Source organism: Perca flavescens, chromosome 7 (genome assembly GCF_004354835.1).
Source record: "Perca flavescens isolate YP-PL-M2 chromosome 7, PFLA_1.0, whole genome shotgun sequence".
Classification (NCBI taxonomy): Eukaryota; Metazoa; Chordata; class Actinopteri; order Perciformes; family Percidae; genus Perca; species Perca flavescens.
In genome coordinates, this window is record NC_041337.1 from 5,553,597 (window position 1) to 5,654,581 (window position 100,985).

The 100,985-nt window shown below is 40.4% G+C and overlaps 4 protein-coding genes across 4 annotated transcripts; 1 reads left to right on the forward strand and 3 right to left on the reverse strand.

Annotated features, from left to right (window-relative positions):
• Nucleotides 1-9,997: 9,997 nt before the first annotated feature.
• Nucleotides 9,998-14,154, reverse strand: LOC114558085 (uncharacterized). Its single transcript, XM_028581824.1, has 6 exons — nucleotides 14,023-14,154; nucleotides 12,377-12,724; nucleotides 11,930-12,115; nucleotides 11,375-11,412; nucleotides 11,127-11,285; nucleotides 9,998-10,505 (listed from the first exon to the last, which is right to left on the reverse strand). The coding sequence occupies exons 1-6, from the start codon at nucleotides 14,060-14,062 to the stop codon at nucleotides 10,305-10,307; spliced, it is 972 nt and encodes a 323-aa protein (XP_028437625.1). The 5' UTR covers nucleotides 14,063-14,154; the 3' UTR covers nucleotides 9,998-10,304.
• A 19,562-nt stretch (nucleotides 14,155-33,716) lies between these two features.
• LOC114558086 (uncharacterized) lies at nucleotides 33,717-47,579 on the reverse strand. Its single transcript, XM_028581825.1, has 6 exons — nucleotides 46,669-47,579; nucleotides 40,030-40,374; nucleotides 38,834-39,040; nucleotides 35,528-35,632; nucleotides 35,405-35,445; nucleotides 33,717-34,009 (listed from the first exon to the last, which is right to left on the reverse strand). Exons 1-6 carry the CDS (start codon nucleotides 46,691-46,693, stop codon nucleotides 33,899-33,901), a joined length of 834 nt encoding a protein of 277 aa, XP_028437626.1. The 5' UTR covers nucleotides 46,694-47,579; the 3' UTR covers nucleotides 33,717-33,898.
• Nucleotides 47,580-63,257: 15,678 nt separating this feature from the next.
• LOC114558088 (CMRF35-like molecule 8) lies at nucleotides 63,258-71,598 on the reverse strand. The gene is made up of 6 exons (XM_028581828.1): nucleotides 71,522-71,598; nucleotides 69,791-70,141; nucleotides 65,973-66,059; nucleotides 64,738-64,836; nucleotides 64,615-64,655; nucleotides 63,258-63,507 (listed from the first exon to the last, which is right to left on the reverse strand). The coding sequence occupies exons 1-6, from the start codon at nucleotides 71,559-71,561 to the stop codon at nucleotides 63,397-63,399; spliced, it is 729 nt and encodes a 242-aa protein (XP_028437629.1). The 5' UTR covers nucleotides 71,562-71,598; the 3' UTR covers nucleotides 63,258-63,396.
• Nucleotides 71,599-89,150: 17,552 nt separating this feature from the next.
• On the forward strand, nucleotides 89,151-91,003 carry LOC114558208 (uncharacterized). The gene is made up of 5 exons (XM_028582019.1): nucleotides 89,151-89,219; nucleotides 89,538-89,636; nucleotides 89,721-89,831; nucleotides 89,941-90,054; nucleotides 90,141-91,003. Exons 1-5 carry the CDS (start codon nucleotides 89,151-89,153, stop codon nucleotides 90,993-90,995), a joined length of 1,248 nt encoding a protein of 415 aa, XP_028437820.1. The 3' UTR covers nucleotides 90,996-91,003.
• The last annotated feature ends 9,982 nt before the right edge of the window (nucleotides 91,004-100,985 follow it).

Genomic DNA, 100,985 nt, shown 5'->3' on the forward strand with positions numbered 1-100,985 from the left:
TGAACAGAATAAGGCAGACTGATGCAGTAGAATAAAGGGAAATGTCACATATCAGCACAGGCTGATGTTTTACGTCTTTTTCTTATTTTTCACTCAAGAAAAATATAATTCATGTAACATATTCATACTGTAAAGCATAACAAGAGGATGAACTATTAAAAGTTCTTCCAGTCTGTAGAAATGGTTCAGTCATTTCTTCCCACATTTCATCTGAACACACTAACCAATAAAATAGAACTCAATAAGAAGCACTGAAGATTCTAATAAAGTTGTGAGATGATAGCAGTAGATTTTGGAAGTATTCAGTCTGTTTTATAGAGTCATCTTAACAACAATACATTGTCTGCACTGTTATCTCTTATTATTTATGACTGTCTGAATTCTTCATCTTATTTAGATTCCTTAGATTCTGCTTTATTATTATTGTTTACATCCTGGTGTCTGATTATTGTCATTTTACCCTCTTTATGTTGTTATATGGTACCCTATACGTTTTATTGCACTTCATTTGACCTTTAGATGAACTGAAATTTGTATTTTCTGATCAATCAACTATTTTGATATTCCACTGATGCTTTCGGTCATTTTTTAAGTAAAAATGTCAAATGTTTTCTGGTTCCAGCTTCTCTTATGGGAGGATTTTATGGATGTGTTTGTTATAACTGAGATTAAACTGAATATTTGGAGATGTTGGACTGTTGGTTAGACAAAACAAGACATCTGAAGGCATCATGTTGAGCTGTGGGAAATTATAACAGACAACTTTCATTACTTTCTGACATTTTATAGACAAAACAATTAAGCAATTCATTAAGAAAATAAATATCAAATTCAAAATCAATAATACAAATAATCATTAAGTTGCAGCCTTAAAGCAGTAGTGCGTAACTTTTTGATATTACTGTGATGAACGTCGCCAAATGAGTTGCTACAAAGCTAATTAAGACTATCAGCTCCACACAACTCTCTCTGGATTTCTCAGTATGACTATGTTCAGAAGATTGTGTTGTCCAGTGACTTTCCTGCAGAAACTTGAGTGAAGATAATGACCTCTTCTGAAGAGTCCATCATGTTTTTGTAATCCTTCGTGTCTCCTTGGTTACTAGCAACTGTGTGGAGGAAGGGTGGGAGAGTGTGCGATCACTGAAGGCTTATATCATGTGCATGCACCGACAGTGTTGTTGTCATTACTTAAAGCTGTTTCGTGCTTCTTGCGTTCAGCGCGATCGGCGAGGTCCGGACGGCGATATGATGCAAACGCGGCCTGGGCGACCGTGAGGGTCTGTGGAGGGTCTGATCACCAAGCCACGCACCTCCAACATTTTGTAACAATGCGGATGTGGTCGCATGATTGGCTACAGGAGAGAAGAAGTCCGTTCTTTGAGATGCTCTCACCGCAATCAGTATGAAAGACTGACCATGCACGCATCGCCCCGACCGTGCTGAATGCAAGAAGCATGAATCAGCTTTTAGAATTCCTCATGTGGGAGACAGAAATTACGCAATATAGCTTTAAATTAAACTTTTTTTCTTTTTCTTTTTGACAACAGTTTTGACCAAATAAGTTCAAAAGTCAAAACACCAAAGATATGAATACTGATTTCCAGGGGAAATGAATTTCAGTCTGACTTGAGGTTTATGATCTAACAGGATGTAATTGAGTGCTGATGTCTGTGAGTACTGCTGCATCACCACCATTGACCAAAAACACACAGGTGGTTGGACTAGAAGAACATCTCTCATCTCTCTCTTCTGCAACTTTTGATTTTGACCATCCTTTGTTCAGGTCATTTTTCTATTTCTGTTAGTCACATGTCTGTGAAAGTTTAGTTCTTAGTAGTTGAATTTTATTTCGTTCATACAAAGTTTTACGCATGTTAAGTTGACTAAAAATAAAAGCAGTTGAAAGTGAGAAGAGTATATTTTTGGCCTATTTTTCAGCACCACGGACAGAGGTACGTCCACAAACACATGCACACACAGCAAGGCACACTAGAACAAGGAAACACACCCACACACACTCACACACACACACACACACAAACACACACACACACACACACACACAATATGACTATATAGCTGTCTAAATAACAGCAGTCCCTGTGCAGGTTTACATTCTATTTGCGCATGCATCACGGTGTACAGTATGTCAATGAGCAGGGCCTCGCTGTTAGGTTGGCACAGGACCTCACACCCCCCCTGAGATGGCTCTGAATTCAAGTCTACATCAGATAGTGAAGACAAGATGGCCGTATGGAGAAAATCAGATATATATTTTTGACCTAATACCTTGATGTCGAGGGTTCATAGGGTTGACATTTGGTGGATACAATGAAAGTGGTTAAATAATAATAATAATAATAATAATAATATTCTGGTAATTTCAGAAAGTGACTCATCACTTTACTGTAACTGCAGCCTTTAAAACCAGGAAAATATAACACTTACCATATAACAACATCCACAATCTAAGACGATATCTAGTCTCATATCACGATAATGATATAATATGGATATACTGCCCAGCCCTAGTTGGCCACACACTAAGCTCCAATAATTTCATTACTAACATTTTCTACCACTCTTGGTCTTTCTCCAGGCTCAGGTTCTTACTTGTTACTTGCCTTGAGAAAAACCAAGTGTGGTCAAAACATGACGTATTTGTTGCTATCACCTAGCAGCTGTCTGTAAGTGAGGAAAGTTGTGAAAGGTGTCATTTTCAGAGGAATCATAGCCAAATCAGTCTAATACATTGATGCCATCCACACAAAGTCTAGGAGCGCAATACTAATTATTTTGTTTGAAGTTCCTGTGACGTAACATTTCCAATCTATGGTTCAGACTCAAACACTTACAGTTCTGAAGTAGACCTGTGCGTCGTCTCCACTCTCGCTGTAAAAATAGAGATGAGCTTCAGGTTCATAATGGACGCGCTCTGATGTGGACATGCTGCGGCAGATGTTTTGCATTTGTGCTCTGTGTATTTCTGCTGTAGTTTCGGTTTTCCACCTCCGATGTAGAGCACCGTACAACCACTTCCCTAAACTTTGTCTCATTCAGAGACCAGAGACCCAAACAGGGCTCTGAGTCTGTCAGAAGGTCACGTAATGCACACGTAATGCACAGCAGACTATGGTGCAGGTGGATTATTTTCTGAAATATAGTGACTGTATTTTTGTAATAATATTATCACTTTATTTTTCTCAAAATATCATGACTCCTCCAAATGTCAGAGAACACAGATGGGATGAGTAATATTTTGAATGTGCACAAAGTTTTAAACATGAGCAGAAATCTTGCTGATCAAGATCAATATCAATGATACGTTCATTAAAATTAATGAACGTATCATTGAGGTGAATAATTGTCATTTGCACATTTAAGGAAGTTACTTCCTCAACAAAAGTTGCAAAAGAGGAGGAAAGAGTAACCTAACCTAGGTTACATGTGTGCTGAGTCAGATACAGTAAGGCAAAAAAACAGTATTTAGTCAGCCACCAATTGTGCAAGTTCTCCCACTTAAAAAGATGAGAGAGGCCTGTAATTTTCATCATAGGTACACTTAAACTATGAGAGACAAAATGAGAAAAGAAATCCAGAAAATCACATTGTAGGATTTTTAATGAATTTATTTGCAAATTATGGTGGAAATTAGTATTTGGTCAATAACAAAATTTCATCTCAATACTTTGTTATATACCCTTTGTTGGCAATGACAGAGGTCAAACGATTTCTGTAAGTCTTCACAAGGTTTTTACACACTGTTGCTGGTATTTTGGCCCATTCCTCCATGCAGATCTCCTCTAGAGCATTGATGTTTTGGGGCAGTCGCTGGGCAACACAGACTTTCAACTCCCTCCAAACATTTCTATGGGGTTGAGATCTGGAGACTGGCTAGGCCACTCCAGGACCTTGAAATGCTTCTTACGAAACCACTTCTTCGTTGCCCGGGCGGTGTGTTTGGGATCAATGTCATGCTGAAAGACCCAGCCACGTTTCATCTTCAATGCCCTTGCTGATGGAAGGAGGTTTTCACTCAAAATCTCACGATACATGGCCCCATTCATTCTTTCCTTTACACGGATCAGTCGTCCTGGTCCCTTTGCAGAAAAACAGCCCCAAAGCATCATGTTTCCACCCCCATGCTTCGCAATAGGTATGGTGTTCTTTGTATGCAACTCAGCATTCTTTTTCCTCCAAACACGATGAGTTGAGTTTTTACCAAAAAGTTCTTTTTTGGTTTCATCTGACATTCTCCCAATCCTCTTCTGGATCGTCCAAATGCTCTCTAGCAAACTTCAGACGGGCCTGGACATGTACTGGCTTAAGCAGGGGACCACGTCTGGCACTGCAGGATTTGAGTCCCTGGCGGCGTAGTGTGTTACTGATGGTATCCTTTGTTACTTTGGTCCCAGCTCTCTGCAGGTCATTCACTAGGTCCCCCCGTGTGGTTCTGGGATTTTTGATCATTTTGACCCCACGGGGTGAGATCTTGCGTGGAGGGAGATTATCAGTGGTCTTGTATGTCTTCCATTTTCTAATTATTGCTCCCACAGTTGATTTCTTCACACCAAGCTGCTTACCTATTGCAGATTCAGTCTTCCCAGCCTGGTGCTGGTCTACAATTTTGTTTCTGGTGTCCTTTGACAGCTCTTTGGTCTCGGGCCATAGTGGAGTTTGGAGTATGACTGTTTGAAGTTGTGGACAGGTGTCTTTTATACTGATAACAAGTTCAAACAGGTGCCATTAATACAGATAACGAGTGGAGGACAGAGGAGCCTCTTAAAGAAGAAGTTACAGGTCTGTGAGAGCCAGAAATCTTGCTTGTTTGTAGGTGACCAAATACTTATTTTACCGAGGAATTTACCAATTAATTCATTAAAAATCCTACTATGTGATTTTCTGGATTTTTTTTCTCATTTTGTACCTATGATGAAAATACAGGCCTCTCTCATCTTTTTAAGTGGGAGAACTTGCACAATTGGTGGCTGACTAAATACTTTTTTGCCCCACTGTATAAAAAGTCGATCCAAAGGAGAATAAATTGTTGAAAGCATTACAGAATGCCTTAGAGCCTTACTGCAAAATATTCCATTATGGATTTATATTTTGAATTGTCCCCTATGTTTCCCTTTACATAAAGATATTTCCAGCATGAATTGATTCAGAAAAAGGTAGAAATAAAACACCTGAAAAGCTCAGTTGTTACTCTCTGCTCCTCACCACGGGGCTTCAGGTGCTGCGAGCAAATCACTCCGCCCAAGTAGCAGAACTAGCAGTGCTTCGCCTTCTGAGAATATAGTTCCCAGTTTATATATGGTTAGAAGATGGCTGTGTCTCATGTGACCTTGTTATTTGTACACGCTGTGACTATACAAATCGCAACATGTAAATAGGAACACGTTGGCGTTATTTTGTCACTTATTGGGAGCAGTAGGCTAGATGGAGCCGGTTACCTCCAGGATCTGAGCTAAGCTAGGCTAGCGGTGGGTGCGCCAGACAGAGTTAGGACACGCACGGAGATGAGAAGGGTATGTATGGACTTATCTAACTCTGGCAGATACTGTGAATAAGTTAAAGCCCAAATAAGTTGGTGTGTTCCTTTAAATGGGTCTGGGCTAAGCCCCTCCTCAAGTCCTAGAAACGCTTCTGGTTGGTGCAACACAGTCTCACTCCCTACTCGTCAAATGTATGACGCATGGCCAAGGACCCCTGGTATTAAATTTCAACGAAATAGGGGTACCCTGTCACGCTCTGGACGGGGCAGGACACAAAGGCAAAACACAGGGCGAGTTCAATAATACTACAGTTTATTAGAAAATGAATGATGTAGATGGTGTTCCGTCGTGGAGGTTATGGGAGTGAGTATGGGTAGGTTGTGGCTCAGCAGAAGTACAAAACGGCAGGCGAGAATAGTCGGAAACAGGCTGGGGGTCCAGAAACATGGAGGGCAAGGCAGAGGTCGGCACGAGGAGTCCAAACAGAAGATCCAGTTGAGGAGGGAACAAAAGCAGTGACCGGTGGTGGAGGGTGAACGGCGTCTAGGAGGCGGAACAGAAAACACAATGAGGAAAAGAAAAGGCAAAAACTACGGGAAAACTCAGGATAATGACTAGAACTGTAGATTGCTAAATAATGCACAGGAACACAAGAGGTAGTTACATGGCTGAGACAATTATCTGGCGGGGACTGAAAGCAGACCTCTCCCTGATATAGGGAGAGTGGCAATCAGCCCCAGGTGCGTGGATGGGAGCAGGTGTGGTAGATTTGTGGTGATTACAGCAGCCTTGGTGCCGGGGTGCCTTCAATGGTCGTGGGGATTCTGGAAACTGGGGAACAAAAAGAGACGGACAGATACAAACAACACAGACAAAAAAAGGGGCAGAGGCAAGGGAGACATACAAAAGGGAAGGGGAGACAGCTCAGGGAGGTGGGGCCCTGACATACCCGTTGCGTTATTTTTCGACGGGGGGTCCGTCAGATAGACATTCATGTTAATCCATCATCGTCAGATATCAACGAAAGAAAAAACACGCCCCCTTAACTCGAAATCTGTGACAGTTTTATTATTGGTATTTTTAGCCCAATAACCACTGTTTTAATCAACATTATTCACGAGATATTATCATGGTTTATATGTATTTCTTTTAATGTTATTATTTCAGTCTATTTCAGCCAGGGAAGCTGGGTTGCTTTCTTGTTTATTTATATTTTTTTAACTATAATGCTACATCTATAAACATTTATTTAGATGTTATCATGGTATTCATTTCTTTATTTTAATACTATTATCTCGGTCATATTACCAGTGAAATATTATACTATGCTGTAATTACATTACGATATGATCCAAGCTAGACGCATTCAAAGCCGATATCCACCAATGCAATGCGGGCATTCATTCACAGAATCGGGCAGCGATCGGCGGGTCTTTAACGCCAGTATCGTTTCAATATACATATATACAGTCAGTGGTTTTGTCACCAGCGACAACACGTTGCTCAGCTTTGTTCCAGTAAGTTATGAACCATAATAATGTTTAAATGAATCCGCGGAATACTCCGGAAGTGACGTAGTATGTCCCGCTCAGTGGATAAGAAGATAAAAATACATAATATTCGTAATATTGATGTTTTTGGCTAACGTTGAGGATTTAAACAATATAGATAATAAAAATAATAATAATAATAATAATAAAATACAGTTTCATGTATTTGTCTCCTGTACTGTTTGTTCGGCCGGGCGGCGGCAATCTGAAATGGAATGAAGCCCATTCACGTCAGACAGCCGAAACACAGGAGTCGAACAAGTCCCCCCACCCACCCTGGAAGAACTACAAATACACCAGCTTTGTAACAGCTTCTTTGGCGTCTCTTATGGGAGTTGTAGTTTTAAAGTATATTGGTATCTTTCTCATAATTAGAAGTTGGCAGTGTATAATTTTGGATACACCCTGGGGTTTCTTTGGGATGGGGAACACAATGGTGTCATAAGATTTTAAAAATCCAATTGTTAAATAGGTGAAAATAGCTTATTACCATATTTGACAGTGCTTACAGTGGGTAAACTTTGAAAACCATATCTACATGATAGCTAAGGTCCAGAACTTTCTAGAACAGCTGGTCTTATGTGTGTAGCACCTTCTGTTGCTAAATGACAAGCCTTCAAATATGTACTGGGTTTAAGGTTCAGAGGTCAATATTTCAAAGCAGGAGTAATGTATCCTCTTCAGACTAACATATGTTACTCTCCAGATTGAGACCTTTCCAACGATGTGTTTGCTATAGTCCTACGACAACGATTTAATTTTTACACATCATGGAGACCACTTTGCAAGCGATACTTTGTTCCCAGAGGGATATTTGCCTTGAGTTCAAATGCTTCACAGATAACACTTGACATATTGTTTTATCATACAGATGACATATACTTACAATAAAAAAACAACATAAACAAAGTGATATGTAGTCAGACTGAAGCACATCACACAGCAACAATCTATTGCTCATCTTTCACAAACAGTGACAAGAACAACACACAACCCTATATTCATCATATCATGAAGCTATTGCACAACACCCGCAACCTCAACCAACATTATTTAAAGTTTTAATTGAGGTAGGTCCAAATTAGGTCTATAGTTTAGAAATGTTAAGTTCACCCATATCTTCTGCCAGAGGATAAGAGCTCATGCTTGGCATGGAGGATAAAGATAGAGCAGACCATATTCTGTGTGCTTGCCTGGAGAGACTGGTTTCTATTCCTCTCCACAACCTTCATGACGCTTCATAATGCAGCCTTGTATAACATAAACCATCTGATTCACTAAATGATAACACACACGTTGAACACGGGCCTTCCAGCCAAAGGTATTGTCCACCAAGTATATGAACACCAAGGTGCCTATAGGAGCAGAGCCAATGGATTGGTTCATCATTTATGATCTCTGATACCCTCTGACCCATATCACCCATTGCTATTAATATTCATCAACTGCAAAATTAGAAAATTGCATTTTTAAATAACTATGCATGGAAAATAAAATAAAAAATGCTTCTCTTTGTGTATAGTGTATTGTCTTTCACAACAGTACAAGTCAAAACAAATGCAAATTACTCAAACAAGCCATTAGGCTGTATTTGTAAACACTCCACTGTAGGTTTTTTATATAGTATATATAAGGCAAATCAAAATGCTAAGCATAAAACACTATTTTTTCATCATTAGTATTTTGTGTAAATTCTCATGTACAACATCCAACATTCTTTCACAGACGAGGAGGGGTAATAACTACGTTACTTCCGCGGATTCGTTTAAACGTTATTATGGTTCATAACTTACTGGAACAAAACTGAGCAAGGTGTTGTTGCTGGTGACACAACCACTGACTGTATATATGTATATTGAAGCGATCCTGGCGTTAAAGACCAGCTGATCGCTGCCCGATTCTTTGAAATGAATGGCCGCATTGCATTGGGGGATAGGCCTATCGGCTTTGAATGCGTCCAGCTCGGATCATATCGTAATGTTCTGTATTACAGCATATACTGTAATATTTCACCGGTAATAAGACGGAAATAATATTATTAAAATAAAGAAATGAATATCATGATAACATCTAAATAAAATGTTGATAGATGTAGCGTTATAGTTTTAAAAATATAAATAAACATAAAAGCAACCCAGCTTCCCTGGCCAAAATAGACCGAAATAATAACATTAAAAGAAATACATATAAACCAAACCAAAAATACAAATAATAAAACTGTCACAGATTTTGAGATAAGGGGGCGTGTTTTTTCTTTCGTCGATATCCGACGGTGAGGGATTAACCTGAATGTCTATCTGACGGACCCCATCGTCGAAAAAAAACGTCAAGGGTACACCTCTATCATTGAAACTTGACGCCAGGTTTCCTTGACCATGCGTCATACATTTGACGAGTAGGGAGTAAGACTGTGTTCCACTCTCTGAAATGACCTATGATTGGCCAAAGTCTTCCATCACAGGCTAGATTTTTAGAGGAGGTGCAGAAGTCTAGTTTTCTGTCAGAGCACTTGAATTACAATATGCTGAAAGGTGATTGGAATATTGGAAAGGATATATGGAATGTTTGCCCCATAACGCCTAAAATATACTGCCTATCACAGTTTCAAAGTTGTGCATAATTAGGGTGTGGCTGCGTTGAGTGACAGGTGGGTGACCTTACAGGTGGCTAGCTGCTTCTTGTCTGCTAGAGCCAAGAGATTAGATTATCTTAATTATTGTACAATGAGATTTAGTTCAACCTTTTGAATTGCAAAGATTATTTTAATGAGTCGTGCTGATGCAACAATAATGGTTACTGCCAGAAAACTACCAATGTTCAATTCATACAAAGTTCATAAATATGTATGTTACATATTCATGAACAAAAAAGTTCCTGATCTTATGATACCAAATAGTCTATTTGGTATCAGAAGATCAGGAACTTAAAATTGTACAGGCCATTGTTCTCATGAATACTGGATTCAGCACCTAAACACATCCACTATAGTTTGAAAAGTACAGAATACTGTATATAATAATATAATATATAACTGCTATAAGAACATATACTTGTGCAAAAGAAATAAACACATAGAGCTAATGAAAAACATTTCATCCAAAAAAAAACAAATAACATAATGTGAGCTGTAACTGACATAGTGTCCCCAATAACAATAAAAAGAGATTTCTTTGAGTGAATGTGACTCATTCAAAGCCCTTTGTGTCCCCTGTTGGCCCCTGAGAGAGTAAATGTGGCGCTGACAGCGTTGAAGCTACAGCTGATGTAAAGTAACAGTAGAGTACAGAGGAGGTGAAGAGTCTTGGGCGTGGCTGCCGGCCGAGCTGGCTTCTACCCGAGGAACAGAGTAGACCACGTTATCTGGGTCACCACAGGGGGCGCTGTGCAGCGAGGCAGCTGTACCGTTGGGAAGATCCAGCTCAGAGTAGGTGAGGTCACTCCGGTCGTCTTCAGTCTGCAAGAAAACACAAAGCTCAAACTTCATCACCTGACTTTACTCGCCTGTTTCTTCACAAGAGCATCATTTCAGCGTGAGCTGCTTCATGTAAACTGTTCACAGGGTTTTATCTCTGAATCTATTGTTAACATAAATATCTGTATCAGCCACACCTTTTCCTCCCTCTCTCTTCACACTTCCTCTTTCTCAATGGCTTTAGATACAGTAGAGTATGATCACAAACTGGCCTGGTTCCTGTTCCTCAATAGGTTGCTTTTCTCTCTTGATGAACAAAATAGACAGATGGAAGTCCTTCTCCAACTATATTTATTTATCTTAACATATGAACACATTAACTCATTTAAAACCCTAAAACCACACAATCTTCTCTCTATTCTGACACTGCAACAAAAAAAGTCCTTTGCTGTACAATAACATTTTCATTTGTCTCAGGCCACATCTCAAAGCCTGCATCCAAACATAAAAAGGCAAATGAACATTATTACATGACTCATGATCACCAAAGATAGGTAGGTGCTAGAGATAGAGAAACAGCTGTGTAAATAAAAACTAGTACCTATCAGCTGCAGCCTGAAGGGGTTTACTAAAACCTAAAACCCTACCAGACTTTTGACTTACTTTCTTCTGAGAAGTGGGTGCAGTGACTAAGCTGTACTCCTCTGTGGTTTCCACTCCATCTGGTTTGGTGTATTTGGCGTAAGTGTAAACTGTAGACACTTCTACAGGAGGAGATGTGCTCTGTCTGTCCTCTCTGATCTCCTCATACACTCGGTTGGCCTGCAGGAAGAGAACAGGGCTTTGTATTAATATCAGCTGGTTTCTCAAACACTAATGATGCTGAGATGTCCAGATGAACCCAAACTCACCTTTGTGACATTAGAGTACTCCGTTTCCAGAGGAGGTTCTGAAAAGCATGCAGTTCGGAGGATTAGAATAAAGAGATTACTTTAAAAAACCTTTTGTGACTTCATTTAAAAAAAGAGCTTTCTAAACTTTCTGGGCAGATCTTAAAGGTTGTATATATGAGATTTAACACATTAATATAGCAGCAAACAACTAGCCTGTATACCTCCTGAGCAGAAAATGAAGTCACAGTGTGAGTTAGCCAATCATTGCAATGCAGTCTAGGAGACCCCGTCCACGTTGTTACAAAAGACCCTCCGTCCACAGTCGCCCAGGTCACAGTTGCGCAATGTGAACATCCACAATGCCTGGAGAGCCCTAGAGCTGCTTTTTTCAAATTTGTTTGTCTCTTTAGTGTGTTAATGGTTGTAATATGACTTCTTCACTGATATACTGTGTGTGTGTGTGTGTGTGTGTGTGTGTGTGTGTGTGTGTGTGTGTGTGTGTGTGTGTGTGTGTGTGTGTGTGTGTGTGTGTGTGTGTGTGTGTGTGTGTATGTGTGTTTCCTGTAGTCTCACCTTTGGGTTTCCTGGCTCTCATCCTGCAGAAAATCAGCAAAGCTACTGATAACATGATGAAGAAGAGGACCAGAGTCAGACCCACATACAGCAGAGCACTTGTGTGTTTCTGTCGAGGCTGCTCTCTGGCTTCAGGTGAGGCCGATGGGACTGATGGTGAAGAAGGTCTGAGAGGAGAGGTTGGAGCTGTGAAACATTAAAAACACAATCAAACAGTCAGATAGTGATTGTAGAGATCCAAAGAAGTGGTGATGATCAGATGCTCCCTGCAGAGAACTCTGTGCTAACATCCATGTGTTTTAATCCCACAGCTAAATGCAGAAGGTCATCAATGGATTTGGTGTAACAAGATTCCAATCAGCTGCAGTGTGGGACCGTCTGAGTTTATCACATATGACAGCAGCTGTCAGTGAACAGTTAATAACATGACTCTCAGTAGAAACTCACCATCTGTAACTCGGATCTCAATCTTCTGGTATGATGGTGAGGATGAGAAATAACCGACCAAACCACATCTGTACTGTCCTGAGTCAGACTGAGTCAGGTTTCTGATGCCCACGTACAGAATTATCTTAAACAATGAAATCTTTTCATATATAATGCTGTATCTGCCTCTCTGAGCTGTGTACGCTTCTGTGTCAATGAGAATGTCTCCATCTTTACATTCGTCCTTACAGAAGATCCTCCTCTTTCCAGAGAAATAGAACAAGCATCTAACTGTGATGTTTCCTCCTTCAGTTCCTGTACTCTTGATGATTTTTGCATTGATGAGACCAATGTTTCCATCTTGCAGTGCTGTTAAAAAGATGAACAATCAATAGTTACTATCTGTACTTCCTGTAAGATGTTGCAGTCTGATTTGTTTCACATTTCCATAAATCATACATAGATCCCCACAGTCATACTGGGAGCTGCCCAGTTCAACCAGTCTGTGACTGAGGGGTAACAGTTTAAAACAACAGAGATCTGGATTCTTTCAGATTTCAAGCATTAAAATAATCTCACAGTCTGACTCTGATTTAATGTTCCCCAGAGAATAAAAACAACTCAAAAAGCAATGAAGTGATTCAGTCAACAATAATGAAACACATGGAACCATTATAATAGGATAAAATGTCCACATGCAATGTCAAAATAAAAAAAAAAAAAAAAAAAAACAAGATGTATTCACAAACTGGAGTTTAAAAAATGCTGTTAGACTGTTGAGCTGTGCCTTCCAGGTTTCTCTGTGTTTCTCCTCTGTAAGATGGCATTCATTCATTTAAAATGAAGTAGTTTATCAAGTAGTTTCCTTTTTTGTTATCAATTTCTTTTGATATCAAAGTGTTGGGATGGTGACAAGTTTGTTGAGGCTCACAGAAAACCAATGAGTGGCATCTCATCTCATTATTAAAAGAAAAGATAAAGTCAGAGCCTGTACTGGTGAGTTGATCACCTTCCTTCCTCTTCCCTCCCTTCCTTTCTCTCTGTGAACCTCTATAGGTTTAGATCTGGAGTTTCCTGTGATGTGAAGCTACAACAAACTGTAGTCAGGGGGAAGCAGCAGAACTATTTCCTCGGTTACAGTTAGAATACAACATTAATAACTGCTTAGAAAACAAGTACAGCAGAACAACAGGCACAGGTCCAAAGTGAATTAGATTAATAATAAATAAAAAGTTAAATAATACCCAGCAGTATGTAAAGTATGTCAAATGAGCTCCACCTTTACCCGCTGTGATATTAAAGTGATAAACACATGAATGCATCAATAATCATAATATTATAATCTGCATTATTCTGAAATAGGCCATTCTACATAGTGAGAAGTTTGACTTTTGGTACCTTAAGTACATTTTGATGATAACACTCAGTTTTTTCATGCTGTATTTCTACTGTTTTTCAGAGTAAAAGATCTCATCACATCCTGTTTAACCACAGAAACCAACATGATGTTGGACTAATACAAGATGTGTTGTAACAGAGTCTACTCATGACAAACTGTTTCCCTTCTGCTGCAAAGTTGAACTGACCGACTGTAAATTAATAAAATAAAGAACAATTTCAGAGTAAAAAGAGACAGAATGATAGAACTAGAAGCTGAGTTTACTCACTGAGGAAGACGAAGCAGATCAGAGACTGACAGACGTTCATGTTGGAGGATCTGATGGTTTAACGCTGCCTCTCTTTCTTCTTCACTGGTAAACCAGGAACTGTTCACTTCTCTAAATGATGGAGTCCCTCCTCCAAACACATCACCCCCCCTCTACTCTCCTCCCTTCTTTGAGTGTTTCTGGTTCCTGGTTGGAACTTAAAGAGGCATTAATGTCACATTTCTGTCTACACTGCTAAAACCCACAGAGATTCCTCAGTTTATAGTTAGATATTTCTGTCTACACTAAAAAAAAGCTAAATTTTTTAAAATATTTTTTTCTATTTGTCTTTTTTTCATTTAAAGAAACACACTGCAGTCCTGCCTACCTGGAGCAGATGACCAATTATAGAAGGCCAGCTTAGAGTTGCATAACACTTAAACGGCAATTACTGGTTTTTTCAACCTGGGCCCCATTTCCTAATGCATTTGTGTCTAATGGACTGATGTGACCAAAAATCTTTGAATTAGGTCCAGTATTGAGAGAGATCGCAATGACAGACCAGCGCAAACCGAGCTACAATGTAACCTAATGGAGCAATCGTGGAGCCTTGATTTTTGTCCAATAAAAGTAATTTATTTTGGTACTGACAGGCTCAGATTGTTACAAAAAGTGTCTGACAACATTATCGATCTCAGGACGGGACTTCAGGCAGACTGATGCAGTAGAATAAACGGAAACTTATTTTTTTAATGCAGTCTTTTTCTTTAAAACTTATTTTGTTCTCAAGAAAAATATTATTCATGTACCATATTCATACTGTAAAGCATAACAAGACGAATAACTATTAACAGTTCTTCCAGTCTGTAGAAATGGTTCAGTCATTTCTTCCCACATTTCATCTGAAAACACTAACCAATAAAATAGAACTCAATAAGAAGTACTGACGATTCTAATAAAGTTGAGATGATGAGATGATAGCAGTAGATTTTGGAACTGTATTTAGTATTCAGTCTGTTTTATAGAGTCATCTTAACAACAATACATTGTCTGCACTGTTATCTCTTATTATTTATGACTATTTGAATTATTCATCTTATTTAGATTCCTTAGCTTCTGCTTTATGTATTTTTGTTTACATCCTGTTGTCTGATTATTGTCAGTTTACTCTCTTTATGTTGTTATATGATACCCTATAAGTTTTATTGTACATAATTTGACCTTTAGATGAACTGAAATTTGTATTTTCATCTCAATCAACTATGTTGATATTCCACTGATGCTTTCAGACAAGTAAAAATGTCAAATGTTTGCTGGTTCCAGCTTCTCTAATGGGAGGAGTTTATAGATGTGTTTATCTTAACTGATATTAAACTAAATATTTGGAGATTATGGATTGTTGGTTAGACAAAACAAGACATCTGAAGGCATCATGTTGGGCTGTGGGAAATTATAACAGACAACTTTCATTATTTTATGACATTTTATAGACAAAACAATTCAGCAATTCATTAAGAAAATAAATATCAAATTCAAAATCAATAATAAAAATAATCATTAAGTTGCAGCCTTAAAGCAGTAGTGCGTAACTTTTTTATATTAATGCACGTCCGTTACATTCAAGCCATTGCCAAATGAGTTGCTACAAAGCTAATTAAGACTCTCAGCTCCACACAACTGTTGTCCGGTGACTTTCCTGCACAGAAACTTGAGTGAAGATAATGACCTCTTCTGGAGAGTCCATCATGTTTTTGTAATCCTCCGTGTCTCCTTGGTTACTAGCAACTGTGTGGAGGAAGGGTGGGTGGGTGCGCGATCACGGAAGGCTTGTATCGTGTGAATGCACCAACAGTGTTGTTGTCATTACTTAAAGGAGTTTCATGCTTCTTGCGTTCAGCGCGGTCAGCGAGGACCGGACGGCGATCTTTTTGACAACAGTTTTGACCAAATAAGTTCAAATATCAAAAAACCAAAGATATGAATACTGATTTCCAGGAGATATTTATTTATTTTATTAGTTTATTTGTCAGGGACAATTAATCTTACAAAAAGATGTTTTGTACCAGAGTTAGCTAATGCTAGTTTCCATCTGCAGTCCCCCGGTATGAGTTTCAGTCTTGAGGTTTATGATCTATCAGGATGTAACTGAGTGCTGATGTCTGTGAGTACTGCTGCATCACCACCTGGGGGAGCCATTGACCAAAAACACACAGGTGGTTGGACTAGAAGAACAGCTCTCAACTCTCTCATTCACATATTATATTATTTCATCTCATTAATTCACTTATTTTCACTAGTGGACTACAGTATAAAGGCTTTTCAAAGTAAAGTGGAGAATTAAGTGAGCACCTCTGGGGGCCTCGTGCCTGCCTAGTTTGCAGTCATGCTTTTTTTCTTTCTTTTGTCACAGATTTCACAAACACTGGACTGCAAAGACCAGTGTTTGGCAAGGAAAGTGCCTTTCACTTCATCCACCATGGTAAGTCAGAGTCTTTATAAAGCTATAGACAGAATATAACGTGACATGCAGTTGAGCTGCCATGCAACGTTTCACAGACATGTGACTAACACAAATAGGATGAAACAGATGTGCTGGGATTGAGATCCGGGCTCTTCGCTGGCCATGGCAGAACATTAACATTCCTGTCTTGCAGGAAATTGGGCACAGAACGAGCGGTATGGCTGGTGGTGTTATCATGCTGGGGGGTCATGTCAGGATGAGCCTGCAGGAAGGGGACCACATGAGGGAGGAGGAGGTCTTCCCTGTAACATTCTGCAATTTTTGATTTTGACCATCCTTTGTTCAGGGACACATTTTTCCATTTCTGTTAGTCACATGTCTGTGAAACGTTGTTCAGTTTAGTTCTTAGTAGTTGAATTTTATTATGTTCATACAAAGTTTTACGCAGGTTAAGTTGACTAAAAATAAAAGCAGTTGAAAGTGAGAAGAGTATATTTTTGGTATATTTTTCAGCACCATGGACAGAGGTACATCCACAAACACATGCACACACAGCAAGGCACACTAGAACACGGAAACACACACACACACACACACACACACACACACACACACACACACACACACACACATATATACACACACACACACACAATATGACTATATAGCTGTCTAAATAACAGCAGTCCCTGTGTGGGTTTACATTCTAATAGCGCATGCGTCACGGTGTACAGTATGTCAATGAGCAGGGCCTCGCTGTTAGGTTGGTACAGGGCCTCACACCCCCCCTGAGACGGCTCTGAATCCAGATATACATCATATAGTGAAGACAAGGTGGCTGTATGGAGAAAATCAGATATATATTTTTGACCGAATACCTTGATGTCGAGGGTTCCTAGGGTTGACATTTGGTGGATACAATGAAGATGGTTTAATAATAATAATAATAATAATAATAATAATAATAAAACAGTCTGGTAATTTCAGAAAGTGACTCATGACTTTACTGTAACTGCAGCCTTTAAAAGCAGGAAAATACAACACTTACCATCAGGGCTGGACTGGCCATCTGGCAAACTGGGCATTTTTCACATTTGGGCCGAATCACCAATATGAATAGGCCTTTTTTTTGTGTTTTGGCCGCGCCGGCCCATAAAGAACTCACAGCGGCCCATTGGTTGATTTTCTTAATTGGCACTGGCCTGACCCAATCAAATCCTGAAACCCTCTTCCCCACTCCGGGCCGCAAATGTACGAATCCCACTATGGCCACGCCTCCCTGTCCTGAGACATGAGCTGTAATAGTTATGTTGGAAGTTTAGCATCCACCGCTAAAATGGACAAACGACCACCAAAGCAAGAAGTGCAGAGAAATTACAGGAGAAAAATATTAAGAATCTACAGGCGGATTCCTCAAAATGTGACAACATTTCTGACATGTTTGGGCTGTAGTAGCTGCTTCAACACCAGCATTACCTGAATTAAGTGTGTGTGTGTGTGTGTGGTTGTTGTAAAATAAGCAGTTTGGCGGTAAAATTAAAGTTATTGTCTGTCAGGTAACCTAACTGTTTAAGCTTACATTGAAAATGCTAGCGGTTGGCCTGTTGAGTAGTTGAAGTCTGTGTGATCTATAAAATCAGTTTTTAAAGTTGCTAAGTCAATATTAAGCAAAATAGTAGGCTAATAATGGCAATACAAGATCTCTTGCCCTCTCTCTCTCTTTTTTTTTTTTTTTTTTTTTTTTTACAAAAATAAGTATAAGCCCCAGAATAGCTAATACAAATTAAGAAAACAAGTATTTTCCAAGGCACTCACAGTTCTTATTCTTTTTCTTTTTGTAGAACTCATTATGGAACTGTAACTTTGTCCAGTTTATTTTTCCGAGGCAAAGAAAACCATCAGCTACGTGCGGGGTCTGACCAGCATGACGTATTTGTTGCTATCACCTAGCAACCGTCTGTAAGTGAAGGAAGCTGTGAAAGGTGTAATTTTCGGAGGAATCATAGCCAAATTAGTTTAATATATTGGTGCCATCAACAAAATGTTTAGGAGTGCAATACTAATGATTTAGTTTGAAGTTTCCATGATGTTTCCAGTCTATGGTTCAGACTCAAACACACGGAGCTCTGAAGCAGACCTGTTCGTCGCTTTAGTGTCCACTCTCTCTGTAAAAATAGAGATGAGCAGCGGGCCTTCCGTGGTCTGTGCAGCTTCAGGTTTATAATGGATGCGTTCTGATGTGGACATGCTGCGGCAGATGTGTCACGTTTGTGCTCCGTGTATTTCTGCCGTAGTTTCGGTTTTTCACCTCCGATGTAGAGCAGTGTACAACCACTTCCCTAAACTTTGTCTCATTCAGAGACCAGAGACCCAAACGGGGCTCTAAGTCTGTCAGAAGGTCACGTAATGCACACGTAATGCACAGCAGACTATGGTGCAGGTGAATTATTTTCTGAAATATAGTGACTGTATTCTTGTAAGAGCCTATTATCACTTTATTTTTCTCAAAATATCACGACTCCTCCAAATCTCAGAGAACACAGATGTTATATTTTGAATGTGCACAAAGTTTTGAACATGAGCAGAAATCTTGCTCAAACACATCTGAAATATTACAGTCCATGGGTGTATTAATTCATTAAAATGAATGAATGCATAATTGAGATGAATAATTGTCATATAAACATTTAAGGAGGTTACTTCCCCAACAAAAGATGCAAAAGAGGAGGGAAGAGCAAACGATGCCTAGGCTACATGTGTGCTGAATCAGATATAATTAGAAAAGACAATCCAAAGGAGAATAAATAGTTGAAAGCAATACAGAACGCCTTAGAGGAACAAGACGTCCTTTTTTTCTGAAGTGTCCCGAGAATTTCTCCGCTGTATGGGCGGAGTTAGCAACGGCTTTCAGCTGCACAGCCTACAGGAAGGCTGCTCTTGTGTATCCTCGCTCATAGCTCTCAGAGATCCTTCCTCCATCCTCAATAATAGCTCCTCAGAGATCCTCCCTCCATCCTTAGGGCAGGAATAAGAGCTTTGAGACAGCCCTTACGAAAGAGGGCCAGAACCACTTCTGGTTCAGCTGAGGAGCGAGGAGACATCAAATCAGGGAAGTGAGATTCAGCTATTGTCTCTAATGCAGCTCCTTCTGTCTTCATATCACTGTGGCATCCTGGGAAATAAGTTTCCCCATCCTGTTTGCTTCTTTGAGGTCACATAAACACTGTGTCCAATTGCAAAAGTGGCAGCCTAATTTTGCCCAAGGTTAAAGACTTCTGAGGGTCTTTAATGTCCCAAAGAGCCGGGAATCATTTTGATACGATGTTAAATCTTGAACGCAACTCTGCTGATGTAACGCCGCAGGAGAGGCACTGTGATTTGTTTCACATTCAGGGTGAAACTTTAGGGAAGTTCCTCGTAGGAGAACTGAAACATTTAGTTGATGAGTCGATTGATGGGAAATGAATCGGCACGTATCCTGATAATTTGCTTAAATTCACTGATTCCAGCTGCTGAAATGTGAACATTTGATGCTTTTCTTTGTACTGCTGGTCGGACAAAACAAGCAGTTTGAATATTCTAACTTGGGCTGTGAGAAATTGTGATTTCACTTTTTTTTACAGGCCAAAAAATCTATTAATTGAGAAAAGAAATGACGGATTTATGATTAATTTAATTCAGGATTTAAAAAAAATAAAATTGCAGCTGTAAAAACAGACAGAAAAGCCCTGACATGGACACACCAGCTCCCACACGGTACAACAGGCGTAACCACGGAGATTATTCTGGGATGTTTGGGACTTCAGACGTCCTCAATCTGTCTGCACTGTGGAGCAACATCAACTACCAAAAAGACTCGTAAAAAACTACTTTTCACTCAAATATTATTTATTCTGTTTTTACTGTATCATAAAGGGACACATATTTAACCAAACGGAGGCCTCAGACAGGATGTTGGTGCCTGTTTTTCCTCCATGTTGCAGCAGAAAAACTGTTGTCAGGACACCGTGGAACATTTGATCTACTTTACCCAAAAAACAAAGTGGATATTTTCTTTTAAAAGTGGTTACCATTGGTTACATGAGACAACGGCACAATTATGTAGGGTCTCAGTTGTTTTTGCACTTTGCCTTTTTGCTTCACAGTCTTTATTTTATCACTAAGTAACTATAGAATATTTTTCTACGGTAAATGTGTGAAGTATGTTATTGTATATAAAAGAAATGGCCATGTCACTGAAATGTATTTATTGTCAATAATCCTCCAGATGAAGAATCGTGTTTTGAACTGTCAGAACTTGTGATGCATCTTCACACCACATCATTGAGTTGAAAACAATGTTTTGGATTTCAAACATTATTCTTCATCTTGAGGTTTCACATCAACGTTCTTCCACTGATGTTATTTTCTCTGGCGTGTTAAAGGGACTCTGTTGTATTTTTGAGCCTGGGTTCATCTGAACTGTAGTGTTGGAGCAGGAGAGCTGATGGTGTTCTGTAGAGTATGGTTATTTCAAACTAAATGTATTCTGAGCCTCTGACTGGGCCAATCATCTGCATCCAAGTAGATCCACAGTGCTCAGTGGGAAAAATGGAAAGACCGTTAAATTAGCCTGCTGAACTACCTAACTGATCTGTTGATCATTTAAAGAGCCCCTATCATACTCAGCATCATATTTGTACTCTTGGGGTCTATTAGAATAGGTTTACATGACTTGATGTTCAAAAAACATTATGTTTCTCATACTGCCCATTGCTGCAGCTGCTCTGCCTGAAACACTGTCTGACCTCTTGGCCCCGCCTTCCTGAAAAGCCCAGTCTGCTCTGATTGGTAAGCTGGCCCACTCTGTTGTGATTGGTCAACCAAGTTCAAACAAGTCATTGGGTGGGCTGTGCTTGCTCAGGCAGCACCTATGAGCAGCACATATGAAAAACTGGGCTGGCTTTCTCAATCAGTGACATCACTAACTGAGGAATTTTAAACAGGAATGTGGGCGAGGCATTTTTAGGCAGAGAAGAAGTGCTGTCTGGGGGAGAGGAAGCTCCATTTGGAGTGAAATGTGTTTCTTTTATTATTTATACATCTATTACATACACTAAACTCACTAAAATATTTTTTAAAAGAGCATAAGAGGGGTTCTTTAAAGCAAATATGTTGAATGTTTGCTAGTTTTAATCTTCTCAAATGTAAGGATTTGAATATCTTTAGACAGATGATTAAATACAACAAGCAATTTGAATACAGGGGAATTAAAACGGGCATGTTTACTGATAAAATGATGAATTGACTGCAGATTGCCAGATAACAGAAATGCTACATAGCTGCAGCCCACATGTAGACACTGTACACTGGGGTGTATTACAGGCAAGTTTCAAAAGTCTGCTAGTTGGTTTTTATAAATCTGTACCAGTAGACAAACCAGCGGCTGCCTGAAAGATGGAAAAGACACGCAAAAAAAATGTGGCACTTGTGTTTCTTTTAGCGATGGGGGTTTGGGTCTCAGTTTTCAGCTTTTATTCTGTCATCCTCCTCCTCGGTGTGTTTACCTGAAATGTGCCACAGCATTGATTTCCACCTCCGTTATTTAAAACTCACGTGTTGTGTTTAGTTTGTTTTCTATTGAGTAATTATCATTTTATTCTTCTTTTAGCTCTATAAGGTTGTCAAAGGGAATTATTATCCAAGTGTGTGTCTTCCATTTGTAATGATTGTTTTTATATTTTAAGTTATAGTTTATTCTACGTTATGTTAATTTGATTTTTATATGTTTTTATTTCTTTTGGACAGTATGGGCAAGTGGCGCAGCAGGCTTCACACGAAGTTGAAGTGTGTAAATATGATTTCTGTAGTTTTGGGTTCAGCTGCTGTTGCCACACGCAGCGATAAAGATGATTACAGTGGCGGGTAGGGACGTAAACTAAAAGTAGTACTAGTTGTGAGTAGTATATATATTTTGTAATGTGAAATCCATCGGCCTGTTTGCAGTGACTTGTACTGACTACACTGTAGGGCTGGGTAATACGGAGAAAATCAAATTTCACAATATTTTTGACCAAATACAAACGGCCCGTGGGCCAGAACCCGCCCGCCAAAGGCTCCAATCAGGCCCACTGGATGACTTGGCAATGTGTGAAAATTGCAGAGAAGTAATTTATATCAATTTCCAAATTCACCACTTAAATCTCAGAGAATAAGTCATTTTTCTGTAAATTTACCATTTAAATCTTTTAAAGAATATTACCCCTCTCTACTGAGTCCGTATCATTATTTTTTTTCTTCCTACAAAGGCCTTAGAACGTGTTGAGGCAGAAGCAACTTGCGTTTGCCAACATCAAGCTGACAAGAAACTCTGTGGCAGATAAAGTTTCTGATCTTTCTGGAGTGGTTTACTGGTCTGGCCCACTTGAGATCAGATTAGGGGAATGTGGCCCATGAGCTACATATGAGTTTGACACCCCTGAAATACATGGATATCTATATTGTAGGGTTGACTATTGGTGCTTTCACAAAATATTAAAACAATGAGATTTTAGATAAATAATCATTGTCATGTCATTGTCAACTAGAACACTCATACAGTAATACATCACTTTACTGTAATGCAGCCTGTAAAAGCATGATTAGACAATACTTTGTGTCATATCACGATATTACGATATCCAAAATCTAAGAAGATATCTATAGCCTCATATATGGATGTGGATAAAATATCCATATATTGCCCCGCCCGACTCCACTGCCAACAGCTGCTGTTTAGTGTCGCCAGTCAGGACAGTTTGGTATCAACACACAACTGTAGGAGATGCGAGGATGGGAAAATTTAAATTATATATTTTGTAAAAGATAAAGACCATATACTGTTTAAACTGCCAATGTTGTAAACTGTAAACTGTATACTACTATCCCTGTATGGATGTGATATGATTTCTATCTTTGTTGTCTGTCTGGATCAGGTTAATCTCTTTATGAAACATGAACAAACACAAACAATGAATGCCACAGAACGTTCTTTTATTCTCCAGTTATAACGGAAAAATAACATAAATAAACTACTTTAACATAGATTTTCTTTAGGGCTTTATTACGTGGTATTGGATCGATGCATAAAGTCCAGTACTTCCCGATACCAGCGTTTTAGGCAGTATCGGAACATCTCTAGTGCATAACAGTGCAATGGTCCAAATACATAATAAAAAATACAATAAACATAGTGCAAACATCATGAGACATAATAGAAAATAGAAACATTTACAAAAGAAAATATGAAAATACAAAAGGGAATACTTCAAAACATGTTACATTTTTACATACTATACTATGACACGTTTAATGACATACTATGTAAGGGATACTGTAGAGTGAGCGCGTCATTAATATTGCAAATTGATTTAATTTGGTTTTAATTCACAAAAATGACCCACTCGCTCTACATTATCTCAGTTTCTTAAAGAAATCAATAATGTGATACAAAATATTTATTTATTGACTAGAAAATTCCGGAAGAAATTTTGACAGTGTGCCTACTACTTGGTGCACATCCGAATAACACTAGCTAAGTAGATAACTTGGCCACACTGTCACTGAGAGAGAGAGAGAGAGAGAGAGAGAGAGAGAGAGAGAGAGAGAGAGAGAGAGAGAGAGAGAGAGAGAATACGAATATGAATATCAATACGAATAGGAGTCAAATGCATTTAGGATGCTTAAAGTACTGATTATTTACATGGAGTCTGGTGGGTTTAGGATGCTTAAATTACTGATTATTTACATGGATTCTGGTGGGTTCAGGATGCTTAAAGTACTGATTATTTATATGGAGTCTGGTGGGTTTAGGATGCTTATAGTACTGACTAATTACATGTAGTCTGGTGGGTTCAGGATGCTTAAAGTACTGATTATTTACATGGAGTCTGGTGGTTTCAGGACGCTTAAAGTACTGATTATTTACATGGGATCTGGTGGGTTACGATGCTAAAATGATTGTTTATTTACATGGAGTCTGGTGGGTTATAGCGACGCAAGCCTTACCAATACAATATATATAAATTATAATACCCCAGTTTTGCTTCAATTTTAAATACATACAGTGTTGTTTAACGGGGAAGAACAGTACTTTTAGCGAGAGACAACATATTTTCACATGTAAATTGGTAACCTATGTGTTTATTTCAACCAACACTAGAGTTGTGATGGTTGGAAAAGTGTAGAGAAGACCAAAAATGGCTTTTGATAGTTTAATTTTGTTTCTGTCGACTTTTAATGTAGTGTGTTTTACGATGCTTAAATGACTGTTTATTAACATGGAGTCTGGTGGAAAACAGCTTTTGGTGATTAGGTCTGAAGTCAGTTAGGAGTCAGTCAGTTGGTCAGTTAGTCCATCATTACATCATGTTAGCTGACAAATAACGCGTTTCCTTCCTTCCTCTCATACTCCTCTCTTCTTTTTTCTCTCCTTTCTTCTTCTCCTCTTTTCCTCTTCTCCACCTGTCTTTTCTGTGCGTGTGTTAGAGGAGGGAGGGGGAGACAGTTTGACAGGTGAAAATGTCCATTTAATAATGATTATACCTCTGAAGTTCGTTTCTTAATTCAAAAAACAAGAATTTGTGGTAGTCTCTCCCTCTCTCTTCATCGTTCCCTCCCTCACTCTCCTTCTCGCTCTCCCTCTCTCTCTCCCTCTTCCTTCCTTGCTTACTTCCTTCCTTCCTTCCAGAAGTCTCCATGATCGGAGGTGTGTGGGTCAGAACTTGTTGCTATGGTGAATTTGACAGTGTGGGAGTATCGAGGGGGAGACAGTTTCTTCCATGGGTCACACATATCCATGTAATGATAATTAATCATCTTAAGTATATTCTGTAATTCAAAAACCGTGGGTCCAAACGGCAAAATATCATGATCACCAGAGAGATAAAAGTCTGGCGAACGCATTGATGTGGTTTTTATGTTTGTGGTATGAAATATATGGGAAACAGAGCAGGTAACAAACAGGGAACCATCTGCATCCTTCAGATACTTTTTTTCAGTTTCTATCGGCAGTTGGTGTGTACAGAGCCAAAAGTTTAAATCCGGTGGATTCCATAGTTACATGTCTGCGACCGTCACAAAATTTTCTACATTTTGACCAACAATGATGTATGAAGAGTGAAAACTGTAAGGGAGAGAGCAAGTTGTTTGGAAAACTTTCAAAGAATCATAATGCAGCTTCACCCTCTAGCTCTCAACATTCTCTCCCCATACCCACACATTGGAAAATCTCAACCGGTCTGAATAAGGGTAGCACTGCATATTACGACTCGGTAATAAGATGGTAATAGTGGGTTAACAGTGAGATAATAAAGAGGTAATATATAGGCAATAACATGTAATTACCAAAGTAATAACGTGGTAATACATCACAGTAATAAGATGTAATACTGGGTAATAAGGTAACAGATGTAATAACATGCAATTACCAATGTAATTAGTAAGAAAGGGTTTGACAATAACCATATGTATATCTAGGTAATGGTAATATACTTATATTTATATTCTAATAACGTGGTAATAATGGGGTAATATATGTTGATGTTTTCACAGTATTATAGGCTACTATCAGCGTAATACCTTCCAAATTAGATAAAACTTCCTGGAATTTAAAATTGGTAATTACCATATTATAATGCTGAAATGTATCCACCCTTTATGTTCCAAACATTTCCCTTTTGTTTCAAGGTAATACTTTATGTTAATTTATGTTAATGATGTTTAATCTTGTGGCTTCTTACCTGGAAACGCTTCTGGTAGTTTCTGTGTAACAACCATGAATCAGTACCGTAAAATGCAAAACCGCCTGTTTTTATTGTATTACATGGTAATATTAGAATAACAGAGGTGTAGCTATTACCTGGAAACGCTTCTGGTAGTTTCTGTGTAACAACCATGAATCAGTACCGTAAAATGCAAAATTGCCTTTTTCTATTGTATTACATGGTAATATTATAATAACAGAGGTGTAGAGATTACCTGGATATGCTTCTGGTAGTTTCTGTGTAACAACCATGAATCAGTACCGCAAAATGCAACATTGCCTTCTTCTATTGTATTACATGGTAATATTAGAATAACAGAGGTGCAGAGATTACCTTGAAATGTTTCTGGTAGTTTCCAGGTACTCTCTGCACCTCTGTTATTCTAATATTACCATGAAATGTTTCTTTTCCTGCATGCATGTAACCCTGTGCAATCTGACCAGCAGCTAAACACCATCCACCATCAACCACTGGAGAGTGTGATTGTCGTAACTCAGTTTATTTAGAAAGGGTGAAACTGGGAAATGAAACACAATGACCAGTTGCTTACGTATTGATGAGAATGCTACCAAAGGCATGGAACGTCGAAGATTGAAGCGGATTGTATGGAGAGATAACACATGAGGCTGTCCTGCTCACGTTCAACTTCCTGACTGAAGTCCCATGGTGCAAATGTCCTACAGTTCTTAAAGGAACACACACACATGTGGAACAAACTACTGCCAGCAATGGGAGAAGAAAAACATTAAAGTGAACTAATGTCCTGCTGGGGACAGAACAAAATGAAATAGAAACAGGTAGTTATTTTGCAGCACTGATTCATGGTTGTTACACAAAAACTATCAGACATGTTTCCAGGTAAGAAGTCACAAGATTAAATATATAATTTGTAAAGTATTACCTTGAAAAAAAAGGGAAATATTTGGAACATAAAGGGTGGATGAATTTCAGCATAATAATATTATATAACTATTTTAAATTCATATATATATATAAATTCAAATATTTTAAATTAATAATGTGAAAACAACATATATTACCCCATTATTATCATATTACAATATTAATATAACTATATTACCATTATCCTGATATATATAGTTTGTTCCACAAGTGTGTGCGTTCCTTTAAGAACTGTAGGACATTTGCACCATGGAACTTTTGCTGACACCTGTGTTAAATTTCACAGTAGGCTTTCAGCCAACAAATTGATTCTTGAGCAAATTCACTCAATTCACACAACAAATATACATTATAGAATGATGTTCTTGCCCGCCAGCCAGTAGTTGTGACGTCACGTGCAAAGTGTGAATTGCAGCACATCGGCACACTGAATAATTGTATTCATTTAAAAATGGTTATCAGAACTTCATCCATGGCAACGGTCTGTTATTCAGAACGCCACAATTGACCAGAATCAAGTATTCAACAAAGCTGTGTAATTAACTATCATATATCTATGACCAGTGTTGCCACAGTTACTTTGAAAAAGTAACTTAGCTACTTTACAGATTACTTGATTTTAAAAGTAGTTTAGTTACTTTACAGATTACTTGATTTTAAAAGTAATGAAGTTAGATTACAAGTTACTTTATTAGTTACATACAGCAGCTGCCGACAACACCCCCACAACCTCAACATAAAAATGACAACCGGTTTATTGTGAGGCAGCTCAGCGTTGCCAGTAGCAGGATCTGGTTTATTATGGCACAAAAGAGAGCGAGTCAACCGTGTTTACGGACAGCATTTCCGCTACATCATAGGCCTACTGCCTGACCAACTTCTTCAACTCTCCCCCACTTACTGGTTTTGCACCGAAGTCCAGCTTTTGTTGTTTGGGTGGTGGGGGGCCTCCTCTCTGCTTCGCTCCACCTGCTGGGACTTGCTCTGTAGTTTGACTGCAGTGCTGCGACTCCAAATGGTTCTTCAAATTTGACGTAGTGTTTTTGTAGCTAGATAGCACTTTCTCGCCACCAGCACAGAGTGTACGGACCTTAAAATTGCCGTCTTTAGCTGACACAAACTCTAAATAGTGACTGTATTTCTAGCTAGAAAACGCGCATCTCTCTCCTCCCTCCATTGTTGTTTATGTTTGTGTCGCTGCGTGGTACACGCAACCTGTCCACATGCTGAAAACGTGACTTTAGGCATATGTGACTACACTCCCCGAGACGCAAGAAGAAAGCAATAATATATATTTTTACTAAGGAAAATGACAAATAGTAACGCACAGTGACTTGGATAAGTAACTTTAATCTGATTACTGGTTTGGAAATAGTAACGCGTTAGATTACTCGTTACTGAAAAAGTGCTCAGATTAGAGTAACGCGTTACGTGGCATCCCTGTCTATGACATACTATGATTGTTTATGACATACTTTGGCATTTTCTATCATACAAAACTATTATATTTGATCACATACTATATTATGAAATCTTTCTGACATTTTTGATGACATACTATACATTTTAAGTTCAGTTTCCAGTCCAATCAGCCTGCTGCCAATTCACATCTGGATCTGAGGATGTCATGGAACGTGTTTCTTTGTCATGGCTGTTGATATGTCTTCATCTTTTGTGCTATATGTGTAATTGTTTTACTTTGTGTGTGCCTTTCTTTTTTTTCCAGAGCAGCTGCTCAGGAACACAAAATGAATTTCATAATAAAGTTGTATTATTTATAAATATTTATAAAAAGTATTTTGTTAAAGATGAAGACCCTATACTATTTAAACAGCCAATGTTCATGCCGAGTTAATTTTCTTAAAAAAAAAAAAAAAAATATATATATATATATATATATATATATATATATATATATACTGTACACTACCGGTCAAAAGTTTTAGAACACCCCAATTTTTCCAGTTTTTTATTGAAATTCATGCAGTTCAATGTCTTATTGTACTCTGAAATGAAAGATCAGAACAAATGAACAATTTAAGTTAAAAAAGAAATCATGGAATCAATTTATAAACCAAAATGTATTAATTAAACTAAATTTTTTACTCATCAAAGTAGCCCCCTTTGGCAGATATAACAGCTGAAAACACTCGTGGCATTCTTTCTACAATGGAAATCAAATATCCTTCAGAAAGTTCTTCCCAACTCTGTTGCAGAAGTTCCCATAAATGTGTGGCACTTGTAGGTTGCTTTGCTTTCACTTTTCTGTCCAGTTCATCCCAAACCAGCTCAATGGGGTTTAAGTCTGGTGACTGTGCTGGCCACTCCATGTTTTTAAGCTTACCATCTTGTTGTTTTTCTGGCATAGCTTGGACTTATGTTTTGGGTCATTATCTTGCTGTAGAATGAACCCCTGATCAACTAGGCGCATACCAGAGGGTACTGCATGGTGCTGCAAAATGCTGTGGTAGCCGTTTTGGTTCAAGGTGCCTTTCACTCTGTACAAATCACCGACCCTGGGTCCAGCAAAACAGCCCCAGACCATCATGCTTCCTCCTCCATGTTTGACAGTTGATGTCACACATTGAGGAACCATCCTTCCGCCTACTTGTCAGCGTACAAAAATCCTGCGTGATGAACCAAAGATTTCAAATTTTGATTCATCAGTCCATAACATCTTCTTCCAGTCTTCAGTAGTCCATTGACAATGTTTATTGGCCCAGGCAAGCCTCTTTTTCGTATTCTGACGTCTTAGCAATGGCTTTCTTGCTGCAACTCGACCTATTATACCTGCAGCTCGAAGTCTTCTCTTTACAGTTGAAACTGAGACTTGCTTATTACGACCACTATTAAGCTGTGCTTGAAGCTGTTGTCCTGTGAGCTGCCTATCACTCAAGCTGTTGACTCTCAGAAACTTGTCTTTTGATTCTGTTGTGGCTTTGGGTCTTCCTGTCAGAGTTGCCCCCAGTTTCTAAGTGCCTTTTGATGGTGAAGATTACTGTGGTGGTACCACAGTGGTACCACCAATAATGGTACCACAACATGTGTGTTCCAACAATAATTTTATACAAACAGAGGGGTTTGTACCATTTCAAGCTATTCATTGGACTTGAACTGCTAAAATTCCAATAAAAAACAAAAAGAAATTGGGGTGTTCTATAACTTTTGACGAGTAGTAATGTATATATATGTATGTCTCTGTTCACACTTTCAGTGTGAGGACTTCCTAAAAACAACAGAACGCCCTAGATACAGTTGAGATAATAGCAATCGCAACAGTATTCAGGGTTGGTTTGTTGTTGCATAAATAGGTCGGCATTTTTATTTTTGAACTTATTTTTAATAACCATGTCACAGTAGTTGGGGTATTTTTCACTTGACTACTATTTACTCATTTACTTCTGTGTCTAAGGAGGCGGCCGAGGAGATACAAGCGGCCGTGCACAGGATTGAGTCTGCGTCGCCTGACGCGTTTGTTGTAATAACGGGGGATTTGAACCATTGCATCGTAAAGTCAAGTGGGTCACACTACTATCAACATGTTAAGTGTAACACAAGGGGGGAAACGGTCCTCGACCATTGTTACACTAAGGCCAAGTTTGGGCAAGGTGGACCATAATCTGATTCTGCTCTGTCCCAAATATATCCCACTCGTAAAGAGGCCCAAAAAGGAAACAATCACGGTGAAAAAGATGACAAAAGACGCGATGGAGAGACTAAAAGATTCTTTTGAAAATACGGACTGCGCGGTTTTTGAAAATAGTGCCAAGGATATAAATGAATTTACTGAATCCGTCTGTGGGTATATACATTTTTGCAATGACATGGTTGTACAGGAAAAGAGGGTTAAGGTATATTCAAATTTTAAACCCTGGATTAATGCTGACATTAAAAGGCTAATTAATGATACAAGGAAATCCTTTGCTAGGGGAGACAAGAATACACTGAAAAATATCCATAAAGAACTTAAAAGGGAAATGAATAAAGAGAAATATTGGTATAAATGTGAAATAGAAAATTACTTTAAAGGTCCAATATGTAATATTTGTACTGTAATAAATCCAAACATGACACCAATGCCTCATCAGATATTAAGGAAACATGTTAAACTGAAATACTATCTTTTCTGACAACAATGCTAATGTCAGTATTTTTTCTTTTTTAAATTTACATTCCGTGACGGAATTTATGTTTATGTTTTGATCTGTGTGTTGTTATCAATGGCCCAGTTTGACAGGCAGGCCGGGTTGCCAGATATACCTGTAAACACGTAAACCCAGCGCGCTACAGCTGTAACGGTAGTACAGCCATGAAAGCAGCACACAAACGAACAGGATCAACGGAGATAGAACAGGTGCGTGACCAGAGACATAACAAACCCCTGGTAAATATTGGAGATGTATTTGAAAGATGGAGACATTTTAGATCCCAAAAGAACGCAGAGTTGGCTTATTTCCTCCTGAACAGGTAAGCATTAGCTTCAGGCTAATTTATCACAGCTACTAGGGATGGGCATTTTATGTCATTTAAACATTTGTGTACTCACATTGAATTATATAGCTAGAGTACCCGAGTTGGTTACTCGCAAAAACAATTGAGACATAGCCAGTAAAGTGATCCCGACTGGTCCCGGCTAACGCCGCCATGCTAACCCTGCTAACTGCTAACCTTACCGGGAGGACCAGGCAAGCAGCCCATGGCTGTTTACAACATGCAGTTCAGCGGCTGGAGCCGACAACGGTGATTTATTTTAAGCCACGAGAGGGGGGCTGTAAATCGGAAAGAGAGGACTATGAGTTTGCAGTGTGTTTAGCGATTGTTGCTGTAATTCTAAGCCAATGAAGTGTGTTCCGTCTGCAAGGTGGTGGTATTTTTATGGTTTCGTATTGTAATTATAAGCCGAGGAAGTGTGCCTGACTGGCGTGTGGAGAGGACAGTGAGGTTGTTGTGTTTTTAGCGGTTCATACTGTAATTTTTAAGCCGAAAAAGTGTGTCTGTCAGTTGGTTACAGAGCTCCGCGTGAGCACGGGCTTTTATGACTGTCAATATAGCCAGCATCTAACGCTGTGCTGTGGAGTAATGTCTGGCTATGTGAGAAAAGCATCTAGCAACATTGTTGTGAATGCTGCGGTCTCAGCCTGGCAACCCCTGTGAACTTCGAGTCTGGGCAGGAAGGGGCGGGGGAAACGACTCTCTAGTATTTTGAATTGGTAGTGCAGTAACTATTTTAACCGCTAGCTGCCAGTATTACATACAATATTACATATTGCACCTTTAAGCTCTGCAGTGCTTCCACGTCAGTAGATGTCGCTATGGCGCTACAGTGGATCCATTAGGGAGACCGTAGCTCTTAGCTCTGCTCATGCACAGCTCAGAAATAAACAAGCTTTGGCGTGAGCAACACGCTAACATTGTGCTCTCTATCTATTGATTCACAGGTACTGAAAAACTCACTTTTTCATATTGTATTGTATATTGTATTCTCATACTGCTAATATCAGCAGATTATCTAAATGTTTTAGAAATGGTGTGATGTTTTGAGCTGATTTTGAGGTTTTTGTGTTAATAGTAAAAAGTGTAACTTTGAAGCTAGTTGTTCCGACCAGTGTCGGCATGCTGAGTAGTTCTTATGAACTTCGGTTTTACAATGTGGTTTTTCATAGTAGTTTGTAAGTGTAAGTTACTGATATTAGCATCCTGTAACATAAGAAAACATGTTCTATATTTTGTTCAGAGTATTAGCTAGCCATCAGTGAGGAAATGGTGACAAGAAATACTGTTTTAAGCTAGTTTTACATTCTCGGTCATTAAGTAACATGGCGACGCCATCTTTTCAAGCGCTAATATTAATTATTATGTATGAGAGAACATGTGTAAGAATTTATTTTATTTTTTAATGGTTTATTATCATTTTGACATGCACTTTTATCAGAGAGCTAATACAGTAGAGACGTTGTGAATGTATGGGAACTGTATGCGCAGCTCAAAAATAAATGAGCTTTGCCATGAGCAACACGCTAACATTTGCTCTCTATCTATTGATTCACAGTTCCCAGTTTTATTAAGCTACGCAGTGCTTCCTAGCCTGTGTAGCCATTGCTGCCGGTCCAGATTTCCCCAAGGCCTGGTGCCGGTATAACTAGTAGCACTGCTACTTGGGCAGAGTGATTAGCACAACACCTGAAAAGCACCCTTGTTACTCTCTGCTCCTCACCACGGGGCTTCTCAGGTGCTGCAAGAAAATCACTCTGCCCAGGTAGCAGAAGTATCTGTGCTTCGCCTTCTGAGAATATAGTTCCCAGTTTATATACGGTTAGAAGATGGCTGTGTCTCATGCGACCTTTTTATTTGTACACGCTGTGACTATACAAATCACAACATGTAAATACGAAAATGTTGGAGTTATTTTATCACTTATTGGGAGCAGTAGGCTAGATTGAGCCGGTTACCTCCAGGATCTGTGCAAAGCTAGGCTAGCGGTGGGTGCGTCAGACAGAGTTACGACACGCACGGAGATGAGAAGGGTATGTATGGACTTCTACTCTATGTAACTCTGGGGGATACGGTGAATAAGTTAAAGTCCCAATAAGTCGGCGTGTTCCTTTAAATGGGTCCGGGCTGAGTCCTGAACCTCCTCATGTCCTAGAAACGCTTCTGGTTGGTAATAAAATCCTTCATTGCCATGAACAGCAGCCAGGCTTCGCTGTGCATTCAGCAGAAACTCTTGCTGACATCATCATAGGTGTTGTATCTAAGAGAGAGTAGAGTAGATGTGGTCTGGATACCTGGAGGCTGGATCCAGACTCTGGTAGGTGGAGTCTGCACGGGTGGAGAGTGGAGGGCAGTTCTCATAGATGTTAATCTGAACACAAAAATACAGTCAAAATACAGTAACAGCAACTTAACCACACATCTCCAATACTGTGGCACCATGTCTGGATATGTGTGATGTGAAAGCAGAAGTTGTCAACATTTAACACTCGTACATGAGAGGGAAACAGAAGCTGTGTATTTATCTGCATTTTGGAGGAACAATGAGTGTTTGGGTCAGGGTTAGGTATTAGGCATTAGGTAGTGAATGTTTGGAACATACTGAGTAAAGAGAGAAGTGGACTATGCTGCTGTGGTTTCTGTTGACACTTTGATACTTCTTTCCCCTGTGAAAATTGTCAAACAGCTGACCACAGCTGTCCTCAGTGAAGAGCAACTGCTATCTAATATTGGATGTTTTTAGCACAGTGGAATAAGCTGCAAATTTAATATTCACTCTGATTTTGGCTCTGTTTTCATCTTAAACAACTCCTACAACACATCTGGTTCTTAATCTGGTTCTCTATGTTCACCAGATGTTCTGTCTGCTGTTTGTTTCATTCAGGTGGACAGAAACATGTCTCCAAAGAAATGATATTGTTGCTCCATAACTGCTGGATGTGTAAGAAAAAAGCAACTGTTTGCTGGTAATAATGTCAGTGTGGTGTTAGTTTCTCATTGCCAGACCTTCCTCCACAACGCTGCGAAGGAGGGTCTGGCTAGTCCACACAGCATTCTGGGATGGGAGAAAAACGTGTCTGGTTTATTGGCATTTCTTTGACAGTCTTTGGTCGTGCTAAGTACTGGACGGAGCCACAGTGCCTCTGCAAAACAGCCTCAGGAAGGAACTTTGTTTAAAAGTTGTTTTAGTTTAACAGAAAACTCAGATTGGACAGATAGTCTAGCTAGCTGTCTGGATTTACCCTGCAGAGATCTGAGGAGCAGTTAACCATAGTCCTCAGAAATCCACCGGAGTTTAAAATTACAACACAAAGGAATGTAACGGACATCCGAAAACCACTTCCAGAATTTCCGGCAGAACGAGAGCAATCCTGGATGTGCAACATCGTGGATATTGTGGTGTTCACAAATAGTTTCCTCTGCCCCCAAGTGGCTAAAAACATGTAGATATTTCAGATGTTAGTGGAGTATCACTTCATTGATAGCATGACGAGACTCAGTTTCTCCACAAATAAAATAATAAAAAGTTACATCTTGAGCCTTGGATACTTATTAAAGATGCTAAATATTCACATCTTTCGATTCTGAACCTCGAGGAAACAATATTACTGTTGGTGCAACATGCACATACTTTAATTTAACATCTTGGATTGTAGTTTTAAAGAACATGTTTTCTGTGTTTCCTTTCCTTCTCACAGTGCATCAGCAGCCATATTAAAAGCTAACAGTGAGAGTTAACAAAGATAGATGAGTTAGAGAAAGTCACCTCAGTCCTGGTGATGTCTGGGTTTCCTCTCTGGTTTGAACCTGAGGAACAGACAAAGTATTTCTCTCTATCTTGAATGAGTAATTATTGAAACAGTGCAGATAATGTTGAAAGATAACTCACCATCAGAGTGCTTAGTCCTCTTTTTGTAGAAGAACAGCAGAACAGCAGCCAGCACCACCACCACCACCACCACAGGTACACACACACCCAAAACCAGGGGGAGATCTGGAGGAGAGATGACAGGAGAGAGAGAGAGAGAGAGAGAGAGAGAGAGAGAGAGAAAAGAGAGAGAGAGAGAAAGACCAACAGTAAATCATAAGAGATCTCAGAAATTGTATACATTGTTCATATGCTATTTTACCATTAAATTCACTTCTGAGACTTTTTTATGCGAGAAATCAACTATGTAGAGGTCAAATATGGGCCATTTTACGAAAATTGATGTCTAATTGCAAATTTTGTCTGACTGTGTGTCGGAGTTCAGAGGCCTGCTGTGAGCTCCGTTACGGCTGGCAGCCCACGGCACTTCATACCCGCGCAAAGTCACCGTTTTGGGCTAATGAACTACGAAACGCTGCTACTCTGACAGAGCTCCAGGGCCTGCAATTCCCCTCTTTCTGCTAGCTAAATGCCCGGTGTATGTGAGTGAAAGCGCGGTCAACGAGCTTGTTATGCCAGCATTCTCTTACCGCAGGTTCCAGTTACTCTTTTAATGTGTGTAATTATAATGTGTTGAGTTATTTAAACAAACGATTGGGGAAATAAACGCCGCTTGTCCGTGAGTCTCATTAATAGATCCTGCGGCTGGATGGAGCTCTATCAATGAGAGCTAGCTCCTCTTAGAATTCCTCTGGAATTCACAAAAATTAAATTAACTTGAAATCAGACACCGTTGTTAGCTTTATAAGACATTTAGTTAGATGTATATGTGACGTGACGAAAATTCAAACTGTAAATATACTCGAATTACGACCAAAAATGAAGCTAACTAGCCGCAATCTGTACACAAAGGATTGATGGGACAGTCGCAGCTAACGAAACCCTTACAGCTCACAAATATTCATTAACTTGAAATCGGACACCGTTGTTAGCTTAATAAAACATTTAGTTAGATGTTGTATAAGTGGCGTGACGAAATTCAAACTGTAAATATACTTGAATTCCGACCAAAAATGAAGCTAACTAGCCGCAATCTGTACACACCCTTACAGTTCACAAACCCTTACAGTTCACAAATATTCACAAACTTGAAATCGGACACCGTTGTTAGCTTTATAAGACATTTAGGCATGTTGTATAGCTAAGTGGCGTGACATGTGTGTAACATGTGGTAAGAGATTGCTGGTGTAACAAGCTCGCTGACCGCGCTCTCACTCTCACACACGGGCCATTTAGCTAGTAGGAAGAGATCGATGCAGGCCCTGGAGCTCTGTCAGGGCAGCGGCGTTTGGTAGTAGTCCATTAGCCCAAACGGTGACTTGTATGAGGTGCTGTGGGCTGCAGCAGCCGTGCCGGAGCTCAATCAAGCTCAGAGCAGGCCGGGGTCTGTGGAGGAAGGCAGGCCGGGCGGCGAGGCAGCAACACAGGCAGCTGAACTCCGACACACAGTTTTACCAAATTTGCAATTAGCCATCCATTTTCGTAAAACGGCCCATATTTGAGCTTTATATAGTTGATTTCTCGCATAAAAAAGTCTCAGAAGTGAATTTGGTAAGGAAACATTGCAGTGTCTGGAATATGAGATTCTGTCGCGTTTCTAATGTGTGTGTATTGGGGATTCACTCAACCAATCAGCGCGCGTCTCTAGTCAAATAATATTCTTCAAACATGCCTCACTTTTATGAGACAGAAACACATCCTTTAACCTTTCCTTCTCTTAAAGAACAAAACATATTCTTTAGGAGTAGCTGAATCCCACCACCTTTGCTTATCACATGGAATGGAAAGTATATGTTGATATTTGACAGTGTATTTGTGAGTGAATGTGTGCGTGTTCGAGAAAGAGAGAGTGAAAAGTTATTAATATTGGTGAGTGAATGTGCGTGTGTGAGAGTGCACAGTGCATTGTATGTGTGCCCAGCTTTATTCAAGAGAGAGAGAGAGAGAGAGAGAGAGAGAGAGAGAGAGAGAGAGAGAGAGAGAGAGAGAGAGAGAGAGAGAGAGAGAGAGAGAGAGCAATTTGTGTTGTGTGTGTGTATGTGTGCCTAGTTTTATTCGCTCAACAAAGAGGGGAGAGTGTGCTTATTCATGGCCCAAAACTGAAGAGAGTTCTGTCCATCACAAATGTCCAAATAGTGGTTCAGCTGAATATGGGTGACTGGAACCCAAATCTCTCCCGATTTGAAGTGTCTGATGAAATCCGACGTCGGAAATAAGTACTGCAGACCTTGCAAACTGCCATATGTTTTCTCTTTGCCTGGTCAGATGTGTAATCCTTATAGCCAAACTTTATTATTTTCTGTGCAGAGGGACATAGGCGCCAATTTATGTTTTCCTCCGTGGGTGCTCACACGCGCACACCCTTTACAAAAAAGTGTTTGCATTTCAGAACCTTAGGAAACGAACAGCGGCCGACACGAACACACACGCCATCATAAAGCCAGGACAGCGCCACTTCTCACAAATACAGACAGGATTGGAGATGAAAAGTTTAACTGTTACGTAACCGCGATCAGCTTCGTGAGAAATTAAGAATCAATGCCACCGACATAACCAATCACACTATGACAGATAGTTTAATTTTAGATTCACGTAAAAATTAACTGGCAGTCTGGCACTCGTGGGCGGTCAGTATTTTCCGTGGGTGCTCCGGAGCTCGAGCACCCGCGGTATCGGCGCCCATGAGAGGGATCTATGACGTTAAGTTAGCCTACTAGCCATAGCCAGTGTTGTTTAGTGACGGTCTGCCGCCGCGCGCCGCGTCATCATATCAACGGTTCCTGTGCATGCAATAGCACTAAAATCGTAAAATTAACTCCTCCTCAATATCAGAAGGGAAAAATATATTTATTAAACAGAAAATCAAGTCATTTCAAGTCATTTGACTCAAGTCTAAGTCAAGTCTCAAGTCATGAATATCAAGCCAAAGTCAAGTCGAGTCTTTTATGAATCAAGCAAGTCTCAAGTCGTAAAATTTGCGACTCGAGTCTAACTCAAGTCAAGTGATGTGACTCGAGTCCCCCATGTCTGATATCTGGCAGCATAAACTGGACTCCAAGGCACATGAGGGACCTGAGAGATCATTCATGCTGTGTCGTCCAACTAATAGTAAAATCAACTTAATATTTTTAAATCAGTACTTCATAACCATTTTATAACATTTAAACCAACAATTAATATAAGTTCTATACATACAAGCATACACATCAGTGTATTTGCAATAACAGTTATATTCACATACAAACAACAAAGTAAATGTAAATGTACCGTGAGCTGGAGGTGCAGCTGGTGCTGTTTGTTTCTGTTGAGGCTGCTCACTGGCTTCAGGGGAGGCTGATGAAGGTGTGGAGTTTAATCTCTGTGATGTCATCAGTGTGGAGGCTGATAAAGGTGTGGAGTTTAAACTCTGTGATGTCATCAGTGTGGACGCCAATGAGACTGATGGTGAAGAAGGTCTGAGAGGAGAGGTTGGAGCTGTGAAACATTAAAAACACAATCAAACAGTCAGATAGTGATTGTAGAGATCCAAAGAAGTGGTGATGATCAGATGCTCCCTGCAGAGAACTCTGTGCTAACATCCATGTGTTAAACAGCCCGGTCTCATGGAAGTTCGTGTAGATGTGACGTTATTTGAATCTATTGATACGTGTTCACGGAGACGTTTTTGTCGGTTTTTACGTGGCGGACAACACGAAAATGTAAAGTAGGCCTAATGTATTTCAATGGGAAGCATATTTTGTGGTCACAGCAAGAAAATGGTAGGGAGTGATATAAAAAGCCGAAAGTCTGCGTAGGGAGGTTAGTCGGGGAGGTGGATGGGTCAAACAACACAGGACTTTCACCCGGGCGAGCGGGGATTGCGTCCCGCATGTGGCGCTTTGTTTCCCGGGGATGGCGTCCCTGCGTGTGGCGTTTTGTCCCGCGTGTTACTGTGGCGCGTATCTCGGTGTTTAAGGCGCCCTTTCCCCGTAAGTTTTTACCTAAACCCAACCTCCGCCATCCCGTTATTGTGGGGCGTCCCCAGCGGGCCGCCTTGCGGGCCGTCTCGCGGGCGCCTCCCGGCTTATGGAGCGACCTTTGCGGCCGCCTCCCGGCGTCCTTTCCCCGAGAAAATAACGTGACATTTACACGTAAAAAACGATGTAAACACGTATCAATAGATTAAGAATAACATGGACATTTACACGAACTGCCGTGAGACCGGGTTGGTTTTAATCCCACAGCTAAATGCAGAAGGTCATCAATGGGTTTGGTGTAACAAGATTCCAATCAGCTGCAGTGTGGGACCGTCTGAGTTCATCACATATTTTACACATCAACTGTTAAAGGAGCATTTATCAGAGTTCACAATGATGAAAATATGCAGCTCTAAATACAACTGTTAGACTAAACATGTTGAGTTATTTGAAACATCAGCAGCTGTCAGTAAACAGTTGATAACATGACTCTCAGTAGAAACTCACCATCTGTAACTCGGATCTCAATCTCCTGGTATGATGTTGGGAATAAAGATCTGTCCAAACGACATCTGTACCGTCCTGAGTCAGACTTATTCAGCTTTGTGATGCTCACATACAGAACTGTAGCAGACATTATTGAATTTTTATATTCAATGCTGTATCTGCCTCTCTGAGCTGTGTCCTCTTCTGTCTCAATGAGAATGTCTCCATTTTTACATTCATCCTTACAGAAGATCCTCCTATATCCAGAGAAAGTGAAGGAGCATCTAACTGTGATGTCTCCTCCTTCAGTTCCTGTACTCTTGATGATTTCTGCATTGATGAGACCAATGTTTCCATCCTGAAGTGCTGTTAAAAAGATGAACAATCAATAGTTACTATCTGTACTTCCTGTAAGATGTTGCAGTCTGATTTGTTTCACATTTCCATAAATCATACATAGATCCCCACAGTCATACTGGGAGCTGCCCAGTTCAACCAGTCTGTGACCGAGAGATAACGGTTTAAAACAACAGAGATCTGGATTCTTTAAGATTTCAAGCATTAAAATAATCTCACAGTCTGACTCTGATTTAATGTTCCCCAGAGAATAAAAACAACCCAAAAAGCAATGAAATGATTCAGTCAACAATAATGAAACACATGGAAACATTACTGTGTTCAGACAGAATAGGAGGTCAGTTTTAGAGGCAGCACGATTACATACAAAGTTAATGTTTGAGTTTATCCTGGGCTTTATGAATCTGCCTCGAAACACATCCAGACACAGTCAGAAGGACAGAAAGTTTGTTTGTTTGTTTGTTTGGAGCAAATCAACACAAACTGTCAAACCGGTACAGATGATACATTTGATGATAAGCATAAACATTATTGAGTGAGAGTTATGTTAATGAAAAGAAATTCTTTATGCCGATAGATTTTGATTGATCATAACTTGTCTGATTGTTTTCAAAAGATTGATTTTCTTCTCAACTATCTGCAGCTGTAGTCAGATAGCAGCTCCACTCGGGGCAGATGGATCTACAGAGTTCAAACAAACGCACCTTTTTGTTTTATCTTTTGTCATTTTATTATCCTCTGTGAAACACTGAAACGTAACTTCTTACATCCCACTGAGCCACCACTGGTCAGTTATTACAAACTCACGCTGATCATCCAAACATTGTTCACACAGAACTTTATTTTGGCCTGTGAAGGAAGATGAAATTTTTATTGTTAATCCCACTTCCAAAGCTCTGATTGGTTGTTTCTCAAACTGGGGGGAGAACCGTCAATGTTGACATCACCACCAGACATATTGGAATTAGTGAACAAACTGGAGTTGTAGGAAGAGGTTTAAATATGTCTCCAACCAATTCAATTTCAATTCAATTCAATTTTATTTATTAACTTAAAAAAAAAGTAAGGAAATTTGTGTTTGGTAGATTATTTCTCTGTGGTAACAATGCTTTTTGGCAATAAATCGTATACCGTTGGAAAGCCTGTTCAGTTCCCTTTCAAATGGTGCCCCATTTGTCACTCATGAAAAATTTGCCAACTCTTCTCTGCCAATGCCAAACAGCTTATTCAGTCATTGACTCGTTTGGTGTTTGGTGGATTGGATGATTGAAGTTTGAAGAAACAAGACATATTTGCAATTTAACAATTTATTCATTTCACAAACAGGAGCCTCAGTAGCATGTGGAAGAACCATACACAGCCACAACAGCCTGGCACCTCCTCCTCATGCTGGTCACCAGCCTGGTCACACACTGCTGTGGGATGGCATCCCATTCTTCAACCAGCATTTGTCGCAAGTCAGCCAACGTGGTTGTGTTGGTCACTCTGGCACGAACAGCACGCCCAAGCTGATCCCACAAGTGTTCAATGGGGTTGAGGTCAGGACTGCTGGCAGGACATTCCATCTTCTCCATTCCCACTTTCTGGAGGTAGTCTCTGATAAACCCTGCCCTGTGGGGGCGAGCGTTGTCATCTTGGAGGATAGAGTTCGGTCCCAGACTGTGGAAATATGCGTGCTGTTCGTGCCAGAGTGACCAACACAACCACGTTGGCTGACTTGCGACAAATGCTGGTTGAAGAATGGGATGCCATCTCAGAGCAGTGTGTGACCAGGCTGGTGACCAGCATGAGGAGGAGGTGCCAGGCTGTTGTGGCTGTGTATGGTTCTTCCACATGCTACTGAGGCTCCTGTTTGTGAAATGAATACATTGTTAAATTGCCAATATGTCTTGTTTCTTCAAACTTCAATCATCCAATCCACACTACACCAAAGAGTCAATAGCAGAATAAGCTGTTTGGCATTGTCAGAGATGATTTGTCAAATTTTTCATGGGCGCAACCCACATACTCAGCGCTGCTGCTCATCCCACAAATGCATGTTCCTTATAAATGGGGCACCATTTGAAAGGGAACTAAACAGGCTTTCCAACGGTATAACATTTATTGCCAAAAAGCATTGTTACACAGAGAAATAATCCACCAAACACAAATTTCCTTACTTTTTGTTTTAAGTTTAGTATCAAATCATAACAAGCTGTCTCAAGGCACTTCACAGATAGAGTAGGTCTAGACCACACTCTATAATTTAAAAAGACCCAACAATTCCAGTAATTCCCCCAAGCATTTAGTGTGACTGGCGAGGAAAAATTCCCTTTTGTGATGAACAGTGGCAATAATAGTCACAATAAAAATAATGGAACTATTAGTAGAAAATAGTAGGTGTAGTAGTTTGTGGCGTAGCAGGCACTGCAGGGTGATACAGGGTGTAGCAGGGCATCGCAGGACATAGCAGGGCACTGCAGGGCATAGCAGGGTGTAGCAGGGCATCGCAGGATGTAGCAGGGCATAGCAGGACGTAGCAGGGTGTAGCAGGGCACTGCAGGGCGTAGCAGGATGTAGCAGGGCATAGAAGGACGTAGCAGGGCACTAAAGGACGTAGCAGGGTGTAGCAGGGCACGACAGAGCGTAGCAGGGTGTTGCAGGGCATAGCAGGGCATGGAGCAGAAACACGGCGACAGCTCCATCTCATAATTTAGGAAAACTGCTGGCCGAAAAAACAGAAGGACTCCGGGAATAAGCTCCCCAGAGCTAAGCAACCAGACTACACTAGAGTCGAAAACTTTCTTCAACACACCAATACATAAAACCAGACTGTCCCATAATAATCATGGGGGACAGGGGTCAGGAAATGGGGAGGGGTATATGTTCATTTCTGCTTGGGGAGTGTAGTCGATATTATTTAGGAGAGCAGGGGAGGGTGTCTTATATTTTACTCATCCCATGATTATATTTTTCTCATTTTTTCTGTCTTCTGCTCAAGTCCATCAGCACCAACAGAGTTGTCAACATGGTAACATGCCAAACCATTTAGCATCTCTTTATCCATAAATAGAGAGTAGCTGCAGTTTTCAGTTTTTTTAATGTTTGCCTTAAATATATTGTTTTTATAAACTGTTGAGAGGGTAATGAGCTTTTTTCCTCAGTCAAGAGCAGGGTCCAAAGAAAATACTGAAAAGGCTGCAAAGGGCTTTTTAGGAATATAAGATTCAGCCTCCCTCCCACCAAAATAATTTGTTTACAGTCCCTAAAATAGCAGGACAAAACGTGTAAGAAATCGTACTGTCCTATTAGATATGAAATAGAACAGTTAAAAATGTTATTTATACTACATGTAAACCTATAAAACATTTTATTTTATATATTAGTACATATTTATTTAAGTACATTTTAGTTTTTTCTTCTACTTCACCACTTCTCATATGAGAATGACTTGCAGATTGGCTCTCTTGTGAAATGAGGTTTTGCATGTTTAGTTCAACATCCGCTAAAATAACCCTCAAATATCAAACAATCATAACAGACAGGATCAAAAGCTGTTTTATTAAGACAAAATGTGAACCTATGAACCAAATATTTTGTCTAATATCCTATTACGTGTGTGTGTGTGTGTGTGTGTGTGTGTGTGTGTGTGTGTGTGTGTGTGTGTGTGTGTGTGTGTGTGTGTGTGTGAGAGAGGTTGTGGTGTGCATGTTTTACTGCCACACTTCTTCTTTTGGAGGTTGTTCAAATAAAATCATTTCAATTAATTATTTTCTCTCTACCTCTGTAAAAAGGTGAACACTATTATATAACTACTAAACAGTCTAAACAATATAAATCTATTCTAAAACTACAAGTACAGGAGATCAAGAGTTGACTGCAGATTGTCAGGCTAATTTAAGTAGATCACTTTTAAAGAACTCCATTTTAAAGAGACTCATACCAACTCTGAACATCCTGTTTGACCAGAAACCAACATGTTGTTAGACTGAGACAAGAGGTGATGAAACACAGTCCATCAATAAGAAACTGGTTCCCTTCTGCTGCAAAGGTGAACTGACCCACTGTAGATAAAGAAATAATAAATAAAAATGACATAATAAGAGAGAGTAGAAGCGGAGTTTACTCACTGAGGAAGAAGAAGCAGATCAGAGACTGACAGACGTTCATGTTGGAGGATCTGATGGTTTAACGCTGCCTCTCTTTCTTCTTCACTGGTAAACCAGGAACTGTTCACTTCTCTAAATGATGGAGTCCCTCCTCCAAACACATCACACCCCCTCTACTCTCCTCCACTCTTTATTCTTTATTAAAGGTCCCATGGCATGAAAATTTGACTTTATGAGGTTTTTTAACATTAATATGAGTTCCCCCAGCCTGCCTATGGTCCCCCAGTGGCTAGAAATGGTGATAGGTGTAAACCGAGCCCTGGGTATCCTGCTCTCCCTTTGAGAAAATGAAAGCTCAGATGGGCCGATCTGGAATCTTCTCCTTATGAGGTCATAAGGGGAAAGGTTACCTCCCCTTTCTCTGCTTTGACCACCAAGAGAATTTGGCCCACCCATGAGAGAGAGACTTCATGGCTTTCAAACAAGCAAAGTGGCAGATACAGTATTAGGGGACCATTAAGGTCTATATAAAAGAGACTTCAGATACAGTATTAGGGGACCACTAAGGTCTATATAAAAGAGACTTCAGATACAGTATTAGGGGACCACTAAGGTCTATATAAAAGAGACTTCAGATACAGTATTAGGGGACCACTAAGGTCTACATAAAAGATACTTCAGATACAGTAATAGGGGACCACTAAGGTCTATATAAAAGAGACTTCAGATACAGTATTAGGGGACCACTAAGTTCTATATAAAAGAGACTTCAGATACAGTATTAGGGGCCCACTAAGGTCTATATAAAAGAGACTTCAGATACAGTATTAGGGGACCACTAAGGTCTATATAAAAGAGACTTCAGATACAGTATTAGGGGACCACTAAGGCCTATATAAAAGAGACTTCAGATACAGTATTAGGGGACCACTAAGGCCTATATAAAAGCATCCAAAGAGCACCATGTCATGGGACCTGTAAGTGTTTTCTTTAATCTGCAAGTTTATGTCTGATTTTACATTAAAACTAGACTTGGTTGTATCTTTAAGTGGGAAGTCATATTTTTTTTAATCAATGTATGACTATAAAATCTCTACCTTGTTAACACATTTTTGAGTCTGATATTAAGTCTTTTATGTATATTCTTTTTTTTTTATCTACCAGTTTAACCAGTATCAACTTTTGTCAAAAATGTGTTTAGGCATTGTTTTTTAATTATGGCTGCCTGTCATGCTTTCAGCAGGAGGGAGTTGATATCGTTTGAGTTCACCATCCTGGTTGCCCTGGAGATGGCGCTCTACCTCCCCGAGAGCAAAGTCATACCACATTACAGGAAGTTGGTAGCCTGACAAGCCAGACCCACATCCAGATGTTGAGTCTGGGAACTCGAGGGGCGGGATAAACGGTTGTCTTTCAAATTCCCTCTGCACGATAGCACTACAACCAGGCAGAGCAACGAAGAAGGAAGAGAAGCTAGTTGATAGATTAAACTTTTGCCGTATCCGGTCGGTAAAACTCCGAACACATCTTCCTTTTTTAAGAATGACTTCTGTGCCATACAGTAAATCATGTTCTCAGAGTACAGATCTGTCAATTAACTGTCACAAAGGCTCAAGGCTTGTATAAACTAAAATCCAAACTTCCAGAGTCGGACTGACCAATAGAAATATTTACTGGAAAAGCATTAAAAGGAGGCAGACATTAGGCAGGATTAAACCTAATGCTTCAAAAAAGCAGAAGGTAATACACTTGCTTCTCATTTTATTTTATTTTTTATCAGTGGAGAAATTTTAACTAAATCTAAACAAAAATGCCATTCTCAAAGAACTTTTTAAACTCCCAATGGAATTGCTGCCAAAGGGTTTCCAAAATGGACTTTAATCTGATGAGAGTCTCTCTAGACCTCTAGTCTCTCTAGGTCTCCTTATTTTTAGTGTGTCAAGTTTGGATTGTACTGTCTGCACTGTGGGCCACTGAGACTGTGATAGTGAAGAAATTAGACGTAAAGGCTAAAAAAAACAATAATCATTTAAATGTACTGTCCCTAAATACAAAGCTCTATGCATTTGACAATCGTTTTCGTAAATTTAAAAGCATCTTAAATCGATAGTACTGAGGTTTTTTTCAGCAACTGTAGCAAATATATTGCCAACATCCGCGTGTTTTTGCGGAAACTCTCATTGTGAAATTTAAGTTGATACATTACATTACATACAGGCTGTGGGAGGGAATCGATCCATCACTGTGGTGACCACAGTTTCCTGTACTTCGTTCCTGATGTCCCCTCGCTGGACTGGTTTCACAGTCACAGGTCAGACTCTTGTTTGGACTCTGACTCACATTAATGACTTCACACTAATGACACTTCTGTGTGCAGTCCTGATGTTCCATCCTTCCATCTCTCTGAATTATCAGCATGACTTGTTTTTTCAGGCTTCTGCTTGTTTTTTGAGGACAGTTTCCCTGATTCTCCACTGGGCATGTCTGTGCTGTGTTCCACCTGTGCCGCGGTTCTGTTCCGTCTTCAGCCACGCACCGTACCACACCCAGAGTGTCCTGCTGCCCGACTCGCAGATTTTATTATCTCTGGAAGTACTTCACAGAATAATCCTGTGTCTATTAAGCTAGTATCTACCTTCCACTCCAAGCACTCCTGCAGTTAAACTCCATACCATCTCTTTTCTGGCGTTATAAAATGGATCTCTTATGTCTTTCCAAGATGAATGTCTTGTTTTCTGTGGTGTTGTAGAGGAGACGTATACAATGTTGGGGGGTAACTTTTGGTAAACACTTCACTTCCTGACTGGTTGTCCAAACGTCCTGCCGCGAATCTTTAGTGGACCGGAGCGGGGAGCTGCTTCACGCACGCTTCTAGGACGCGCCGCGGTGCAGCTGGTGGATTATCAAACATTGACTTGAATGGCTGTGATCGCTCTCGGGGTACGCAACGCCTCCGGAACGCAGCGCAGATGCACCTGGATAGTAGGAGTTCCTATTCTGCCTGTCCTTGGATCCAGGGACTCAAACAGGCAACTGTTTATTCACCTGTCTTCTGTATTTTGACCTCTTGTCTTGCTCTCCTGTTTCCTCCCTCTTCCTGCTGGGTTGGTGTGAAGGATCAGCAGACTGCTGCTCCCTCTGGTGGCCACAGAGAAGCAGTGCGTCCCTTTTAGAGATAATGCTGTGATGGAACCAAGTAGTACAGATAAAACCATCCCTGTTATCATTGTCTCTACTGCAGTGATAGCTGCTTGGCTGAATCTCACCTCTTTTTCTTCCCTTCCTTGGGTCTTATAGTCTGTCCCACCGAGGAAGCATGGGAAAATCCTGCGAGGAGAGAGGAAATGAAATCGATAATAGCTCCTCTGAGCTCTATCCTCCATCCTCGGAGCAGGAATAAGAGCTTTGAGACAGCCCTTATGAAAGAGGGCCAGAACCACTTCTGGTTCAGCCGAGGAGCGAGGAGATATCAAATCAGGGAAGTGAGATTCAGCCATTGTCTCTACTGCAGCTCCTTCTGTCTTCATATCACTGTGGCATCCTGGGAAATAAGTTTCCCCATCCTGTTTTCTTCTTTGAGGTCACATAAACACTGTGTCCCATTGCAAAAGTGGCAGCCTTCTTTTGCCTAAGGTTAAAGGGGCGCAACCAGGCTTTCCTTTTGAGGGTCTTTAATGTCCCAAAGAGCTGGGAATCATTTTGATACGATGTTAAATCTTGAACGCAACTCGGCTGATGTCACGCCGCAGCAGAGGCACGATTGTTTGCTTCACATTCAGGGTGGAACTTTAGGGAAGTTCCTCGTAGGAGAACTGAAACAATTAGTTGATTAGTCGATAGATGGAAAATGAATCGACACGTTTCCTGATAATTTGCTTAAATTCACTGATTCCAGCTGCTCAAATGTGAACATTTGATGCTTTTCTTTGTCGGACAAAACAAGCAGTTTGAATATGCTAACTTGGGCTGTGAGAAATTGTGATTTCAATTCTTTTTTACAGGCCAAAAAATCAATTCATTGAGAAAAGAAATGACGGATTCATGATTAATTGAATTCAGGGTTAAAAAACAAAACAATGGCAGCTGTAAAAACAGACTGAAACATCCTCATTCTGTCTGCACTGTGAAGCAACATCAACTACCAAAAAGACCTTTATTATTTATTCTGTTTTTACTGTATCATAAAGGGACAAATATTTAACCAAACGGAGGCCTCAGACAGGATGTTGGTGCCTGTTTTTCCTCCATGTTGCAGCAGAAAAACTGCTGTCAGGACACCGTGGAACATTTGATCTCCTTTACCCAAAAAACAAAGTGGGTATTTTCTTTTAAAAGTGGTTACCATTGGTTACCACGGCACAACCATGTAGGGCCTCTGTTGTTTTTGCACTTTGCCTTTTTGCTTCACAGTCTTTATTTTATCACTAAGTAACTATAGAATATTTTTCTACGGTAAATGTGTGAAGTATGTTATTGTATATAAAAAAATGGCCGTGTCACTGAAATGTATTTATTGTTAATAATCCTCCAGTTGAAGAATCGTGTTTTGAACTGTCAGAGCTTGTGATGCATCTTCACACCACATCACTGAGTTGAAAACAATGTTTTGGATTTCAAACATTATTCTTCATCTCGAGGTTTCACATCAACGTTCTTCCACTGATGTTATTTTCTCTGGCGTGTTAAAGGGACTCTGTTGTATTTTTGAGTCTGGGTTCATCTGAACTGTATTGTTGGAGCAGGAGAGCAGATGGTGTTCTGTGGAGTGTGGTTATTTCAAACTAGATGTATTCTGAGCCTCTGACTGGGCCAATCATCTGTATCCAAGTAGATCCACAGCAATCAGTGGGACAAATGGAAAGACCGTTAAGTTAACTAACTGATCTGTTGATCATTTAAAGAGCCCCTATCATACTCCTTTTTGGCATCATATTTGTACTCTTGGGGTCCACTAGAATAGGTGTCCATGATTTGATGTTCAAAAAACATGTTTCTCACACTGCCCATTGCTGCAGCTTCTCTGCCTGAAACACTGTCTGAGCTCTTGGCCTCGCCTTACTGAAAAGCCCAGTCTGCTCTGATTGGTCCGCTGGCCCACTCTGTTGTGATTGGTCAACCAAATTCAAACAAGTCAGTGGGTGGGCTGGACTTGCTCAGACAGCACCTATGGGCAACACCTATGAAAAACTGGCTTTCTCAATCAGTGACATCACTAACTGAGGAATTTCAAACAGGAATGTGAGCGAGGAGTTTTCAGGCAGAGAAGAAGGGCTGTCTGGGGGAGAGGAAGCTCCATTTGGAGTGAAATGTGTTTCTTTTATTCTTTATACATCTATTACGTACACTAAACTCAGTAAAAGATGGGGGTTAGGGACACACACCGCATAATAGGGGCTCTTTAAAGCAAATATGAATGTTTGCTGGCTTTAGCTTCTAAAATGTGAAGATTTGAATATCTTAAACAGATGGTTAAATACAACAAGCAATTTGAATACAGGGTTATTAAAACGGGCATGTTTACCGTTAACTGTTCACTGATACAATGATGAATTGACTGCAGATTGCTAGATAATAGAAATGCTACCTAGCTAGCTGCAGCCCACATGTAGACACTGTACACTGTGATGTATTACAGGCAAGTTTCAAAAGTATGCTAGTTGGTTTTTGTAAATCTGTACCGGTAAACAAACCAGCGGCTGCCTGAAAGATGGGAAAAGATGCGCCAAAAAATGTTTTGGCACTTGTGTTTCTTTTAACGATGAGGGTTTGGGTCTCAGTTTTCTCTCCTGCTCTAATTAAGGTAGTGAAGAAGAACCCAGCACTGCACAGTTTGCACTGAGACACTCCAGAGCAGAGGCGTATATTTAAATTGTTATCTTTGTGGAAAAAATTATTTTTTGGCAAGAAAAAAGCAGAAATTGATGATATACGAAAGATGATAAAAGAAGCACTCTTACTAAATCACTAGATGTTGCAATAAGACTGTTTGAGTGTAAAAACAGCACACAATGGTCCAAAGTTTTCTTCTCTACATTAGAGATTTGTGATATTTATTTTATGCAGCTTTTATTCTGTCATCCTCCTCCTCGGTGTCTTTACCTGAAATGTGCCACAGCATTGATTTCCACCTCCGTTATTTAAAACTCACGTGCTGTGTTGAGTTTGTTTTGTATCGAGTAATTATCATTTTATTCTTATTTTAAATCGGAATTATTAACCAAGTTTTTGTCTTCCATTTGTAATGATTGTTTTTACATGTTAAGTTAAAGTTCATTCATAAGTTATGTTAATTTGATTTGTATATGTTTTTATTTCTTTTGTCCAGTATGGGCGAGCAGCGCAGCAGGCTTCACAGGAAGTTGATGTGTGTAAATAAGATTTCTGTAGTTTTGGGTTCAGCTGCTTTTGCGACATGCAGCGATAAAGATGATAACAATAGCGGGTAGGGACATTAACCAGTGTCTGTATATTTGGTAATGTGAAATTGATCAGCCTGTTTGCATTGACTTGTACTGACTACACTGTAGGGCTGGGTAATACGGAGAAAATCAAATTTCACAATATGTTTGACCAAATACATCAGGGGTGTCAAACATACGGTCCGTGGGCCAGAACCGGCCCTCCAAAGGCTCCAATCAGGCCCACTGGATGACTTGGCAATGTGTGAGAATTGCAGAGAAGTAATTTATTCCAATTCCCAAATTCACCACTTAAATCTCAGAGAATAAGTCATTTTTCTGTAAATTTACCACTTAAATCTTTTAAAGAATATTACCCCTCTCTACTGATTCCGTATCATTATTTATTTTTTCCTACAATGGCCTTAGAACGCTGTCAAGGCAGAAGCAACTTGCGTTTGCCAAAGTATAGCTGATAGGAAACTCTGTGACAGATAAAGTTTCTGATCTTTCTGGAGTGGTTTACTGGTCTGGCCCACTTGAGATCAGATTAGGGGAATGTGGCCCATGAGCTAAAATGAGTTTGACCCCCTTGAAATACATGGATATCAATATTGTAGTGTTGACTATTGGTGCTTTCACAAAATATTAACACAATGAGATTTTAGATAAATAATCATCAGTAATGTGGATATGTGAGTGTTATAGGCAAATAATAGTACAGCTAGAACAGTCTGGTAGGTTCAGAAAAATACATCACTTTACTGTAATGCAGCCTGTAAAAGCATGATTAGACAATACGTGTCATCACGATATTACGATATCCAAAATCTGAAAAGATATCTCTAGCCTCATATATGGATGTGGATACAATATCCATCTATTGCCCCGCCTGACTCCACTACCAACAGCTGCTGTTTAGTGTCACCAGTCACGCTGCAGGACAGTTTGGTATCAACACACAACTGGAGGAGATGAGAAGATGGGAATATTTGTATTATATATTTTGTAAAAGATAAAGACCATATACTGTTTAAACTGCCAATGTTCAATTCATGTCAAGTATATTTTCAATACAAGATTGAAATTACTATGTTTATTGTGGTTTCCTTTCACTTCAAACAGATGTTTGAGTCAGAGTCTTTACTACAAGACAGCAGCTGCTGCTACGATTACTTTTGTGACTTTTTAATGACATGCTACTCTATGAATATTTAGACCTTTTATGACATACTATGCTGTCGCCGTGGTCCTGCTGCACTCCCTGCTACGCTCTGCGGTGCCTCCTGTCCAAGAGCCTGGGTCTGTCTGAGGTTTCTTCCCAAGAGGGAGTTTTTCCTCGCCACTGTCGTACTGCTTGGTCTTGGGGGAATTATTAGAATTGTTGGGGCTTTGTCTTTGGTGCATGACGATAAACACAGTGCAAACATCATGAGACATAATAGAAAATAGAAACATTTACAATAGAAAATATGAAAATACAAAAGGGAATACTTCAAAACATGTTCAGTTTTTACATACTATACTATTTCACTTTTTATGACATACTATGTAAGGGATAATGTATATTGCAAATTGATACTTGATTTTAATTTGGTTTTAATTCACAAAAATGACCCGCTCACTCTACATCATCTCAGTTTCTTACCAAAGAAATCAATAATGTGATACAAAATATGAATTTAATAATAATTGTATTCATTTTATAAATGGTTATCAGAACTGCAACAGTCTGTTATTCAGAATGCCGTAATTGACCAATCAGAATCAAGTATTCAACAAAGCTGTGTAATTAACTATCATATATCTATGACATACTATGATTGTTTATGACATTCTATGGCATTTTTTAACATTCAAAACTATTATATTTGATGACATACTATATTATGAAATGTTTCTGACATTTTTGATGACATACTATACATTTTAAGTTCAGTTTCCAGTCCAATCAGCCTGCTGCCAATTCAGATCTGGATCCGAGGATATCATGGAACGTGTTTTTTTGTCATGGCTGTTGATATGTCTTCATCTTTTGTGCTATATGTGTAATTGTTTAATTTTGTGTGTACCTTTCTTTTTTTTCCAGAGCAGCTGCTCGGGAACACAACGTGAATTTCAGTGTAGACTGATAATAAAGTTGTATTGTTTCTGACATCATAGTACACTGCCAACAGCTCCTTGGAGATGAGTGGATGAAAATATTTATAAAAAGTATTTTGTAAAAGATGAAGACCCTACACTGTTTAAATTGCCAATGTTTTATTCATGCCGAGTTCATTTTCTTTAAAAAAAAAAATATATAGATTACTGGTTCTGTTCTGATTCATTCACCAGAGTTATTTTTCCTTCCCTTTAAACCTCGAACACCTCGAGCAAAAGAAAATCCACCTCACAGTAGTTAGTTTCCCCGAGTCCTCTTCAGTCTGCAAGAAAACAAAGAAAAGTTCATCTCTTATTGGGAATTTAGCTTATTCACCGTAACCCCCAGAGTTAGACAAGTCCATACATACCCTTCTCATCTCCGTGCGTGCTGTAACGCTGTCTTACTCTGGGGGCTACGGTGAATAAGCTTAAGTCCCAATAAGTCGGCGTGTTCCTTTAAATTAACTCACCTTTTTTGTCACATCAGCATCATTTCAGCATGTGCTGCTTCATGTAAACGTTCACAGGGTTTTATCTCCAAATCTATTTTTTTTTTTATATTGAACAATGAAAAATGTTTCCTCTACTGTATAATGAAGTTGTTACCCGGTCAAGTTAAAGTCTAAAGACACTGTTTCCTGAACCCAAAGCTAAAATCCCACCACAGTTTTGACTTTCTTCTGAGAACTGGCTTCGGTGGAAAGTGTAAACTGTAGACACTTCTACAGGAGATGTGCTCTGTCTGTCCTCTCTGATCTCCTCATACACTTGGTTGGCCTGCAGGAAGAGAACAGGGCTTTGTATTAATATCAGCTGGTTGATGCTGAGATGTCCAGATGAACCCAAACTCACCTCTGTGACATTACAGTACTCAGTTTCCACAGGAGGTTCTGAAAAACATGCAGTTCAGAGGATTAGTCACAGCTTGAACACACATTGTAAAGTGTGCTGTTTTGGACTTTCAGTGAGTTTTCGATGTTCAGGTGCTTCTGTTATGTGTGTGTGTGTTTCCTGTAGTCTCACCGTTGGGTTTCCTGGCCCTCTTCCTGCAGAAAATCAGAGCAGCCACTGATAATAAGATGACCAAGACGACCAGAGGGAGACGCACATACAGCAACAGCCCTGTGGTTGTTTCAGCAGAAGAACACGTTGGTTTTACACTTCTCTGGAATATGATGGTATACGTTACTACTGTTAATTAAAGAACATCTTCTGGCTCTGACATACACACTCGCAGAACAACATCAGCAACACGAGCCCTGATGTCCAAACCAACAATAAATTCTGTTTTTATAGATGCACTTTGCAGCGTGCACATACAACTGATATCAACTCTAAATATACAACCATCTTCCTCATGGTAGCTTTATTAGAATTAAGAAAAGAGATAAAACTCAGACAATAAATAAAAAAGAGCTGTGGACACCATGGAGGGTGCAACAAGTATTATTAGGCTACATAAACTAAATGTACCTGGTGCTGTGTGTTTCTGTCGAGGCTGCTCGCTGGCTTCAGGGGAGGCTGATGGCACTGATGGTGAAGAAGGTCTGAGAGGAGAGGTTGGAGCTGTGAAACATTAAAAACACAATCAAACAGTCAGATAGTGATTGTAGAGATCCAAAGAAGTGGTGATGATCAGATGCTCCCTGCAGAGAACTCTGTGTTAACATCCATGTGTTTTAATCCCACAGCTAAATGCAGAAGGTCATCAATGGGTTTGGTGCAACAAGATTCCAATCAGCTGCAGTGTGGGACCGTCTGAGTTCATCACATATTTTACACATCAACTGTTAAAGGAGCATTTATCAGAGTTCACAATGATGAAAATATGCAGCTCTAAATACAACTGTTAGACTAAACATGTTGAGTTATTTGAAACATCAGCAGCTGTCAGTGAACAGTTAATAACATGACTCTCAGTAGAAACTCACCATCTGTAACTTGGATCTCAATCTCCTGGAATGACGAGCAGAATGTTAAAGATTTGTCCAAACCACACCAGTAATGTCCTGAGTCAGACTGAGTCAGGTTTCTGATGATCACATACAGAACTGTAGAAAGTGTTGAAATCTTTTTATATTCAATGCTGTATCTGCCTCTCTGAGCTGTGTCCTCTTCTGTCAATGAGAATGTCTCCATCTTTACATTCGTCCTTACAAAAGATCCTCCTATATCCAGACAAATAGGAGGACCATTTAACTGTGATGTTTCCTCCTTCAGTTCCTGTACTCTCAATGATTTCTGCATTGATGAGACTAATGTTTCCATCTTGCAGTGCTGTTAAAAAGATGAACAATTAATAGTTACTATCTGTACTTCCTGTAAGATATTGCAGTCTGATTTGTTTCACATTTCCATAAATCATACATAGATCCCCACAGTCATACTGGGAGCTGCCCAGTTCAACCAGTCTGTGACTGAGGGGTAACAGTTTAAAACAACAGAGATCTGGATTCTTTCAGATTTCAAGCATTAAAATAATCTCACAGTCTGACTCTGATTTAATGTTCCCCAGAGAATAAAAACAACTCAGAAAGCAATGAAGTGATTCAGTCCACAATAATTAAACACATGGAAACTGTACTAAATATCCCTATTTGTATTTTATTCTGACACTTTATTTCCACACCTCACTTCCTTTCCTCCCGTCTTCTGGCGCGTTCATGTCACCTTGGAATATCAGGGACCGCCCCTGTGGTTACGTTGTTCTTCCGTTCACATGGTCAGGATGCGTGTTCTTCTTCTTCTGTTATATCGGCGTTTGGCATAACAACTTGTTGCATGACTGCCACCAACGTGTGGGCGAAGCCTAGAGCATCAGGTGTGTGAAAACATTGAGGCCACAATAACAAAAGATTTTCTGCCGTTTTCTTTTGCGAGCATCCAAACAGCACATCTACAGGTGTGTGTTTGTGTTATCTGCAGGACAACCAATGGGAAGAGACACGGATAATGTGTATTTTTTTTTATACATGGACCTATTTATGAATAATTTTAAACATGTTCTGTCAGTGTATGTTTCTTGGCAGAGGCATTTGTCCACAATAAACAGTTTATTGTCATTGAAATATGTTCAGTGAACCAAAGTCGCCTCCATCAAACGTCAGTTGTCAACAACACGTCACCAACTGGGGAACTCGGTTATCAAAATCCAGCCCGAGTTTCCCACCTCTGATTCCCACAGGAAGTTACATGAATGGTGACGTTTTCACTCGGAAAAACGTTTTTTCCAATGTCCATGAACGCACGGTTCATCACTGGCTTTTGTTTCCACCCTGATTACCTCATTGAGTTCAACTGGTCACTCTTTATTTAAGACTGCACTCACTCTCAGTCAGTCTCTTTTTACACCTTCACATGGGGCGGCAGCTGGTAAGATGAGTTTTACTTTGCACCATATTTCTTGATAACATTTCTGATATTTGCATGACAGCTTTATTTATTTAGTTACTTTATGATGAACATGTGAGAATATTGACTTTGTTAAGTTGTGATTTATATTTGTTTCTTCTCAGATTCTCCAACCCATGTGTGTCTGTTCTGTTATGTTATCCAGTATCATTTGCCTCACCCTTTGTTAAATAAATCTTCATTGAATGGACTGAACTTCTCTCTGGCTTACTCATGCATTCTGACCGATGCCCCATGACGATGGCAATCAACCTCTAAAACTGAACCCTCCTTAACAGAAACATTATAATAGAATAAAATGTCCACATGCAATGTCAAGATAAAAAAAGAATTAAAAACAAGATGTATTCATAAACTGTAGTTTTGAAAATGATGTTAGACAGTTAGTCCAGGTTTTTCTGTGTTTCTCCTCTGTAAGATGGCATTCATGTAAAATGAAGTAGTTTATCAGGTAGTTTCATTTTTTGTGATCAATTTCTTTTGAAACCAAAGTGTTGGGATGGGTTACAAGTTTGTTGAGCCTCACAGAAAATCTGTGAGTGGCATCTCATTATTAAAAGAAAAGATAAAGTCAGAGCCTGTACTGGTGAGTTGATCACCTTCCTTCCTCTTTCCTCCCTTCCTTTCTCTCTGTGAACCTCTATAGGTTTAGATCTGGAGTTTCCTGTGATGTGAAGCTACAGCAAACTGTAGTCAGGGGGAAGCAGCAGAACTATTTCCTCGGTTACAGTTAGAATACAACATTAATAACTGCTTAGAAAACCAGTACAGCAGAACAACAGGCACAGGTCAAATGTGAATTAGATTTTCAATAAATAAAAAGTTAACTAATACCCAGCAGTATGTAAAGTATTTAAAATGAGCTCCACCTTTACCCGCTGCAATATTAAAGTGATAAACACATGAATGCATTAATAATTATGATATAATCTGAAATGGGTCATTCTGCATACTGAAATGTTAATGCAGCATCAAGTTTAACTACTGTTATTCAGGGTAAAAGATCTAAGTATGACTGCCACCACTCATCACATCCTGTTTAACCACAGAAACCAACATCATGTTGGGCTAATACTAGATGTTTTGTGACAGAGTTTACTCGTGAGAAACTGTTTCCATTCTGGTGCAAAATTGAACTGAGCGACTGTATGTAAAGAAAGAAGATAAAGAAACACAACGCAGTAAAAAGAGACAGAATGATAGAACCAGAAGCTGAGTTTACTCACTGAAGAAGAAGAAGCAGATCAGAGACTGACAGACGTTCATGTTGGAGGATCTGATGGTTTAACGCTGCCTCTCTTTCTTCTTCACTGGTAAACCAGGAACTGTTCACTTCTCTAAATGATGGAGTCCCTCCTCCAAACACATCACCCCCCCCTCTACTCTCCTCCCTTCTTTGAGTGTTTCTGGTTCCTGGTTGGAACTTAAAGAGGCATTAATGTCATATTTCTGTCTACACTGCTAAAACCCACACAGATTCCTCAGTTTATAGTTAGATATTTCTGTCTACACTAAAAAAAAACTCCATCTTTTTAAATAATTTTTTGCCATTTTGTCTTTTTTTTCATTTAAAGAAACACACTGCAATCTTGCCTACCTGGAGCAGATGACCAATTATAGAAGGCCGGCTTAGAGTTGTTTAACACTTCAAAGGTAACTACAGTTTTTTTTTTTAAACCTGGACCCCATTTCCTCATGCATTTGTGCCTAATAGAATGTGACCAAAAATCTTTGAATTAGGTCCAGTATTGAGAGAGATTGCAATGACAGACCAGCGCGAACCGAGCTACATAATGGGGCAATCATGGAGCCTTGTTTTAAAAAGTTATTAAGTTATTAAAAGTGTCTGACAACTTTATCGATCTCAGGACGGGACTTTTTGTCCAAAAACAGTTGTGGGGAGAGTGGAACGCGAGACGAGAAAAAGGCGTTCAAGGAGTCTGTTGTTTCGTAGAAGGCTACAGAAATGATAGGCTCCTGTTATCTAAAATATTTTCAATGAAATGGCTCAATATTTAAATGATTTTGAGGTTGTTATAATTGGATGGCCGCTCGTATTCATTTGAGCCAGAGTAAAGGCTATGGATGAACTGTCAATATCATTTAAATTCAAAAAAAATTTTTACCCTTACTCTTACCCTTTATCTGAGAGTAGAAAAAACTGTTGAAACTGGAACGTTCAGAACAGTTGGAAATCTGAAAGTTTTAGCTCACAGGGATGTCTCTGAAATACATTTACCTCATTCTTTAAAATCCAACATTATAGATATGACAGGAAATACGGAAAAGCATAATAGTTGATCTTAAATGAGTTTTTGTATTTTCTGAACAGAATAAGGCAGACTGATGAGGTAGAATAAAGAGAAATGTCACATATCAGCACAGGCTGATGTTTTACATCTTTTTCTTTAAAACTTATTTTGTACTCAAGAAAAAAATTATTTATGTAACATATTCATACTGTAAAGCATAACAAGAGGAAGAATTATTAAAAGTTATTTCAGTCTGTAGAAATGGTTCAGTCATTTCTTCCCACAATTCATCTGAAAACACCAACCAATAAAATAGAACTCAATAAGAAGCACTGACGATTCTAATAAAGTTGTGAGATGATAGCAGTAGATTTTGGAACTGTATTTAGTATTCAGTCTGTTTATAGAGACATTATTAAAATTGAAGATACAGCAGTTGCTCGAAAAAAGATAATTAATTAATAACTTGAACCAAAAGGAGGATTCCTTTCCCAGATGAACGGGGTGAGAGAACAATGATCAGTGTTTTGCAAGCGTGTGATTTGTGACACAGAGTATGAAAATGACCTGGCTCTCATGAAAACTCCTTAAGTTTACAGGAGATTAAAAACACGCAGGTGTTCTAATCAAACAATAGTGGCTTGTCTTTTTGAGCTGAGAAGTCGAGGTCATGTTTTCATACAGTGTGTTACATATCGTTAGCCGGCTGGAGCCAGAAGATCTGGACTATATCCAACTGATAACAGCACCACGGATGAAGCAGAGAAAGTGAATAAAAAGTGAGCGTTCTGGGTTAGCCGGCATCAGATGCTGGGGGAATCTCTGTCTGTTTGCTAGGTTGTAGCGATAGGCTATTTTGTCTTGAAGTAATCTGATCCTTGTGCACAAGATTATTGTATTTTGCAATATCATTCACTAAAACTTGTTATTAACTTTAACTGGACGAATCTTGAGTCTTAATTTGAATCCTGAGTCTATTTTCTCTGATCTACCAGTAAACGAACACTATTCAGTGACCATAGAATTGGAGTCAGATTAAGTCTGGCCTTTTTAGGGCCAGGCTGGTCATTGGTCACATTTTAGAAAAAAATCCTACAATGTTAAGTTGACAAAACATAAAAGCAATTGAAAGTGAAAGTTTTTGGCATATTTTTCAACACCATGGACAGAGGTACGTCCACAAACACATGCACACACAGCAAGGCACACTAGAACACGGAAACACACACACACACATACACGATATGACTATATAGCTGTCTAAATAACAGCAGTCCCTGTGCGGGTTTACATTCTAATTGTGCATGCATCACGGTGTACAGTATGTCAATGAGCAGGGCCTCACTGTTAGGTAGGCACAGGGCCTCACACCCCCCCTGAGACAGCTCTGAATCCAGGTCTAAATCTGATAGTGAAGACAAGATGGCCGTATGGAGAAAATCTGATATATATTTTTGACCTAATACTTTGATGTCGAAGGTTTGTAGGGTTGACAATTGGTGGATACAATGAAAGTGGTTAAATAATAATAATAATAATAATAATAATAATAATAAAACAGCTGCAACAGTCTGGTCATTTCAGAAAGTTACTCATCACTCACAAGGAAAATACAACACTTACCATATAACAATATGAAAACATCCCAAATCTTGATAAAAGACCAAGTGTGGTCAAAACATTGGTAACAGAGGCTTTTAGTTAGGCCTGGGTGTCCCCGGCTACAACCCCGAATATTTTATGAATAGCCCCGGATCTCTTGCCCTCTCCGTCTCTCTTTTTTATTTTTTATTTTTTACAAAAATAAGTATAATTGAATAAAAAATCCCCGGAATGGCTAATGCAAATTAAGAAAACAAGTATTTTCCAAGGCACTCACAATTGTTTTGTAGAACTCATTATGGAACTGTAACTTTGTCCAGTTCATTTTTCCAAGGTGAATAAAACCAACAGCAACGTATTTGTAAGTGAGGAAAGTTGTGAAAGGTGTAATTTTCGGAGGAATCCTAGCCAAATCAGTCTAACACATTGATGCCATCAACACAAAGTTTAGGACCAATACTAATGATTTAGTTTGAAGTTCCTGTGATGTGACGTTTCCAGTCTATGGTTCAGACTCAATCACACGGAGCTCTGAAGCAGACCTGTGTGTCGTGTCTACTCTATTATTATTATTGATTATTGAAATTGTTAAGAGGATAATCCCTTGAGATGAAGCATCTTGTTGTCGAGGGGGTCCTCAAGACATAACACAAGGACAATACAGCGCTCGGGACTCTCTCTTTAAAAATACAGATGAGCAGCGGGCCTTCCGTGGTCTGTGCAGCTTCAGGTTTATAATGGACGCGCTCTGCTGTGGAAATGCTGCGGCAGATTTGTCACATTTGTGCTCCAAGTATTTCTGCCGTAGTTTCAGTTTTCCACCTCCGATGTAGAGCAGCGTACAAAAACTTTACCCTAAACTTTGTCTCATTCAGAGACCAGAGACCCAAACGGGGCTCTGAGTCTGTCAGAAGGTCTGAGATCTACCGTATCAGCAGAGCAATCACGTAATGCACAGCAGACTATGGTGCAGGTGGATTATTTTCTGAAATATAGTGACTGTATTCTTGTAATAGCCTATTATCACTTTATTTTTCTCAAAATATCACGACTCCTCCAAATCTCAGAGAACACAGATGTGATATTTTGAATGTGCAAAAAGTTTTGAACATAGGCAGAAATCTTGCTCAAACACATCTAAAATATTACAGTTCAAGGGTGTATTAATTAATTAAAATGAATGAATGTATCATTGAGGTGAATAATTGGCATATGCAAATTTAAGGAGGTTACTTCCCCAACAAAAGATGCAAAAGAGGAGGGAAGAGAAAATGATGCCTAGGCTACATGTGTGCTAACTCAGATATAATTAGAAAAGATGATCCAAAGGAGAATAAATAGTTGAAAGCAATACACAATGCCTGAAAGTCTTACTGCAAAATATTCCATTAAGGTTTTATATTTTGAATTGTCCCCTATGTTTCTCTTTACATAAAGATATTTCCAGCATAAATCGATTCAGAAAAAGGTAGAAATAGGTGCATAAAAAATTCACCTGAATGCAGGAAATGTAGTGTGTAACGCTCACTGCTAGTGTAGTAGGTCAAAAAGGCTATATGTTTAGTTTTTGTTTAAACAGACACCCCCAACAATTTTTGTTAATATTTGAACCATTTTAACTAATCCTTACACAGACTTATTGAAGCTATTACACTTCCACGTCAGTAGATGTCGCTATGGCGCTACAGTGGATCCATTAGGGAGACCGTAGCTCTTAGCTCTGCTCATGCACAGCTCAGAAATAAACAAGCTTTGGCGTGAGCAACACACTAACATTGTGCTCTCTATCTATTGATTCACAGGTACTGAAAAACTCACTTTTTGATATTGTATTGTATATTGTATTCTCATAATGCTTATATCAGCAGATTATCTAAATGTTATAGAAATGGTGTGATGTTGTGAGCTGATTTTGAGGTTTTTGTGTTAAGAGTAAAAAGTGTAACTTTGAAGCTAGTTGTTCCGACCAATGTCGGCATGCTGAGTAGTTCTTATGAACTTCGGTTTTACAATGTAGTTTTTCATAATAGTTTGTAAGTGTAAGTTACTGATATTAGCATCCTGTAACATAAGAAAACATGTTCTATATTTTATCCAGAGTATTAGCTAGCCATCAGTGAGGAAATGGTGGCGAGAAATACTGTTTTAAGCTAGTTTTACATTCCTGGTCATTCAGTAACATGGCGACGCCATCTTGTCAAGGGCTAATATTAATTATTATGTATGAGAGAACATGTGTAAGAATGTTGTATGTATGAATGTGTATTACGTGTTAAATCATTTTATTTTATGTGTATTTATTTTTCATCAGTTTGGTTACACCATTTATTTTATTTTTTTAATGGTTTATTATCATTTTGACATGCACTTTTATTAGAGAGCTAATACAGTAGAGACAATGTGAATGTATGGGAACTGTATGAGCAGCTCAGAAATAAACGAGCTTTGCCGTGAGCAACATGCTAACATTGTGCTCTCTTTCTATTGATTCACAGTTCCCAGTTTTCTTAAGCTACGCAGTGCTTCCTAGCCTGTGTAGCCATTGCTGCCGGTCCAGATTTCCCCTAGGCCTGGTGCCGGTTACACTAGTAGCACTGCTACTTGGGCGGAGTGATTAGCGCAACACCTGAAAAGCACCGTTGTTTCTCTCTGCTCCTCACCACGGAGCTTCTCAGGTGCTGCAAGCTAATCACTCCGCCCAGGTAGCAGAAGTAGCAGAGAATATAGTTACCAGTTTATATATGGTTAGAAGATGGCTGTGTCTCATGTGACCTTGTTATTTGTACACGCTGTGACTATACAAAACGCAACATATAAATAGGAAAATGTTGGCGTTATTTTGTCACTTATTAGGAGCAGTAGGCTAGATGGAGCCGGTTACCTCCAGGATCTGTGCTAAGCTAAGCTAGCGCTGGGTGCGTCAGACAGAGGTACGACACGCACGGAGATGAGAAGGGTATGTATGGACTTATCTAACTCTGGGGGATACGGTGAATAAGCTAAAGTCCCAATAAGTCGGCGTGTTCCTTTAAATTCTTCTGGTTGGTAATAAAATCCTTCATTGCCATGAGCAGCAGCCAGGCTTCGCTGTGCATTCAGCAGAAACTCTTGCTGACATCATCATAGGTGTTGTATCTAAGAGAGAGTAGAGTAGATGTGGTCTGGATCCCTGGAGGCTGGATCCAGACTCTGGTAGGTGGAGTCTGCACGGGTGGAGAGTGGAGGGCAGTTCTCATAAAGGTCAATCTGAACACAAAAATACAGTCAAAATACAGTAACAGCAACTTAACCACATATCTCAAATACTGTGGCACCACATCTGGATATGTAATTGTGTGATGTGAAACTAGAAGTTGTTCATGTAACACTTGTACATGAGAGGGAAACAGAAGCTGTCTATTTATCTGCATTTTGGAGGAACAATGAGTGTTTGGATCAGGGTTAGGTATTAGGCATTAGGTAGTGAATGTTTGGAACATACTGAGTAAAGAGAAAGAGAGAAGTGGACTATGCTGCTGTGGTTTGAGAGGTTTCTGTTGACACTTTGATACTTCTTTGTGAAAATTGTCAAACAGCTGACCACAGCTGTCCTCAGTGAAGAGCAACTACTATCTAATATTGGATGTTTTTAGCACAGTGTAATAAGCTGCAAGTTTAATATTCACTCTGATTTTGGCTCTGTTTTCGACTTAAACAACTCCTAAAAAACATATCTGGTTCTTAATCTTGTTCTCTATGTTCACCAGATGTTCTGTCTGCTGTTTGTTTCATTCAGGTGGACAGAAACATGTCTCCAAAGAAATGATCATGTTCCTCCATAACTGCTAGATGTGTAAAAGAAGCAACTGTGTGCTGATAATAATGTCAGTGTGGTGTTAGTCTCGCATTGCCAGACCTTCCTCCACAGCACTGTGGAGGAGCGTCTGGCTAGGTCCACACAGCATTCTGGGATGGGAGATGCTCTGGTTTATTGGCATTTCTTTAAACCAATAACTAGCGTCTTTGGCGGTGCTAAGTGCTCATTTAATCACTTCATTGATAACATGACGAGACTCTCAGTTTCTCCACAAATAAAATACAACATAAAAAGTCAAATCTTCAGCCTTGGCTACTTATTAAAGATGCTAAATATTCACTTCTTTCCACCCTGAACCTCGAGAAAACAATATTACTGTTGGTGGAACAAGCACATACTTGAATTTAACATTTTGGTATTTTGTAGTTTTACAGAACATGTTTTGCAAACTGTGCGATTGAACTGCTGTGTTTCCTTTCCTTCTCACAGTGCATCAGCAGCCATATTAAAAGCTAACAGTGAGAGTTAACAAAGATAGATGAGTTAGAGAAAGTCACCTCAGTCCTGGTAATGTCTGTGTTTCCTCTCTGGTTTGAACCTGAGGAACAGAAAAAGTATTTATCTCTATCTTGAATGAGTAATTATTAAAACGATGCAGATAATGTTGAAAGATAACTCACCATCAGAGTGCTTAGTCCTCTTTTTGTATAAGAACAGCAGAACAGCAGCCAGCACCACCACCACCACAGACACACACACACCCAAAACCAGGGGGAGATCTGGAGGAGGGATAACAGGAGAGGAGAGAGAAAGAGAGAGAGAGAGAGAGAGAGAGAGAGAGAGAGAGAGAGAGAGAGAGAGAGAGAGAGAAAGAAAGACCAACAGTAAATCATGGACACCAAGGCGGCTGCAACAGGTATTATTAACCCCCATAAATGAAATAGCCTGACGCTGTCTGGTAAACATCACCATGGCAACAACACTGATTAATAATATAAACTCCACTCCAGTGTTGTAGTACCAAGACCAAGACCGGTCTCAAGACCACTTTCTGAAGGTCCTGTCTCGGTATCAACTGCATATTTACCCGGTTTTGTCTCCGTCTCTGATAAAGAGGATTCAGGACTTTATTTCCAGACCCGGGGATGTTGCTAAATGGTCTGTGTATTACTGTAATAGGATGTAAAACTTCCTGCTTCAAATTAAACCACTAACTTGACTTGTTACTGTTAACCCTTTCTCCCCGGCCCTTCAACACACACTCCCAAAAAAGAGGAAGCAGGAGACAGGAGAAGCTCTGGCTGTCTGCTCTGGTCTGGTCTAGTCTGGTCTGGTCTGGTCTGGTCTTGACTCGATCTGGATACACTCTGGTCTCAGTGATGACTTGGTCTCAGTTTAGTTGGTCTTAGTCTATATCCACGCTGTCCACTTCTGGGACTGCTCCGGTGAAGAGCAACCTTCCTCTTTCTTTGTGTTGGCTTTTAATGGTTTCTGAGGACTATGGTTAACGGCTCCTCAGATCTCTTTCTTTCTATTGCACGACTAAAACAACTTTTGAACGTACACATGTTCCACTAAAAACAAGTTCTTTCCCGATGCTATTTTACAGCGGCACCATGGCTCCGTGCAGTGCTTAGCGCCTCCCATACGATTGTGATTGGTTATAAGAAATGCCAATAAACCAGAGCACGTTTTTCTCCCATCCCGGAGTGCTGTGTGGACTAGCCAGACCTTCCTCTGCAGCGCTGTTGAAGAAGGTCTGGCAAAGCGAGACTAAGGTGTTCTTGACTACAACACTGCTACACACACATACAGTATTTTACAGCAAAAAGAGAGCTGCACAGTTTTACACACCACATAGCACACACCACGTTAACCCCTCAGCCTTTCTGTCCCACTATTGTTGTAAATGTACCTGAACTTGCTGCTGATGTCTGTGATGTCATCAGTGTTGAGGCTGATGGGACTGATGGTGAAGAAGGTCTGAGAGGAGAGGTTGGAGCTGTGAAACATTAAAAACACAATCAACCAGTCAGATAGTGATTGTAGAGATCCAAAGAAGTGGTGATGATCAGATGCTCCCTGCAGAGAACTCTGTGCTAACATCCATGTGTTTTAATCCCACAGCTAAATGCAGAAGGTCATCAATGGGTTTGGTGTAACAAGATTCCAATCAGCTGCAGTGTGGGTCCGTCTGTCCATCCATCCATCCATCTTTGTCCGCTTATCCGGTTTCGGGTTGCAGGGGGAGCAGCTCCAGCAGGGGACCCCAAACTTCCCTTTCCCGAGCAACATTAACCATCTCCGACTGGGGGATCCCGAGGCGTTCCCAGGCCAGGTTGGAGATATAATCCCTCCACCTAGTCCTGGGTATTCCCCGAGGCCTCCTCCCAGCTGGACATGCCTGGAACACCTCCCTAAGGAGGCGCCCAGGGGGCATCCTTACCAGATGCCCGAACCACCTCAACTGGCTCCTTTTGACGCGAAGGAGCAGCGGCTCTACTCCGAGCTCCTCACGGATGACTGAGCTTCTCACCATATCTCTAAGGGAGACGCCAGCCACCCTCCTGAGGAAACCCATTTCGGCCGCTTGTACCCTGGATCTCGTTCTTTCGGTCATGACCCAGCCTTCATGACCATAGGTGAGGGTAGGAATGAAAACTGACCGGTAGATCGAGAGCTTTGCCTTCTGGCTCAGCTCTCTTTTCGTCACAACGGTGCAATAAATTAAATGTAATGCCGCACCCGCTGCGCCGATTCTCCGACCAATCTCCCGCTCCATTGTCCCCTCACTCGCGAACAAAACCCCAAGGTACTTGAACTCCTTCACTTGGGGTAAGGACTCATTCCCTACCTGGAGTAGGCACTCCATCGGTTTCCTGCTGAGAACCATGGCCTCAGATTTAGAGGTGCTGATCCTCATTCCAACTGCTTCACACTCGGCTGCAAACCGATCTAGTGAGTGCTGAAGGTCACAGGCCGATGATGCCATCAGGACCACATCATCTGCAAAGAGCAGCGATGAGATCCCCAGCCCACCGAACTGCAACCCCTCTCCACCCCGACTACGCCTTGATATCCTGTCCATAAATGTTACAAACAGGATTGGTGACAAAGCGCAGCCCTGGCGGAGGCCAACCCTCACCTGAAACGAGTCCGACTTACTGCCAAGAACCTGGACACAGCTCTCGCTTTGGTTGTACAGAGATTGGATGGCCCTGAGAAGAGACCCCCTCACCCCATACTCCCGCAGCACCTCCCACAGTATCTCCCGGGGACCCGGTCATACACCTTTTCCAGATCCACAAAACACATGTAGACCGGTTGGGCATACTCCCAGGCTCCCTCCAGGAGCCTTGCGAAAGTAAAGATCTGGTCCGTTGTTCCACGACCAGGACGGAATCCGCATTGTTCCTCCTCAACCCGAGGTTCGACTATCGGCCAAACCCTCCTTTCCAGCACCTTGGAGTAGTCTTTACCAGGGAGGCTGAGAAGTGTGATACCCCTGTAATTGGCACACACCCTCTGGTCCCCCGTTTTAAAAAGGGGAACCCCCACCCCGGTCTGCCACTCCTTTGGCACCGTCCCAGACTTCCACGCAATGTTGAAGAGGCGTGTCAACCAGGACAGCCCATCCACACCCAGAGCCTTGAGCATTTCTGGACGGATCTCATCAATCCCTGGGGCTTTGGTACTGTGGAGTTGTTTGACTACATCAATGACCTCCGCCTGGGAAATTGACAATGATCCCCCATCATCCTCCAGCTCTGCCTCTAACATAGTAGTAACATAGTATTAACATAGTAGTAACATAGTATTAGTCGGATTCAGGAGTTCCTCAAAGTGCTCCTTCCACCGCCCTATTACCTCCTCAGTTGAGGTCAACAGTGTCCCATCCTTACTGTACACAGCTTGGATGGTTCCCCGCTTCCCCTTCCTGAGGTGGCATACAGTTTTCCAGAAGCACCTTGGTGCCGACCGAAAGTCCTTCTCCATGTCTTCTCGAAACTTCTCCCACACCCGCTGCTTTGCCTCTTTCACGGCAGAGGCTGCAGCCCTTTGGCCCCTTCGGTACCCTGCAACCGCCTCCGGAGTCCTCTGGGATAACATATCCCGGAAAGACTCCTTCTTCAGTCGGACGGCTTCCCTGACCACCGTTGTCCACCACGGTGTTCGTGGGTTACCCCCCTTGAGGCACCTAAGACCCTAAGACCACAGCTCCTAGCCGCAGCTTCAGCAAGGGAAACTTTGAACATTCTCCTCTTGGGTTCAATGCCCCCAGCCTCCACAGGGATGCACGACAAGCTCCGCCGGAGGTGTGAGTTGAAAGTCTGTCGGACAGGGGCCTCCTCCAGACGTTCCCAATTTACCCGCACTACCCGTTTGGGCTTACCAGGTCTGTCCAGAGTCTTCCCCCACCCCCTGACCCAACTCACCACCAGATGGTGATCAGTTGACAGCTCCGCCCCTCTCTTCACCCGAGTGTCCAAAACACACGGCCTCAGATCAGATGAAACGATTATAAAATCGATCATTGACCTTTGGCCTCTGGTACCAAGTACACTTATGAGCATCCCTATTGTTCGAACATGGTGTTTGTTATAGACAATCCATGACTAGCACAGAAGGCCAACAACAAACAACCACTCTGGTTTATATCAGGGAGGCCGTTCCTCCCAATCACGCCTCTCCATGTGTCTCCATCATTGCCCACGTGCGCGTTGAAGTCCCCCAGCAGAACAATGGAGTCCCCCACTGGAGCCCCATGCAGGACTCCAGTCAAGGTCTCCAAGAAGGCCGAATACTCCGAAATCCTGTTTGGTGCATATGCACAAACAACAGTCAGAGTTTTCCCCCACAACCCCGCAGGCGTGGGGAGGCGACCCTCTCATCCACGGGGTAAACTCCAACGTGGCGGGCGCTCAGCCGGGGGCTTGTGAGTATCCCCACACCCGCCCGGCGCCTCACACCCTGGGCAACTCCGGAGAAGAAAAGAGTCCAACCCCTATCCAGGAGTATGGTTCCAGAACCGAGACTATGCGTAGAGGTAAGCCCCACCAGATCTAACTGGTAGCGCTCCACCTCCCACACCAGTTCTGGCTCCTTCCTCCACAGAGAGGTGACGTTTCACGTCCCCTGAGCCAGCGTCTGCTGCCCGGGTCTGGTCCGTCGAGGCCCCTGACCTTCACTGCCACCCGTGTGACAACGCACCCGACCCCAGCGGTTCCTCCCACAGGTGGTGGGCCCATGGGCTGGAGAGATGGGAGCCACGTAGCTTTTTCGGGCTGTGCCCGGCCGGGCTCCGTGGCAAACCCGGCCACCAGGCGCTCGCCGACGAGCCCGCCATCTGGGCCTGGCTCCAGACGGGGGCCCGGGCTTCCTCCGGGCAGGGTCACTCCATCTCTACCTCGTTTATTCATTGGGGTTTTTTAACCATTCTTTGTCTGGCCCTTCACCTGAGACCACTTTGCCTTGGGAGACCCTACCAGGAGCACACAGCTCCAGACAACACAGCCCTCAGTTTCACAGAGAAACACAAAACTCTCCACCACAATAAGGTGATGGTTCACGGAGAGGGGGTCCGTCTGAGTTCATCACATATTTTACACATCAACTGTCACAATGATGAAAATATGCAGCTCTAAATACAACTGTTAGACTAAACATGTTGAGTTATTTGAATCAGCAGCTGTCAGTGAACAGTTAATAACATGACTCTCAGTAGAAACTCACCATCTGTAACTCGGATCTCAATCTCCTGGTATGATGATGAGAATAAAGCTCTGACCAAACCACATCTGTACCGTCCTGAGTCAGACTGAGTCAGGTTTCTGATGCTCACATACACAATTATTTTAGATACTGGAAAACCTCCTTCTATACATTCAATGCTGTATCTGCCTATCTGAGCTGTGTCCTCTTCTGTCTCAATGAGAATGTCTCCATCTTTACATTCGTCCTTACAGAAGATTCTCCTCTTTCCAGAGGAAGTGAAGGAGCATCTAACTGTGATGTTTCCTCCTTCAGTTCCTGTACTCTTGATGATTTCTGCATTGATGAGACCAATGTTTCCATCCTGCAGTGCTGTTAAAAAGATGAACAATCAATAGTTACTATCTGTACTTCCTGTAAGATGTTGCAGTCTGATTTGTTTCACATTTCCATAAATCATACATAGATCCCCACAGTCATACTGGGAGCTGCCCAGTTCAACCAGTCTGTGACTGAGGGGTAACAGTTTAAAACAACAGAGATCTGGAGTCTTTCAGATTTCAAGCATTAAAATAATCTCACAGTCTGACTCTGATTTAATGTTCCCCAGAGAATAAAAACAACTCAAAAAGCAATGAAGTGATTCAGTCAACAATAATGAAACACATGGAAACATTATAAGAGAATAAAAAAGGAATTAAAAACAAGATGTATTCATAAACTGTAGTTTAGAAAATGCTGTTAGACTGTTTAGCTGTGCCTTCCAGGTTTCTCTGTGTTTCTCCTCTGTAAGATGGCATTCATTCATTTAAAATGAAGTAGTTCAGAGATCTTCAAAAGGGGGTCCGGGACCCGTGGGGGGTCCTCAAAGTCACTGCAGGGGGGCCTCCAAATTATTGCAAATTATTGCAAAAGAGTTTTCATCAATTAACTTGAACATATGATTAACAAATATAAATCCCCACTGAAGATAGGCTTACTGATCTATACGTAAGGTAGTCTCATCAAGTCTCATCTCAAAATCAATGAGTGGCATCTCATCTCATTATTAAAAGAAAACATAAAGTCCGAGCCTGTAGTGGTGAGTTGATCACCTTCCTTCCTCTTCCCTCCCTTCCTTTCTCTCTGTGAACCTCTATAGGTTTAGATCTGGAGTTTCCTGTGATGTGAAGCTACAACAAACTGTAGTCAGGGGGAAGCAGCAGAACTATTTCCTCTGTTACAGTTAGAATACAACATTAATAACTGCTTAGAAAACAAGTACAGCAGAACAACAGGCACAGGTCCAAAGTGAATTAGATTAATAACAAATAAAAAGTTACCTAATACCCAGCAGTATGTAAAGTATTTAAAATGAGCTCCACCTTTCCCAGCTGCGATATTAACGTGATGAACACATGAATGCATCAATAATAATAAAATTATAATCTGCATTATTCTAAAAGGGGCCATTCTGCATAGTGAGAACTTTCACTTTTGGTACATTAAGTACATTTTGATGATAATACTCAATTGTTTTCCGCCGTATTTCTACTGTTATTCAGAGTTAAAAATTTCAACACATCCTGTTTAACCACAGAAACCAACATGATGTTGGATTAATACAAGATGTGTTGTAACAGAGTTTACTCATGAGAAACGGTTTCCCTTCTACTAAAAAGTTGAACTGAGCGATTGTAAATGAATAAAATAAAGAATAATTTCAGAGTAAAAAGAGACAGAATGATAGAACTAGAAGCTGAGTTTACTCACTGAGGAAGAAGAAGCAGATCAGAGACTGACAGACGTTCATGTTGGAGGATCTGATGGTTTAACGCTGGCTCTCTTTCTTCTTCACTGGTAAACCAGGAACTGTTCACTTCTCTAAATGATGGAGTCCCTCCTCCAAACACATCACACCCCCCTCTACTCTCCTCCCTTCTTTGAGTGTTTATGGTTCCTGGTTGGAACTTAAAGAGGCATTAATGTCATATTTATGTCTACACTGCTAAAACCCACAGAGATTCCTCAGTTTATAGTTAGATATTTCTGTCTACACTAAAAAAAAAAATCTCCATCTTTTAAATAATTTTTGCCATTTTGTCTTTTTTTCATTTAAAGAAACACACTGCAGTCCTGCCTACCTGGAGCAGATGACCAATAATAGAAGGCCGGCTTAGAGTTGCATAACACTTAAAGGGTAACTACAGTTTTTTTTTAAACCTGGACCCCATTTCCTCATGCATTTGTGTCTAATAGAATGTGACCAAAAATCTTTGAATTAGGTCCAGTATTGAGAGAGATTGCAATGACAGGCCAGCGCGAACCGAGCTACAATGTAACCTAATGGGGCAATCGTGGAGCCTTGTTTGTTGTCGACTAAAAGTGATTTATTTTGGTACCGACAGGCTCAGATTGTTACTAAAAGTGTCTGACAACATTATCGATCTCAGGACGGGACTTTTTGTCCGAAGACAGTGGTGTGGAGAGTGGAACGTGAGACGAGAAAAAGGCGGGAGTCTGTTGTTTCGTAGAAGGCTACAGAAATGATAGGCTCCTGTTATCTAAAAGATTTTCAATGAAATGGCTCAATATTTAAATCATTTTGAGTTTGTCATAATTGGATGGCCACCCGTATTCATTTGAGTAAAGGCTATGGATAAACTGTCAAAATCATTTAAATTCAACGATTTTTTTCCGGGTTGAAAAAAACAGTAGTTACCCTTTAACTGAGAGTAGAAAAAACAGTTGAAACTGGAACGTTCAGAACAGTTGGAAATCTGAACTTTTTAGCTCACGGGGATGTCTCTGAAATACGTTTACCTCATTCTTTAAAATCCAACATTATAACATTATAGATATGAAAAGAAAGACGGAAAAGCATAATAGTTGATCTTAAATGAGTTTTTGTATTTTCTGAGCAGAATAAGGCAGACTGATGAGGTAGAATAAAGGGAAATGTCACATATCAGCACAGGCTGATGTGTCGTGTTTTTCTTTAAAACTTATTTTGTACTCAATAAAAATATAATTCATGTAACATATTCATACTGTAAAGCATAACAAGAGGATGAACTATTAAAAGTTCTTCCAGTCTGTAGAAATGGTTCAGTCACTTCTTCCCACATTTCATCTGAAAACACTAACCTGGCTTTCTCAATCAGTGACATCACTAACTGAGGAATTTCAAACAGGAATGTGGGCGAGGCGTTTTCAGGCAGAGAAGAAGTGCTGTCTGGGGGAGAGGAAGCTCCATTTGGAGTGAAATGTGTTTCTTTTATTTATACATCTATTACATACACTAAACTCACTAAAAGATGGGAAAAATTCAAAAAAGCATGATAGGGGTTCTTTAAAGCAAATTAATGTTTGCTGGTTTTTGCTTCTCAAATGTGAGGATTTGAATATCTTTAGATGATTAAATACAACAAGAAATTTGAATACAGGGGAATTAAAACGGGCATGTTTACTGTTAACTATTCACTGATAAAATTATGAATTGAATGCAGATTGCCAGATAATAGAAATGCTACCTAGCTGCAGCCCACATGTAGACACTGTACACTGTGATGTATTACAGGCAAGTTTCAAAAGTCTGCTAGTTGGTTTTTGTAAATCTGTACCGGTAAACAAACCAGCGGCTGCCTGATAGATGGGAAAAGATGCACCAAAAGATGTTTTGGCACTTGTGTTTCTTTTAACGATGGGGGTTTGGGTCTCAGTTTTCTCTCCTGCTCTAATTAAGGTAGTGAAGAAGAACTCAGCGCTGCACAGAGGCGTATATTTAAATTGTTATATTTGTGGAAAAAGTACATTTTTGGAAAGAAAAAAGCAGAAATTGATGAGATATGAAAGATGGTAAAAGAAGCACTCTTACTAAATAACTATATGTTGCAATAAGACACGATGGTCCAAAGTTTTCTTCTCTACATTAGAGATTGGTGATATTTATTCTATGCAGCTTTTATTCTGTCATCCTCCTCCTCAGTGTGTTTACCTGAAATGTGCCACAGCATTGATTTCCACCTCCGTTATTTAAAACTCACGCGTTGTGTTTAGATTTTTTGTATTGAGTAATTATCATTTTATTCTTCTTTTAGCACTATAAGGTTGTCAAAGGGAATTATTAACCAAGTGTTTGTCTTCCATTTGTAATGATTGTTTTTACATTTTAAGTTATAGTTTATTCTAAGTTATGTTAATTTGATTTTTATATGTTTTTATTTCTTTTGGCCAGTATGGGCGAGCAGCGCAGGAGGCTTCACAGGAAGTTGATGTGTGTAAATATGATTTCTGTAGTTTTGGGTTCAGCTGCTGTTGCCACACGCAGTGATAAAGATGATAACAATAGCGGGTAGGGACATAAACTTGTGACAAGAGTAGTATAAATATTTTGTAATGTGAAATCTATCAGCCTGTTTCCAGTGACTTGTACTGACTACACTCTGGGCTGGGTAATATGGAGAAAATCAACTATACATTATATTTTGACCAAATATATCAGGGGTGTATCAGGGGCCCGTGGGCCAGAACTCGCCCTCCAAAGGCTCTAATCAGGCCCACTGGATGACTTGGCAATGTGTGAGAATTGCAGAGAAGTAATTTATTCCAATTCCCAAATTTACCTTTTTTCTTTTTTTTTTGAACTCATATTTTATTTTTCATCAAAATATTCCATTCCATACATACAATGCAATTTTACATTTTACCTTGCACTTCACACATTTATAGCTGCCATGAAAACATACAGATAGGCAAAAAAAAAAAAAAAAAAAAAAAAGAAAAATAGTAATAAATAAAAATAAATGTTAAAGATAAATGAAAAAATAAAGAGAAAAAGAAGGGAAACAGAACAATAGAAAAGTAATAATAAGACAAAAGTATACTCTTCTCATTGTATTAGTAGACTCATTACGGGGCTCCATCTCTTTATAAATGTGGGTCTTTGTAGCCTTATTGCATATGTAATTTGTTCCATCTCATACAGTTCCCATACTTTTTTAAGCCAAATATTATATGTGGGTGGTTCCGGTTTCAACCATCTTATCGTGATACACTTAATAGTGGCTCCTAAGAGTATTTGTAACAGATAGATTTTGGCTCTTCCCCCAAAACCTTCCGGGATTGAACCAAGGAGGACTATCTTTGGGTCATTAGGGATATTTTGGCGAAATACTTCTCTCAGGGCGTCTAACACTTCTCTCCAGAAAGTACTCAACTTCGGACCAGAAAATGTGAGTGTGGTTTCCACTTTGTGGTCCACAGTTTCTCCAACATTTATCTGAAGAGGTCAGGGCCCACTTCGCCGTTACCTGTGGTGTCCGGAAGTATCTCATTATAACTTTCCATCTAAACTCCCTCCAGATATTTGCGTTAGTCATCTGATGTGCCTCCCTGCAAGTCTCCGTCCAGGTATCTAATGAGATATCTGCATTCATTTCAACCTCCCATTTCTCCTTTGTTTGTATAGTGTTCTTTGGGATCATTAACAAGAAAATTGAATATAATTTAGAGATCACCCTTCCAGCGTCATTTCCAATTTGTAATTTTGAAAAAAATTCTTCGATTAGACTCGGATTTTTCACTTTTTCCCATTCTTTATGTGTTGTAAGAAAATGCCTTAATTGTAAATATCTAAAAAAGTCAGTCCTTGGAAGGGTGAACTCTCGTCTTAACTGTTCGAATGACTTAAGCTCTCCATTATGAATGAGTTGATACACAAAACATAGTCCAAATTCAGACCACTTTTTGAAGCCTGCATCCAAATGTGCTGGTACGAAACCTTCCAAGTGACCTATACTGCCCGCGGATGAAATTTGCTTTGGTAGTCTAAAGGCAGTCTGTACAGTTTTCCAAATTTTTAGGGTTACTTTAGTCCACTCCCCCATTTGGGTATTTTTAAAGCTAACATCTAACGAGGGCAGTACTTTGAGGGGTATTGGGCTGAGGCCCTTTTCGATGTCAAGCCATCGTGTATATGACGAATCCTTAATCCAAGAAATTAAGGGCCTCAGTTGTGCAGCCCAGAAGTAATATCTAAAATTTGGAAGTCCCACACCCCCATTTGGTTTGGCTAACTGTAGTGTTTTTAATCTTACTCTTGGTCGTTTTCCCTGCCAAATAAATTTTGAAACCATTTTGTGTAATTTATCAAATGTTAATTTAGAAATCTCTATGGGCAGCATCTGAAAAAGATACAATAGCCTGGGCAAAACATTCATCCGTATACTCTCCACTCGACCCATCAGAGACAAAGGAAGCGTCGACCATCTCTCAAGATCCTCACTGATGAGTTTGATTGTTTTCTTATAATTAGCTTCATAAAGTCTTTCCGTAGATGGGGGGATAAATATACCCAAGTATTTGAAACCATCCCTAGTCCATTTAAACCCACTGTTAAGTTTAACCGATATTGGAATTTGGCCATTGACATCCATAGCTTCATCCATCCATCCATCCATCTTCGTCCGCTTATCCGGTGTCGGGTCGCGGGGGGAGCAGCTCCAGCAGGGGACCCCAAACTTCCCTTTCCCGAGCAACATTAACCAGCTCCGACTGGGGATCGAGGCGTTCCCAGGCCAGGTTGGAGATATAATCCCTCCACCTAGTCCTGGGTCTTCCCCGAGGCCTCCTCCCAGCTGGACGTGCCTGGAACACCTCCCTAGGGAGGCGCCCAGGGGGCATCCTTACCAGATGCCCGAACCACCTCAACTGGCTCCTTTCGACGCAAAGGAGCAGCGGCTCTACTCCGAGCTCCTCACGGATGAGTGAGCTTCTCACCCTATCTCTAAGGGAGACGCCAGCCACCCTCCTGAGGAAACCCATTTCAGCCGCTTGTACCCTGGATCTCGTTCTTTCGGTCATGACCCAGCCTTCATGACCATAGGTGAGGGTAGGAACGAAAACTGACCGGTAGATCGAGAGCTTTGCCTTCTGGCTAAGCTCTCTTTTTCGTCAACGGTGCGATAGATTGAATGCAATACCGCACCCGCTGCGCCCGATTCTCCGACCAATCTCCCGCTCCATTGTCCCCTCACTCGCGAACACAACCCCAAGATACTTGAACTCCTTCACTTGGGGTAAGGACTCATTCCCTACCTGGAGAAGGCATTCCATCGGTTTCCTGCTGAGAACCATGGCCTCAGATTTAGAGGTGCTGATCCTCATCCCAACCGCTTCACACTCGGTTGCGAACCGATCCAGTGAGTGCTGAAGGTCGCAGGCCGATGATGCCATCAGGACCACATCATCTGCAAAGAGCAGCGATGAGATCCCCAGCCCACCAAACTGCAACCCCTCCCCACCCCGACTACGCCTCGATATCCTGTCCATAAATACTACAAACAGGATTGGTGACAAAGCGCAGCCCTGGCGGAGGCCAACCCTCACCTGAAAAGAGTCCGACTTACTACGAGAACCCGGACACAGCTCTCGCTTTGGTTGTACAGAGATTGGATGGCCCTGAGAAGAGACCCCCTCACCCCATACTCCCGCAGCACCTCCCACAGTATCTCCCGGGGACCCGGTCATACGCCTTCTCCAAATCCACAAAACACATGTAGACCGGTTGGGCATACTCCCAGGCTCCCTCCAGGATCCTTTGAGAGTGAAGAGCTGGTCCGTTGTTCCACGACCAGGACGGAATCCGCATTGTTCCTCCTCAACCCGAGGTTCGACTATTGGCGAACCCTCCTTTCCAGCACCTTGGAGTAGACTTTACCAGGGAGGCTGAGAAGTGTGATACCCCTATAATTGGCACACACCCTCTGGTCCCCCTTTTTAAAAAGGGGAACCACCACCCCAGTCTGCCACTCCTTTGGCACCGTCCCAGACTTCCACGCAATGTTGAAAAGGCGTGTCAACCAGGACAGCCCCTCCACACCCAGAGCCTTGAGCATTTCTGGACGGATCTCATCAATCCCGGGGCTTTGCCACTGTGTAGTTGTTTGACTACATCAGTGACTTCCGCCTGGGAAATCGGACGACAATCCCCCATTATCCTCCAGCTCTGCCTCTAACATAGAGGGCGATTAGTCGGATTCAGGAGTTCTGCAAAGTGCTCCTTCCACCGCCCCTATTACCTCCTCAGTTGAGGTCAACAGTGTCCCATCCTTACTGTACACAGCTTGGATGGTTCCCCCTTCCCCCTCCTGAGGTGGCGAACAGTTTTCCAGAAGCACTTTGGTGCCGACCGAAAGTCCTTCTCCATGTCTTCTCCAAACTTCTCCCACACCCGCTGCTTTGCCTCTTTCACGGCAGAGGCTGCAGCCCTTCGGCCCTTCGGTACCCTGCAACTGCCTCCGAGTCCTCCGGGATAACATATCCCGGAAAGACTCCTTCTTCAGTCGGACGGCTTCCCTGACCACCGTTGTCCACCACGGTGTTCGTGGGTTACCGCCCCTTGAGGCACCTAAGACCCTAAGACCACAGCTCCTCGCTGCAGCTTCAGCAATGGAAACTTTGAACATTGTCCACTCGGGTTCAATGCCCCCAGCCTCCACAGGGATGCACGAAAAGCTCCGCCCGGAGGTGTGAGTTGAAAGTCTGTTGGACAGGGGCCTCCTCCAGACGTTCCCAATTTACCCGCACTACACGTTTGGGCTTACCAGGTCTGTCCAGAGTCTTCCCCCACCCTCTGACCCAACTCACCACCAGATGGTGATCGGTTGACAGCTCTGCCCCTCTCTTCACCCGAGTGTCCAAAACATACGGCCTCAGATCAGATGAAACGATTATGAAATCGATCATTGACCTTCGGCCTAGGGTGCTCTGGTACCAGGTACACTTATGAGCATCCCTATGTTCGAACATGGTGTTCGTTATAGACAATCCATGACTAGCACAGAAGTCCAACAACAAACAACCACTCTGGTTTAGATCAGGGAGGCCGTTCCTCCCAATCACGCCTCTCCAGGTGTCTCCATCATTGCCCCACGTGCGTTGAAGTCCCCCAGCAGAACAATGGAGTCCCCCACTGGAGCCCCATGCAGGACTCCAGTCAAGGTCTCCAAGAAGGCCGAATACTCCGAACTCCTGTTTGGTGCATATGCACAAACAACAGTCAGAGTTTTCCCCCCCACAACCCGCAGGCGTAGGGAGGCGACCCTCTCGTCCACTGGGGTAAACTCCAACACAGCGGCGCTCAGCCGGGGACTTGTGAGTATCCCCACACCCGCCCGGCGCCTCACACCCTGGGCAACTCCGGAGAAGAAAAGAGTCCAACCCCTATCCAGGAGTATGGTTCCAGAACCAAGACTGTGCGTAGAGGTAAGCCCCACCAGATCTAACCGGTAGCGCTCCACCTCCCGCACCAGTTCCGGCTCCTTCCCCCACAGAGAGGTGACGTTCCACGTCCCCAGAGCCAGCGTCTGCTGCCCGGGTCTGGTCCGTCGAGGCCCCTGACCTTCACTGCCACCCATGTGGCATAGCTTCAGTCTTATCTATATTAACCTTATATCCCGAAAAATATCCGTACTGGAGAAGAAGATCTTTTAAACGCGGAATTGATGTTGCAGGTTCCGTTAAGAACATCATTACATCGTCCGCGTATAATGAACATTTTATGCTCTTCACCATTAATAGAGACACCTTTAATATTACAATCATCTCGGATGAGCTGGGCTAGGGGTTCAATACTGATGGCAAATAACAAGGGTGAAAGAGGGCATCCTTGTCTGCAGCCCCGCTCTAATGCAAAACTTGCCGATATATGACCATTAACTTTGACTGAGGCTAGTGGACGTGAATAAAGTATCTGTATCCATTGTATGAAACCTGAACCAAATTCAAACCGTTTAAGGGTTTGGAGTAGGTACTGCCAAGACACGCGATCAAATGCTTTATAAGCATCCAGTGATAGTAATAGTGTCTCCTCTCCTTTGGATTTTGAATAGCTTATTATATTTAATAATCTGTGAAGATTGTCACCATAATATCTCCCTGTAATAAAGCCTGTTTGGTCTGGATTTATAATTTGTGCAATAACCTTATTCACTCTCTTTGCCAATATGGCTGTCAAAATACGTATATCGCCGCTCAATAGAGAAATGGGCCTGTATGACTGGCATTCAGTAGGGTCCTTACCCTCTTTCTGTATTAGTACTATAGTTGCTTCTCTCCAAGATGGTGCTAGTGTTCCGGATTGTAGAGCATGGCGATATGCTTTCAGTAAAAGGGGGGACAATATTTCTTTAAAACTTTTATAAAATTCATTAATGTATCCATCGGGTCCTGGACTTTTATTATTTTTCAGAGATGAGATTGTCTCTTTAATCTCCCACTCCTCAATGGGTTCATCTATGTCTTTCGCCATCGTCTCGGGTAATTCAGTTAATTTTATATTTTCCAAAAAGGCCGTTAGGGTGTTAACTTAAGAGCAGGTATCAGTATTTTCATACAGTGATTTGTAGAATCCAGCAAAACGTTCGGCTATTTCCCCCGGCTTTGTAATAGGATTAAGTGAGTTATTACTTTTTAGCTTTTGTACTATGTTTGATGACCGCTGCTTTCTCAGTCTGAATGCTAGTAGTTGGCTAGCCCTATTACCATGGTCATAATACTTCTGTTTGGTGAACCTTAGATTGCCTTCAATTTTCTCAGTGAGCAGATTATTATATTCCCTTCGTGCGTCTCTAAAATTGGTTAAGAGAGTAGGATTTGAGCTCTGCTTATGTTTTTGTTCCAATTTTGTAATTGTTTGTTCTAGTTCCTGTTGTCTAGCGTCCCTCTTTTTCTTTCTGGCACTCGCGAAAGAGATAATACGACCCCTGAGGTAGGCTTTTGCACAATCCCATAATATAAGTGGTGATATTTCTGGAGAGGTGTTGGTGTCCAAATATAATTTAAGTTCTGTTGAGATGAGGTTGGTGAACTCTTTATCATTAAGGAGAGATGCATTCAACCTCCATTGTCTAGGTGTCGATTTATGTGTCCTATGTTCCACAAAAGTTCAATAGGCGAATGGTCAGAAATAGTCATCGGTAAAATCTTCAAGTCAGCTATTCTGTATAGTTCAGCCTTGGGGGTAAAAAAATAATCGATTCTGGAATAAGACGCATGCCTATGCGAGTAAAAAGTGAAGTCTCTGCGATTGGGGTATTTGCTTCTCCATGCGTCGACGAGTCCAAGTTCTGTAGATTGGTATTTTAATGTTTTACTCATTCGAGAGGGTATAGTAGTGGAGACTGGCTGTTTATCCATAAGTTGTGACATAACACAGTTGAAATCTCCACCCATTAGCAAGATCCCAGAGCTATGCTGTGTTATCACATTAAAGACTTTTCTAATGAAATCTGGGTTGTCCTCGTTTGGCGCGTATACGTTCAAAGGGACACCTCTATACCATCAATGGAACCGTTTTACAAGATAAATCTCCCCTCTGTATCCTTATGGATTGTGACCAAACTAAAATTGACTTGCTTATGGATCAAAATGGATACACCCTTCCTTCTCCCCGACGGATGAGACGAGAAGTATACTTTGTCAGCCCATGATTTCTTTAATTTTTCGTGCTCCACAGATAAATGTGTTTCTTGTAGAAATGCTATCTGACACTGAGATTGCTTCAGCTGACGTAGGATAGCTTTCCTTTTGAGAGGGCTGTGAAGTCCTTTAACGTTATAACTTATTACTTTAGTAACCCCATTTGAAATGTACAAATTAAGAGGGATCAATGTAGTCGAGACATATGCATTATTTGAATACATAAGGTATGGAGAGAAGGTAGGTCTGAGTGGTTGTGATAGGCGTAAGGGAGGAGGCGGAGGAAAGAGCAAAAATCTAAAATGGGAACCAAAATTTAAGAAAATTAAGAAAAAAAAAGAAGAAATATACATAAGGAATAATTAAATAACCAGCAGCTATGAGATAAGGCCATAATATCAATACTAGGCATTAGGATATTGGTGTGACTGTATTCAGGAACGGACTGCCTCTCTCACTTTTCTTTACGAACAAGGATCCCAGGGGAACACTGGGACCAAGGCAAACAGAGTAACGGGGAACTTTCTTGGACACAAGAACATAAATGTCAGGTTAGTTCTATGGGACTTAGTCCCAAGGTGCACAGGTTGAACAAGCAGCTATGAAAGCTGTTCTCTATGCTAAATGCCTATTAGGCTATAGTTTGTATTAGTAATTGCCTGTGCTTATATATCCAGATGTGGATAGGGGTTGTCGGCTCCTGCAGAACCACAATGTGAAATGACGGCAAGATACAATAACAGCACCACAAATTATATAAATCCCAAACTATTTCCTGCATATAGGGGATAGGCATGTTCAAAGTATTTAAACTAAAGAAGCACACATGATATATATCAGATTGACCAACTGAGGACACTAGGCCTACAAAAAAGAAAAGAGAAAGTGAAATACAAATTTTCAATAAATCAGGTCATCTTAGTCTGGAGTAAAATAATCAGACTACTGTAGATAAAAAGTAGCTACTCATTCCGTCCCTGAACAACATGCGCACCTGTAACGGTAACGCACACATGTGCACATACAGCCTACATACTAGTTACATTCACAATATGTCGCTACAGTCGTGCTACTTTTACTACGTGACAGATTAATCCTAACTGTATATGGATACAAAACGGGGTATTTCAGGTATTTCAGAAATGGAGAAGATCTTACTTCTTATAAAGACTCATACTTATCAGCAACGTTCTTTTCCCACTAGGTTAGAGATACGTTTATCAGGTCTCAGTCTCTGGGATTATTCTCCTTTTCACATATTCCATCGTGTCAGCTGCATCCCGAAATTCCTTCTCCTCTCCGTTGTGTGTGACTCGGAATCTGGCTGGAAAAAGCAGACCGTACCGGACTCCTTGTCGTCCTCGGAGTAGCTTTTGGACATCCGTGAAGGCCGCTCTTGCTCTGGCTACACCCGCTGTATAATCCGGGTAGATGGCCACCGAGTTTCCGTTGTACCTCAGTGGAGCCTGGTCTCGAGCTCTTCTTAAAATATCCATACAGTCACCGTCCTAGTGTAATTTTGCGACAATGGCACGAGGTTTGTCTCCCGGCTTCCTAGACCCAAGACTGCGGTGAGAGCGATCGACTTTGATATCTTTGTCCATCCGCTGTGCCTCTTTCAGTAGTTTAGAGACTGCTGTGGTTGAGCTTGAGCCTGGCTGTTCTGGGACTCCCACAATGTGCGGATGTTCCCTCGTCTCATCCGCCCCTCTAGGTCTTCACATTTTCCTTTCAGGTCTTCCACTTCGTTTTTAAGAGTGCTCACCGTGGTTTGAAGGGAAACCACTTCATCCGACCATGTTAAGAGCCCTCCTTCAACGTCTCTGATGTTTCCTCTCATTTGCTCAATTTCGGACCGGATGGCAGTGGTGTTGTTTACGATTTCGGATTTTACCGCTTGTAATTCACATTTTAGTGCGTCAAATTCGTCAGCTAACGTGTTTTTCAGTTCCTGCCTTATCGCTATTGATATATCCGACCTTAGAGAAGAGAGGATATCCGACTTTATCCCGTCCCGATCCATGATAGTAGCTCCTGGTTTTGTTTGCGCAGCAGGTCGGTCTGGGTTACCTTGAGCACCTGGTGGCGAGGCCTCAGGCCTTGTATTGGCGGAGGCGGCGAATTTGAATTTTCGGAGATTTGCGGCCATTTACAGCAGCAAGAGCAACTGATATCAAACGTTGATGGTTGTTGACGAAAGGGATATATGATTTAAGTAGTGTTTCGTAGTTTGGATGGCGTTAAAACATCGAATTATTAGTGGTCCTGCAGGAGCGCTTACAAACACGTCTCACTCCATATCTTGCTACCGGAAGTCCCAAATTTACCTTTTAAAAATCTTTTAAGTTGAGTTTTTTCTCAGAATATTACCCCTCTCTCCTGAGTCTGTCATTTTTTTTTTCCTACAATGGCCTTAGAACGCTGTCGAGCAACTTGCCTTTGCCAACATCACGCTGACAAGAAAGTCTGTGGCAGATAAAGTTCTGATCTTTCTGGAGTGGTTTACTGGTCTGGCCCACTTAAAATCACCCCTGAAATACATGGATATCAATATTGTAGGGTTGACTATTGGTGCTTTCACAAAATATTAACATAATGGCATTTTAGATAAATAATCCTCAGTAATGTGGATACAATGACTAAATGTTAAAGGCAAATAATAGAACAGCTAGAACAGTCATACAGTAATACATCCCTTTACTGTAATGCAGCCTGTAAAATCATAAAACAACACTTGTGTCATATCACAATATTACAATAATTGGTTACACTTTACTTGAAGGTATCTACATAAGAGTGACATGACACTGTCATGAACGTATCATAGACATTATAAACAAGTCATAAATGTTTATGACATAACGCTTCTTTTAGTAAGTGTCATTTGATTTTTGTCATGACAAGTTCGGGTTAGGGTTAGGGTTCATGTGTCATGACTGTATCATGACAGTGTCATGTGTTAATGACAGTTTCATGTCACTCTTATGTAGATGCCTTCAAGTAAAGTGTGACCCAATAATCTAAGAATATCTCTAGCCTCATATATGGATGTGGATACAATATCCATCGTTTGCCCCGCCCGACTCCACTGCCAACAGCTGCTGTTTAGTGTCGCCAGTCACGCTGCAGGACAGTTTGCTATCAACACACAACTGGAGGACATTAGAGGATGGGAATATTTATATTATATATTTTGTAAAAGATAAAGACCATATACTGTTTAAACTGCCAATGTTAAATTCATGTCAAGTTTATTTTCAATAAAAGATGTGGTTTTCTTTCCCTTCAAAAAGATGTTTGAGTCGGAGTCTTTACTACGAGACAGCAGCTGCTGCTAGGAAACGGTTGACTATTATACGACACTTCATTCTGACATTTTTGTACATTTTATGACACACTATACGATTACTTTCAAGACTTTTAAATGACATGCTACTCTATGAATATTTAGAACTTTTATGACATACTATACTTTGACTTTTTGATCAGAAAGGTTTTTATTGCCAAGAAGGTTCGCACATACAGTGCAAAGAATTTGGTGCATAACAATAAACAGTGCAAAGTTCCAGATACATAATAAAAATATAAAAATGTTCAATAGAAATTGTGAAACAAAAATCGGTAATAATATACATAGTTTTTACATACTATGCTATAACGTTTTTTTTCTGACATACATACAGTAAAACTTTATATGACGTGCTGTATTATGAACTGTTTTTAGACATTGTTTATGAGATAGTGTACTACAATCAGGAAGGTTTTTGTCTTGTCTTTGGTGCCTGACAATAAACACAGTTCAAACATCATGAGACATAATAGAAAATAGACACATTTGCAATAGAAAATATGAAAATACAAAAGGGAATACTTCAAAACATGTTCAATTTTTACATACTATGTAAGGGATACTGTAGAGCGAGCGGGTCATTAATATTGCAAATTGATTTTTGATTTAATTTTGTTTTAATTCACAAAAATGACCCGCTCACTCTACATTATCTCGGTTTCTTACCAAAGTAATCAATAATGTGATACAAAATATGAACTTAATTGTGTTAATTTTAAAAATGGTTATCAGAACTGCAACTATGGCAACAGTTTGTTATTCAGAATGTCGTAATTGACCAATCAGAATCAAGTATTCAACAAAACTGTGTAATTAACTATCATAATATATTTGTGACGTACTATACAATTGTTTATGACATACTATGGCATTTTGTAACATACAAAACTATTATATTTGATGACATACTATATTATAAAATGTTTCTGACATTTCTGATGACATACTATACATTTTAAGTTCATTTTCCAATCCAATCAGCCTGCTGCCAATTAACATCTGTATCTGAGGATATCATGGAACGTGTTTCTTTGTCATGGCTGTTGATATGTCTTCATACGTCATCTTTTGTGCTATATGTGTAATTGTTCAACTTTGTGTGTGCCTTTTTCTCCAGAGCAGCTGCTCGGGAACACAAAGTGAATTTCAGTGTAGACTGATAATAAAGTTTTATTGTTTCTGACATCGTACTACACTGCTATGGAGGAAATATTTATTCATAATTCAAATTGAAAGTCCAAAGAGAAATTGAAAGTCCAAAGGGAAAACAAAGCGAGTTGAAATTAAAAATATTATTATTATTTTTTAAATTTTCCATTTGGCTTTGGCTTCTGAATTTAATATTTGGCTTTTGAATTTCAATTTATCATTGGCTTTTAATTTTCATTTAATATTTGGCTTTTGAATTTCAATTTAACATTGGATTTTAATTTTCATTTAATATTTGGCTTTTGAATTTAAATTTAACATTGGATTTGAATTTTCATTTATTAATTTGGCTTTTGAATTTCAATTTAACATTGGATTTTAATTTTCGTTTAATATTTGGCTTTTGAATTTCCATTTAACATTGGATTTTAATTTTCATTTAATATTTGGCTTTTAATTTCAATTTAACATTGCCTTTTCGTTTGGACTTGACACATGTCAATGTAAATGAGGAGGCGTGGCCCAAAGGCTGGTGGGAGGGTCTGAAACGAAAGGGGTGCAGAGGCACCTTATGAGCAGCAGGGGGAGCAGACTGCTGAGGAGCACACTGTTAAGCATCTGTCTGCAGATTCACCACTAGGCTGGGTCTTGTTTCACATGATAGAAACTGAAAACGACATTTCATGCAACAACCGTGAAGTTTTCATGTAGTTACTATAATTATTAACTAGATATTTAAAGCTGATTCTGGTTCCCAACTTCGCCCCCGTGTACTTTTTCAGACTTCCAGCTAACAGCGGTGTCTGTGAGCATCACTGGCCGGCCAGCAGGGAGGCGATCCCGGCCGCCACCAGCTGGCTGTCCCGTCAGACTGAAGCTTCTGACAACATCGGAGAAAATGTGCAGTTGGCCATCAACGTTTGTAAAACTGCCCAAATTTAAACTCTACACAGTTAATTTATCGAATTAAAAAGTCTCAATAGTGAATTTAGTAGTGGAATAGCAGATGGAAATTATAAAAAAGCAATCGATTCTATAATCTAGATCGGGAGTTTGCCATAGGCCTATTAGCAGCAGCAAACAACTGGAAACTTTTTACAATTTCCATTTGCTATTCCACCACTAAATTCACTATTGAGACTTTTTTATGCGATAAATTAACTGTGTAGAGTCTGAATAGGGGCAGTTTTACAAACGTTGATGTTGTCCGATGTTGTCAGAAGCTTCAGTCTGACGGGACAGCCAGCTGGTGGCGGCCGGGATCGCCTCCCTGCTGGCCGGCCAGTGATGCTCACAGACACCGCTGTTAGCTGGAAGTCTGAAAAAGTACACGGGCTGTACAAAAGGCCGTCAATCAGGAGTGATAGTTATGAGGAGGCTCCATGTTGGAGAATAGCGCGGACACGCACCTCACGCCGCGCGCACCACCCGGAGAAAAAAGTGAGAGAAAGAAAAAGGAGAGGTCGCAGTTCGGACGATGACTATGAGATTGTGTGTGTGTGCGTCCTCGAAATCTGACCACACACAAACACACGTAAACAGAGCTACCCACACCCATGTTTCTACTGTTGCTTAGTAAATATAACATCAGTAGTATAAGAGTGGTGGGTTCGCGCGTGCATGTGTGACGTCATCACACGCACGCGCAAACCCACCCTGTAATCTGGTCATATGAGCGTGCATGTAACGTCGCGGGTGCCCGTTGGTACTCGCGGTCGCCATCTAGTGGCCGAATGTGGTATTGCATCTAATCGTCGAAGTTGCGCGCGCATACCGCGAACGTAATGACGTCGCGGTCGAACGTCGTCACACCGCGATCGCCATCTAGCGGCCGAATATGGTAGTGCATCTAATCGTCGAAGCTGCGCGCGCATACCGCGAACGTAATGACGTCATGGTCGAACGTTGGCACACCGCGAGTGCCATCTAGCGGCCGAATATGATAGTGCATCTAATTGTCGAAACTGCGTGCATCTAGCGGATGTGATGACGCAGCGGTCGAATGTCGGCACACCCGCGATAGCCATCTAGTGTCCGAATATGGGAGCGCATCTCGCGAACGTGGTGACGTATGTAGTGCGGGTGGCCGCTTCACCACTACAGGGGTCTGGTGCACTTGAGCGGAGGCGGATTCTCACAGACGTAGCTATACACGACGGAGGACATTCATAGTGCGTAGCACCCTTTTTACCACGTTGCTTTTTCCGCAACAAAAGGCCATCTGGGGTTTGTCTTATGTTTTGGTGAAAAACAACTAGGGATCGTTTCTCAGCAGTACCCTCTTTAGCCTTTTGTTTACTGCTATTTAGCTCTTTTTTTTAGATGTTTTTTTAGCTAGTCTGGTAACTAGCTTGCTACCACGTTTTTTTCCACAGCAAAAAAAGCCCTCTGGAGTTTCACTTTTTTAATTCTTCTTGGTGCAAGCAACGGACAAGATTAGTTTTTTCATCGCTACCTACAAGTGGTAAGTAAAGCTTGTGTTTAAGAATGTTCAAAGCTATTTAATTCATTCAGTCATTCATGAATTAGCTAAAACTTTGATCGTGTGTTCGTAATGCTGGTGGGTTGTACCACATGACGCTAGTGTTAAAAAAAAAAAAAAAGAAAAGTCGTGTTAGACCAGTAGCTAGCTTGTAAATGTGGGGTCTTTTGTTGTGAGTGTTAAATCGTCATAAAGGGGTTTGGTTTGTGGTGTTTAAAACCCCTTGTTTCAAGACGGGGTCTGCTCACTTTTTTACCTGCATTTTGTAGCTAGTGGCTAGCTAAAACTTTCCCTCGTTTTCTCAACAAAGTCCTCTGAAGAAAGAGGATTCGGTTCTACAGCAATGGCTGCATTTGGTGAGTAAATTTAAAAAAAAAAAAAGAAGCTTATTGTAAGGTATTTAATTCATTCAGACATTTGTGACTTAAAAACGTTTTTTTTGTGTGTGTGTTATAATGTAGTTTGCATCATTAGGTGATCATGCAAAGAGCTGGGATAACGTGGCTGTGTTAGTTGACGAAACTATTAAACCACAAGGTAAAAAAACTTATAAATATATTATACACTACAGCATTAATTGATTTAGTACTGTGTTTTCATTCATTTTGTTTTTGTTTTTAAAAAAGCTCCGTGTAGCCCAATCCTACAGACCCCAACACGCCAGAACATTAAACCAAAGGCCACTCTAATAAGGAATAAGAACACAGCAAACAGGTATTTACGGTTTATTTATCTCTTTCAGTATGTAATATTTATTACTGTTTAATTTATCACTGTGTTTGTAGTCATCTAATATATATATATATATATATATATATATATATATATATATATATATTTTTTCTAGACAATCACCCCCTGAACAAAGGATCCGCAAGGGCGAGGGCTACTCGCTCTCCCATGTGGCTGAAATCAACCCTGTTGAAAGACCATGTGCTTCTATGCCCCTCTCTGTGAAAGCTGCTACGCCTAACGTTCGCCATCGTAAGCCTAAGAAGCAATTTATTGAGGTGAGTTTAAAAGGAAAGCAGTAAAATAGCGTGTTGTATTTAAAAAAAAAAATGGAATGCTAATTCCAGCCTGTGAGGCCATACACGACTGGTCTCCCGCCCAAAAGTAGCTGCCCTTCCTTTGTTCCGGTCTCGTCTTACCCGGCCACTGTATCTTATGATAGTAACACAGCAGCTGAGGTGAGAAAACCTTTTGTAGCTAACAGAATATATTTACATAGTGTTGTAAAAGCTTTTTAAATAAAATGTATATATTTTTAAAAAGGCTTTTTTCCTTTGTTTTAGCAACTAAAGGCGACGGAAGACTTAGTTACATAGTATTTGACGCCTGAGGACGATTTCACACAGTCACCCCCGTGGAGCAGATACGTATGTCCACACAAGCCTAAGAAGAGATCTAGGAAGAGATCTATTGATGTGAGTTTAAAAGGAAAACAGTAAAATAGCGTGTTGTATTTAAAAAAAAAAAAAGATTATTTTCTAATCTAATGCTGATTTCAGCCTGTGAAGCCATACACGGACTGTTTCCCGCCCAAAAGAAGAAGCCCTTCCTTTGTTCCAGACACGCCTTACCCAGACACTGTATCGGGTGTTCCTAACACCACTGCAGAGGTGAGAAACGCATTTGTAGCTAGCAGAATATACAGTATTTACATTGTGTTATAAAAGATTTTTAAATAAAATCTATATATTGTTAAAAAGGCTTTTTCCTTTGTTTTAGCAGCTAACGGCAAGCAAAGACTTGGAGTCCTTGCATCGGTCGTCGTCTAGTACACCAAAGCCCTACCAGCCACCAAGTGTCTCCATTGAGAGGGAACAAAAGACATCTGATGAGGTGTGTGTGTGCTTGTGTGTGCTTGTGTGTGTGTGTGTGCTTGTGTGTGTCTTTATTTAACCAAAAATATTTTGTTATACCTCTAGACAATCCATGCCATAGAAGTAGGCGAAGTATCTGAAGACACCGGACTAACAGCGACAGCCCCTACATCACGCCAAACAAATCGTGAAGCTACAGGCGAAGGGTCTGAAGACACAGAGCTAACAGCACCCGTCCCTACATCACGTCAGACAAATCGGGGAGCTACGGGAGAAGAGTCTGAAGACACTGGACTAACAGCAACACAGCTTACACCCCACCAACCGTGTCAGGCTGCTTTGCAGGAGGCCCCTGAATATAATGTAGGTGAATACCTCTTTAACTGTATCTATAGCACCGAGGAAGGCACCGATTATGTCAGCTGTATACCACACACTTCTGTTATAACTGTGGCAGGTAAAAAGTGTAACAGTGCTAATACCGCCATAACCACTCCTGTAAATGTATTAGAGGTTAACGTTCCATTCCTTGATAAGCAAGCAGTACCTAATTATATTACTAACAATCGGTTTGAACAAGGTGGGGCACTAGGAGGTCCTGAGCAGTTAACATTACTTCAGAGTGCAGAGTTTTTTGAGTATTGCGTTAACACATCCCCTCAACAACCTGCAGTCGCTGACCCTTATAAACAAATACAATCAGAATTAGCCGAATTACGAAAACAAAACGATGGCCTTATGAATAAATTAGATGTCTTGCAAACAGCTAACACACAATTGACCGGTTTGGTCACAGACTTTGGAACTGCTCTAGCCATTCAGGCCAGAGCTAACACGCATTTGGTTGATATGGTCACAGGCTTTGGCACAGCTATTGCCTCTCATGTCAGCTCTCTCAATTCAATGCTTGATCCTATGATAGTATGCCTTAAAAACACAATGAATATGACCCCGCAGTAAAAAAGTGTTAAAACATTCTATAGTTTGTGCAAAATAAAAAAAAAAAGAAATAAAAAAATGTCATCCCCACCCAAAAAAACAAAAAAATCTGAACCCCTAGGGGGGTGTGATGCTCGTATTGATGAGGAACTAGAATGGCCGTGCAAGGACGATTACACAAGAGCAGTAAACAATCCACAGGATTTTGCACGATTGTGCGCAATGCATGCAAAAATATTCGAAGCATGGGCCCGATCTATGCCTCGCGCTAGAGCTAGTGAAAGCAACAGTGAGAAAACACACACATCAGATAGACCTGCTCCTGCGCCGTTGTCACATAATGGTCCTTCAAGCGTATATTCCAGCAATACACAGGCCAATACAGACTCTACACAATCATCAAATACAGACCCCACAGGCATAGATCAGAGTAATAAGAGACCATCATGTTTTCCGAGTGTTCAGCCCTCAAAACGATCTTGTACAGATGCGCAGACTGGCCCCCAACCGTCCACAAGCGCTTATAGACCCCCTCCATCACCCTCAGAAAATCCTCAGGGTAGTGTGCAGTGTGGTGCGGGGCGGGTTTCTAAGGTAACATCTGAAATAGCATCCAGACAGATACCCCTTTTTAATGCTGCTGAATTTCGTCAAGATGTTGACTTGCGAAATATTGATTTGACGGATATTGGTAGTGTTCCTGAAAGGGTGTATAGCACCCTAACAGGTTTAATAGAGAGGGCGTTGGGTAATGCAACACAGGACAGTGTTTTAAATGTTGAGTTAAGGGGTCCCTACCGTAGATGTCCCTATCCAAACAATGTTGAATTCAAGCGACGGCTATAACACAGACACATTTCTGGAGCAAGTAGCACAGGCGATGCAGAGTAACGATAATTCACTGACCGAAGACTCTTTAGAATTAATTGTGACAATAGCGCAATATGTCGGGAGGGAATGGTGGGGACGTCGAAAACTAGGAAGCATTGGTTACGATCAAATATTGTCAGAAAAAGGTAATGCTTTGTATAATCCCAAGAATAACGCTGGTAACGACAATCTCTGCTTTTCTCTCTGCCTGGCACATTATGTAAACAGCAGATTGTCGCATGATGAGAAGATGAATTATGCCAAGCAGCTGCATAGTGATTTGGGGTTTGACTACACACATAAAGTTTCGTTCTCTGATGTTGACAGATTTCAGAAACATTTGAAAATGAAAATTGTGATATTCCATCATGTAGCTGGCTGTAAAAAACCCACAATCTTCAAAACGCACGACAAACCCGATGTGAAAACAGCGTGGTTGTATTTGCATGACGAGCATTATTATCTCATCGTAAATAAAAGCGGCTTTTTTGGGGCGTCTTACGTTTGCGAGGGGTGTTACAAGACCTACCAGAACCCTCTGGGGCACCGTTGTAGTTGGGATTGTAATGTGTGTTACACTGCTTGTATACCTGACAAGACCATTAAATGCAGAGACTGTAGACGCATATGCAAATCGCAACAGTGTTTTGAAAACCATAAAAACCCGATGGGAAACACGGGCTTATACCGTGCAATACAAACAAATATTGCGAGTCCTGTCACGCAACATATCGTGTGTCGAAAAATCCACACAGCTGTAAAAAACCTAAATGCCTACATTGTAGAGAGCCTTTAGGTGCTACTACGCACTCTTGCTATATACAACCCGTAGAACGCAAAGAAAGTAGTGATAAGTATCTCTTTTACGATTTCGAAACACGTTATCAATGTGGGCGTCATGAAGCTAATTTTGTATGCATTATGGATATGGACGGGCAAAAAAACTGCTACGAAACAACAAATTGCGTCGCATCATTCATTCAGAACTACAGACAGGAGAAATACAAAGGCTATACTTTTATAGCACACAATGCTTCAGGTTTTGACAGTTATATAGTTTTAGAGTATCTGGTGAGTCAGAAACTTTGTCCAACTATTACTATGCGCGGTTCTAGGGTGCTTCTGATGATCGATTCTACTTTCAATCAGCGTTGGATCGATTCGTTCAGTTTTATCCCTATGGCTCTGTCTAAAACTCCGGCAGCAATGGGGTTCTCAGATCTTCTCAAAGGATTCTTCCCCCATGAATCAAGCGAGCGAATGAGAATGAGAATTATATTGGACCGTATCCTGCACCAGCTCTATATGGTTATGATGCTATGAGTGACACCTCTAAGAAAACGTTCATGGAGTGGTACGATACGGTCCGCGACACCCCTTTTGACTTTCGAAAAGAGCTGCACAGCTATTGTGTTAACGATGTAACGGTTTTGATTAAAGCATGCAAAATATACAGAGAGGCCTTCCACGAGTGCACAGGCCTAGACCCGTTTGCATACGCTACATTGGCTTCCTTGTGTATGGGTGTATTTAAAACGCTGTTCCTTCCCAAAGACACTGTTGCTCTGACATACGAAGGTGCCTACATTAGGCAAAACAAGACATGTTCTGATGTTTCAATACAGTGGCTAGAGTATGTTGCAGACAGAGAGGGCCTTGACATACAACATGCTCTGAACAGAGGTGAAAAGTCATTCGGTCAGTTCTTTGTAGATGGCTATTGTGAAGACACACACACGTGTTATGAATTTAATGGCTGCTTCTTTCACGGCTGTGATAAGTGCTATCGCCAGGTGAAGTCAATCCTCTCTCAAAAAAAAAAAAAAAAAACACAGGGTGAGCTGCGCTCGGAGTTCCATAACAGAGTGGCTGTTCTAAAAAATAAGCATCAGCTGAAAGTTGTGGTGATGTGGGAATGTGATTGGAGACAGGCTGTGGACACTAACCCTGACGTTAAGGAGTTCATGTTAACATATGAAAAACCAGGGCGTCTCAATCCACGAGAATCCCTCTTTGGAGGCCGCACAAATGCAATGAAGCTGTACCACAAGGTAGAAAATGATGAAAAGATCAGATACTATGATTTCACAAGTTTGTACCCAACTGTTCAGTCCAAAAGAGATTATCCAATAGGACACCCCCAAATAATACACAAGGATTTTGATGACATAAACGCATACTTTGGCATTGTGAAATGTACAGTAGCACCCCCCAGAGGCCTGTATCACCCTGTGTTGCCCTACCACTGTAACGATAAACTGATGTTCCCCTATGTGCAGCGTGTGCTGTTCAGATGAATCAAACAACACCTTGCACACATAACGATCAAGAACGGTGGTTGTCTGGCGTTTGGGTGACGTTTGAATTACAGAAAGCCAGAGAGAAAGGGTACAAGATTGTTTCCATTGCTGAAGTTTGGCATTTCCCAGAAAAAAACTGATCAGCTTTTTAAAGCCTATGTTAAAACATTTCTTAAACGTAAGCAGGAAGCTTCAGGATACCCTGGACATATCAAGACGGAAGACGAAAAACAAAAGTACATAGATGACTATTATGCACATGAAGGCATTCGTCTTGATCCGGCCAAGATATGTTTTAACAAAGCTGTCAGGCATACAAATAAATTGCTTCTGAAAAGTCTTTGGGGAAAATTCGCCATGCGAAATAATATGACTACTGCTGAGCTCATAACAGAACCATCCCGCTTCACACAGCTCATGTTCAGCGACACTTTTGATGTTCGCCAGTTCTCATTCATCTCACCAGAAGTAGCGATTGTCCAGTGGAGATACACAGATGGTGAAGCATCCAGAGTAAAAGATGTGAATGTTTTTATAGGAGCCATGACCACCGCCACGCTCGCATGGAGCTATATGATTTGTTGGATAAACTGCAGGAGCGTATTTTATATGTGGATACTGACAGCATTTTGTTCACAAGCAGAGGCAATGAGTGGATACCCCCTCTAGGGCCTTACCTTGGCGATTTAACGGATGAACTAAATAGCGCTCAAGTCTGTGGGGCTCCTAACGAAGATTATATAACGGAGTTTGTTTCCGGGGGTCCTAAATGCTATGCTTATAGGACTGCTCAAGGAAATACACAAGTTAAATGCAAGGGTGTGACCCTTAATGCCTCAAATGCCAAAGTGGTTACACATGAATCGTTAATTGGTCTTGTTCAATCCTTTGTGACCAACCAGCAGCATCCTAGCCGTCTGACCACAACAGCATTCACAATAAAGCGCGACAAAAAACAGTTCCATCTCAAAAACGACACCTTGACAAGGAAAGTACAGGTTGTTTACAACAAACGACGTGTGCTCCAAGACTATACAACCGTCCCTTATGGCTACTAGGGATGTTTCAGGATTTGATGGTAGGCTTCAACACCCTTTTAGCCTCGTTATCAGTGGTCCTTGAATTGTGGAAAAACATATTTTGTCAAAGACATTATTGAAAACATGTCCTCTGTTATTTCACAAAAATTGATAACATAGTATACATCTATTCATGCTGGCAACCAATATACGATCAATTGCTTAAAACGGTGAATATAAATTTTGTACAAGGTCTCCCGGAATCGTTCTGCGACGAGGCACTCTTGCCTACTACTAAGAATAATTTGCTCATTATAGACGATTTAATGAATCAAGCCTGTGATAATTTGGAAGTTCAAAAAGTTTTCACACAGTATGTCCATCACCGACGTCTTAGTTGTATATATTTAGTGCAGAATCTGTTTATTCAAGGTAAAGCTAGTCGTACAATCAGTTTGAACACCAACTATATGATTATTTTCAAAAATGCTAGAGATCAACATCAAATAAGCTTGCTGGCACGGCAAATGTTCCCCGGAAATTCTAAATATTTTTTAGAGGCTTTTAAAGACGCCACTAGTTACACCTTTGGCTATCTATTGATATTTATAAATCCACAACCCCCGATATTTTAAGACTCAGAACAGCTCTGATATCCCCCCAGCAGGTTGTATATGTTCCTAGAAAAAAGGTGTAATAATGTCAAGCCGAATGGAGAGGAATTTTACATTGTTAGACATGCTACATAAGGCGTCACCCAGAGCGAGAGGTGTCATTGTGAGCAACGCTAGTCCAGACTTTATCAATGCGCTTTGTGAAATAGCTTTGAACGTCCTAAGAGGCCACATACCACTGTCTAATAATCAGTACAAACTGTTAAAGAAGAAGAAGAAAGTTATTAGACTAATAGCTGATAAAAAAGTTAAACATTTAAAAAAAAAAAAGACAATCAATCAAACAGGTGGGTTTCTACTCCCTCTCCTGGGTGCCGCTATCCCATTCATAGCAAGTCTTATCAACAGGAATTGAGATGGAACACACGCAGAAAATGTTTTTGGTTCCACAAAATCAATTAGTGGCATTACAACCTCCTCAAACAACGGACTCCTCAAATGTATCTCTCGACAGTCTGTACAAAGTGAATTGGATCGAGCCATGAGTGATATATTGAAACAGCCTGACATTGATGTATATGAAAAAGCTAAAAGATATTCCAGTATTCTACAGCGGTACTTAGTCATGATAAAACAGGGTGAACGCGAGAAAAGTGTGATTACATTATCAATACCTGAAGTTGATTCAAAGGATGATTCAAAAGATGAAGAAGAAAATATGTTAAAGACAGAAGTGTTGAAACATATGCCTATAAGAAATAAAAGAAATGCAGAATACATATTGGCTTCATTATCCCGACACAATGACCAGTTATCTTGGACAAATCAGGGGGAAATAGTTGTTGAAAATAAGAATGTGCCTGGAAGTCATCTGTATGATCTGCTGAAAAGTGTCACAACCCATAATAATGTTCCAGAACACTCTAGACCAAAAGGGTGGAACATATTTTTAAAAAACGTTAGCTAGCTTAAATGTGCCACTCTCCGTAATCCCAAACACGAGGGTACGCTGTTCTATTGAGGCTTTTAAAACTGTTGCATCATCTGAAACTAATACACAAACGCCTATGATTGTTCCACGAACCCCTCGCACTCCTAGAGCAATAAGAATGGCCCCTGTATTTACACATGGTACACCATCTGCTTTTACGAGCAACTAGTACTCCTAGAACATTTAGTATTACACCACCCATTGCTAAGACTCGCTGGTCTAGTTTTAAATTTTTATATTTTCTATTACACTACTTTATTTTTTTTTTACTTTTAAACATATTTTTATTATTTTCTATTTTACTTTTTTTTTAAAACCTATTTCTATTATTACACTACTTTATATTTTACTTTTTTAAAAACCTATTTCTATTATTACACTACTTTATATTTTACTTTTTTTTTTAAAAACCTATTTCTATTATTACACTACTTTATATTTTACTTTTTTTTAAAAACCTATTTCTATTATTACACTACTTTATATTTTACTTTTTTTAAAAACCTATTTCTATTATTACACTACTTTATATTTTTTTTTTTTTTTTAAAAACCTATTTCTATTATTACACTACTTTATATTTTACTTTTTTAAAAACCTATTTCTATTATTACACTTCTTTATATTTTACTTTTTTTAAAAACCTATTTCTATTATTACACTACTTTATATTTTACTTTTTTTAAAAACCTATTTTTATTTTATTTTTATTCTATTGAGAGGGGTGTTTTCTATTTGATGTGTGTTTTCATTCATTTTGTTTTTATTCTATTGAGGGTGTGTTTTCTATTTGAGGTGTGTTTTCTTTATTCAACTATATGAAAAGTCAGTGTTGTATGTAAACATGTGACATAAAATGAATGTGTTTTACATACATTTTCTATTCATGTGTTTGGCTTTATTCGACTACGTGAAAATGCTGTGTTGTATGTAAACATGTGACATTAAATGAATGTTTTACATTAATTTTATCTGTTGAATGCATTTTTTTTTCTGTATAATTTGTTTTAAAAAAAAAATAAATAAAAAAAAAAAAATTAAGGCATTATAAGAATAGTATATTCCACATTCTTTATTTTTTGAAAAGAAACATCATTACACAATTTCTACCTATAGGTGGAACATGAACATTGTACACATTTAAATTTCTGATCGTGACACACAACGGGGTGTATACTGCTAACAAAATGGCTGACCATTGTATCGTTGCATACAAGATTAGTGCCATACATGCTCAATACTTTTGTATAAGGAATCTTTTTCTGAATATGACATAAAAAGAAGACGCAGTGCTGGCCACATGTTGTAGAATAATTATTTTGCACTTGGATTGCTGAATGGTACATCTCCACACAGTTCTTTAAGAGGAAATTGCCAATTTCCTGAGGAAAAAAGGTAGGTGGATGTCCAAAGCTATCAAAGAACAAACCATGCTTGTTCTCTGTAATGTAAATACCTAGCCAGTGTTCACCCGGCATATTACTGGGCTGTGTATTTACAACGAGCATGGCGGGTAATTTACAAACAACTGTTTTTGGGAGATGATCGCATGGTATTACTCCTAAGAAATTTGTGTCTCTATTCATTCTTTTTTTCTGAGGACGCTGGTGAGTTCTATTGTATTCATCTTTAGTAGTGATCCAATAGGACTTGCCGTCTGTTAGATATTTCGATTACAGAGTCAAAAACTGAATAGCAGATAAGGGTCACAGTCCTAGGAAGTGGATTTCTGAACCGAACTTCCAAGCTTAACGTTACCGTTCTTAATCAGTGAAACATTTCCTGAGCCCCCACCGTCAGGTTCCAAATTAAAACAAAATAGAGTATAACCAGCCCCAAAATCCTCTCGTGTTATGGCTAGTGACCTGTCTTTTAAATGGCGTCCTGTTGATTCAACCATTTGATAATATTCCCGTACATATTGCCCTCTTTGAAAAAGGGGCTGAAAAGGACGGGCTGGGTGAGGCTGTCCATCGGCATAAAGGCTAATAAATTCTGTATTATAGTTTCCAAAATTAAAGGGGTTATGGGCATACGACCCAGTGTATGCTTCATTATCTACTAAAAGCTATGACTACAAATTTAGGGAATCTGTCCTATGAATAGGTTTTCTTGGTTGCAAACACGTGTGCCTGTAGGTATTGAGAAGGTTTTTAGAGCTACTCTGTCAATAGCATATTTTGCATTAGTATTCTGTAGGGCCCGACTATGAGCTAGTCTAACAGTTGGTGCCACTGATATTTTCTTGACAAATAGACTAGCAGACATTATTTTCACAGCCGAATTGGACATTTCCAGGGGTCATTAGTGCAAAGTCATCTTTTGAACGTATGAATTTCAGAGACATGTCCACACCATTTAGCAACAATTTTTCTTGAAAAACAAATCTGCGTGTACTGGTGCTATTAATTCAACAATACGGCTTTCGGATGTGTATTCACCCCTTTGTGTCAACCCCAAATTATCGCCTGTGATAGAGGTCTCATCCATTTTGCCCGCTGTGTCCTTACAAAATAGCCCTGTGCTAAATTATGAGCCAATGTGTCCTTTCCATAATTCAGAAGACATTCTATAACGGATCGATAAGGATACGTATTTGAAGACTGTGTGATCAGTCTATCACCCAACATTATATCTACTTGTGAAAAAGACTGCATCCAGGATAGTTTATAAAACCTACATCGGCTGCGTTAGCCAACAATGTGCCATCAGGGTTTGTAATCCTTACACGTGTATACAAGTATGAATCGTTAAGGTCGAGATAATCCTCCCCGCTAGCCGAAATGAAAAATTCAATAGGACCTCCGTCCGTTAGAGCTGACATTGGTGGGATTTCTACAAATGTAGATTTTTCGATAGATGTTTTGTGTGTACGGTACTGTAAACAGGTCCAATTCGGTCTTCACACACTCTTGGACTGATTATGAATAAACGCCATGATTGATTCTGTAAAATTAAAATATGTCTTTTGTCAGGGACAGAGAGGCGTCGTTTGGAGCTCTGCGCCTACTGACAGATGCTTTCTTTGAGAATTCTTCGTTTTTGGTGGTGTTTTATGCTTTTTGTTCACATCCGCCACGCCCACTTTCAGGAGGGCTTCTTTTTAATGCTTTGCGTCTGTACACCATGAGCCCATTGCCCATTGTTGTCTGGATGCCACGGCATTCCTGACATTAGTCACAACATCGCCAATAAAACCACTTGCTGCTGTTTTTAGATGGGGTTTGGCTATATTAAACCCCTTTTTTTAAAAGTGGAACAGCCATTCGAAATAAATTTCTGAATATCCCCTAATCCATGCCCATATTGTGTGCTGGAGCCTATGAAACCCGGCAACTCTCCACCAGCTTGATTCATGTAATAGTGCATATATCTTCCATCATCGGCTGTGTATGCGCTTTTCCTCATCATTTTAATGATGTTTCACAGGTCTAAAATGTAGTTTGACAATTACTTTTCCGTATGAGAAAGGGATGTGTTGGTTCTGATCGTCTCGTAGTTCTATCTGAATATCAGTAATAGTCGAGCGTGACAACGATGTGTAGTGAGGACTGTCGTAACTTAGAGTGGGCATCGTTTGCTCTCATCAGAGATATTTATACAACGGAGCAGTACATGACTATCACCGATCAGCTGATAGTCCACAATGTCACTATAAATAAATATATTATAACGACCCCCATGGATGTCTGCCGGTGTGGAGCTGAACATTTTAAATGAGGGCCAATGTGAATTCGAACACAGAGTCTGGAATGAACCCAAGAATTTGACCAGACGTCCCTAAACACAATATTCCATCCGTCTCCTCCTGAAAAGAATCTTATTAGTGATAGGGTTGTGGCTCATAGTTATGTGGGCTAGGGCTGTGTTAGCAGCACATTTCATATTATATTCATTAACAATGCTGGCGATTGTATTATAAGAACCAACTGTTAGCCTTAGCTTGTTGAACATTTTTTCGTTTTCGTGTCGATGAAATCAATCTTGGCATCGTTCTCAGTGAAACTATTCCAGATCCTAGGGGTATTGAATTTCAATAAGACCAACTTCATACGGTGTTTATAATATGATCGGTTTAGCCAGTTTTGTTCTGAATTGCCAAATCTTATTATTTGGATAAACTAATTGTGAGGCATTACTAGGTAGCGTAACAAAAAATCCGTTCTTATTCATAGCTCCAACACCTTTCACTAACAAACCACAATGATTAATATTAC

What these genes read in the sequence shown, in the direction of transcription:
- LOC114558085 (XM_028581824.1), bottom strand. Translation starts at nt 14,062, where the DNA reads ATGAACGTCTGTCAGTCTCTGATCTGCTTCGTCTTCCTCA. An exon ending in TGAGATCCGAGTTACAGATG is followed by an intron (nt 12,116 to 12,376) that starts GTGAGTTTCTAC and finishes AATGTTTCACAG; the next exon opens with CTCCAACCTCTCCTCTCAGA. An exon ending in CACCCACTTCTCAGAAGAAA is followed by an intron (nt 10,506 to 11,126) that starts GTAAGTCAAAAG and finishes GTTTTCTTGCAG; the next exon opens with ACTGAAGACGACCGGAGTGA.
- LOC114558086 (XM_028581825.1), bottom strand. Translation starts at nt 46,693, where the DNA reads ATGGATCGATTCCCTCCCACAGCCT. An exon ending in TCGATTCCCTCCCACAGCCT is followed by an intron (nt 40,375 to 46,668) that starts GTATGTAATGTA and finishes TCTTTTTAACAG; the next exon opens with CACTTCAGGATGGAAACATT. An exon ending in GAGGACTAAGCACTCTGATG is followed by an intron (nt 35,446 to 35,527) that starts GTGAGTTATCTT and finishes TCTGTTCCTCAG; the next exon opens with GTTCAAACCAGAGAGGAAAC.
- LOC114558088 (XM_028581828.1), bottom strand. Translation starts at nt 71,561, where the DNA reads ATGAACGTCTGTCAGTCTCTGATCTGCTTCTTCTTCCTCA. An exon ending in GACATCAGCAGCAAGTTCAG is followed by an intron (nt 64,837 to 65,972) that starts GTACATTTACAA and finishes TCCCTCCTCCAG; the next exon opens with ATCTCCCCCTGGTTTTGGGT. An exon ending in CAGACATTACCAGGACTGAG is followed by an intron (nt 63,508 to 64,614) that starts GTGACTTTCTCT and finishes TTTTGTGTTCAG; the next exon opens with ATTGACCTTTATGAGAACTG.
- LOC114558208 (XM_028582019.1), top strand. Translation starts at nt 89,151, where the DNA reads ATGCCCCTCTCTGTGAAAGCTGCTACGCCTAACGTTCGCCATCGTAAG. An exon ending in CTAAGAAGCAATTTATTGAG is followed by an intron (nt 89,220 to 89,537) that starts GTGAGTTTAAAA and finishes TTAGTTACATAG; the next exon opens with TATTTGACGCCTGAGGACGA. An exon ending in AACAAAAGACATCTGATGAG is followed by an intron (nt 90,055 to 90,140) that starts GTGTGTGTGTGC and finishes TTATACCTCTAG; the next exon opens with ACAATCCATGCCATAGAAGT.